The 103518-nt window shown below is 38.5% G+C and overlaps 8 protein-coding genes across 11 annotated transcripts; 2 read left to right on the forward strand and 6 right to left on the reverse strand.

Annotated features, from left to right (window-relative positions):
* Positions 1-3755: 3755 nt before the first annotated feature.
* LOC131970555 (retinal cone rhodopsin-sensitive cGMP 3',5'-cyclic phosphodiesterase subunit gamma-like) lies at positions 3756-4956 on the reverse strand. 2 transcript variants are annotated; one of them, XM_059331988.1, is made up of 3 exons: positions 4887-4956; positions 4317-4438; positions 3756-4195 (listed from the first exon to the last, which is right to left on the reverse strand). In XM_059331988.1, exons 2-3 carry the CDS (start codon positions 4424-4426, stop codon positions 4078-4080), a joined length of 228 nt encoding a protein of 75 aa, XP_059187971.1. In that variant the 5' UTR covers positions 4427-4438; positions 4887-4956; the 3' UTR covers positions 3756-4077. The 2 variants fall into 2 exon arrangements, with proteins under 2 accessions (XP_059187971.1, XP_059187962.1); XM_059331979.1 differs by lacking the exon at positions 4887-4956 and having other exon boundaries at positions 4317-4449.
* A 4119-nt stretch (positions 4957-9075) lies between these two features.
* Positions 9076-10524, forward strand: LOC131971349 (retinal cone rhodopsin-sensitive cGMP 3',5'-cyclic phosphodiesterase subunit gamma-like). The gene is made up of 2 exons (XM_059332765.1): positions 9076-9811; positions 10407-10524. The coding sequence occupies exons 1-2, from the start codon at positions 9702-9704 to the stop codon at positions 10522-10524; spliced, it is 228 nt and encodes a 75-aa protein (XP_059188748.1). The 5' UTR covers positions 9076-9701.
* A 2993-nt stretch (positions 10525-13517) lies between these two features.
* On the reverse strand, positions 13518-57867 carry rbfox2 (RNA binding fox-1 homolog 2). Of its 3 annotated transcripts, none has more exons than XM_059338790.1 (13): positions 56769-57867; positions 48150-48200; positions 31609-31815; positions 30105-30266; positions 29513-29566; positions 29298-29390; positions 25378-25465; positions 23489-23545; positions 22765-22912; positions 22158-22203; positions 19097-19185; positions 18173-18245; positions 13518-16200 (listed from the first exon to the last, which is right to left on the reverse strand). In XM_059338790.1, the coding sequence occupies exons 1-13, from the start codon at positions 57018-57020 to the stop codon at positions 16156-16158; spliced, it is 1365 nt and encodes a 454-aa protein (XP_059194773.1). In that variant the 5' UTR covers positions 57021-57867; the 3' UTR covers positions 13518-16155. The 3 variants fall into 3 exon arrangements, with proteins under 3 accessions (XP_059194773.1, XP_059194766.1, XP_059194782.1); XM_059338783.1 differs by having other exon boundaries at positions 30105-30269; XM_059338799.1 differs by lacking the exons at positions 48150-48200; positions 56769-57867 and adding an exon at positions 43251-43467 and having other exon boundaries at positions 30105-30269.
* A 4284-nt stretch (positions 57868-62151) lies between these two features.
* LOC131968237 (uncharacterized) lies at positions 62152-71494 on the reverse strand. The gene is made up of 13 exons (XM_059329034.1): positions 70500-71494; positions 68995-69119; positions 67516-67765; positions 67135-67262; positions 66938-67034; positions 66695-66817; positions 66246-66418; positions 65322-65419; positions 65105-65232; positions 64691-64871; positions 64326-64470; positions 62703-62779; positions 62152-62199 (listed from the first exon to the last, which is right to left on the reverse strand). Exons 1-12 carry the CDS (start codon positions 71458-71460, stop codon positions 62705-62707), a joined length of 2484 nt encoding a protein of 827 aa, XP_059185017.1. The 5' UTR covers positions 71461-71494; the 3' UTR covers positions 62152-62199; positions 62703-62704.
* A 53-nt stretch (positions 71495-71547) lies between these two features.
* Positions 71548-75692, reverse strand: LOC131971102 (uncharacterized; the record flags this gene model as incomplete). The annotated part of the gene is made up of 6 exons (XM_059332439.1): positions 75241-75692; positions 74148-74306; positions 73407-73525; positions 73119-73314; positions 72064-72176; positions 71548-71964 (listed from the first exon to the last, which is right to left on the reverse strand). Coding segments are annotated over exons 1-6 (1407 nt in total), but the record flags the coding sequence as incomplete, so codon positions are not given.
* A 5786-nt stretch (positions 75693-81478) lies between these two features.
* emp1 (epithelial membrane protein 1) lies at positions 81479-87250 on the forward strand. Its single transcript, XM_059338856.1, has 5 exons — positions 81479-81582; positions 82385-82475; positions 83951-84050; positions 84222-84362; positions 85577-87250. The coding sequence occupies exons 2-5, from the start codon at positions 82401-82403 to the stop codon at positions 85729-85731; spliced, it is 471 nt and encodes a 156-aa protein (XP_059194839.1). The 5' UTR covers positions 81479-81582; positions 82385-82400; the 3' UTR covers positions 85732-87250.
* Positions 87251-87333: 83 nt separating this feature from the next.
* f8a (coagulation factor VIII associated) lies at positions 87334-95058 on the reverse strand. The gene is made up of 12 exons (XM_059338844.1): positions 94908-95058; positions 94431-94477; positions 93457-93529; positions 91733-91892; positions 91401-91469; positions 91152-91272; positions 90957-91049; positions 90303-90367; positions 89000-89081; positions 88824-88870; positions 88372-88427; positions 87334-88259 (listed from the first exon to the last, which is right to left on the reverse strand). Exons 1-12 carry the CDS (start codon positions 94964-94966, stop codon positions 88178-88180), a joined length of 954 nt encoding a protein of 317 aa, XP_059194827.1. The 5' UTR covers positions 94967-95058; the 3' UTR covers positions 87334-88177.
* Positions 95059-95626: 568 nt separating this feature from the next.
* On the reverse strand, positions 95627-99522 carry si:ch211-243a20.4 (uncharacterized). Its single transcript, XM_059332287.1, has 6 exons — positions 99180-99522; positions 98008-98274; positions 96941-97062; positions 96468-96596; positions 96216-96326; positions 95627-96120 (listed from the first exon to the last, which is right to left on the reverse strand). Exons 1-6 carry the CDS (start codon positions 99277-99279, stop codon positions 96058-96060), a joined length of 792 nt encoding a protein of 263 aa, XP_059188270.1. The 5' UTR covers positions 99280-99522; the 3' UTR covers positions 95627-96057.
* Between the last annotated feature and the right edge of the window lie 3996 nt (positions 99523-103518).

Consider the following 103518-nt stretch of genomic DNA (forward strand, 5'->3'; position numbering starts at 1 on the left):
TTTCCCTGACTGCTTACCTCAAGATATCTGCATGAAAATGCGTTCTGCTGAACCAAAAGTGTCCTCTTTACAGACATGTTCACTGTTGCTAACATATTCTAGTTTGGGGTAACAACTATGCAGTCAAACTGGGCTCCCAAAGCAGTCTGTGAAATGCATAAATTGGGTGTCACTGGAAAGCTGAGACTCTTGTGTGTAATAAATTTGTATGTCTGATTTTATGGAGTGTTTAATTTTTTTTTTTTACAAATGCAGTTTATTTGCTAACATCTAAAACTGCAAATTGCCCAAATTACATCTCTTATATTGTTATTGTATATTGTTGTTTATATGTAAAAACAACAAACATGTGTCCTGACTTAGTTTCTCGAGGATCTGGACCATGTGATGTAACAGCCTGTGTTCAGGTGATCAGTCACTTAGTGACAAATAAAGAACTCTCCAGCCTTTGATCCCTTGTCTCATGGCCTGTGGACTCGTGTTAAATAGGAACTTTACCAAGAAAGTTATCCCCCAAATAAACTGAACAATAAGTATTGTGATGTGAGAAGATACATGTTATTTGATGAAATTTTGCTCCTAAATCTCCACAATCAATATTTTTAGTCTAGAACATTTCATATTATTTCATAAAAATGTATTTTCTATATTTATGTCAAAAAGGTTGGTGACTTACTATAAAAACGAGTTATTTATGAAATTTTGAACGCAATATTATACTAAGACTTTTTTGTGATTTTGAACGTCATACTATACTATGATTTTTTATATGTGAATTTAAATTTCATACTATAATATGACTTTTTTAAATAAAATTTTGTATGTGTTACTACACTATGACTTTTTTTACATTATTTTGAATGTTATACTTTACTATGTTTTTTGTGATTATGAACGTCATACTATACATCAATTTTTTAATGAAATTTTGAATGTGCTATTATACTTTGATTTTTTATGATTTTAAACATCATACTAAAGTATTACTTTTTTTTATGATATTTTGAACGTTAAACAATACTATGACTTTTTAATCAAATTTTGTACGTGATACTATACTATGACTTTTTTGTGATTTTGAATGGCATACTATACTATAACATTTTCATGAAACTTTTAATGTCATACTATATCATGACTTATTTATTACATTTTGACCATCACACTATACTCTGACTTTTTTATGTTTTTAATTGTCAAACTATACTCTGACTTTTTTAATGTAATTTTAAATGTTACACTATACTATGACGTTTTTAATGAAATTTCGAACATTATACTATATTATGACATTTTATGTCATTTTGAACGTCATACTCTGCTACGACTTTTTTTTATGATTTGAACGTTGACTTTTTTGTGTTTTTAATTTTCAAACTATACTCTGACTTTTTAATGTAATTTTAAATGTTACTTTGTTATCTTTGATCCCTTGTCTCATGGCCTGTGGACTCGTGTTAAAGAGGAACAGTACTGAGAAAGTTATCCTCCAAATAAACTGAACAATAAGTAATGTGACGTGAAAAGCCAAATGTTACAATATAAAACGTGCTCCTAAATCTCCACAATCAATTTTTTTTTTAGAATCAAGTTTAGAACATTTCAAAAATATTTCATTGTAATTATATTGTTTATTTTTATGTCAAAATAGTTGGTGACATACTATAATATTACTTATTTTTAAATGAAATTTTGAACGTCATACTGTACTATGACTTTTTTTGTGATTTTGAATGTCATACTATATTATTACTTTTTTATGTGGTTTTGAACATCATACTATACAATGAGTTTTTTTTTGTGAATTTGAACGTCATACTCTTCTGACTTTTTTATATGAATTTGATTAACTGGATATACCATGCATTTTTAAAGACATTTTGAAAGTCATACTATACTATGTCTTTTTTATTCTATAAAATTTTGAACGTCATACTATATTATGACTTTTTTATGAGAACATGAATGAAATACTTTACTATGACTTTTTTTGAAATTTTGAATGTCATATTAAACTGACTTTTTTATATTTGAATATTATGCTATACTATATCTTTATTGTGATTTGGAACATCTTTCTATTTATTTATTTTTTTATTTTTTATGTATTATTATTTTTTATTTTATTTTATTATTATTTTTATTTTTTATTTTTTTTATTTTATTTTTTTTCATATATTTTTTTATTTTTATTTATTTATTTTTTTAATTATTTTTTTTATTTATTTTGCGCTTCTGCGCATGCGCGGCTTTTCTGCTTCTGCGCATGAGCGGTTTTTGGCGCATGCGCATTGTCCAGAAAGGTTGCACATGCGCAGAAACGAAAAAAAGCCACGTATGCGCAGAAGCGGAAAAAGCAGCGCATGCGCAGAAGCGAAAATGCCGCGCATGCGCAGAAGCGCAATAAATATATAATAAATAATTTTAATAAATTGAATTAAATTAAATTAAATTAAATAAAAAATTAAAACAATTTAAAATAAATGAAAATAAATAGAAAATAATAAAAAAATTACTTCAGTAAAAATACTAATACCACACTGTGAAATGACTCCACTCCACTCATTTTAACTACCTAATAAACTTTTAAGTGGTTTAATTTATAAAAATGGGTAATCATTTTAAATGTATCATGTTTTTCATTTTAAATCTTGACCTGAAAAGTAACTAAAGCTGTCAGCTAAATGTAGAGGAATAAAAAGTACAATATATGTCCCAAAATGTAGTGGAGTAGAAGTATAAAGTTACATAAAATGTACATAAAAGTACCTCAAAATTTTACTTTAAGTCCAGTACTTGAGTAAATGTACATAGTTACTTTCCACCATTGCTACCTGCCTCTTCTAACTTATACATATCAGTTAAGAGTCCTCCTTCAGACACTGTATGAGGATTAAAGGGATAGTTTGTGCACTATTATACAAAACTTGGTACAATTATTGTCAATGCCCTCCTGAGGATAACCCTTTAAGGTTTTATTGATCTGCCCCTAGGTGGCACTGTGGTGGCAGTCTAATTTCATATTTGGTACCGTGGCCACACTATAACACTTAAGGCAATGAAATTCATAGGGGTGGTATAGACTGGCCCCTGTAAAGCACACACCCCGACGGCAACATGCCCCGACACGCGTGTACTGCGAGGGCCCGTTCAGTACTGCTTGCATTCCTAGTTAAATTTGACCTTTTAATATGAATTTGAATGTAATTCTGTACTATGACTTTTTTTATGTGATTTTTAAAGTCATACCATACTATGACTTTTTTTAATGAAATTTTATTTATTCATTTTTAACATCATAATATACTGGAAAAAATATGATTTTGGACACTATACTATACAGTGACTTTGATATGAAATTTTGAACGTAATTCTTTACTACAACTTTTTAAATGTGATTTTTAATATTATACTTATTCTGACTTTTATGGTAATTTTTCATGTTAATTCTGAGGTATTGTGCAAATTATATCATATTTTTTTTACTCTGATGCCATTATTTTTATCTACTGTGTTGACTTCAATGTGAAATGCTGAAATAATTTTGCAGCATTTGGTGTAAATCACAGGACACAAAGACAGATGTTCTATGGAAATAATTAACATTTATTGTGTTCATTGAATTATTGTTGATGATCCTTTTTCCCTGAAGAGTTCAGTGAATTATACACTTTGGCATAAAAATACATCTTTCTGATAAACAAAATAGACATCTGTGCATGTTGAATCAGCAGCTTTGAGGAGAAGGGGGAACAAAAATATAGGCTATTTAAATAAGAAAATAAATACTCCATCTGTTTTCTTTTTTTCCTTTGTGGAAAGTAAAATCTGAGGTCCAGAGCTGCTATCAGCACTCGTTATGAGGACGATGGAGAATTGTTGGAAAGGCAGGGCCAGATAAAGTGCAAGAGACAAGAGAGAGTGCTGGATTTATTTCTTTTTTTTTCCAGGTCATATATTAAATAATCAAAAGCTGCCTCCTCTCTTGACCACAAAGCCAGATTTTCTCAGTAAAACAGTTGGAATACATGAGGGACAACTGTTTTAACAGGAGGTAAGAGTTCATAAAGAAGAGGGCTAAACAATTCCATATTTCGCCAGGTCGCTGAGCTCCATGTCCCCAAAGGCTTCCCATGGGCAGATCACTGTGATGTCTGTGCCAAGGCCCTCCATGCCGGGGATGTCGTCTCCGAATCTGATTGCATAAGACAAAAAAGATTAAACTGAGTGCAAACTGAATGTGTTTTTCCAATGTAAGCTTAAATGGCAAATAAAGAAATACATGTAAAATGTTTGTGATCTTAAATCCTTCTCACCCCTTCTGGCCAGGTTTAGGCGCCTTGCTCTTGAAGGTGCGAGTGGTCCTCTGCTTGAATTTGGGAGGTGCCCTCTTCTCGGCGGGAACTGCAACGGCGACGTCTGCCATTTCGATCAGTTACTGAAGAAGAAGAAATAGTACAAAATATATGAGATAAATAAAACCTTCAGTTCTTTTTTGTTTGCTATGCACAGCATGTAGATGGCACTGCTGTTGAAAGGTGCTTTACAAATTAGTACGCTTCTGCAGATTCGTCTACTACAATTGAAAAATAAAAATCTTGTCAACAACCAGACGTAACACAAAGACAAAAATGCATTAAGAAGTGATTCAAAAAATATGAGCAACCAGTGTTAAAACTCCTCTGGTAAAAGAACATTATGAGAAAATAGAGACGAGGCCTCGAGCAGAACTCCTTCTTCTCAGTAAGAATCTCAGATCTCATTTCAGCTCTTTTTCAGCCATCAAGAAAAAAAGCTACAAAGTCATCACTCTTCTCAGAAGCATTGCATGTTATCACAGCAGTAAAAGCCTCCCCATACAGGAGAAAATCACAGCTTCATCTTACCTTTGGCTGAAGTCTCAAAGTGATGAAAGTTTTTCTGCTGCTGTATCCGATGAGTCTCACTTGTGTCTCTCTTCCTCTCTCCGTCTGACTTTCCCCTTATAAAGTCCTCAGAGCTGCTAATCCTCTCTGATGTTCTGTGATTGTTTAATGTGCCAACTCTGTCCTGTCCTGGCTCAGCCACTAATAGATGAGATAAGCAGAATGAGCTCTATTTACAAGGTGTATTTTAAATTGCTGTAGATATATGTGTCAACGCATAAATCATTTCAGATGTGCGATTTATTAATGAGTGAGTGACAGTTATTAGCATGACTAAGGAAAGATGAAGCCAAATAATCTGCTGAAAGATATCTATTGTCTGTCTGTCACTGCCCACAACATACATCAATGTTTTACCCACACATACACTTACCCTCTGCATCAAAGTCTGCAAGTGGCTGTTTATTTAAGGTATAATCAGTATTGGGAGGGTACTTTTAAAACAAATTCCACTACAGATTACTAAATGCATGACCTAATATCTAATTTGTTACATTTGCATTGAGTTCTATGACAACCCAAAGTCTCCCCTTTTTCAGAAATGTCCACTTTTTGCTAATCTCTTCCAGTTTGGGGCAACAACCATGCAGTCTTTTGCATAAATGTGTTACATTTGTCTATTGTATTGAATATTTCTGCATACTGGACTCCCTAAACAGTCTGTGAATTGCGTAATTTGGGTATGACTGGAAAGCTGAGACTCATGTGGATTCAATGAGTCTTATTCATGTTTGAGGATGTGAGTCCCCATAGTACCAAAGTAATTATAGTGAGAGCATTTTTTGAAACAGGACCTCACTGAATAAAATGACCTGCTGTGACCTGTAGGATAATTAGGCCTCATGAAACTTTACAACCACAAACTACAGACCTAGAGCATTCAGAGGATGGATGGTTTTCCTATTTTACATTGACAATAAGGAGGTTTCTCAGCAGTTTACAAGCCAACCACTGAAAAATACAATTCTTGAAGAAGTCTCCAAAATGTTAAAAAAAAAAAAAAAAAAAAAAGCCAAATCACAGCATGGATTTTTCTCTGGTATTCCTCAAGGTATTGTGATATTGTGGAGGTTTTTTTTTTTGATAATTTCTATCCATTCTTAAGTAAAAAAAAAAATTGCAAAATGCAGCACAAAATCTGGGTAATAAAAAGTATCAACCCAAAGATTGCTGCTTATGAGACATAATTGTGCATCAAAATGGACTTCATTTACTCATATCATAAAGTTCTAAACCTGTATACACTTGAAAATTTTTAATTTATTCATCTATTGAATAAATCATACATTTTTATTTGAGATCAATAACTAGAACATCTTGACAAACAGTACTGAGCTGCATCTCAAATTCACACATCAAAGGGCTGAAATACATGAATTAAGTACTTCACCACCAAAGCATTTAATAATAATAAATCTGTATGTCTGATTTTATAGAGTTTATAGTTTTTACAAAGACAGTTTATTTGCTAACATATAAATACTTCCCAAATTTCCCAAATTACATGCATTTCATGTTATATCTGTTATATTGGTATAGTATATTGATGTTTATAATGATGTACAAACAACAAACATGTGTCCTGACTTAGTTTCTCGAGGATCTGGACCATGTGATGTAACAGCCTGTGTTCAGGTGATCAGTCACTTAGTGACAAATAAAGAACTCTCCAGCCTTTGATCCCTTGTCTCATGGCCTGTGGTCTCGTGTTAAAGAGGAACAGTAACGAGAAAGTTATCCTCCAAATAAACAAAACAATTAGTAATGTGATGTCAAAAGATACATATTACAACATTGAATTTTGCTCCTAAATTACAATGTTTTTTATACCCAGGTCAAGGACATTTCTGAATATTTAATTATAATTGTATTGTCTATATGTATAGAAAAAGGTTGATGACCTAATATACAATAATTTCTTAAAGTTATTTTAGACATCATATTATACCATGACTTTTTTTATGATTTCAGACAACGTAATATACTATGAAATTTTTTTTTACCAGAATTTGAACGACATACTTTAGTATGACTTTTTTTATGATGTTGAAAGTTTTACGATACTTGGACTTTTTTTACTATGACTTTTTTTTTACCTGAGTTTGAATTACATACTTTAGTATGACTTTTTTTTTTTATAATGTTGAAGGTTTTACTATACTTTGACTTTTTTTTACATGAATTAAAACAGCATACAACACTATGACTGTTCGCTGTGATTTCTAACGACTAATTCTAATTCTAATTACTTTTTAATGACATTTTATGTGACACACTATACTATGATGTACTTTATGAGGTTTTGGTGACATTAAAAGAAATACATTTGGGATGTTGGTCCTTTTTTATATAGAGATCTATTTCAGAATGCCTGCATTTATAATTTGTCATGCTGTTGACTTTATAAATGTATATTTAAATATTTGTTTTTTATTAACATATTTCTACATCATTACCATTATCATGATTGATCGTTTCATTATTTATTATCTTGCTCAGTCTCAGGTCTCACTTGTTATTGAGATCTTAATCTTATTGTGAATTTCCAATAAAATAAAGCATATAAATATTTGACAAAGAAAATCTCCGTCTTAAAGTCTACTTTGTTTTTTAAAATAAAATAAATAATTTAAAATAAATTTGTCTTTGAAATTATGATTGAGCCCTAATAATCTACTATTTATGTTTTTAAAACCCAACTGTTAACTTTTTTGTTACTACAAAATCTATATTTATTTAAATGCACTTATTCCTGAAGAGAATATTCAGTATGGGGTCTCAAAACAACTACAGTAAATCCTAATATGTTGTTCTCAGAGATGCTTAATTATGTAAGGTTGCAGACGTCTTCACATGGCCTGACGCACATTTTTGAGCCCCCTACTTAATCTTTAAGAGCAGAGAGGTCAGAAAATTATACATTGGCACGTCAGGGAGATTACAGGGGGTGTATTTAAGAAGCCTGCAGACCACAGACCCAACAGACACAACCTGACCACAGAGACTTCAGCCAGCAGCCAACTGCAAAAGACAGGTAAGATCAAACTCAGCGCAGCTTTCAACTCTGCTATAAGGATTAGATGAGAGAGTAGGAACGTGCTGAGAGAGCACGACTTCAGATCTGAGGTACACACATCATCTTGGATGTGATCTGTAAATTGTAGAAACCTAAATTATTTTTGCAGACAAATGTATCTGGATCTGCTGTTGTTGCTGAACAGTCTTGGAAAAAGCCTCCAAAGTCATGTCAGAAGCCAAATCAGTCTACTGTTTTTAAGGGCAGCTGTAACTGTTTTCTTTGGCTTTTTTTCTGCTGATTTAGTGATTTTTGCACTTTGCATTCTTTGTTTAACGCATTTGCTTTTCTTACTTTTCTTCCTTCTCAAAGGCACTTTATAATTCCATTATTATTTAAGAAAAATGTACCTAAATTAACTGTTCCATTGTAATGTATGGAGGTCCTGGGATATCTAGACATCAGCTCTTCCAAAGTTATTCCTTTCAATCTACTTAAGACATGTTTTTCTATTTACTGAATTTAAAAAAATAAAAGTAAAATGGATATATCAGTACTTAACAAGCTTGATGTTGTGAAATATAGTTTGACTTAATTTAATTGAAAGTCTGGAGTGGAGAATGACCGTTGATGAGGATATTTGAGGTCGAAACTTCAGTTCATCAGTTCTTTGTTGTTCTGTGTGAGAAATTTGCTTGTAGCATAGCAAAACGATACATCAAACATTAATAACATGCAAAAGCAGTAATCACAAGCAAGTGATAGCTGTAACTTATTAAATTATTTTAACATTATTAAAACCAACAAAACGAATACATTAACAAGTATTTTTAAAAAGAGAACTGGGAGATAGGGACTGTCTTTGTGTCAAGCTGGGACATGCACTGATGTGTGCATTGCATGAAATAATAATCAGTAATGCAATCTTTTTATGTTTTTTTTTAATCTCTCTCTTCTAGTTCATGTTAAATAATTGGGCTTCAAAAAATAATTTGAGATGCTACAGTATTAGTTGTATTGACCAGCTGTGTTACTATGAAATTAATGTTGCATGAATACTGATATCAGCATCGTGTCAATGTACTGTAGTTCTGCTTCTCAATACCCAGCCCTGTTATAAACACTGTGTATCTCCATACAGAAGCTGTAGATGATCAGCTGTGTCTAACTGAAAGCAGGAGCACGGTGAAACTAAATCAGAAAATGGGGTGTGATGTTGAAGAACTAAATGGAGACTATTGTTGACACCATTTGTTTGAGTGTTCAGAGAAGCCAGCAGAGAGATCAAAGTACATTTCTGGTAAAGTCCACAGTGGGGCTGAGCTTTCCTGTAAGATAAGACTTATAGCTGAGGTCAGAGAGAAGATTTAAGCAGATTGAAAATTAGCTGCAAGAGGCAAAATCCTCCTAGTCTCAGGGTTCATCGCTCATGGTGTACAGTATGCGTGTTGACTTCGGACTAAGTATGGAATTAGGTGAACTTAGTGATATTTTGGTCTGAAGATATACAGTATGTAACGTGGCCCAGAGTAATCTTTAGAGCTTTGAAGGTGTAAAAATAGACAAAGCTGTTTGTGTAACAGTTTCTCAAGGAGCTTTATGATGGCTTTAGTCCATAGTTTGACCTGACCTGGGGATGTTATATCATCTCAGCATAGAGCAGCTGGCTCAGAGGAGGAGGAGGAGGAGGAGGATGATAGATCTTATATATGAAGATTAACTAACTGACTGCTAATTGTTTTTCTCTCAGAGCATTAAAGATGGCAGACGCAGGTGTTGCAGCTCCCGCCGACAAGAAGGCTCCCCCCAAGTTCAAGCAGAGGGCTGCTCGTACCTTCAAGAGCAAGGCCCCCAAGCCCGGCCAGAAGGGGTGAGACAGACTTTAAAGTCACCAGTGGTGGAAAGTAACTTAGTAAATTTACTCAAGTATTAGTAATTATTTCCATTTTTTGGTACTTTGTACTTCTACTCTACTAAAAGTCATAGCAAAACAGTGCAAACCTTTCATCTAAGTTATTAAGTTAAGTTACTTTTCAAAATAAAATTGAGCCAGTGGTTGTAGTCACTCCTCGAAGAAGGACTCAGATCTTTTACTTAAGAACAGTGATAGCACTGTGTAGAATTATTCAATTACAGGATAAAGTCCTGCATTCAAAAACATACTTAGTAATTAAGTATATTATTGGATTACACTTATTGACGCATTAACGTGTCATCATCAATGTGTGGCAGTTAAATAACTACTTTATATACAGCCAGGTAGCTTAATCCAAAATAAAATAACACTGTATTTGTTGATTTATAGTTTGTATTAGAAGTAGCAGAAAATGAAAATACTTTATACTCATTAAATGTATTTAGTTACTTTCCACTACCTGTTGTTATGAAGTATTTTTTTTTACAGTATTTTTAATGTTACAACTATGGAAACAGGAAATTAAGACACGTTTTTGTTCCTTTTCCAGATTCGGAGACGACATCCCCGGCATGGAGGGCCTTGGCACAGACATCACAGTGGTCTGCCCATGGGAAGCCTTCGGGGACATGGAGCTCAGCGACCTGGCGAAATATGGAATTGTCTAGAAACCCTGCCTCTTTCTCACCACAACTATCTGACCTCCCTGCACTGATGTTCCTTTCGCCCGCCCCCCCTCTCGCCCTGTTCTCCTGACCCGACGTCTGTTGTTGTGTTAGGCCCACATGGGTTTTTCAGCAAACGATGCACAAATATTGATAGCCCAAAGCTAATCCAAAATGTGAAAATTCGGCAACTATAATTAAAAAAAAGCTATTATTTATTTCTATATGCTTCACTGAGGTATCCCCCTCCCATACTTGTACTTCTGAGAAACAGTGTACTAATTATGTTATAAACAGGTTTCATCATTGTTGTGCAGTATATTACCTCTAAACCACTTACCTGCCTTTGACCCACCTCTCCTCTTTGGAGCTAACCCTTTTTAATGTACAGCTGATGATGATATATATATATATATATATATATACAAATGTATTTCTATTTTTATGAACAATGAATGTACATTTGTGCACAGTAGTTTAGTGAACAGAACTGTGAATAAATATTTTCCCCAGAGAAATGTTGTCTTCTATCATACAGTAGAAATTGATGGCATTTTCCAATTGATTTCGAAGAAAATAATGGAAGAAAAAACTTCCAACTAATAATGTAATAATATCGGCATCATTAAATCAATATTTATATTGATCGGTCAGTCAATCACTTTGGTCCAGACTGAAAAAGTTCATCAACTGCAGGATCGATTGCTATGAAATCCTGTACAGTAGCTTCAGACATTTAGTGAAGTCTCCTAATAACATTTGCCTCCCCTTGAGTTTCCTCCAGTGCCACCACGAGGTTGCCATTTGTGGTTTTGACTGAAATGTTTACCAAACTATTTGATGGATTGCTATAAAATTTGGAAGACATTTTTGTCTTACCATAAACTATTTATCCAATGATTCATGACAAAGTACCTGCATTAGTAAATGTTAGCATTATAAAACACTGAAATATGCAAGTGTTGTGTGTTTCCAAAGAAATCTGAGGTGGTTTAATGTTACCGACTTGGTGATCAAAAGGTTTAAAAGGTCCAGTGTGTAGGTTAGGGGAGTCTATGGGCAGAATTGGAATATGTTCAAAATTATGTTTTTATTGGTGTATAATAACCTGAAATGATGAATCAAGTGTTTTCATTAGCTTAGAATGAGCAGGTCTTCTTGGCCATGTTTCTACAACAACCAAACCAAACACTCTACAGAGCGTCTTTCTCCATTTTTATGTTATCTGAAGGCCACTGTATACTCTCTACACCAAACTATTGGAGTATATGGAATATTTTGGTCTGCAGGTTTACCTTCCAACTACGCACAAGTAATTTAATCAACCGATCTCAGGGTTCAAACCGCTGATCAGTCAGGTGTGTTCTTGATTGGTTGGACAAAAATCTGCAGCAGAATGGCCCTTTATGGAAAAGTTTGGACATGCCTGCTCTACACCTTTGATGAGAAGGGGTTGGCAGTTGGCTTCAATCTGCCGCCTCACCACTAGATGCCACTTAATCCTGCACACTGCTCCTTTAAAATTAATAAAGAGCATCAGTGTTGTCAGATTGGGCGGTTTTCTGCACAATTGGGCTGGTTTGAGTTGTATCATGCGAGCAAATGGGCTAGGGCTGGTGGACATAATTGGGGCTGCTTTCCAAGAGTTTGGCGGGTCTTTAATTACATTAAAAAGGTAAAATATATATTGGTCGACAGCTTTTCCCTTTTGTTTAAATCACTCATAAGGGAAAGAGAGCTCACTGGACTTCATGCATTGCTTTCTTTTTTTTTCTTTTTAGACATTTTTTTTTTTTTTTTTTAAATCATTATATAATAGGGTGTTATATTGTCTCGCATTGTTCTACTTGTGAACACTTAAATTGTTGTTTTATTATTATGGTGAGACAATACGGTTTGTATTGGGTTTTTTAAACTAATTTGCATTGCTTTTTCTGGGTTCATACAGAAAAACTTAAGTTTAATTTAATACCTTCACAATACTTTTTAATACCACCACGACATTGATTTGCAACTGCTGTGGCAACCTTTCTAACTTCAGTGTTGGGGCAACTAATTATAAAGTAACTGTTTACTGTAATTTTGTTTATTTTCTGAGTATAGTATTGCTTACAATTCACATCAAGTACCTATATCACAGTTACTGGATACTTAGTTACGTTTTGCCTCAATACCTATACACAGTTATTTGCTATTAAACCCTAACCCAAGACAAAATGTTATTTCATTATGTGCAGGGCAAGCACACACCACTTCTCCACCGCTATCCTCTATCATTCTTTTGCAATGAAGGGGCACAAAATGACAAATGAAAACCATCAAATCAAATCATGAAAGGACTTTCATCACGATGTAACAAGGTAACTTGTAACTAATTTAACACCTTGTCAGATGACGCTTATTACATTTTAATGACATTATTTTTGGCCAATTTAATTTACTGTTTTAATACCTTTTGAAACCCCACGGACACCCAGGTCTTTCTGCGGATTTTGAGCACTTATTGGGCTGGAAAACATCAAACCAATCAGGTAAAACTGATCAGCACTCATACTTACAATGTCTTAGTGTTGCCTACGATAATGTGGCAAACTATAAAACTACACTCATTCACATCACAAAATAAATAGACTACCAAAAGAAAACAACCTGAAAGCTTGATCACAACAAAACATTTTTATATAAAACATTTTATATGGACATTCAATAACAAAACAAAAAAAAACCCATAATGGCAGTCAAGGGGGATATAGACATGACAGAGGGAGAGGACTGTTCATTGAGAAAACCATAGAAACTATGAAGAATGGCCACATAGTTTACTATAATACAGCGGCAAGAAAGCCATGACAGGAAAATGAAGCTGCCGCGTGACATTTTGTGCAGCAGCCATTTTGTTTGTCAGCAAGCCTTTTTGCCCAACAGCTCTGTGCTCTTTGTTGTGTCAGCTAGCTTCAGACTGCTAGCTGCCTGTCATTCTCCAGAGAGTTTAGTGGTAAAGAAGATCGGCTTCTCAGGAGTCAAATATGAAAGACACAAGATTCATGCAAAACTTTTTTTTTTTTTTTTAAACTTGACAAGTATCGCTCATGCTGGTTTGTCCATGCCTTCAGTGGCTTCATAAGTCCATCTTTGTGTATTTTGTGTTGCACTTCTCAAGTTGAGAACCAGAAGGTGCTGGGGACTGTCAGTCAGCATCTTTGGCTAGATTTCTTTTTTTATTTCTATTTTTTTTATGTCCAGAGCACATTCTGTAGTAATTTGGAGATATTACAAATAAAATGTTGAATATCATGAGAAAATCCAACAGCAGCACATTTAATAGAAAAAAAAAACATCTTATTGACCTGTTTTTTCCAAATGTGAGAAATGGAAAACACAACGGTAGCTTTGAAATTATTTGATAGGTAAAAAAAAACAAAAACATAAAGTCCCTATTTAACACACAACTTAGATCATATCCCACAATGACAGTTTGTCTTTCACCATGTTGGAATATTAACCTGCTAATATATGGGAGAGATAACACTTTCAGACATATTACTGGATAGCTTAAAAATTATCTGGAGCGACCATCTGGCCGAGCTGACAGATTTTAACCACTGAAATGTAAGGAGTCCGCTTCAAATAACAACGGAAGAAAACAAAACTACTAAAATAAATGAAAAACTCAAAAAGAAAGGAACACAATTGGTTTTAACCAAAGTGCAACAAGGTTATGTTCATTCATTCAAAATGCCTTCCTCACCTGCAAAAACATGGACACAAAAAGAAAAAAAATCCAGCCGCACCTTTATACTTTGAAATATAATCCAATGTCATGCTAACGGATCCTATAATCAACCCAAAACAAACAAAAACAAAAAAGTAGCCTGGACTGACTGAATATTTAACCAAGAGGACAAAAGTTTGGTAGTGTTACATGCAAACCTTTAGTTTGTCGCTTCTCAGGTACGCTCTGCTCAAGATCTTTACTCTGAAACAAAAATTAAAATAAAACTTGCACCTTACTGGAGAAGGGACAACAATTACAGATATATATATATATAAAAATAAAATTAAAAAAAAGACAAACGGAAAAATGAAAAGAAGTAAATAAAGACAGCCATAGGATTATCAAGGATTATGATAATAACAATAACAAAGAATATATTTATACATACGGCAGAAAAATGTGCTTTCTACAAATCTTTGGAACAAAAACAAAAGCCAAAAAAAGCCACGTTTTGGAAATATAGAATACAACGGTATAGAAATATGCACAATAGTAAGGTGTTTTGCATTTAAATATTTTCTATTAACTCACTGACAGCATCTCTCTCTTGCTCAGTAATCGCTGCTGGCAGCATCTCGAACACATTTACCGACTAAAGTATGTTTCAGGAAGACTCGTTCAATGTTGGACTTTGCTCTATAAAAGATGGAGCATGAGGGGAAAATCCAAATAATAAATCTCTACATCAATGTATCAACTTGAACCTCAGGGTTTCGGGAGGATGATTTTGTTCAGACCTAAAGCTAAAATAAGTTAAAGAAGACAAAGTTGTAGTGTTGAACTCTTTTTTTGTAGTGTTTTAGTGGTGGCTGCACAAATAGTTTAGTGAGATCTTGTGCATGAGAAGTAAGATGTGAGACTATAGATGTGTCTTATAGTTAAAAAGGTGGTATATTTGTAATATAGATGCTCATTTTCTGATTTTAACCCCAAGGTTCACTGTTGGGTCTACATGTCCCACAACGGCAACAGCTGCTGCCGAGTTGAACAAAATAATGGTTTTTATAAGAATAATAATGAGAATAATTACAATAATAATAATAATAATTTGGTAACTTTTTTCTCTAAACTAATTTCTTTGCATATCATAACAATTTTAAGTTTAAAGGTTCACCATTTCCACATACTAAGAAAACTTGAGGTAAGGAACAGCTCTAATAACCCTCCCTCCCTTCAGCTTTCATCATGCCTCCAAGCCGCCATGTTCAGTCTCCCTCCACCAGAACACAGCAACGATGAAAATCCTCTCTCATTCCTATCGGCCCACATTAAGGAGGAATTATAAAAATTCACCAGTGGGTGTTTTTTTTGTTGTTATAATCATTTTAGTGACTCGTCATTCTGGTTCAAAATGTTTTTAGGTGCTCTTTCGATGCACCTTCCTGCTTCCTACCGCTCCGACGCTTTCTGGACACTCCCTCCCTCTTTCCTTAAATGTTGAGCGTGTGCAGGCCACACAGCGCTCAGCTCTTTCTGGTTGACAGCTGTTTATCCACACACAGCCTTTGGAAGAACATCTGGGCTCCATCACGAGTCTTGTGCTGCTGAGTGCTGAGGGATTAAGAAGGGGGAACTATAATACAGCCGTGCAATAGGGAAGATGGCCATTTAAAGTCTTTTTTTTTTCTTCTTTTTTTTTTTTAAATGTAAAGGCCATCCGTCAGTCTTTAATACAGCATTCCTCTATTTCTGAAGTAGCGTATATAAGAAAACTTGGGACTGCTCTGGGGTGGGATCTGAAATATCTTGTGGTCGACTCCACACGTTAAAACTGGATGCAGTCCACCTCCACGACAACAGAGGGAGCTCTTTCAGAGTAATTCAATGGAAGAGAGGAGCTCCTGGGAAATGTAGTGTCTTTAGTACGGTGCAAATCTACTGTAGCCTCCCCTGTACAGTGTGGCCTGTGGGACAACAGAAGACAAACATTTAGTCAAGTGAAGTGAAGTTAAGTTTATTCATATAGCACTTTTCATACGACAGGCGTAGACTCAAGGTGCTTCAATAAATGAAAAACAAAACAAACAAAAGAAAATAGGCAAATTTATATGACAAAAGAAACAAAATTACAAATAAAAAAGCATAGTGACTGAGATCTTTTTCATTAAATGATCAGTCTGGTGATATTCTGCATTTTCCTTATGACTTTTACCAAGTTGTGTTTTTTTGCTTGTTTGTCCACAGGACTACAGCAAAACTACTGGCCTGATTTTCATCAAACTTTATGGAGGGGCTCAGCAAGGCCCGAGGAAGAACCTACTGAAGCCATTTTTGTTAAAATTGTGTGTTAGGGCTCAGCCTAAGCGGAGGTCTTTAAAGTTGTCAATGAATTCCATTAAAAAATAAAACCAACAATGGATTGATTTTACCAACAAGTGTAGTCTGTGTAGCCACATCCTGATATATCTCATCTCTCTGCGTCATAGACCTCTAAACTATTAAAACTTTGCAATTAGCCACACTGTCACTAGGCGACATGTCCCTTCCTTACCACAATTATGGTAGTTTTATTCCAAAATCAAACCCACATAAATGTTCCTGGTCAGAGCCACATCAACCTGCTAGGCGGCCTTAGACAAAAATCACCCCACTATTTGTCTAATGTCTTGCTTTATCTGCAGAATAATCACAAGGATAATGGTGAGGGTATAAGTATCAGTTAGGGATGGGCATTTGGAAGAAACCTGCCAACTTGATAAATTAATCGCTATGTTTTATACATACTCCAGTATATATATAAAAACATATTTACATGGGCAAAATAAAAGATTTATTTACAGTACTATGCAAAAGCCTGTTTTGATAAAGGATGTTTTATTTTGAAGGGATGAAAAGATACTTCCTGTCGATCGTGAAACTTAATCAAGTGAGATTATACGGTAAAGATAACGTCAAGGAGTTCAGTGTTTTATATTTCAGCCCCCGAAGAGGCATGAGGTTAGTTTTCACAGTAATCTTGCATATTTAAGTATTTTTTGTGTTTAGAGAAGTTTGAGATAAATTCAAACCTAGTAATTCATGCTAGCAAGGTGATAAAGTAAGCTAGTTTTGCTCAAATTAATAATCTTGTATTTCTGTGTGTTTTATAATTGTTATTGCAACTTTCAGTTTGCAAACTGTAGCTTTAAACAACTTAATTCTCAGCTCATTAGCTTATTCATGTATGCAGCAGAACTGAACGCTCAGCTGTGTTTCAGTTCAGAGTACTGCTACACAGTCATAGATAAAATTAAAATTAAGAAACAGATCGATTTTAAAGTCTTAATGACCATTAATCGATCATTGATTAATTATTCCCATCCCTAGTGTCAGTATCAGGTTTATTTGTGTGTGCTTGGTATACAAACCTTATATTATGTACAAACATCAAACACTGTATAGACATGTGACTTCCTGGTCACTGTCTTGGTGACTTAATGATTTGTTGAAATTAATAAATATGCAATATTTTTCATCTGCAATAAATTGAAGTATTCAGTGATATAGCTGATTAATAAGTGGGCTATATTAAAAATAACTATCCTAGTTGTTTAACAAAAATAACACATAACTATTATATTAGTATGATTAATACATTCTAACATTAAATCATATTATATCTCACAGGTGCAGTATGTGTCTAGATACTGTATATTTCAAAACTATATAGTTGTGTTTATATGTTGCTTGTTACTTTATTCAAACTTAAACTTTTATCTCATCTGTGACCAGTTTTTAAATATTTATGTCTTCAGGAAAGCAAAGTTATAAAGTATTGAGAGACGGATTAACACATTGTTGGTTTTGCTCTTTCACAGAATTGTTGACAATAAGAATAATAAAGAATATCCGCGAACTCATCCTGTGCAGGACAATAAATAGTCTCCAGGGACTCACCATGGCTCCAACACCGTAGGCAGCTGGGGCGAGCGCAGCGTGGTAGGGGTCTGCCGTGTAAACTCTTCCATAGCTACCAGAAAACAAGCACATCAAACATGAGGCACAGCATAATATACTGAAGAAAGCAAAAAGGAAATTTAGCTGATAGCACAAGATGACTAATACACTGCATGAGAAAATAAGTTTGGTTTTTAAAAATTAAATTAACATATATTACTGAGCAGTCTGAACTCAGTTATTTACATCTCCTACTTTTGTAAAAACATCTTTGATATTTTAGTAAAAGCATTATTTCTTTCTGAAACCTTACTGAAAAGGAGATTTCAGTTTTTTCACACCTAGACCCCATTGGACCAGGTCTATATCAAAAACCACAATACTTAAGACTGGTCAAACCTGGACTACATTATCCCAGAGAAGCCAGAGACTCATCAGAACATAATTTGTGAAAATGCAAGAAAGGGATCTGGACCCTGTCTATGATTTGTAGAGGAATAAAACCCCACATTTCTTCTGGTTAACCAAGCCTTGACAACTGTAACTACTTTTAAACATGATCCATGGCTGCCTTTTAATGAAATTGCATTATGCGTTATATGTGATTTGCAGTCAAACTACCCTTCAATTTTGCCTTTTTTTTTTAAATCAATGTCCTATACCATTTTGAACTTTGTATTTTGTTTATTGCAGTCTTTTATTCTTCCTAACTATTTATTTATACATTTTTTTAATGTTAAAAAAAACCTTGAGTTGCCACTCTACATGTGCTATAAGTAAACTTTTTTTTAAAATAAAGTGACTTGACTACTTAGTGACAGAGCACAGAGTAGCTGCAAGCAAGCAAGCAACCTCCCAAGACGAGTCGCCTCGTCCTGCAGGTGTCGGCCTGACACAAGAAGCTTCAAGGTGTGCTGGACTCACCTGTCACTGTAAGCTGCTGCTGCAGCCGCCGCTGCTGCAGGAGTCGCTACCGCAGCCGGCTGGGCGTAACGATATGCTGCATAGCCACCCTGTGATGAGTCGATGAAGGGGTGAGAGAAGGAAGGGGGCAGTGTGTGTGTGTGTGTGTGTGTGTGTGTGTGTGTGTGTGTGTGTGTGAGATAGAGGAGAAAGATACAATGAAGGGCGAGGTGGGACAAAACAGAAACAAGAGTAAATTATTGTTAAAAGTTTGCTGTATTTCCTCTATACACAAACAGACTAGTAGTTAATCTAAAGTGTTACATTGTGAGAAAAACTGCTTAGAAGGGAGCGAAAGATTAACAAGCAGACAGTCAGCAAAACTGGCTAATCTGGTGCAGTACAGCATTCACAAGGATGTAGCTCAGGCTCTGTGTAGGTCTCTCCCTCCATGCCTGACACATCTTTAACTGTGCATTATGTGTTTTACTGTTTGTAGCGTCCCCCTGTGCAACATTAAGGTGTATTATCAGTGCATTGGACATGGAGGGAGAGAGTTCATAACCATAACTGTGCCCCGCCCTGGTTCCCCTACCAAAAACACACAGTTAAAGAAAGGGGAAGGGGTGGCAAGATGATTGTGTCATTATTTATGTTTGAATGAACAGCTGATGAACAGACACAAAAAAACTACAGGTGTAAGAAGACAGTCAGCCAGTCAGATTAAAAAGGGACACACACACACACACACCTGCTCGCACACACACATATTCACGCTCACATGGCCAGCGACCAATCACTGACAGACATAGCATGCTTTCCCAAACTTAGAACGAACAGCGTATTAGGCCAAACATCCCTATAAAAAACAAACAAACACCGCTGCATTCTACCCTAAAGGATCAGTCACGACCAAGTCCCCGCATTCAGGACCACACAGCTGCTGCTATGGGAGGAAGGCTGGACTTAGGAGGAGGAGGAGGAGGACATGTACAGAGGGATGAAAAGATGTAGAAAATAAGTAAGGAAGAGGCAGAGAGCAAGATGAAGTGCTAATTAGGGCTGGGAGATTAATCCAATCCTGTTTTCAATTATAATTTTTGGTCTCCAACAGTTATGAAAACAAGTTAATTGAGATGAAACGATTATTGTGCCTCATCCTGTTTTACAACGATGCTCTCATCATGAATCTAAGCACCAATTCCTTTTACAGCAGTGCACTTAACCAGTTACTAACTGGAATATGTTGAATAATGTTTAACAAATACTGAATATATGTTTAGTAGTTTTAAAAGGTTGTGGAGAACTAACATTACAACATAGTTGAGTTTATTAATGTTTAGTTTATATATATATATATATATATATATATATATATATATATATATATATATATATATAGTAGTATCAACCAAAATAATCAGGAAAATATTTTTTGTCATAACTGAGCAGCCCTGCTAATGCCAGATGACACTGGAGATACAAAAGGTTTAAATGATTGATTGAGGAAAGAAAGAAAAGAGAATGAATATAGCGAGAAGGGATGAGATAAAGAATGACATAAAAAGAGGGGTTGATAGGAGAGGAAAGGGGGGAGGAAGTAGGGGGACTGGTGGAGGAGTCAGCCTTGTAAATATGTCTGCATGCCGACATTGATTCAGTTAGCATGCCACAGGTGAAACAGATAGGGAGATTCCTGGAAGGGGTCTGAATTAACTGCAATAGAAACTGTCCTACAGCCCTCGGACTGCTCCATAACTCTCAGGTTTTAATGTCATTTTCTCATGTCTTATGTTTGTCGTGTCCTGATTGTACTTCAAGCATGCAACTTGCTGTAACATAATTATTATTTAAAGTAAAAAAAAGTGTAAAATAAATAGTGAATCAATGAAAAAAGATCGCATGTTGCTGAAAAGAGCGTCATCTGCTTTTTTGTAAACAAGTAGTTTTTGTTAACATGTTTTCTTATTTTGGGAATAAAAGTGTGTAATGCAAATGTAAAATAATATACAGTCATGGAAAAAATTATTAGACCACCCTTTTTCTTCAATTTCTTGTTCATTTTAATGCCTGGTACAACTAAAGGTACATTTGTTTGGACAAATATAATGATAACAACACATAAAACAGCTCATAAGAGTTTAATTTAAGAGCTGATATCCATGGTTTTTCTTGATTTTGGTTATTATGAAGAAAACCATGGAAAATTAAACAAGGGTGGTCTAATATTTTTTTCCATGACTGTATGATGTGTTTTAATGCATCTTGTCACAAGCAGTACATAATGAAAAGTATGAAATTGGTGCAGATTCAAAGAAAGTGACCCCCTGTTGAAATATTAACCTTCAAGACTGCATCTAATTTACACTAAAATGTACATCTATCTCTCATGCAGATAATTTGTGAATAAAAGCTTTAAGCAGTGTATTCTTCACAAATTCAGATTTTTAACTTAAGTCTTTTCTCCCCCTTCCGCAACTCCACCCATGTCAGAATCCAGTGAGTTAGTAGAAGAAGACAGAGAAGGCATTTCAATCTCAGATGGTCAATAATGTCTAGCAGCACGCAGTCATTGGAGACGAGGAGGATGCACACTGGCTCTCACACAGAGTGTGTAAACCCTACCTGGGGCAATCTGCCACTAATGTCCTGAAACACTAGTCTACAGAGAAAACAGAAACAGCTATTGTCAACCTGGTCACACACGCACACACACACACACACACACAGACACATAATCACATTGGTACAAACTAAACTCACAAATGCACAGAGACAAACCCTAGAGGAGTCTACCCCTGAATGAACACTTTGATGAAAGTGCGCGTGCTGCTCATATTTTTATATTTGTATGCATCATTGAAGGAACATTGTGACGAGTTCAATTTATTTGTAATTTCAAAACATAAGATAATTTAAGATAAGTCAGAAAAATGGCTCTAGGTGATGAATCAAAGCACCCAAAAGTACACGTCTCTACGGGTTTGGTCCGTGCCGTTTCACACTTGAAAACCCACAACAGGCAAGAGGGGGAAAACGTAGGTGAGGAGTGAGGCAGTAGAGGAGCGAGAGGTATACTTACATAGAGATCAGCTGCACCGTAAAAGCCATCCTGATAGGCCATCACACTGAGAGAGAGACGAGAAAAGAAAGGAAGGAAAGGAGGGAGGAGGAGCGGTGGTGGAAAGTCCAAACAAACAAAAAGAATGGTGTGATGCGCCACCATGTGGGCATTGCAGAAAACAACAAACAAGAGTGTCGATTGGGGGAGAGAGAGAGGTGAGAGAATGGTGCCAAACAGATTGTGAAAGAGAGAAAAGAAAGAAGGGTGAGATTATTACACACCGTGCAACATGCAAAGACAAAATACCACCTCTTTGTATAAAACTTTATCGAGTGATACTACTGTTACTGCAGCCGCTGAGAAAAATGTCTAATGAAAAAGGAATACTACTCAACTATGATATCATTATCACCTCTGAGGTACAAGGAAATGGTATTTCAGCTCAGCAAACTATCAAAGTCAATATCTCAACAGCAATTTATTCAAAGACACAGCATGCACAATGTATTATTTTAACTAGGTGACTACATGCATTTAAGATGACATTCATGTGCATAATCTAGCTTTCATTATCAATATGGGTTTAGTTATCAGTTTTCATTCATGTTTATGTGTGTGTGTTTACCCCGGGTAGGTAGGGATGGCAGGTTGTGGCACAGCTGCCCTGACGGCGCTGTAGACGGGCCGGGCGCGACCCCGGAGGTGAGCACCTCGGAAGGTCGCAGCGGTGGAGGCAGCTGCTGCTGCTGCTGCTGGGTACGGAAACCCCGGTACTGAAAAAACAGAGAAAACCACTTTCTTAATGCGCTCAAGATTACAATATTATTTGTGCATCAAGTCCCCCTCGCTTAAAAAAATGTTTTTGTTTCTTGTTCCTCCTGTTGGCTGTTTGAGCCTCACAGTGCAGAATGATGCAGATTTTGACGCAAGAACGCTGTTTTCACATGTATCTGCTGAAAATGGAAAGTTTTTCTGCGCCCTACGATTTAAAGGGGTGGACCTATGGGACATCAAAACTAGTTTGGAAGTCGATCTTAGTCTATTTTGCAAGTTAAACAAGTGTAAAGTAGAAACTTGAAGCAGTCAGTCAGCACCGAGAATGTGCTTGCAGTGAAGTACTAGAGATCTTGTGTTGATCTTGTGTTAAGCAGGAAAACTTCAGAAATGAACAAAATTTGCATATTCATAGATTCTTGCATTTTTAATGAGGCAGACGGAATAGATGTCTTTTAACATATTTTAATGTGGAAATGACACATTTCTGCGTGTGTGTGTGTGTGTGTGTGTGTGTGTGTGTGTGTGTGTTTTAGAGCAAATCTTTCTTTTAAAACTTATCCTTGTTGTCATACCTGTGTAGAGTTCGGGGCTGTACATGGCTCCAACCATGGGACTCAACTTCCATCCAGCTGTAGTCAACAAAAAAAATGACATTGTACATTTAAAACCAATATTTGACCAAAGCAAACAGACACTTAATGAGTTTCCTGACAGTCTGTCTTCACAGTGAACATCTGTGGCAGCTTTCACTCAGAGCCACAACCAGAACAGGATTATTCTGTATTATTATATAGAGATTTTTGGTTTCGAACCACATCATCATGATTATAAATGTACAATATAAAGTTATAATTATTTTTTGAAGTTTGTTTTTGCTTACTTTAAAAGGAGTAATTAGAGTAAAAGGCTTTTGTTTTGTGGGATATAATGCATTTCTCTGGAGAAAATGTATCTAGATATTGTGATATTTGCTTTATTTATATTCCCATGTACATGTATTCTTGTTATGAAAAAGACCAGATTGATTTTCATCTGGAAGAGCTCATTAAATTCTGTTTTTGTTGCTTATTGTGAGTTGATATAAATGTAACTGACTGTGTTAAATATTAAGCCTTTGAATGAAAGGCCACTTGTTATTCTTCAAATGTATTTTGAGTTTTACATTTTGTATCGAGCTGTGTTGCCATTCAAACAATTCTAAAACAATCAAACTCAAACTATTGCACTGTTCAGTAATAATATCCAGCAATACAAACTTTTAACCTCAATACTGTGTTGAGTTTTCAGAAAGCAACTTTTGCAGCACATTCAATTTGCTCTACACGTTTTAAAAAAAAAAAATCATCTCATATTGATCGAAGGACCCTTAATTGAATTGAACATGAATTGTATCATGGCAGAATTGGCATCAGTAAATATTGTGTCATGTTCAAACTACTGACATAATATTTTATTGGGATGAAGCTTTGAACGGTCACCCCTGCCATGCACTTATTATTTGCATGAAAAAAAAAGTGAATACCTTATGCAAATATATGAAAACCATATCAGTTACATGCTGCGTTTGTATCTGGGAGACTGCTCCAACTTTGGTTGATGCACGACAGTATTTACTGTGACTTTTCTAAAGCGTAGTGATCAAAAATGGTTTTAATGATCATTTAAAATTGAACAGTAATACAAACATCATGAGAAAGGGCAGGTATGCTTTGGACTGGAGTAGTCCCAGTAGGCCCGAGGTGGGTTATTGGAATTTCCTTTTCCTTCTTCTTTCGTAATTAAAGACGGGAGGACAAATATAGTGGTAGATAAAAACAGGTGGTCAGGAGGAGGAGAGGAGTACCTGGAGATCTAGTTGAAAGATAAAGTGACATTCATGGGCCTTCTGATTAATTCATTTATTATTACTCGTAGGAGCCATTTCATTAGTTTGATTATTATTATATTATTATTGCTTATTTTGTATTTATTTTTGTGTACACTAGCGACACCAGACCAAACAGGTATTGGGCATTGATAAAGGTAGCAGGTGGCAATGACAGGTAATGCACCAGAAGGGACACAGTTTTTTAACAGAGCAAAGAAGGCTGCATGAAATGTTTGTTTGCTTTGAATTGGAAATTAAATTAACCAAAACGTAAATCCTGCCTGGTAAATGGACTTCTTTTTGCCTGAGTACATCCTAATGGAATTGGTCTATCCATCAGTGGCCTTTTGTGCAAGTTTTAAAACTGAAAGAACTATCTTACAAATAGTCATTACATTATTAATATTATATCGCTTTATTGTATTGTTATTTTTATTTCTGTAATTGCTGAGCATATAAGGGCACTTGGTTGAATATGTTGTTTGTAATGCTAAAAAAATCTATATTAAAAAAATGCAGCAATCTTCATCTTTAGTCTCCATCTATTGAAACTAAAAGATGGGTTTGGCTGTCGTTAAGTTCAAAGAGCATTACCGTATGGCAGAGTGGCGAGGCCCTCTCCGTTAGAGTACGGGGTGGTCATCTTCTTGTTCGTCATCACTCTGGCTGTGGCATTATTCACCTGGACACCAGAAAAAGTGGTCAGGGACTCAGTCGACCCAGTTTATCAGATAATGAGGAATTATCAAAATGATGCAGAATCCAATCACAGTATAGTTTGTGTTTTAAATTTACTCAAACTAAATGTATTCTGTTACCCATGAGGGAGATTCTCTACGGTTTTCTATTTGAATTGTAAGTGTGAGGTGTCATTATATTTGAAACAGTTTTTTACTTATGACAGAGGTTAATTCTGTTGATGAGCAGCGATGGTATTTGATGCATGCGCTTCTTTTGAAGGAGAAAGACATTGAAAACAAGGATCCTGGTGAGTAAGTCAGGCAGTTTTGCACACATACAATGCAACCATTGGCACACAGAACAAAGAAAACAACAAAATATTTCAGAACAAAAGCATTCAAAAAGAAATCCAAGACCATTATATTGCTACCTTTAAAAAAAAGGAGGGAAAAAGAAGGTGAATTAAGCGGCAGATTCATCATTGGAACACAATGCAAAAAACATCAATTTGAAGAGTTCATACACAAATTACACGCAGCCAATCAAGAGCGCATCACATCACCAGAGGTGAGCAAAACTAGCCAATCAGCAAGCATCAGATGCAGCAAGAGACCAATCAAAAAAGGTTGGCAGCCCTCCCAATCCAATACACATCATACAGAAAGAGGAGGGAGGGGAGGGAGAGAGAACGACAGAGAAAAGACAGAAATATAGAGGGATGCAGGAGGAGGAGGAGGAGCCAGTCCACATGAAAAGACACAGAAAAAACACATACATGATGTGGAGAAGAGAGAGAGAGTGAACAATCCATCCAAATGTGCAATTATTCTAATGAACAAACAGAAACAACAAGATGCGACACACACATACAATATACATCTGACCGTTTGCCTACATTGGATCTAACCGTACAGGAGCAACAATGGAGAAATGATGAATGGAGCAAGAACGAGTACACAGAGAGAGAAGTCTAGATAAAGACAGAGAGGATGGGGGATGCAAATATCATTCCTCAAAAAAATCAAATCAAACCATGGTGGTGAAACACTGCCAGGCATTCCAGATCAGTGTCGCACACCAGAGAGACCTCAAAGCACACAACCACCAACACACACCATCCAGAACCAAACTGATCAAAAAGTAAAACAAGTACACCTCTTGATAGGAATCAGAACGAAGAAAAGCTGCCGTTACTTAATCAATGGCACAAATTTTTAAGCTTGCTTTGCAGGGGGTGTGGAAATGAATTAATGGCAGCTTTTTTTTCTTTCTTAAAAAGGCTCAGAAGTGTATATATTACATATAAGGAGTAGATTTGCTTTGAAGTAGAATAAGCCTCTTTTGGGGCGCACATTATTCATCCACATCTTTAATTTGAATGTTAAGTCTAAACAGCCATACCTCTACAACTGTCTGAAGACTACAAAGTGGTACAGAAAGTGATCATCAAGTACTGCAGTACACCATGATATACAGACGACTATTATCCTCTCTCCGGTAAAGCTAACATAGCACTCATGCTTCAGCATGCTGTCCCACTAAGGTGCAAAAATGCAGCTATTGGCTGACACATGACACAGAGAGATGACATAGTACTATATGGCGTCATACAGATGACGAGAAAGATAGTAAACCATGCAGGATACAGCTCTGGAATTAAATGCTGAATGCAGTTAGAGAGGTGATTGGAATGAATGCATAAGAAGTGGTAGTCATAGTTGTTGCACTTGCAGATAGATGCAGTACATTCAGTTATACAAGTGGCCTTTGTAATAATGCCATGCGATCAATGGCTAATCTCGTAATCGTTTCATTCACCACCTCCCCAATCAATCACAGGATTAGCCAATCAGGTTCTGTCAATCAATCAATCAATCAAGCTCCCTTCAGTAAAGGAGTCCTTCATTTTGGTGTTGGGTGCATTTTATTTAAAAAATTTTGACGATGGGGTGGGGGGAGGGGTCATTCAAAGATGATGCCATGTGTACACAACTTACCGTTGCCAGGGAAACGGCGTGAGGACACGCGAGCAGTTACCGTGGAGACTGACAACAACAACAACATACAAAAATCATCAGGGAAATAGAGAAAATATATGTAAGAAAGAAATGATGAACCAAAAAAAAGAAAAAAAAAGAAAAGAAAAAACATAAACAAAACGAGGTAATGAAAAGCAACCCCCACCATGTGGTAGAGAGGAAGTGATGTCACAGGTCACGTGTCACCTACAAGTATCAGCCATTTGACAACAATCTAGCCTCTACTGGTTAAAAACCCACTACAAACACAGATCATAAGGGTTGATAAAGGAACAAATGGAAACAGAAAATGTCAGAAATTAAAAGCTACCTTAGGAGGGGAACTACCCGTTGTTATTATTGCCCAGATTATGTTCAAATAACTGACAAATGAATCACCCAAAATCAAACTTAATCTCCTTCTCCAGTGGGTATGCTACCTGGCTACATTACAGGACAGGGAAATGGACAGATATATGGGGGGAGGGATGGACAGCAGAAATGCAGGTGCACATGGGGACACACAAATTGGGAGAGACAGACAGACAGACTGGCCTGGTGAAAGAGTGGAGAGAGATGGAGGAGAACCAATAAAAGGAAATAAAAATATATATTTAAAAAAGAAAGGAGAGGGAACGACAGCTATCTATTGCATTCTCTTCACATGTTCATTCTCTCTCCGCCCTCAATATTTTTAATCCTGCACACCCACACACAGAGACAGAGAAGAGTGCAAGACATTCGAGACCATGCAGAGGAGCTTTAGTAGCAAGGAAAAAAATAAAAGCGTGATTTTTAAATCAAGAGCCAGAGCAAATGGCAAAAGCATGGTGTATCTGATCTCCAAGGCCATTTGCAACTGAAATCCGAGCTCATGCCGACAAAAAAAATAAAAAATGTCACAACAAAATGCACTTCCATGAGATTTGGTGTTCTTTTTCAGGAGTGGTGGATGCAGGTGTGTGTGTAAACAAAACATTTTTTTTTACCATCCATCTCGCACATCTGAAATTAAACAGTCAGCTTTTTTTTTTTGAAGCACCAGAAATGACACCACACTTCTCACGGCAGTCTCATTCCCAAAAAACTGCCCCCTGAAAATGCTTCCCATCATGCATCAGTTTGTTAACATGTCAAACATTTAAAAAAAAAACTGCTCCCCAGAGTCACCCGTGTAATATTAACTGAAAGAGTGAAAAAACTCCATCTGACCTTATGATCCATCCATGCAACATACAGTAGCCTCTCACAGACACCAGCAGGCACTTAGTTTTTTCAGAGGAAAAATAACTGAGAGGCTATTAACTGCCCTTCCAGTCATTTACACAACCATAAACCAAAAATGGCCACTCATCATGATCATGGAAGAAGTGGTGATGGTGATGGAAAAGGTGCAGGAAAACAAAAAAATAAAAGAGAAAAGATCCTACATGCTGTGACAGAAGCGGATTTCGTCAGCGACCGTGTCGTCTCACCGGCCATGCCTGTTGTGTAGCCACTCCACCCAGCATGCTTTGCAAACCACACAGCTTTTTAAGATCAAGGTGCAATGGACAGCCCACAACATCGACAATAACAACAACATCGACAGGAAGTGCCGTCAAAAGAGACGTCTGTGTGCGTGGCACCACTGCACCATGCTATAGTGAAGCCAGAGGGGTTAGAGTCGAACACATACAGTACAGCCACCCGGAAACCTTCTCTGGGGCAGAAACGACCAGAACAAACTCATTCTCATTGTCGGACATGGAGGGGAAACAGAGGAGAAAATGGTCGCCGTTTTAAAAAATAAAAAGGGCGAGGGTGGTGAGTTACCTCGATTTTACGTCCTTCCACCAGTGTACCGTGAAGCTTCTCTCTGGCTCTCTCTGCATCTGCACTTGTCTCGAATGTTACAAAACCAAATCCCTGCAAGCAGAGGAGAATGGAAAAAGGAAAGGAGGGGAGAGCGAGAGAAGGTTGAAAATAGATGTTTAGCTCATTTTTGTGAACACATTTTTTTAAAATTACACGTTGTACGAACTTCCTACCTTGGATCCCCTCTCGTTGAAAATGATCTCGACATCAAGGATTTTGCCGTATTGCTGAAAAACAAAAAAGAAGGAGAAGATGAAGAGGCTGAACAAGCATGAAAGTCTTGTGCTGCATCTTGCCACGGGGTGTCAGCACTGTTCAAGCTTGAGGAGCTGGCACCCAGCCAGCTTTGGCAGTCTTTTCTTCCACCATATCTTCCTTGCCTCTGCTCTTTTCTCTGCACCACATTTTACAGACATTCCTCTTACATAAATGCTGAGCATAAGGTCAGTTTCTTTTTCACAACTGGCTTTAAATAATCTTTCTACAAGATGACACTCAAGTTTTTGTGAAATGGTACAAAAACAGATATTTTAGCTGAAACAGATATGACTTTTTTTCTTTTTAAATCCCACTTTAGGAAAGGAAATAAACAGTAAAAAAAAATCTTATGATAAAAATCTTATGACAGTGCTGACGTCACTGGATTGGTCTTTTGAGTCATTATTTTTACTGACTGTGTGCTTTTAATCCCAAGATAATTTTCTGGGTCACTCTTATGTGATGATGCATAGTGGAAAAAAGGGAGGGATTTTGTGGTCGACATACCCCAAACATCTGCCGTAGGTCGGGGTCTCGAAAACGGAACGGGATGTTGGACACGTGGAGGCGCTTGGGTGTCCCCTTGGCGTCTGTATCATCCCCAATGCTCCCTCCCCCTCCTCCTGAGCCAACAACTGACTGACCGTCAATCTGGGAGGACCCATCTGACTGCTGGGACAGATGGACAGAGAAGAGGCAGAGTTGTATTGTTTACATGGTAGCTGAAGGCCTGCAACAAACAATAAATTCCTATCTATTAATCTGCCAGTTATTTTCTAGATTCATGAAATCTTCGTCTCAGAATTTCAGAAATAGGGAAAAAAGCTCAGATAATTTCCCTGGACCCAAAGTAAGATCTTCAAATTGCTCATTTTTAGAGCCTGACAGATATATCAGTTGACAGAAATTATCTGCAGTATATAGTGTCCGATATGTGCCAATATCAAAACTGTTTTTACACAATATATAATGCAGAGAATATAGGTTATAGGTTGTCGTGATATAGTATATATACACATATATATATATACATATATATGTATACATATAAATATATATATATATATATATATACACACACATATATATATATATACATGTATACATATACATATATATATATATATATATATATATATATATATATATATATATATATATATATATATATTTATTTTTATATATATTTTTATATTTTTTGTTTGAGAAAGCTCTCTAGGCACCTTTGTAGAGTGGTGAAACCAAAAATAAATAAATAATAAAGGTCTATTTTCATTCAAGCTCAAAAAATTACTATATCAGCCACCATATCGGTTATGGATGGAAGGTTGTAAAAATATAAAAACTTCAACATGTAAAGCATGTGGACTCCCCATGCTTTACATGTTGAAGTATTTACATTTTTACCCCCCCCCCCCCCCCCCCCAATACTGGTTCAACTTGTGGGCACTTGAAAAATGTTGAATATATAGATTCCATTTTATTTCACTTTTTGTAAAATACATGACCAAAGAAATTCAACTTGCATTTTTTCTTTCGTTATGATTTATGTCATTTTGACTGTGTTATACTGCACAAAATACATTTCTGTGAATGATGCAGGACTTCTATATTGCAATGAAGAATGAGGTCACAGTTAGTAAAATGTGACAGGAGCAAAAATGCCCTGGAAGTGCTTGTGGTTCAGAGGGTTAAGAACGTAGTTACTGCCTCTCATTACCTTACAATGTAAATTACGAAAGAGCTAAATCAATCCTGCATAGAGGGGTGAACATATTTTTTATTTGGGAAGAAGGGACCCTGATAACTGATTTGTAATTGATCTAGTTCAGAACGCTGATTCTGGGTATCACATTTTGTGTTACGAGAAGAGAAGTTGTTTGGTGCATCCTAGCGACTTACTATTATTTCTAAATCTATAACACACATTCCTCCACACTCTCGCTCCCGGCGCCCTCTGAAGGCAAAGACCTGATGTGGGCTGCACAAAGAGGAAGAGGCTGGCACTCACTTGGACACTGAGGCTGTTGGCAGCGTTGGCGGCGCTGTTCGCTGCTCCGCCGGCTTCCACGGGGCCCTGAACGGCCCCCGCTGCGTACAGGCTGCCCCCGTAATCCAGGGCCAGGCCGTTCTGGGGGGGCGGCGGTGGAGGTGGAGGGAATGCAGAGAAAGGTGGAGGTACGAGTCCCTCCTGACCGCCAGCACTATCCTGAGAGCCCTGTTGGACGAAAGAGAGAGAGGAGTGAGGAAGGAGTGAAAGCTAAAGTAGCCGGCTGGCTAACATCCACAGTATCTTTTACAGAGAGCATCACCCGACCACACGGAGACCACTTTCCCAAGAGCTTCGGTCTAAAAGTCATACAGGCGTGGATATTATATTTCCATTTCCCCACGTAAGTGTGTGTGTGTAAACGCATGCATGGATCCACACCCCCCACCCATTAAATATTCACTGCAGCCACATCTATTATTGAGGGTCAGATGCCTCCATACTTAGTGTTGTACAATGGTGAGTGTCTAACGCCTGCACACACACTCACAAACGCCTCTTCGCACAAACCACCTTTGACACGCAAACACCCACACACCTAAATGCTCACACAAAGACCAACTGTTATTAAAGAAGCTTGCCCAAGTATTATACGAACATCATTACCCCCAGAAAAAAAACTGTACCGACGTTCGAGTGCGTAGGAGAACAATACAGGCACCCACAAACACATGGTGGAACACAAACACTGCACAGGCAATAACACAACATACACACACACACACACACACACACACATTCCTTGCTGTTGGCAGTGGGGCATGGATACCCTAAATGGTAATAGTTAGAGAGCGCAGGGAGACAGCAGGGACGGGAGAGAAAAGGGGGGATGGGACGATAAAAGGTGATGAGTGATAGAAGAAGCACGGCCCTGCCTCTGATCCATGGCTGCAAAAGATAAACAAACTGTCACTGTCTTTCAGATCTTTTTATAACTCGCTGATAAACGCACCGGATGACTGATCAATTCAAGACTGGAGCATTCTGAGAAAATCTTTTGGGTTGGTTTATTGACAGCATTTGCATAGATAACGGGAACTGGAGACGTTATCTGTATCTCGTTAAAGCCACCAGACTACTATGACAAAAACAGTAATTTTACCATGTGGAACACAGGAGTTGCTTGTCTACCGCTGACTCCATCGGTTACTTTTTTACTGTGTTTGTGTTACATGTTTTTGTGTGCGTGACTTTGGTGTTTAAAGGGTTAGTTTGGATTCAATAAAGCCACACAATAACACAAAAAAAATAACGAATCGAAGCAGTGGCAGACCAGCAACTCCTGTGTTCCACACGGTAAATTTACTTTCTGTAATATGCTGAATATTAACAAGATTCAAAATAAGTAACCACAACAGAAATGGGCTTTTTACAGATAGAGAAGTCAGAAAGCCGACATATTTAACATCTCGTAGTCGATTAGTACATAGTGCAGCGTTAACTTCAAATGAATGATTTATTGCTTTGAATATATTTATTGCCTAATATGTAGGGGTGGGCGATATGGACAAAAAAACAACTCAATTATTTGTTTAAATTTTCCAATAATGATAATCTAACTTTATCTTTTAAAGTGTGATTTCTTTACCCAAAAAAAGCTGTTAAAATTATTCTTGCTTACCAGGATATCGGTGGATGGACACAATGTTTCAGAACAGCAGCTCTTGCTTATTTTCTTTAAACTTAAGCATTCAAGAGACTCCAGGTTAAATTTAAATGTAAATACAAATAAGTGGCACATTATCATTTCTTAATATTATTAACAAAGTGACTTTCATGCACCTCTCATCTACCATCTATGCACCTTCTTTTTGATATTATATATGTGTGTGTGTGTGTGTGTGTGTGTGTGTTAATTATATTATATTATTATAAATACTAGAGAATGTAAAATTGCACATCGTAGTCGTTATATGTATTGCCCACTTCTACTCATATGGGGTTAAGGTATAAGGTATAAAAGGTAACAAAAGACACCCAAAGAACAAAGAGACGCAATAAAAGACAACAGTGTGAAACAAGATTAAGATGTAAACAGAGAGAGATTACATCAGCAGGTAGAGATAAAAACAAAACGCATATGACTAAACAATGGCTGCCGTTTCTGGCAGTCTCTTCTTCTTTTTCTGCCTTCTTAATCTCTCTGGTTCTTGTTCGTCTCCTGTTCACCTCCTACTTCTCATCATCATTATCATTATTATTTTCATTAGTATTATTAGCAGGAGCAGGAAGACTAGAAACAGGCAGTAATAATAATTAATTAGTAAAAGCAATATTCTGTGTCTTTGCCTTTCTGCACCAAAATGGATATCACCACTAAAGAGACTCCATGCTTACCAGACATCTGCTTGGCTACATTGGCTTTGTGTGTGTGTGTGTGTGTGTGTGTGTGTGTGTGTGTGTGTGTGAGACAGGCTGCAGCGATGCCCATCTGAGTTGCACAATAGATCTCTGTCCCTTTGGGAGTGTTAAAACTGTGTGGGAGGATGTGTGTGTGTGTGTGTGTGTGTGTGTGTGTGTGTGTGTGTGTGTGTGTGTGTGTGTGTGTGTGTGTGTGCCATCTGTCTCCCAGCTTTTGACCTTTCTCAGCGTCACACCTGTGACACGGTAGCCGGGCCCCTCGACTCAGTGACAAACCGGGGGATGCACACGGTCGACACGGATCACATCGATATTTTGACATGAGAGCAGCTACAGCATAGCAGCACCAAGTCAACAGTGAGTGGGGGAAACTTTGTCTTATAAAAAACAAAAGGTACACTCAAGTAAATACAACTGGACTTTCTGTAATATGCTGAATATTTACAAGATTCAAAATAAGTAACTGCAACAGAAATGGGCTTTTTACAGATAGAGAGGTCAGAGTTCAGACATACAGTCATGTAAAAATGATTAGCCCACCCTTGTTTTCTTCAATATCTTGTTCTTTTTAATGCCTGGTACAATTAAAGGTACATTTGTTTAGACAAATATGAGCCGTTTTTGTTGTTATCATTATAAGAGTCTAATTTAAGCGCTGATATCTAGCCGTTTTCCATGGTTTTCTTGATAATGATTTTGGTTATTATCAAGAAAAACATGGAAAATGGCTAGATATCAGCTCTTAAATTAAACTAATTAATTAAACTAAAAACCAGGAATTAAAATGAACAAGAAATTGAAGAAAACACAAGAAAACATCTCGTACTGGGATTAGTACATAGTGCGGCATTAACATCAAATTAATTATTTCATTGCTTTGAAAATGCCTCTATTTATTCTGAATCTTCAGGTGAAAATCATTTGCTAATTGAGTTGAAAACAGGAGCTACTCTTACAAATACTGTGTATAATTTTAAGAGAATGCCTCCCTGTGGTGTGCCAGTCAAGACTCGGTGATTCTGCATAATCAACAGGCCTGAAGGCAGCAACATACTGAAGGAAATAATGGTGTCATGTGTATTTAATCATTTCATTAAAGGAGACATATTTTACTAATTTTCAGGTTCAGACTTTTATTTTGGGTTTACATGGCTGAATGTTAAAAAAATGCATTATTTTTCTCCTACAGTTCATCTGAATATACCTTGACTCACCACCTGTCTCATAAAGCCCCCCTCTGATACACAGTCCAGTCTGCTCTGACTGTTTTTTTAAGAAAAATATGGTGTACCTTTGCCAAGGCTATCAACTGAAGCTGAGACACGCTCTCTGACCTCATGGGAGCTATGACACGCGTGCTGTAACTGAAGCTGTGATGATGGAGGGTTACAGCAGACAGAAATAAAGGGATGGTGTGTGTTCGGTGCTCTTTGGGTGCATCCTACAAAACACTGTTGATACAAAGACGAGTTGTGCAGCAGCTATTAAGTATCTTTCTATCCTTGTATCTTCTTTTTAATACAATTCAACTAGGGGCTGACCGTGGACACCTCAGTGAAACAAATCAATCATACCCATGTTCTATGATCGTGCACCAGCTATTGATTCTTCCAACGAGTGCAGGCCAGATTTTACTGCTCGTGTTTTACCTCAATGATATGACATTATATGGTGCAGTGACCTCTCCATGTGAGCCTCCTTGACCTCTGCACAGGTCATTCTCAAGTCAAGGGGTGGAGATACCCAAATAGGGGGGCGTTATATACTAATAAAACTGCATGGTACACAGGAAGGGGAGCCAAAACTGAATGACCTTTAGAACCCCATGTGTTCTGATGCAGGTAGCTCACAAAAACTGACTGGGTTGTCTTATTTCACAGTTAGTTGGTTCGTAGGCACTCCAGATACCCAAATGTATGTCCACGCGCACTAAAAATTGTGAATTTTGCATAATATGTCCCCTTTCAGAATCAGAATCATTTTTATTGCCAAGAATCATTTTTATTGCCAAGTAGGTTTTAGCATACAAGGAATTTGCTGTGGTGTGTTGGTGCATAAGAATAAATCTACACTAACACTAAAATATACATACATTAAGGCAAGTAAAACCTTGCCTTTATGCATCATCTTTCATTACAGAGCCCTGGTATTATTACTATTAAATGTCTGTTTTGACTAATAAAGTAAATATAAGGTCTTACTTTTAAAAGACATCAATAATATTTATGAGTAAAATTGGCACATGAAACCAGCCCTCATGAAACTAATTTTGCTTCATTTTAAAAATAATTGCAGTAAATACAGCCTGTAGGGTTTAACTATTGGCCCTCAGCAGCTCAGCCGCATTGCAACACTGCAAATCTGTGGCACAAACACCACAATAATCACCATCATCTTTTGGCTCCATTGTCAGATTGTATGATAATTCAAAGAAACTACTTTTTATCCATCTATTAGATCTACCTCTTATCTTGCCGATATAAGAGCAAAAGGAAACGGTATCATGCTTTGAACTCAACCTGTTATGACGGTCTGATTATAGCACGATAATCACAACCAGCAGTCCTGTTATCTCACTCCCTACTCTCCCTGATAACATACAGTAAATATGTGTTCATCAATAATCTGCGCTTCCATCCTCCTCACTGCACACGTCCTCTTTTCAAATCCAAACTGCCTCTGCTGCTCTCCTGTCAGGTGAAGAGTCTCCACCTCAGCCGGAATAGAAACCATGTTCTCCATCTCCAGTGCCTCACACTCGAGCCATAGAGCCGCCAGATTACTGACCACAGAGTCCAAGTTTAACCGCATTCACATTTTGAAACAGCAGCTGTGTCCGCTCCTCTAAACCCTGCAGCTGAATGAACCTCTTCCAATCTTGCCCACAAGCATCCAAATTAAGAGTTTGATAAGTGATAACATCCCAAACATCCTTGCCTTCCTGTCCTGCCTCGGTTTTATGCGGCAGCTCGGCCATCTTATACCTTGGTTTTCAGAAAATGTTTGCTCAATATTTGCACAGATTGTTACAGTCATTATCGCCTGTGAATGTTTTGATTATATAATATCAATATGTAAGTAAATATACATCTAGGCCTGTCAACTCTCAGTCTCTTCCACAGTTTCTGCATAAAGAACTCTCATTAAAGAGCACTGTGTTGTACAGATACTGATATCATGGTATTTTCTATACATCCTTTCATGTGTTTTTTTTGCCCGAATTAATGAACAAAAGCTTAAAAATAGACGCCGCAAATTGTTAATAAGTGAAGAATTTTTCTCTCTGTAACACTGTTACATCACTGATGGTAATAATGTGAACATGAGCTGAAATCCTCTGATGAGACATCCTGAATTCATTATGTTTGAGACAGACAGAAAAGGAGAGCAGAGATGAGAAACAGTCAGTTTAGATCAGGCTTTTAACTGCAGGAGACAAAATACATTATGTGCTAAATGATACACTGGTTGGCTTCTCCTTGCATCAGCCCCTCGTAGATTAACTGCATCTGCGAAGGTAAAAATGATAGCAGGGTGGAGCGAGTCATTCTGGGTCACCAGGTACCAGCTAAGCTCAATGACAAAAAGAAATAGGGAAACTAGACCTGCTCCTGTGTCATGCTAGAAAGGGAAAGTTGATCACCCAGATGGGGTCAAGTGGTGAAATGGGAAAAGTAGAAAAGGGAAAACACACTGAGACTACCTACATGAAGAAAGTTTTACCTCAGTCATGGCTGCAAAACACCGCAAATAGCTTATTATAAAAATAAAAACCTGTCAGCCACATTAGCAGCTCTACAGATGACCACTTGGTCTGTCTTGTACTTTGGGCAGATTGAAATATCTCAACAAGAATTAGAGGAATTACAGTGCAATTTGGTACATGCATTATTTTGCCCTGCAGGATGAATTCCAGCAACTTTGGTGCACCGGAAAACTCATCCACCCATAAAGGGATCATTTGGAGCATTATTCATCCTGATTCACACACACCTATGGAAGCCTGAGATGGCAGAGATGGAAATAACATTTTTTTTTTTTACAATGAACACTTAATGAAGGCACTTGCAAATCATAAGGTAGTACAAAATGTAAACTGTACTTTGGTATTTCATTTTTTATCTCCTATTCTTGAGATTTCATTAAACATATTTTTTACAAAATGAACAGGAACACTGATGAGGAATGCATTGGGTAGATAATAATGAGAATAAATATGAAACAAAATTTAAATCCAAACTAAAAAGCAATCAGGTTTGAATTGAGATTGAAATCTAAGCTTGTTTACAAGATATTTAGTCAATGCTTATCTATAAACAAAGCCATAATGTGCATCTTTGGATGGATGAAAGGGTTTTAAATAGTGAAAATGCATTTGTATGAGAAATATTGAGCATATGCATTATGCAACTTGGATTACATTGCATGAATTGTACGAGTGTTTGTGAAAGATATTCATAGTTTGGTCGTTCACATGAAAAGTAGTCTTGCAAAGCCAGAGATCTATTTAGCTACACTCATTATTCTGGGATAGGGGAAAAAACGCTCCAGCTAGTTTATATTTCTTTGAACCAATCACAATCATCTTGGGCGGCGCCAAGAATTATGGTGCCCATGCAAAATACATTTTGAAAATTTGTTTTTGAGAGAGAAGTTCAAACCGAGCTCAGTTTCTCAACTCCAGGTGGGAGTATCGAATTGCCACTTTCATAAAGTTCAGAAATGGTCGGACACAGACTGATCCAGTGTCGGAGATGGTTTGGTGGAGGGGTTTTCCGAAGCCATTTGCCTGTCCAATTAAGAGTTATAGTAAGTATGTCTAGTCTGTGTAAAATCTGAATCTATCATGTGTAGTATGTGTGCTACAGAATGAATCATGGAACAAAGAGGCTGTACCTTGAACAATCAGCTATAATGTAGGAACGAAAACATCTGGGGAAACTTTACTCAGGGATCCCCCTGCCATAATAAGTGGTGCAGAGAATATTGTTGAATACAAAACAGAGGAAAACTCGTTTTACCTTTTGTGAAATTTGTTGGTGAAACTACCCTCCTACTCCGCATTGAAATGTTCATCGCGGCTCCAGTGTTGTCGTACTCGAGTCCCAACATTGATGACTCATGACACAACTCACTCATCCACTGATGAGTCAGACTTGGACTTGACAAGTTGTGATGCAACGTTGACAGAATGATAGTGACTTGAATTTTTAAATAATGCACACTTAAGACTGAGGTTTTGATATCCTGGCTGCAACACCATATATTATTTCCACAGTCTATACCGCTGATCAGATCATATCCTCATCAATCATATCATCCTGCTCATTGTTGTTGTTGCTCATGCACAGAAACAGACTACAGCCTAGCAGGGGAATGGACAACCCCGGCTGTTGCTGCTCCTTCTGCCAGACCAAAATAGAAGCGGGAATACGAGCCAAAAACAACCTTGTATTTGTGTTCGACGATTGGCCTTTTCAGAGGAGATCCATTTTAGCTGCATCTCTACAGCCCTCTCTCTACCTGATACACTATGTCAACAGCCCAGTATCTACAAAAATAGTGTGTGCCTGCAATCCGCTTCTGCTTTTTTTTTAATGTTCGCCCAAACCGTCAAGTTATGTGCCTTTTGCTGACTGTGAGTGGCCTTTGTTCTTTGCATCAGGATAAAAGCATCTTCTGAATAAATGCACATAGATAGGAGGATAAGAGGAGGAACACAAAGGGAGGGCATTCCTGGTCATTTTGAAGAAAAGTGCTGCCCTGCAGACAGACAAACTGTAAGCTGCGCATTTGTGCCAGCACTCAGGTTTGTGTACGTTTTGCTCGTGTACATGTCGTGTGCATATCAGTGTGTGTGTGTGTGTGTTTGTGCTTCAGCACCCCTGGCGTTGCGGCGTTAAGGCATTAAGGGTTGTGTAAGTGTATGCGTTGGCCAGGCAAAGCCAGTGACTCAGAGCGGTAGCTGTAGCTGGCTTACTTTCGGGTCAGTTAGCAGCAGCAAGTGTGTCTGAGGAGACATGTTATAAAATCGTCTGCAGCAGTCTCACTACGCTACAGGAGGAGAGGAGAGGAGAGGAGAGGAGAGGAGAGGAGAGGAGAGGAGAGGAGAGGAGAGGAACATGGCTAAGAGCTAACTAGGGCAACACTGGGTCATTTCACATGAATAATGACATTTCAGCATCTTACTTTCTCAGGCCTCCAGCCATTAGTCTATAGCCTAATTCAACAAACTTGACGCTGGAAAATGTGATTCATGCTGTTAGCAGCAGCTCACATTTTGGCTCAATAATCGTATTAACTGGGGAAGTTATGTTCAGCTCAGATCTTGGCTTCTGACTCCGCGCTGATGCTACCCGAGCTGCAAACAGCTGGAGAAGCGTTTACGGCGTGTCTGTGGCATACCGATGAGCCAGGAGACACCCTCTTGTTAAATTATTCCTTCCCACGTCAACCCCTCCTCCTCCTCCATCACTCTCCCTCCTCCCCCTCTTGCTCTTCTTCTTCTGCGCTCCTCTTGCTGCTGTTCTCCCTTTCCTCCCACTCTCTCTGCTTCACTTCTTTACGCTTCATAAAATCCAGACGGGACCCTTGCATACGTCCCGCCCCCACGCATGTCAATCAAGCCCATTTGCTTCATAGCAACAAGATATCTGCGATGCCTGGGCTCCTCCTCCCACACTCTCCTCAATCTCCTTATAGGGTAACATGTCTGCTTGTCAAACAAACCCCTCCCAGCACACCCCCATCCTTTCCCTTGTAGGGTCTCACGTACAAATCCCCTTCCTCACACACCGGCTCTGGGAGACCCCCCACCCCCTTCAACATGCATGTGCGCAGCGATACACGCATGACTGGCCCTGTCATCCCTCCACAAGCTGTGTCAATGGTTCGCTCAGCAGCATTTTATGAAAGGTAAACACTCCAAAACAAAAAGATGATGACATTATTTGTCCACATTTATTCCTCATTAAAAGCCACACGCCACCCCAAACAAACGCATGTGCAGGTGAACACACAAACGTGTGTTTACCAAACATGAACACGCCTCTTTCAATACATTAGGAATGACCATGAAACAAGTTAGTCTTGTTTGGAGCTCAAGTAAAGCCCTGCAATGATAATAAAGCACTCTTCTGGTTATCGAGTGCGGTTTTTAAAAATGTACACAAGCCAGTCGTAGGACTGTGTTGTTACTGTCAACAGCACCATCCAGAGAGTCAGCGAGGGCAACCCCTATCCATTTCAAAAGGCAGGTTCTTTTGAAATCCACGCAGATGCCTCACAGCGAGTGCTTTTAGAGCCATTAGAGATGCAAATAGCTGCTAAAGAGGGCCGTTACAGCAACTCCAGGTTTGGGCAATTTCATGAACATCTCTCCCTTTTTTTGCCCTTCCTTTTAGAAGCAAAGTGTAAAAAGGTGTTTACCTCACATGGCTCTCCCGTCGACATTTTCCTCACTCCTCGAACCATTTAACAACCCGTACAACAAAATGAATGACTCATGCAAGTTGCCACGGCAACACGGCTCATTGGGATCATTTACCGACCATCATTGTTAACCCTGCGAAGAATCAATAAGAAGATTTGTGGAGGGTGGGAGGTGGAGAAGGTTGGGTGAGAGGAGAGAGGGGGGTTTAATAGCTCATGACCCGTTTACAGTTTGTGAAAGTGTGGCAGTGTGTGTGTGTGTGTGTGTGTGTGTGTGTGTGTGGGTGTGTGTCTGTGTGTAGTTTTGCAGCAGGTAGGCGTCTCTCCTTCGCCTTAGGGCACACGCTTAGGTGGGGCTTGAGAAACTATTTCAGTGTTTTGCACCCGATCTGCTTCTCCAACTCTCCTACAGCCAGGGCCAAAAATATTAGCAAAAGAGTTAATAAATTACCGCCGTCAGAAGGCAACTCTGAGCACTTATACACACACACACACGTAACTGCAAAGTCAGCGCTACAGTCTGAAATTGCGTCACAGAGCAAACTAGCTCTCTCCAGTTGACCTAATATTGTTGCACTCCATCTCTTTCAACTCCTCTCATTTGTCCGTCTCTGCATAATTTCAGCTTCCTCATCCACGGGCTTCCCTGGCAACTGCCCGAGGGTGTCCCATCACCTTAAAAATCAATTTTCTATTCTCCTGCTCCCATTCTCTCACTCTTTTTCCCCAACCCATCCCCCTCTTCCAGGGGCTCTTAGAGAAAAACATTGAGATAACAGCTGCCAGGGCCCCAGGGAGAGCAAGAGGAGGGAGAAAAGAGGTCAAACAGTAAAGAGAGCAGGAATCCAAGGTACAGCTGAAACAGAAGCACATGCGCGGCGAGCAAAGACAGGAAGAAACACACACGGAGTCTGACTCACACCAAATGAAATGTAATGATATGAACGAGACACTTCACGCACCAACTTTGCAGCCCACTGTGTGCTTCAGCTTCTGTGTGTTTGTGAAATGTGTGACACAGAAATTACAGTGAGGAGGTGTTGTTAGCTGAATAGAAGAGATGCAGAAGGGAGAAGGGAGGAGGAGAAAGAAAGGAGAAGGAAAATAAAAGACAGAGACAACTGTTCTGGGGACACCTGTCCCTTTCGCTCACAGGGCTTGAGCGATGTACAGAGACAGCTGCAGAGGCAATAAAGAAGAAAGACTTTTTTTACGTACCTCTCCTCCCCCTATTCCTTCACCGTTTCCACTCAGAAATGTCTAAAGAGTTTACTGCAGAAACAGCTCGCTGCTACATCCAGCTGTACAGCCTAACACGCTGTACTGTATGTTATCTTCAGAGCATACATAATACATAACAGAGCACAGTTTCTGGCAGTGGCAGCTCTTGATGTGTTCAGATTGCGTGCGCTTCTAGCTCTGGGCAGGAGAACAGATGCCACAACAACGGCGTACAATAATACATCGCCGCTCGTGCATTTCACCGTGGCAAATCATAATTGCAGCGATGCAATCTCCAAGCCTGTATCTCCCTGTCATCTACGCCTACTACGCTAGTTTCACTGTTTATATCCCTCGCAGCGACTGGGCGCTGAGACCTAACGAGACTCTGAAATGCCCTGACTGGACCACTCTAGTAAAGGGGGTCAAGAAGAGTCCTCATCTGTTAGTAGTTAATTAACATTTCATGCTCAATGACAGTGCTGGCCGCTCTGATGCCGCTCCGTGTACAGTGGAGCCTCGGCGGAGAGATGCAGCAGACGCGTACACAGGAGGAGGATATGAAAAAAGATACGGAGATAAACACTCACCGACAACACGGAAGGATAGTACAGTCCCATCATCGTATTCTGTGCAACAACTCCAACTGTCGTCGCTCCTCTCTCCTCTCTCTCTCTCACTCTCTCTCTCCTCTCTCTCTCTCCTTTCCTCTTCTCACGCTGCCTCGCTTTCCTCTCCCTCTCCGAGCCTGTGTCACCTCACCAGCTCAGTCTTTCTTGTCTGTCTCACAGATTCAAAATCTCCCTCTCTCTGCCCCCGCTCGCTCTGTCTGCCATGCCAATCCCCCCCCTCCCTTCCCCTCCTCCCCACCTCCTCCTCCTCCACTGCTGGCCTCTGTCCCTGTCACTCTCCCTCGCTTGCTTACTTGCTTTCTTTCTCTTCCTTCCCCTCTCTCTCTCTCTCTCTCTCTCTCTGTCTCCCACTCACTCTTTTCTTTCCCTCTCCCACTCACTCTTTCCTTTCCCTCTACCCCCAGCCTTCTGTTTTGCTGCTGTGCCCTTGCCTGCTCATCTCTTCTGTCTCTTCTCCAGTCCTCCTCCTCCTCTTCCTCTCCTCCTCTCTCACCCAGATATCCTGACGCCTCCCCCTCCTACTTCTCTGCCTCTGTCACACCTGCAAACTTTCCCCTCCCCTCTGCTTCCCTCTCATGTCGCAGCCCCTCCCTCCTCTCTCTCTCTCTCTCTCGCTCTCTCTCTCTCTCTCTCTTCTTCTGTTCTCTTTCTTCATGTAGGTGAGTTAACTGGGGCTGCTGGCACCACTGGGAGAGGAGCTGAAGACTCTCCTCTCTCTCTCTCCCTCTATCCCCTTTCAGAGACGCACCTTGTTACATAAATGTGCCAGCAATTTGCATGTTTGTCTCATGTCTGAATAAGCTCCCAAGTCACTTTTCTGCAGAAGTCACGACTGTTCTCTGACTAGGTCGAAACTACAAACGTTTTCATAACACTTCTAACACAACACTGAATGCAGTCACAGTAAATCCTTAAAGCTGCACCAATCAATATTCTGTACTAACAATGGCTCAGTCCTACTCAGATTTACGTGGCGTTTTAGCATCTATCAGCTCATTGTTTTGGTTTTACTGTTTTCTGGATCCAATTTTCCCATTTCACGTTATGTTGTGCTACTGAACTGGTTTGCAGCAAATATTGTTACCAAAAAATATTGGCCTCCCAATGTTATTTTCACATTTTTTCAGGGAACTTGGATTTAGACAAGCTCTTGATTGAGCTTTATATTTAAATATTTTACCCAACAAAATAAGTATTTTTATTATAAGGGTACAATTTTGACCCAGAACCACAAAAATATATTTTAATTGTAAATTTAAACTAAAAATGAAGTGGCCATTGGACATCCAATACTTTTTTGATACCACATTTTAAAAAACGATACTATATTCACATTTATTAGCGTTTAAAGCATCAATGATATTAAAAACAACAAACCAGGCTGTACAGATGAAACAACAAGGAAGAAAATCAATGGCACTGTGTGGAGGTTGCAAATAAAGAAACAAATGTTATTTTGTGTACAAAGAAGTATCGGAAAAGTATCAAGTCTTGTTTCTTTATATTCATATTTTTATCATAGTTTAAAATAAAAGTAAAGTCTTTCATCGGCACAGCCTTGTTTTCATTTCTTTTTTTAAATAGCCCAGACCCTTAATAACCCTAACCCTAACACTAATTGCTACAAACAGTAAAGTAGCACGACTCAAATATAAAATGGGGAAAAATTGCTGCAGAAATATATATATATATATCATGTGTATTTTTCTGTTTCTAAATGTATCAGGGCTGTAATTCTAATTATTTGAATTACTGAAGCAATCCCATATTTTCTGTGAGAATATATCATCATATCAACATATTGTTGTGTTTGTTAAATATGGAAATATTGATACTGATAACCTTTTGGTTCACTCTCACTACCACTCCAATCAACCTCGTTTCCAGCAGCAAAAGGACACTTTTTTTCAGTAAAGACAAGAAAAGCTCACTGCACACTACCTGCCCAGCATCAAACCTCAGACAGACACGGTTAGCGACTAGCTGGTGAACATAGTGTAATGGAGCAGATCAAACACATTTAACGACAGGTGTATCGACCACTGTGGACAGGAAAACATGCCTAGAGCAGCTACTCTATCAGAAGAACGACGTGTGCAGCAAAGCCAAACAAACTGTTGGATGAGAGGATTCATCATCTCACATTATTATTTTAAAAAAAAGACAGTCAACACTGTCCTCCAACACGGTGATATTAAACTAACACACATTTGTCTTCAGCACGGCATCCAACAGATGCATGCATTGTTTTCTGTGAATCCCTTGTGCGTGGGTGGGTAATTTAAATCTCTCACGGAAAAGGCGGACTCGGCTAAGAACAATAGAAACTACTATAAGTACTAGAAAGCAAATTACAGAATGTAAATAATTACATTTTAATACTAAATGCTGGCCATAGTGGGGTTTGATATGAGGTTTAAATATGCAGAGAGAGAGAGAGTAAACATGAATCTTATTTTTTAATATTGTCTTTTAACTGTCAATCAACGTCCTTCATGCTTGTGATAGTCTTTAACTGGTAAAACAATTGTTAACATCTATTACTGATGCAGAGCACACTCCTTGTTCTTAAAGTAATTTATTTTTTGTAACTTGACTTCTACCTGTCATTCTCCAGTCGGGCTGGGCGATTGATTGAATTTTATTTTCAATTACGATTTTTGGCTTCCAATGATTATGAAAACCATCCCATAGTGATGAATGATAATCTCCTTTTGTCTTGTGTTATAAATCCAGCATACGTCGCATCTTTACAGCAATGCACTTTCACACATTATCGTTGTTAATTAGAGTTAATTAAGTGTTGGATATAGTGTACTGAAAATATGTTAAAGCATTGTCAGTAGGTTGTCACAGTGCACTGCAACATATTTGTTCTCATTTATTTTTGTCAGATTTATTTTTATGTACTCAATTTATTTTTAGTAGTTTTCAATAAGTTATGTAACCACTTTACTGTTATAACCTAGTTGATCTTATTTATTTATTTATAATATAATGGTGTTTGTTATTTCTATATTTGTCTAATGTAAATTGTAATCTATAATTTATTTTATTTGTGATTTAATTTTAATCTAATTTATTTCAAGTTATTCTTTTCATACACTCAATATATGTTTAGTAATTTCCAATAAGGTTATGTAACTACTCTACTCTTATAATTTTTTTATCTTATTTATTTTTCTTACTTTATGGTATTTGTTATTTTTATAATTTCGTCAAATATTTATTTTATTTATTTATTTTGATTTAATTTTAATCACATTTCACACTTTTCTTTATTTATTATTTTTATATTATTTATTTAAATATGATGAATGTATGTATTTATCTATTCTTTTTTTAAACATTTTTTAAAATTAGTTTTTCAGATGAATTACATTTACAAGACACTCTATTTGAATAAATTATGTTCAAAAGACAATTAGTAACCGTGCCAAATAAACATGATTTTGATATTGACCAAAATAATCATGATTATATATATATTATTATTTATTTATTTATTTGTAAATCAGGCAGTCCCGCTATCCCAGTGACAAATGCCACATGAGCCTCATTTAATTTTCTTGTCCTGTCATTTTAAAATAAAGCAATTACTGAATAATCATGGATATATACACATACATATATATACATATATACATATATATATATATATATATACATACATACATATATATATACATACACATATATATATACATACATACATATATACATATACATATATATACACACATATATACATATACATATATATATATATATATATATATATATATATATATAGCCCCCAAAAGCCCTATTTTGATGGACGGAAAGAGGCAGGAAAGTTTCATATCTCACGTATGAAAAGGTCTCGTCTCTCTCTTCACACGTCAGGCCTCTGCTGCTCTCCAGGCTCTTCCTTTCAGGAGTCTTTGATCACATCATTCTCACACTGCTGTTGACAGTTTAGCACCTCAGTGTTGTGGGAGCCTCTGCTGCCCGGCATTGTTTTCTTCCTTCTCTGTCTTTTTTTCTTCTTGGTCCGAGAACGGTTCACACTTCCGAGTCCCTCAAGTATCCCTTGACTGACAACTTCACGTCCCAACCAGAGATAGCACGCACGCACACAGGCGCTTTCGCCTTTAGGAATATTCTTTGAACGTTATTACACTCAAAGTGAAAGAAAAAGTCACTAATTGGCTTCCCCGATATTCACTAAACAGCACAACAGACTGCCAAGAAAAAATCAGCAATACTGAATCAAATACAAGTGAAGGCTTAAGACAGATAGATACAGATAAGCGGACAGAGGTTGTTGGGCATCGCGGAGAGCGAGGGATGAGGGGATTATGGGCAGAGCATGAGAGGATGAGTGGATGAACAGAGGATGATCTAAGGATTAACCACATAAACTGAACAGTCTAATAACACAATCAGCAGGCTAATACAAACACCAGTAAACAGATTGTAGCCATGCACACACACACACACACACACACACACACAACAATTTAAGCAATGCAGTTTTTTCTACGTTTGTTTGAGGAGAAAAACTAGAATTTCTTCATGTTTAATGGCGCTAACAGACAAAATAAGTTGGATTTAAAAGCTCAGAGATGATTAATAATGTGGCTGATTGTTGAAAGACAAGTAGTGGGAGGGCAAGACTGGAAGAGTGAAGGGTGTGGAGGCATGTCTTCTTCTACACGACTGATAAATTATAATCTACACCCCCACCTTGTGGTTTACAGAGCTGCACTGATCCATAATAATGCTTTCTGAATAGGAATCAGAAGATATGATGGTGGTGGCGTATATCATAAAACAGGAGGTTTGAGCATGTTTGAGATGAAACTGGGTCCTTACCTGGCTGTGAGACGGGTAGCCATGATAACCAAGGGTCAAAGGGTCGTTGTTCTGTAAGAGAAGAGAGCAGGTTTTTGGTCAGAAGTTTGCCAAAAGGCAAAAAAGCGTTTGATGTATTTTTTAATCACTCAAGAATGCCATTTCATCCACACACTTCTTTAGTCTTTCACACTTTTCATTTGACTTTTCAGCTCTGTGGTGCTGCTGACTCCTAATCAAATTAACTTGCACGGTGACACACTCCTGCTATCTCCTCCAGAGTTTTCCACCCAGCGGATCTTTTGTCTGCTTGTAAAGACGTGATAACGGGGGCGAGTGAGATCATGCGAGCAGGAGATGAAAGACGGGCAGAAAGAACGAGCTCTCACCACGGCTCTTAAATCATAAATAGGTCAGGAGTGTCAGCGAGCATGAAGCCCCGTCGGTGTGAAATGGCATCATGAGCACTGATGCAATCTCCGACACATTCCTCTCAATGTTCTGGCTGTGTAAAGCAGAGACGCATACATCAAACATCTGGTGAGTAATTACAGTTTAACAAGACGCATTAAGAAAAATACTCATTTTGTTTGGAGCCAAATATTAAACAGAATTCATGTCCCGAAAATAGTTTGTAACTCGTTTCATTCGCACTCATAACACTGTGTTCCAGCTTTTATGCTAATGTATTCCATTAAAATGGGAGCTTTACACAGCAATTACAACACGCTTTGAAGGAAGAAAACAGATTTGCCTGTCTCTGGCTTCATATCACCAGATTAGAAAACAACTCGGCTCCTCCCTCCTCTCTCTGTCCTTCCCCCCCATGATCTTCCTTTCATCTGGAACCAATGTCCCTCATCTGCTCCGTCCCCAGGGGGAACACTTTGCTCTGCGCGCTTTACAGCTTCAGTTCGCCTGATTAATACTGTAGCCATCTAACTTTGGACCCCATGGGGCGTTTTCGCTAAAACTAAGCACAACGTTTCCAAATGCAGGAGGCTTGGTTTGGGTGGAGGGAGAGAGAAATGAGAGAAAGGAAGCATCTTCGCGACTGAAAAATGCAGTTTGTGCGAGTCTATCTCTGAGCCAAAAATGTACTTAGTGAACTGGCTTTGCGAGGCAGAAGCTCTAAATAATGAATCACCTCTTAGAGGCTTGAATAACATGAATAAAGTATAAACCTTATTTTACAGTGAGGCCAATCTCTAAACACACTGGAGGTATGGAGGAGAGGAGGATCAAAACAAAACCAAAAATAAGAGGAGACAAAAAAGGGGGTGGTGCACTACGTCAACGTGAAGAGGGAACACTTCGGGCAACATCTGGAATTCATATTACAGGAGGCTGAGCAAGGCTGGAAATACAACAGGAAATGGACAGCAAATGGAAAAAAAATCCCAGAAAACAGAGATGGAGGGAGCAAAGACAATGACTCATACATGAGCGGAGTCATGTGCTTAATTTCCTTAAGGAACTGGGAGGAATGAGAGGGAGGGAGGGCTGCATGGAGGCAAGTCGAGTGTATCAGTCGCACTCTCAGCTCCACAGTCTCCAGCACTTCTAGCATTGAGAGGCAATAAGATTTTGCACAGCTTTTATCATGCCTTATTTTGTTTGTTTCTGTGTTGGTGATGACAAATAAAGCACATCTGATTGTCCTCTGGGGGTGGTGGTGGTGGGGGTGCTCTTTAAGGGGGTGGGGAGCTAAAACAAGAAGAAGAAGAGACTGCAGGGGAAGACCGGGTGAGCAATCAGGAGAAAGTAACAAAATGACTTGAAGTCAACAGATGGCGAGGAGGGGAGGAGGGGGAGGAAAGGCGAGCTGAGGGGGGGGGGGACAGGGCCGATCCTGTAATAATAAACTCTGAGGGATGAGAAGCTCCGTTACCTCCAACTAACTTTCTCCTTCACACCATCTTTATGTAATCCCTTTTATACACGAACCCCGCTGCAGGCCTTGTGCAGCTTTGTAAGAGGAAAATTCAAGCACTCTCAAGATCCTATCTGAATTGTTATGCAATTGCGAAAAATAACATTTACATAATTATTTTATATCCACATGATATTGTCATTTTGTTTATTTTACCAGCTGTTCATATTAGCTTTGATTGTATTTTTTGATTATGATTATTTAATTCCTGCTAATTCCCAGAGTAAGGGATCAACCGAGGATTTATCTTGCTTATATAATAAACTGAAGAATTCGTTTAAAATACAGTTTGTATTTAACAAAAAGTTCAGACTATCCCAGTAGAGAATATTTGGCTTAAAAACATCTATGTTTACATTTGAAAAGGTTTAGTTCTCATGGCAAGTCATTCATCTTTTTTTCATTTGTTATTTAAGGTTTGAGTACGCTCCAATTCTGTTGTGAGACGCTAACTGTTGTGTTTCATTTCAAATATTAAAAGATTTTTGGTTTATTGGGTGGATGAAACACAGGATTATGTAGAAAATGATGCATTTTTACAGAGTATTAATGGCCATAATCATAACTTTGAAAGTGTAATCCCAAATTTCTTCTTGTTTTAATTGTTAATACTTTTATATTTCTTGTATTTATTGCTTGTTTATCTGCATTGTTATTTTATTGATGCTTCTTTCTTTTTTTTCTTTTTTTTTTGCTGCTGTAACATTGTAAAGCTTCCCATTGTGGGAGTAATAAAGGAATATCTTATCATATCAGAATGGTTGAAATAAAGCTTTTCCAAACTTTTAAGACTTTATAAAAGCCCTGAATAAAATCTCAAAACAAATAAAGGCTGAGAAGCTTGGATACCTCCAACGTTCTCTTTCACGCCATCTTTTCACTAGGCGACAATTATTCCTTTTTTACATGAACCCTGCTACTCGTCTCCAAAAACTACAGGTGGTGGTAGGTGTCTATGTGTGTGTGCACGATTGTTTTTTTGTGTGTGATGTCTAATTTAGTCACAAGACTCGTGTCTATTCCTATCGTGCCTTGGGACTGCTGCTCTTCTGAAGAGGAGTGAAAGAGGAACTACATTTCACTGCTCTGAGAGTCATCCTACCTCACTGCAAAGCAGGGCACTCCATACACTCAGGAGGATGTGAATCCATTTCATCCACAGAGCACTTATGTGCTAAGCCTCCAAACAGTCGGCCAGATGATCTCAAGTTTATTTTCCCTCAATGTACTTCACCTCCCTCCGACTTTCCACAGTAAACCTACACACGCTCCTTCAGAGGGATGTTGGCTGCAGGCTCAGCCGGCTCTGGCATTATAATCATCATAAAGCCGTATCTGTTAACGAGTCACACACACAACATAATCAAACTGCTGTCCACCGCGCTGATCTGCATCTCAAGATAAAACTGTTATTTTTATCCCCCCAATTTATTTCCGATCTGATTGGAGAAGATTAGTTTTTGCATGTAATTATTTACTGCACAACATAATTGCCCATGATGATTACACTCTATGATTATTTCATTGAAACATCATTTCCCTGAAACTAGAGCCTCATACTGGACTTTTGGGAGCATGTTGATGCCCATTTCTGGGAAAAAAACTTTTGGCTGCTCTTCTTTTTAATATTTTAGCAGAGATCTATTAAATATGATGAGCACAGGGAACTGAAAACACGTCTTTAAACTGTCTCAGCACTTTGGGTTTGGAGACTCCAGAATCACATACTGCACCTTTAACAATCAACATATTTCTACCTCATCTGAAACAATTTTATGTGATATATGTCCACTGCTACTGCGCATAATTTATATCAACCTGCAGAGTACTTTCTTGATTAATCAACGCATAATTAACCAATGAAAAGTCAGAAAATGATGCAACATGTCCATTACAATTTTCCAGAGCCCAAAGTGATGAAATCATTCTACTTTTTGTTTAATTAACAGCCCAAAACCCAAATATAATAAATGTGTGTGTCACTTTTGACAATATCAGGGTGCCTCAGAGCTGTGGTAAATTAAATATTTGTATACAGTATATACAGAATACTTATTATATAATTTCTTCATCACATTCAATCAGATGTCACGGTGTTATAAACAACCAAAATGATGTGTTGTGACAGCACTCTAGGGTCTACAGTCTATGGTGAGAGGTGACAAATTGAAAGTTTTATGTTTAAAAATGTGGAAATAGGCTTGGCTTGCTATATGACTTAAAACTCAAGCACTTCTTGAACTACAATAATAAGAAACGTTTCAAGAATTTTCAGCAGCATGAACCCTAAGAAAATGCAGCAAATCTTCACATAAGAAACTGGAATTGTCATTTTTGCTTGAAAATCTATTTAAACAATTCGTCAATTTCCAAAACAGTTGAACATTAACTGTCTGAGTTTCATCAGCTCATTATTTTTATTTTAGTACACAGTACAGATTTTGCCAAAACACAAATCAATTCAAATCCTGTAGAACAAGTTTTAATATAAACATGACAAATATGTTTTTAACAGCATTTAAATCAACACCAAAAATTCTGTGGCAGAAACAAATCATTAACTGCAATTGATATGTGAGGATAACTACACTTTAAGGACATCAAGTCTGCCCCAGAGCAGAGCGCTGAAACACGCAGCCTTCTCTCTCAAACATAATGCAGTCAACAGACTTCTGCTGGCAATTTATCACAGAAAAGCAGGAGCCCAAAAACTAAATAAATATTCTCAACTCGCAGCAGGAGTTCATTTTTCTTGCTGACGTTTTCTTTCTATTTCAGTGCCGGGGCTGAGATGAAAGTACAGAGGGGTGATCCACCTACATTAATGTCCGAATCAAGTCATTTGTCCTCGGCGCTGTCACCCCGGGCAAGACCTTATTAGGTTAGAGAGAGCCCCAGTTCCTACGCAGAGTGACAACAAAACATGAGCTGCTCAGCAGCATGCCAGATTGATATTGAAGTGGACAACCTCCTCTCAACATTTCCCAAAGTCTAACTCGGGCTGGAGATGCAGGGTATTGTTATGAATCCCCTGTCATCCAGAAAAATGCAGGACTTCCCCGGTGAAGCACTGCTGGAATGCATAATGGACTGAAAATGTTCTGGGGGTTTTTAGCAGGAGCAAGCAAGCTGGTGTTCTGTGCTGCGAATATGTTAATATTCATTTAAAATCCATACTATTGGATGCACACAGTGTAGGCGGCAGGAGGTCAGCAGCTAATTTCTATGAGCAGCCGTGACCATTTGAACTCATACTGTTGAATGCACCCAGTGAGCTTTATTCGCCCGCGTTAGCTGAGCATTCAATCATGCACTGCAGGCTGCACTGATTGCTGCTCTGCTAAAACTTTGCGGATTCGACTCGACAGAGCTTTTCCACCCCCGCATTGTGATGACATCATGCCCTAATGAGAAAAACAGCAGTGTCGATGGCCAAATGGGAAAGATCCCATTATTGGGCTGCAGTGGTACAAATGGATTGCTCCCTTTACCACAGCCACGCCCCTCTGTGCCGGCTTCAGTTACAGGTCAGAGTTCAACTCCTGCCGTGATCCCGGCAATAAATGGTTTTTAAAAATAAATAAAGGGTGGAGACACGGTGCTTTACGAGAGCCAGGATGCTGCCTGCTATAATATTTTCCATCCTTTACCCTCCTCTGAAGATTAGCTTTACAGAAGTGCCTGTGTTCATTTTTATAGATGTTTCTTTAGGAGCCAAGTCCTCCAATTTAAAAAGTAGGAAAATTGAACATTACTCTACCCTGTTTGCTTCAAGAATATCGATGGTGTCGCCAGGTTAGAGGGATAAAAATATGTCACAGTGGTTCACTTTACACATGGGGAGATTTTAAAACCTAAGGCTGAGCTCACAAACTGACATTCAGTATAGTTTTGGTAAGGGTGTGAGAAAATATCAATATAAGTATCTCATTTTATTTTGTGAGACTGTATCGATTCCCAAAAACACTGCATACATTTTTAATTAATAGTTTACATGCAAAGCAAACAGACAGCATAAAAATTAGTGCTGTGATATTGGACGAAAAAGTGACAGAGACCCCTTATTATTATTGCAGAAAAAATACACTTTTTAACTCTGATTTTATGCATATTTGGTGTGACGGTTTACAGTAAAATTAGGTTTCAATAACTGCAATATAATCGGCCTGCTTACAGTATCGCAATATATTGAATCATAACCCCTGCATCATATCATCACACTGCCAGATTCTTGCAAATACAGTTTTCGGAGGACTGAAATCGAAATTCAGGTTTGCAACTGACAAGTAGTTACACGCTAATATAATCTCAATAAATCATTTGTCGAAACATGTTTCCCATCAAATCTTCTTAAAGCCCAATCTAATGCTATTAAAGGCCTTACAGACAGTCAAGAACCCACACATATTCCTACACCATCTCCAAAGTCAAATTACTGCACTTTTTTTTGCATTTTCAAACTTTTCCAGCACCTTACGTGGCATATTATATATTTATACACAATGCATAGAGTATAAACAGTACACTAATCATTTCACTTATTGTGCTATATAAATCAGACAGAAGGGTGACAAGTTAAAACAAAGTTTTACATTTCAAAATGTATCGCTTGGTTATAAGCAGACTTGGCATCTTAAATTTCAAGCACTTAATTAAATTAATCTTTCATCATACACACACACAGCACACTGGTGTCCTGTTGTCAAATCCATCATAAAATTCAAGCACTTTCAAAGCCTTGAAACACCACATTAAAATTCAAGTGTTTTCACGAATATCCAGCACCTGTATGAACCCTGAATTCCATTTTCAATTAAATAAAAACAGAGAAAAGAGAAAATCCTTCACTTTAAGGGGCTGGAAACAGGATATTTTGAACAGTTTTGCTTGAAAAATATGTTCAATTTGTAAATTATGACATCAAACCTAATCTGACTAATACCAAAGCAAGTATGTGCGTCTGGGCATGTGTGTTGTATAAACCCTCTGCTTTAGATAAGGATCTCAGGATCAGTGTGGTTATAATGCCCCCTCCAGTATGAGATGTGATCCCATTAGCTGGAAACAAAGCCTCTTTACTGCCAGTGATAGGGCAAATCTGTTCCTGCACCAACTGAGAGAGGGAGGGGGCATCTCTCCCACTCTCATTTCCGGACTGTCCAGCCAGCTCACGTTCAATACATTTTAGGGGCTGAAGCTATTGATCTGCACGTCTCTCTCCCCCACACAAACACGCACACGCACACACACACACACACACACACACACTTGCATCTGTTTTTAAGTGCATTACCTTCCTAAGCCTGTCTGTCAGCACTCATGGACAGCATGACGATGTAAAGCCAGCCATTTAGTTTTCCAAACATGAGCAAACAGGCCACTTCACCTCCATTACTGGCGCTTTCAATGGCAGAGAAATAGCTTTCCGTTTTCCATTGGAGTGCTTCTCCCTACATAATATACCATAATGATGTCCAACCCATCCTCTGCCCTCCTGAGACGCTCTATTAAGAAATATTTCACCAGTTTTGGGTCACCAAGGGGGGAAAACTGCAAATTGATTTTGCTGACATTGAAAGAAAATAGGTTAAGAGAGTCTATCACGTTTGCTGATTCAAAAACAGGGTGAGAGGCCAAACACTGCAGCAGTGATGTTGATAAAAGTAGGGGTCTGAGAATCAAGGTAATTAGACTGATTAGGTTTGGCCTGATTGCCCCCTAATAAAACTGGAAGCCTTTGTTTACCTCAAATAACCCCTCCTGTGTGCCCCCCCTTCCTCAAAGATCACACAAGCAAACACTGACATCAATTTCCATTCGAAACCAAATGTTGTCCACACCATTATACCACATGGCAGAGGGGTTGTTTTGCATAATAAAAGGTCAAGTTTGTTTACATTCCCCACCCACAGCTGAGACTCTGATATTCATAAAGCAGGAGATGCTCTTTGGGGAGTTTTGAGGAAGCAGGATGTCTGAGCAGCAAAGTAGCAACCGAGTGGATACATTAATACAAATTGGACATTGCAATTTAGGACTGCAACCCATTATTTTCATTCGATCAATGCGCTGTTTACTTTCTGAATCAATCATTTGCACTATAAAATGACAGAAAATAGTCAAAACATGTTCATCCCAGTTTCTCGAAGTCCAAGATGATGTTTTAAAATGTCTTGTTTTGTCAGTCCAAAGCCCAAATATATTCAGTTAAAATAATATAACTAACAGAAAAGCAGGGAATCTCCATATTTGACATGGTGAAAACAGCAGTTTACAAGAATTAGTTTGACAGAAATGTATCAATGAACTGTTGCAGAAGCAGCTACATTGTAGCTAAACCCAGTGAACAGCATGGATTACGTGCTTACTGTTTCAGCCACCTTGTAAAACTGAATGAACATCATGTAGAGTCATTTACAGCTGTGAAATGTGGTGGTATGTCCTGCAGTGCTGGTAATGGGCTGAGCAGACTCGATGGTGGCCCATTGGGGGCCCTGCTGCTGCAGCTATGAAGACAAATATCTCTGCAACTATGATTTCGACATGTGATCATATTACAACCGCAACCATGACTTAATAATTGTATTTATAAGTCAATATGGATGCACTTAAATAATGCAATCATGCACCAAAGCACCAGGAGATCCCTGCACAACGCTTAGTCGTTCCTGCATTACTGTATTTGGACAAAGGAGTGCTCTCCTCACCTGACCAACCTCGCCGATCCCTCCTGAGCCGTCGATCCGGGGACGCTTGCACTCAGCCCCGGTGGAGTCCACCAGAGCGGCCGCTGTCTGGCCGTCGGGCTCCGGGTCTCCGCGCTTCATGCCCCGGACAACCGCAGGAGCGCCGCCCGCGTTGGGGTGCACCCCGGCCATGGTGTCCAGCTCTCTATCCCGGTCCATGAGACCCCGGGACACAGGCAGCATGATGGATGCAACGTCGGTCGACATTAACATTTAAAAATCTTCTTTTGTCCCTCGCCTTGAGCTAAACTGGGAGAGAAATGCACTACCTATGCTCGTGAGCACCTTTGTGCTTTGCAGCCAGGCTGTGGACGATTTTCCACCGCAATTAAAACAGTCTTTTTAATTCCTACCGGGCCTTTGTATGACCCCCCTGAAGAGTTGATGTATCTGGAAATGTTTGGCTCTCTGGTCTAAGAAATATAATCTAACCACCGCGTTTGTTAAAAAAAAACCTCAAATAGCTCATAAACGCTGCTTAGCTTACTAGAAAACACTATTCAAAAACGTCCCCTAAAATACAAGCAGGTTAATTCCCAGCTATGTAGCCCCTGTTTGCTGACCGTGTATTTATTTACTGCAGGGCTGCCTAAGAGGCCTACGTTATTTCAGATCATAACAAACCAATTAAATAAACACCGATCAAAACAATGGCTCCTGAGCATAACCGACCGCCCAATTTCCATTTGCCCTCGTTTTTTTCTATACGAGGAGCCGTCAGGTTTTTTTAAGAGCACAACATCAACATCCTACCGCAACCTCAAGACGAAAAACCCCTCAACATGTCTTCCCTGTCGCCTTTTTTTCTCCTCTCTTGTCTATTAGCCACAGACTTGAGCCACAGAGCAAAGTCAATCCGCGTCAGGAGCTCTCTCTTCCCCCCATGTTAGTCCGCAAGTCTGCGTGAAAAGAAAAGCCGATTTCTCCCCCAAAAAACAACATGCAAACGGACGGACGGGCTGCGGTGTTTCCTTTCCTTCCTCTCTCTCTCTCTCCTATAATTTTCTTTCCTCTCTCCGTTTTCCCGGTGTGATCTTGTAGCGTGTGTGTTACAGAAAGGAAATTGTCCTCCCTCCCTCCTCCTCCTACTCTCTTGGTGTAGTCATTCCCCTCCTCCTATCTTCCGCTCTCCCTTTGAACGCTGAGCCAGGCAGCCAGGCAGCCATGCAGCCTGCAAAATACACGCAGTGTGCCGCAGTGCTTCCATATATTTCACCGTGGGGAGGTGTGTGTATGTGTGTGTGTGTGAGGGGGGCCCTTATGACTCCAGAGAGACCACCACGCTCTTACAGTGCAAACCCAAGCCTTTAAACCAACTGCGCGTATCGCTTTTTTCACATGTACTGGCGCACAATTTCAAAAATATTATTGGACTAAAGCTGCGCTTAACAGTAATAGCGGTTACATTGCATGGCGGACTAGCAGAGGGTGGGCTTATCAAGTCCAGTTCTGGAAGACTTCATTCCTAACTCATTACACAACACAAGCCAAGGTCTTCACACCAGCCCAGCTGTGAGTCATGCTGCATGGAGTACCTTATGTTCCGCTGGCATTTTTATTGCTTGGATGACACCCAGTGGTCAAAGGCTACCATGAGAGGCAAATACTTCAAAGGCAATTTGCTGTAGCAAATTTTATTATGAGGAAAAGCTGATTTCAAAAGTCCCCCCTCTGATTTAAAATGGGTTATACAACTTCAGCAACTACACCATCAATTGTATACTGTACATGCCACACAACACCAGCTATTTAATCAGGGAGGGAACAGGAGGGTGACCGGCCCCCTTTGGTGCCCCAGTGTTTGAAACAAATGCAGCATCTTAAATGTTCCTATGGTAGATAAAACATGACAAATTGCCCTCTATAGTGCCCTTCCAATAAAAAATATGTGATAAACTGCCCTGTTGGTTGCCCTTTAATGGAGAAAACATGATGAAGTGGCCTCTTGGGTTCCCCTTCAAGTGAAGAAATGTGATTGAGTGTCTTTAAAGATGCCTTTAGAGCGAAGAAAACAAGATGCAGTGCACTAATGGGTGCCCTTAAATGGAGAAAACGTGATGAAGTGCCCTCTTGGGTGCCCTTTCAAATGAAGGAAGCATAGTAAAGTGCCTTTCTAGGGTGCACTAAAAAACTGAGGAGACTATGCATGCTGGTCCCCTTTTTTCCCCTTCAGCCTACAGCCTGAGTCCTTTACTGCTTTTTTAATGGGACTGTTCATTAAGTTTCTTGCTGAGAGTTAAACGAGAAGATCATTACCACTCTTTCGTATATCTGTGAAATATGAAGTTACACCCAGGAGATGGTTAGCTTAGCTTAGCTTAAAAACAGGAAAATATTGGAAATATCTAACCTTGTCATTTGTTCAAAAATTACAAACATGTTATTTATTCAATTTGTACACAAATCTGAGTGTAAAACCGCTGGGGCTGAAGAATTAAGTGCAAAACTGCAGTTCTTCAAACGGCCACTTGAGGCTGGCACCAAAAGGGAGTCAATCCTCATAGACCCCCATGTTAAAATGCACCACAGCACAAACAGCACAAATCAACATGTGTACAGCTTGGTACAAAAACAGCCTCAGTCTCTATGGCCAATTCCTCCATTCATGACGTACAGTACAGGGGTGAATTTCAATATAACTCAGCCGATTAAATTATGTTAAGGCATAAAGTTATGCATAATTAGGGGCATAGCAGCTCTTCAGAAATATTCACTGCTTGCAACCCTGTAAATCACATTAACCGCAGCTTGTCATTTTTTACACATCTGTTTTTGTACTTAAACAAACAAGATGAATGTGTTAATGAGCTTCGGAGGTGCTGGTAGGCAGATGTTTTAATGAGCCAGTGTTTGAACTTTTCTTCTTTTCATTCGTGAGACAACTATTTCTGTCATTTTTAATGCAAACAACTGAGTGCAGCCCAAATGACTTCCAAGAGTCTGTCTGAAAATGTGCTGCTATATCCACAGCTTTTATAAGCACTTTTTAAAATGTCAAACTATTTCTTAATTACATTATTGTTGTATTAATATTTTTAACTATGTTTATGATTCTGCTTGTGTGTGTGGGAATGAATGGGAGGATTTTTTTATAGCTGTGTGTGATGTTTATATTATTTTAAACCTGAAAAATATGCAAAGACTCACTGGGTGATGTGCACTATAAATAAACTACACATGGCTGGATTACCAGGCAGGCAAAGTCAATTACCCTAGATTTACTGTACTGTGTGTCAAGTAGTTTGAGGAAATTTGTTATTTTACTTGGGGAGCTGGGGGATGGGTATGTAATGAACCGTACAGTACAATCTTGTATTTTCACCTGATTTTGAGGCCTCATCTTAAAGAGATACGATGTTGTTTCATTGGATATCATGGTGACACTCCCAAATTAATGTTTAATCAAATTACCATACAGTATATCTATAGGGGTGTATAATATTACAGCACAGTAATACTGTAAGCACCACACAGTGGGACACGAGAGTTCATTTTTCTCATGGCTCTCTACCAAGTAATCTAGCCGTGTATGTGCAATCAAACTTGATTCAAAATAAGATGAGTTCCCTTTCAGATGCCATCGACATACTGAAGTTGTACCTCTTTCATGGAACACTGGTTACATGCAGAAGCTCCATTTACCTTGCTAAAAATATTTATTGCTGTAAACCCGCTGTATATTTCACAGATTAGAGCAGTATCACATCCCCTATTTAGCGCATACAAGCTGTTACTATCAGACACACGGTAAAGAGTGGCGTCCCTCTGATCCAACCAGACTCACATCTCATTTGTGTCTACCACTATTGCACTGCTGAACAAACAGGGAAACAAAAATAACTGAACCTCTGTGTGTGAGGTTGCTGCACCTTATTATATGTGGAGCTCTGAGTAGGTCTGTAATAATGTTGAGGTTGTTTGCCGTTGGTGATGAATTTCTGACCAGACTAAAAATAATCGTTACTTGACGCAGAAAATCTAAGTTACAGAGTGCAGTAAATAAACAGACAACATGAAATCATCAGGTTATAAAAGAAAAGCAGATTGGTGTAGAAAACGGCTGTGGCTCAGTTGGTAGAGTGGGTCGTCTTCTGATCGGAGCCTCTGCCACCAGTATGAATGTGTGTGAACGGGTGAATGAGCGCAGTCTGTAGTGTAAAACGCTTTGAGTGTTCGGAAAAAGCAACTAGAAAATCGCTATATAAGTGCAGGTCCATTTACCAATAAAAAAACAATTTAAAGGAAATAAAAGACAAGAGGAGGTTAAAAACTATGTAAAACCATAATGCTTTCCAATAAAAGCATGTTTTATGAAGGGACTGGAAGGAAATCACTGACTTTGCCGACCTGATTTCCTCGGGCAGATCAATCAGGGGTGTTTGGGGCTCCGACTGCAAACGCTCTGTTCATATTAGAGTCTGGAACAGACAAAAGACCTCCAACCGAGGATCTTAAAGTAGTTGCTGATATGTACAATACTGAGGGGTTAGAGGTATAGCAGGAAGAGTCTTCAGAGTGATCATTAAAAACTTAAAACATGCTAAAAACATACAGCGAGTCAGTGTAAAGAGGCTAAAACGGGAGTTATGTGATCACATCTGTTGGTTCTGGCGTCAGTTCTGTACGGTCTGGAGTCGATCAATAGATTTCTGGTTTCTGCAAGTTAAAAGGATGCAGCAGTAATCCAAGCGTGAGGAGATGAAGGCATGTTAAACAGTCTTTGTGTCTCTAAAAGTTAAAGTAGATAATATTTAAGATGAAAAAAGCAGGATTGCAAAGGCTTTGTTGAATGCCGCTCCAAAATATTTTAATTTCCCTCGAACCTTTGCAACATACTTAATGTTCTCCAATAGGGGACCAGCTGAAGGCAGAATTTGTTTTGGCATGTGCAGGGACCTAATGACAAGGATGTCTCTTTTGCTTAAATCCAGCTGAAATGCATTCATGAAGAGATAACAATTCAGGCAGGTAAATATGTGTATCATCAGCATAAAAAAATGATTAATGTGCCCAAAGGGAAGCAGATATAAAGAGAGAATTGGTCCCTGAGGCACACCATACTTTACAGGAAAACAAAGAGAAAGTTATTCATTGTGACACAGAACCTCCTACATGACAGGTAGGATGAAAACCACTCCAACAGGATGATGATAATAAAATATCCATCTATATCCCCACACATCTACATAAAGGGCAGCACAGCAAGTAAGTCTCAACCACGCTCAGTCCACAAGGCCCAAGTGTTCATGTAAACAATGCTGCCTCCCACTTTTGTGTGAGTGCCACTTCCTGCTGTAAAACTCAGTGGCTGCCAGCTTAGAAACACACACACATACACACACTGTGTCCTTTAAGAGCTTTTATTGGTGGTTGAACAAGTGATGTCTGAGGCCTGAAAAGGAGAAAAGAGGAGATATGTTCAGCACAGAAAAGTTATTTTCTTTTTCCCTCCAAGTCCTTAATCATTGTGGGTTGAAAAGTACATACATCTCAGGGACAGATCCTTCCTTTGTTTTGCTTATTTTATTGTTAATTTCTTTTAAAAAGAAAACCTAATAAATAGTAAGTGAATAGTAACATTTGCTGCATTTTAACTATGATAAACACATCAGTGCTGCTTACAGGATCATCATCATCTCAACCAACTTCAATCGTCTTCCATGTCGTAACTGAAAAACAGGAAATGGATCAGTCCTGATAAATAATTCAAATCTCTCCTCATTACTAAATCATTGCCCTGCTGTCATATGTGACTGCAGCCACTACTGGCTCTCAGGCTGCTTCCACTGTTGCAATGGGGCTCATTCATGTGTGTTTTCATGCAATCACAATTAACCTTATCGTTCATAAGGCCGTGGTGGGCGATTTGAGGACAGAGTGCTAATTTTTCCTCACCGTCACTGGCCGAAGCATCCCTCGACACACGGCCCATCGCGCGGCAAGCAGATTTCAGTTGAACACATGAAGTAGATCTGAGAGCGAGGGCAGAGAGCAGAGCAGGATTTGATGTCATGTCCAGTCTCGAGAGTGTGCGGCGTAGTATGACTAGCAGCTGCTGCCAATTGAGATTTGGCCAGAATTTGCAGTTTACAAAATGGCTCCTCCACATGTCCTCCCAATGAATGCTGACTTAAGAGATTTAGAGATACAGCTGTCAATGGTTTCATTTTCCACAGACTGTGTGCCCATGCTAAATAAATTAAAAACCTGTGTGAATTTGCACTGAAAAGAGCAGCCGTATAGTTTTACATTACATTTCCTTTTTGCAAAATGAAAGCAGGGAGTCTAGAAAAATGCCAACAACCACTCCAAGATAAGACTTCATTGATTCCCAGGGGGGGAATTCACAAGCACTCTGCACAGACAGCTGCACATTTCATTTTTTTTTCCCCTCGCTGAAACTCGTAAAACTATAGGGGAAAGTACGCTTAAAGCAATTGTGAGGCATTATGGGAAATATCCTTACCAAATGTTAGTTGAGAAGACTCATGGGACTCTCAGATCTGTCCATTAAGTAGGACCAACAGCTGATTGATTATGCTGTTTAGCATAAGAACAGGAGAAACCTGGCCATGTGCACGGGTACACTTAAAAGCCCACTATAAGCAGTGGTGTACATATACTCAAGTACTGTACTTATTAAAAATTTAAGTAAAATTTTGAGGTACTTTTAATTTACTTGAGTATTTTACCTTCATAACTGGACTTTTTACTCCACTACATTTATCTGACATTTGGTGACTTTTCAGGTCGAAACTAAACATAAAAACATGGTCAATTTAAAGTGATTACGCATGTTTATAAATGAAACCACATACAAGTATATTAAATAGTTAAAACGAGCCCTCTATTGACAGCAGTAAAACGCTGCTAACATAAATGCATCAAAAATAATAATTTAATAATATATTTAGATATTAAACAATCTGAGTGGGTCCAATCAAACAAGTACTTTTACTGTTGATACTTGAAGTACATGTTGATGCCGATACTTTTGTACTTTTACTTTACTAGTAAAGTACTAGTTTTGAATGCAGGACTTTTACTTGTATTAGAGTAATTTCACAGTGTGGTATAAGTACTTTTACTGAAGTAAAGGATCTCAATACTTCTTCCACCACTGACTAGAAGTGTGTGGCTGTGTCTGTATCTGCAGAGACCCTGACCTCTGACTGCATTTTCTAAATTATTTTAATTTTGTTGTGTTCAGGAACTTTCTCGGCTTAACCGTTGGGCACAAAGCTAAGAAAATAGTGGACACAGTATCAAAAATTGTACATATAGTGAGTAAAATGTGGGCACTGCTTATTCCACAGGAGTGAATCTAGGCGTTACCATTACCTTTGTTGAACTGAGGAGAAGGGGCAAAGTTTGAATGTAATGTTTACATAGAGTTAACTAAAATTCCTGCCTGAAGATGTATGAAAAACGATTATTAAAAAGGACAGAATTAATACAGTTAGATGTCTGTAATATCATAGTTATCCATACAACTCAAGGGTCTCTACTTCTCCTTACCTCCTCATCCGGGTCCTTAAACTCCCCATCAGGAAGGAACTGGAAGGTGCTAATGGTGAAGCGGCGGGTCTGAGCCTGAGGAGAGGGCGGCCGAGGATCAGATATCACAGACTGCTGCAGGGCTGGGTCCAAGGGGTTGGGACATCTAGGGAGTAACATTTAATTAGTAAACCAATTAGATAAGAGGACAATAGTTTTCAAAAATATACTTCCTTTTATTTCCCGTTATTTCCTCTCAGTGAAAAAGAACACTTCAAATTCACTTCTCAAATGTGATATTTATATGCAGCGAATGTTCATTTTGTTCCTTCCGCAGTAAACCCCCTCATCAGTATTTTTGTTGATGTTATAAAGAAGGTACTTACCCGTTGTAAAGCAGCAGCCACACAGACTTTCCAGAGCGCGGATAGGCCACACAGAAGTGCACCAACAACACCAAACTGGGATCTGGGGTGTTGACCAGCCGCACTTCCAAGTAAAGAGGTTTCCCTAGCAGCATTTGCAGCGGCTGGTGATACTGAGGGTGGTAGCTGCTGTACTGGGCGTCTGGGGTGTGTTGGAACAGAAGCAGCTTATGTCTTGAACTACATTTTACACGCTCAAAGCGATTTCTCCTACAGCTCATCAGGATGTGTTTCAAGCTTGAAACAATGGAATTAACTATTTCTTTCTTCAATAATCATCAATTTCCTTCCATCCTGACTTGGTTTAAGCCGCTGTCACAACAGTACAAAATTATAAGCTCTTAATCAAGCAAAGAAAAATAAAAAACCCTCTACCTTTGGCAATCCTGAGCTGGACTCCAAACATCCCCTGGGTCCGAACTTCAGGTCCCAGAGTGGGAGTCTTCACCAAGTAGCTCACGCTCACTACAGAGCCCGGCACAAACCTGCACTCCACCAACAGCCTGAGAATGGAAAATACACCATGCTTTTGTTTTGATTAATGTATTTATAAAGACAAAAATATTGTCTTTATTTAACGACATGTTCTTACCTGACAGGAGAATCTCTTGTGATGGTGCCGTAGTTGAGGCTGAGTGCCTGAATCTGATTGACGATCTCCACCATGTAGATCACTGTTTTCCCCGCTGTCTGTGAGGGCAGAATTGGACGTGCAATTTACTATGCGGACACTGATAAATGCTAAAGGGTCCAGGATCTGTTCATTGTTTATTTTAGTAGAATAAAAACATGGTATATAGTAGATCAATAGAGAAGTCATTTAAATCAATACTCCATTAACTGGATCCAACAGTTGAGACATGCAAGTATTAATCAGGGTGTTACTTCAGTTTCTCACCTTTTTAGGAAATGTTTTCATTCATTAATCTTAGGAGTACCCATCCCCCAGTGGATGTAAAATGCATGTTTTCTTTACGAAAAGAAAAACAAAAAGCCCAAGATAAAATTAGTCAATTTATCATAGCTAGAAACTGTAAAAACAGTACTTATCACTGGATTTAAAAGCTTAAAATAGTGATATTTCCTGAAAATAACTTTAATCTACACCTTGTTTAAAATTTTGCCCAAAAGAAACCATTTGTACTAACCAGGTTGGAAGTAGAGGCTGGAAAAATAGTTCAATATGTAGAACATGTGGAGTCTTCTAATTTTAACACTTGCGGGCACTTGGGAAAATGTTTGAATATATAGTTTCTTTTTTTTTTCTTCCAAATTTTGTATCAGAAATTATCAAAGAAATTCAACATGGATGTCTTTCTTTATGGATTTATTGCATTATAACTGTTATTCTGCACAAAAGACTTTGAGTTCTCCCTACTTCTAGCCATGATTGTGACGTTTACATAGAGGTGTAGGATTTATATATTGCAGTGAAAAACAAGGCCACTGTGACTAAAATGTGACAGGAGCAAGAAGTGCTGTGAAACTACTTGGGGTTCAGTGTGTTAAAGCTCACCACTCTGCGTGCCCCGCAGCCATCCATGGGGATCTTGAACAAGGCGTAGTCGGCAGTCAGTCTCTCAGGTCTGCAGGTGGAGTTGCCAGCAGCAACGAGCAGGGCGAGGGAAAGAGGGGGATCCGTGAGGGAGGCCGGCACGGAGAAGACAAAGTGGCGGTCAATAGTGCACTCTGGAGGAGGACACAAACACACCGACACAGTTATGTAAAGGTCAGATGAACAAAAGGTCAGAAATGTCAGGAGGCAATTGATAATGAGACCCAAGGTAACTTATACCCTTTTCCCATTCTGTGTCACTGCCAGCTTGAATCATGCTTTGCCGGCCCTGAATATGCCTCTTCACACATCCAGCAGCTGTAACGCTTACATGTCCGTACCCAAAACAGCTCGACTGTACTCAGCTAAGTGGCGTGAAAATGCCAGTGGGGATGCAAACTGCAGCTCACCATCCATGGGGTAGTAGCAGGCAGGGGGGTGCTTGCTGAAGCAGCAGCCCATGGAGAAGCACTGGGGCTGGGATACGGAGCTGGGTCCGCAGGGGAGACGCTGTTCACTGGGAAGGTTGCACTCTGAGGGACAGCACGACAAATGTCAGACGCATCAGTTAAAATAGCTCTGAATGGCCGCAAGAAAACACCCTTTGGCAAATTGAAAAGCCTTTCAGAGGTGTAAACATAAAATCCATTTACCTTGTCCAGACCCTGGGACAACAACTGGACAGGAAAACTGAGCCTCCCGTTCCCCATTTACTGTCATGTAGATGACAGTGATGATGTACATTTTACCCTTTTAGAGAAAAATGTTTATACAAGAGTTAATGGGTGCAGCAAATGGTCAATTATACAAAAGGTCATGTGCTCAGTGTGATATCTGAGTCAATACTTGCCTGCACACTCATGTGGCAGGCCGAGTGTAACTGGAGACTCAAACGGATTTTGCCATCTTTGACTTTTCTTGCAGAATACCCACAGTGCATAGGGGCATCCTCGAGGTTCAACTGGTTCCCTCTGATGTCTGAAGAAAAAGGCATGACACAGTACATACAATAAGTTATTTTTGTGCCGGCTTTAAATGGCACAGTAATAGCTCTCAGCATGGCAAGGCACAGAGTATAAGGGCCGCCCAGTCAAAACAAAACCAAGCCTACCTTTCATCCCCAACCCCCATTCAACTGTAACCCAGAGCAGCCCCCTCCGGAACCATGCTAAAATTCAACTCATGCAGAGCTGATGGCAACCATATGCACCTGGAACATGCACACACACACCTTTAAAAACTATTCCAGAGATGGGACCAGAGGGGAGCTCCACAGTCATCTGATGGGAGGAGCAGAAGACTTTCGGGGCAGCAGGCGGGCTGACCGTCCCCTTAGTGGTGCTAGGTGTGGTAGTGGGCACTGGGGTAACTGATGCAGGAGTGACAGGGGTAGTGTGATACGGGCATCGCAAGTCAATAGTCCTATACTGTGACTTGGAAAGGTCCCAAAACCTCACAGGTAAGGAAATAGTTGTGGGAGTCTAAAGAGAAAGAGAGATCAATAAAGCCAGTATGAACCACCACGCTTCGTTTTCAGCTACCGCATTTAAAAATAAAGTCTACAAGTTGAGCAAAACTACAAAAAAAAATTTGTTTTTTAGCAGATGAATTGCACAGAACATAAAAAAACTCCACCCAGTACTGATGCATGCAAAGCAAATGCTGTATACAGTCCATATGGGATTAATCGTAAATATGAGCTGCTGACTGGAAAAAACTGCCTGTCTGTTCTTTACACGAGCAGGACTGGTGTCATAAATCGCTGTAGTGACAACCAAAGCAGTACAAACCACCAGCATCAGCAATCCGAGATAATTTGTACTTTGTGGTGACATTGTATTGGGCTGCATTAAAGGCAGGCTATGCAGGAAATGTTGCTTACGGTTTGTAAACACAACCTTAGCCCCATCCTCCCCCACTCAACAGAAGTGAAAGCAAAACCCAGATTCACTCATTTTCAAGGAACCTTGTCTGCTTGGCATTCAGCCATGCTCTGCTTGCTTTTTTTTCCACAGCTGGGTTCGCTATTACTGTAGCTTTGTGCCCAAAGGTTGAATCCCAGAGATGTCCCAAACAAACCAAACAAATAGAAAAGAGACAAAACAGACAGAGGGCAGGTTCTCTGCAGATACAGACACAACCACACACACTTCTAGTGGATCATAAATTATGATTAAAAGGGATTATTCTTGTATGTGTCTATAATTACTCCTGTATAGAATACCTTTAAGGCATATTAAGAGTTTTATTTTAAATATATATATATTTTTTCTTATTTATTTAACCTTATTATAGCATCATTAGAAATGCTGCAAACCTAATATTGTACTTGTTCAATGAAAAATATATTATTTTCTATAAGAAATACTTTAGGAAAATAATGTGATTACATAAAAAATGCCACAAACTACAGATTAAACGCCTACCATAAAACACAGATAGTAGATGATAGTTCTTAAGTCAATTATGAGTCCACTGGTATTGACAATGTGTGTATTTTTATAGGCCCAACACTCGTCACCAAGACTTTATAGTCACACAATGCCACTTCATGGGGACCTTAAATTTGAATTACATTTTTAAATTATTTACAGAAACACACATTCACACAATATAATTTCCTTAAAAACATGGACATGATTAAAGTAGAGCAATTATATAAAGATGACACATTTGCAGGCAGTGACGAGGCACTATGGGAAGATCTCACCCATGACTGGCTGTAGCAGGAAGGCAGAGGAGAGTGAAGGATTACTCCAGAGCCCTGCGCCATCTGCAGCATGTACCCACACACTGGAGACACCGCCTCGACGAACAGCCACGTCTTCGTCTGGTCTGGTGTTAGAAACAAGTATTGTTAGATCTTTAAGATCTGTAACACAAGTAATATACTTTAATTTTAGAAGTAAAAGCTGATCCATGTACACTGATCTGCTGTCTCTGAGCAGTACTGAGCTAGTGCTTATCTGGGACCAGCGACAATATATTGTATATTACAGATACCTTTTTTTTTTTTTTTTAAGATTATTTTTTTGGCATTTTACTGCTTTATTGGATAGTGACAGATAGAAAGGGGGAGACAGAGGGGAAGACATGCAGCAAAGGGACCTCAGGCTGGATTCGAACCGGATCCGCTGCAGCAAGCACACGGCCTTCATGGTAAGCGCTCTACCAGTGTGAGCCACCGGGACGCCCCACAGATACCTTATTAATACATTTATATTCAAGTTGTATAAACTTCCAACAGCAAAGAGCCAGCACTATTTCGGAAAAAGGTTGCCATTTATATGTAGACAGGCACGTTTGTATGCTCCCTATTAAAAACCTATTAATTTTCTATACATTTCTATCTGATTAGCCTATAAAGTTACATAAGACAGCAGGGCAGCAGTTGGGTTGCTGCTGCTTACGTTAGCTTGTTGGCAGCAGAACACAAGTCACCACATGGGGATCAGCTGTTTCATGTAACCCCTTATTTTTTCTTCCAGGTGTGTGAAAGTTACATAAAGCAAGCTAATTAATACTCTGTACTATATTAACTGATTGCTGTTGTTTCATTTGTATGAAAATGAGGTAGTACTCGAGTCCTGGATTTCGACTTGAGTCGGATTCGAAACCTGATTCTCATGACTCGACTCAGACTCGCTTTCTGATGACTTAGACTCTTAAAATGCAACAAGCATGCTTAATAGGAATAAGCAAAAGTTCACTTTTTCATGGTCTGTTAGTTGGTGGGCGGGAGGGAAAACTGACTCGATTTGGGTTGTTCTTGGTGACACTGGGGACTCTGGCTAACACAGCAACAGAGGGTCTGCGCTTATACTTTAAGTATCTGATGTAACAATACAGCTGTTAAGATCTACAGTAGATTAGCTGTTGACAGTGTTTTGGTGTGAGCATCAGAGAAATATAACTATTGTTCATAAAGTTTTAAGCCAAGCTAATGGAGCGTGTGCCATTACTCTTTAGCTATAATAACAGTAAAATCAGTAGGCTAATTAAAATTAATAAAACGATGTGCAGGATGAATGAATGAAACAATAGGTCCCTGGGTCATCATTTGACACTCCAAAATGCTTCTGGCTGCTATAAACTATTAACATGTGGCCTTCAGGAGATTTTTTTTGTCAAGGACGGATATTCGGCTCTTAGAAAACATGAAAACCCAAACTTCTTGCGGAGACAAAGAGCTCTTCTGTTTACACAAACACTCACCTCTGACCTGGATGGAGTTTATGTGGGCAAAAGGCAAGTAGGCCACCATCCTCCCCGGCAGACACTGGAGTTGGGGGTCTTGTGGAGTGTGTCCAGCTGTGGTAGCAGTTGTAGGAGCTGTAGTGGTGGTAGGAGCTGTAGTGGTGGTCATTGGTTGTTGAAGCCCTGGATACTGTGGCACAGGGGGGTAAGGTGGCAGGTAGTGAGGATAGTAATAGGGGTGATAGGGGTAATAGGGGTAAGGGTAGTAGCTACAAATGGTGTGACTGTCAGGGGGACAGGTGGCAGGTGGGGCTGCAGGTTTCTCAGGTTCCTCAGGTTTCTCTTTGGCAGGCGGCGGAGGTGTGGGTGGCAGGAAGTAGATGGGTTCTTGGGGGTAAAACTGACCGAAGTGATAGCTGGGACTGTCAGGGTGTTTGGGAGGTGGACGAGGGGAAGGTGGAGGTATAGTAGGATGTGTCACCTCAGGATCAGTGTAAGAAAACTGTCCGTAATGATAGTAAGAGCCATAAGAAGCAGGGGAATAAAATGGAGCGACTGGGTACTGTGGAGCCACAGGCTGTTTTGCTGGAGAGGGAGGAGGTGACGGTGGAGGAGCAGGGGCTTGGGTCACTGGTGCTGCAGTGGCTGCAGGATAGTAAGGCATCTGAACATAAGAGTAATAAGCACTCTGTGGTGACTGGGGTGGATGGATAGCTGGAGGAAGGCTAGTAGGTTTTTTAGCTGCAGAGGTTGGAGCTGGTGTCGCTGCAGGGTAATAGTAAGGCACATAGTGGTGATACCCACCAGATGCATAATGTGAAGGGCCAGCCGGTAATTCGTAACTGTGATGGGAATAACTATTCTGCACTGGGCTAAGATTTGGAGAGGATGTAGCTTGTACCACTGCAGGAGGCTGGTAAGGAAAGGAAGGGTATATTTGGTGCTCTCCAGGGGAGTAGGGCAACTTGCCAGGCCCCATGGGGTAGAGGGTCTGCTGCTGCTGCTGCTGCTGCTGCTGCTGCAGTTGTTGTTGTTGCTGCTGCTGCTGATGCAGTTGTTGTTGCTGCTGCTGCTGCTGCTGTTGCTGATGATGCAGTTGTTGCTGATGCTGCAGTTGTTGTTGCTGTTGCTGCTGGTGATGCAGTTGTTGCTGATGCTGCAGTTGTTGCTGATGCTGCTGAGGCTGCAGCCCAGGAGGACTGCCAGGAGTGGGTCGAGGGGGGCTGACATGTTGTGGGCCAGGAGGGTAGACCTGGGGAAGCTGGGGATACTGGACTCCTGGATATAGGTATTTGGGGAAGTCAGGACGCTGAACAATCTGCTCCTGGGTTGGAGGTTGAGGAGGAGGGGTGGGGGCAGGATGAGGATCTGGGATATAGGGAAACTGAGGGTCAACAGGAGAGGGGAGGTCTGGAACCTGATTTACTGGACATGAGAGGATGTATGCCCGATCATCTAATACAAGATTGAGATGAAAACGATCCTGAAAAAAAAAGCATATAAAACATTTTATATAGAACTGTTTAAAAAACAGGTTGTTGATTAAAATGCAAATAAAATAAAATGCATATAATAAACTTACCCCAATAGTGACACAAGGAGCACTGTAGGAGATGAAGAAGGCCAGCTCCCCAGGGTGGGAGGGGACAAGGTACGCACATGATTCAGATGCAAATGGAGCCCAACCTTCACTCACTGTGAAGTGGATAACATGTTTGTGTAATCAGTGTCATTCAGTCCTTTAGAATTCAGACATTGGGCTAAAGTTTCCACTGAATAAAAATGTTGGTTATTTTTTTTTACTGGCTGTGTAACCAGCTTTGAAACAGCATGTAGAAATTCATGTTGGGTACGGCAATTCATTTTACTAGTTCATCATTTTCTAGGAGATGAAAGAACTGTTTAATAGCACTTATTACAGGCAAAGAGTTTAGAGTTAAGATGTTTTTTCTTCAGAGGAAGATCTCTGCTCCATCTAAATGAAAACAATGTAATTTAACCACCAACTGAAAAATAAGATATAAAAATGAAAATATTTGTAAGTTATATATCATTACTTGAACTCTCATGATGAACATGTATGTATTCTGAAATTCCTCTGGAAATTTACACAAATTACAAACTCTACATGATCAACTCAACTCTCTAAAAGAACGGCTTCAGAGCATTGGCTGTTTTACCTAAACACAGATTACATACTGCATTTCTTTTCAGGAAATGTCGTAAAAAAATAGTATTAGGAAATTGTGTACATGTAAAATAAAGTGTGACCATTTTATTTCCAATAATGCAGCCAGGAATACTAGTTCATTGTTTCATTTTGTGGACATAAAAGTAGTAACATTTAAATACAGTTATTCTAAAACTGTATCTAATGCAAACTGTAAAAGCCTGTTTAAATTGACAACTATAGAGCATAAACTCTACAAATTGTAGAGTTGACTCAGGTCAGATTTAAAGTAGACTAGACTTTCATTATTCTTCAGATAAATATGGATTGGTAGATATAAAATGTACTACAGACAAAAGCTATAGAGTGCTATTCACAAATTTAAGAATTGTCAGTTGTTGTAATCAAAAACAAATAATTTATATGTCAAACAACACAGCATTAATCCTCTAATAAAGCCAACGTACCCATGACTCCCATTATATGTAAATCCTGCTCCTGCCCCTGTAACTGCACTGCCATGCCGTACTGGGAGCAGAAGACTGAGGGGGGAGGATGGGAGGAAGGGTGGGAGGAAGTGTGGGCAGGAGTTGAGATGTGCACCGGGCAGGAGAGCTTCAGTGGGCTTCCCCACCACAACATGGGCAGCACATAACTTCCATTCTTACAGAAAGGAGGACAAAAACAAGAGGGTGATGAACACAGGAGACAGGAATACTGACTGATGGAGATGATGCAGGTACTGCTGCTGGTACCTCCTGTGTGATGTAACACGCATCGTAAGGCACCATCATCTCAAGGTCACTCCACGACGTCGTCACGGAGTAACCACAGTACGGAGGCAACTGGGACAGCGAGATGGGAGAGGATCCCTCTGTAAAGAAAATGTTGAACAACTAATGTTGGTGCTGAAATAATCAGATGTTTAATTGATTCATAGAATCAATTTGCCAAAACATTTGATACACGATTACTGGTTTAAGCATTTCACAAGCCTCAAAAAAAAATATCTGCTGGTTTCAGCCTCTAAAATGTGACACTCTTCTTTGTTTTAGATCCCATTTAAAACTGTTGGTTGCACAAAACTAGCAATTTGGGGACTCTTGGAAATTATGTTCTGACATTTTAAAATATAAATTTAAAAAAGCAGATTAACAGAAGAAAGTACACAGGGTCTCATCGATGAGGTCTATCATTTCATGTCCATTTTTAATTGTCTGTATACAAAAGCTTTTGTAGCTGCTGTAAAGAATTTCTCCAGGATAAAATAGGGGGCAAACAGGGTCAGGGATTTTATACCTTTGTAAATATGCATTCCTATGTGAAATGAAGGCTTCAAGTTTCTGCACATTTTTCTTGCAAGAATTACAGACATCCTCTGCAGCAAGTTGGCCTTCCTTCCACTTGCATATTCCACCTTCACCTGTTAAATACCATCCCAACAGCACAAGTTCAAATACCACTGTCACCTCTGTAATTGGTAGAATACATCTTACCTCTGTCCACTAACAGGTGGGTGAATCCGTCTCCAGATGCAGTGAAGATCATGACACTATGATCACACTGCACCAAAGGCTTCAAAGACAGCCACTCAGAAAAATGTGGACTGGAGTCAAATGAGGGGCCCATGACTTTCCCCTCGACTCCATGAAAACCTAAAGGATAAATAAACAGCACATAAGTACATTTACCTCAGAACTGTACTTAGTAACTAATCACATTTACTCAAATGCTCTTGCATCTCTTAAAAGATTACTCCACTGATGTCAGTAACATTGTCAGACTCACTCATTATGCCCCTTTATTATTGAAAAAATGATCATGATCAATTTGCCAAGACATCTCTGCAGCAAGTCAATACGTCATTAACAGTGGTTCTTTTGACATAGTTTGCCTTTACACAAAAAATGCATTTCACATGATTTGCATAGTGCACTAGTATTGTCCAATATTGTCATTTTGATAGTGTTTACCCCAACATGGGGTCCCCCCCTTAAAATATAATTTAAAAAAACCTAGAAAAATAAGTAGTTCCATGTGCCCAAAGAGAAGATATAGTAGCCTATAATAAGGAGAAACTCACTTTCTAGACAAACAAATTTTAAAAAATTGAAAATCTGCTTAGTTAAACCCATGAAAACTTTTAAATAAAAGAAAATTCAAAATTTCAGTTGTGGGCACAAATGGGTTGAAACAAACTTAGCCTATATACTAATTGATGAAGCAGGACCAGATATATATTTATATCTCATATACTCTTTCCCTATCAAAACCTGGCGCCTACATTACCCACAATGCAATTCGGCGACAGTTGGGAGATCGCTGTGCTTTGCCAGTGGCGTGCTAATATCGCCTTGAGCTGTTACTATTTAGCAGAGATGAGGGCCGGCTACAGCGGTATTATAAATAAATTATTTTCTAACTCCAAACATCAACATGTTTTTTTCTAGTCTTCAACTTAGCTTCAACTTCTGCCTCAAGTGACATCACTTGAGGTAATTTATCAGCTCCCTGTGGAGCCTCAAAAACGCTTCTATACATAATGCGGCTACTCTCAAACACCTGTAAACACACTTACTCAGCTCTAACCTGAAAAATCTGCCTGGTATCCATCTTCAGAGCCTGGAGCCGAGGACTTTTTTCTAGTGTCGACCATACCAACAGTCCAGGACAAGCGCTCATCAAGTGTCTTGAAATATGGGTGCGACTCTCCGGGAAAGAGCGCAGATTCAGGCCGAAGATCGGTGAGACTCGGCTTGTTGGATGTGCGCAGATCTGAGCCCCGGATCACCTGTTCAGCCAGGTGCAGAGGTCCCTGCTTGGTGTCGTTATCTTGTTTAATTCTCTCCCACCTGGCAGCGGTTGACTCTTGGACTTGGTAAGAAGTTAAACCCTCTAAACTTACCGAATGACTCGCTTGAAATGTGTAAAAATAAACGGTTACAGCTAATAAAAACGAAGTTATTTTGTCTCTTCTCTGTTTGCAAGACATCTCCGGATTGCTGATGCTCTTTGCTCACATGCGCATACGGGCGTCACCTGCACATGAGGCCGATCAATTAAGAGTCATCAACAATGGACCAATGGGAAACCTACACACGGTAGGATGAGTAAGAAGTATTCAGATCGTTTACTGAAGTAAAATTACTAATATCACACTTATAATACTCTGTTACAATTTAAAGCTGTCCATTGAAAAGTTAGGCTATCTTAAGTTACAGTATGCAATTGGGGTGGGGTGGGGGGCGGTAACCTACTCAATGCAGAAAAAAATGAAATCTATATTATCCTTAATTATTTATGCATCATTTGTGCATTCATGAAAAAGCTGGATTTTACTGTTATAATTTTCATCCTTTGTTATGGACAAACGTGCTGATTATTTCTTCTGATTTTGGTTTGTAAAAACAATTATATAAATAAATAACAACAATTTCAATTATTTTGCTAATCTTTACATCTTTGAATGAAAAATAACTTGTTGCTGATGGGGAAATGATTTATTTTCTGTCAGCCGATTAATCAACTAATTATTTCAGGCAAACTTATACATTTTTATATGTTTTGTAGGTTAAAATCTTAAATTGCCAAGTTGCTATCTAGAGTTGTCAAGTCACAGTACATTATTTACCTTTCAAATTTAGTGGAGTAGAATTTAAAGTGGCTCAAGACTAAAATAATAAAATAATATACCTCAAATTTATACTTAAGTATGGTACTTAAATGTACCATGTTACATTCAACCACTGACTTAGCGCAGATACTCGAGTCATATTTAAGTTATCTTAGTAACCTCAATTTTAAAAGTAATTATTTCACTTTAAGCATGCTAATTAATAATAATAATGTGACTTGTGTTAAAAAATAATATTATTGAGTTGGCCACACACAAAGAAAGCTTAGAGGCTTTCCTCCAGTGTCAAACATCTTCGGATTCATTTTGCAACCACTTGTGGGATCCCCCCAGATTGGTAAAGACTGTCTTACACTATACTTTAGATAAAAAAGAAATGACTCAAAAGAAGCAGTTAAATACCAATGAAGGACTGATGAAGGGAAAGTCCTGCAGGTATGAGTAGTGAGGCGGATTTTCTCAGTTATTGTGTTTCTGCAGATTTGTAAGAGGCTGTATCAGGATGGACCCGCTATAAGCCTGAGTGTCCAGAGGCAACAAGACTCTGGAATGAAACAGAAAATCTCTTTTGGATGTTTAACCCTGCAGTGAGCACTGTGGTAATTGATTGGACGTTATGGGATTGTGTGCAGACAGTTCAAACAGAATTGAGCAGAGTTGGGAGCTGGGGAGTGCAAGAGACAGATTTGTTGTGGAAAGTTGTGTGCTGTTTTACAGTTTCAGCACATTGTTGATGAATGTGGCCTCTGCAGGGACTCCCTAAAAACTCCGTATTTCAGCCTTACGTCCTGCGTCACACAGAACGATTTGTGCCTGATGTGTGTCCTCATGATCATCAGTATGAAGATACGCTACATTTTTGCACAACTAGACTTCCCTGCAGATTTTGAATGGCTTTTACCTGATTGCTGATAAATTCTCAAATTAACATTAATAACATTATACTGAGAAATAGGCTGTATTCTGACATACTATCAGTTTCCATGTACATAGGTGTGGGACCAAAGATACACATTATGGGAAAGCATGAATCGTTTATTCTGTAAGCCTTCATACTTGACCTGTATCAAATAAATTTATCTCAGACTTGTATTATTTAGCTAGTTTGCCCAATTTTCTAAGCTTTTGAAATAAAACTAGATGTACTTTGCCACTCATTTTCATTTTCATCAAACAAAAATAATTCAGGATTTTGCATGCACTAAGAGCCCGGGCAGAGATGGTCACAGAGCTTGGAGAAGCATATACTGCTACATCATGCAAAACCAAATCCATGGCAATGAAATACCAAGTTTGCACTAAATGAACATGCTAACTGTTGGTTTGGTGGTGGAATGTCCTCATTTTACAGCATGGTAAGATACTGAGGCAAATAAGGAAGATTTACCCTAAACTTTGTCGGCAAAACACAACAGTCAAACTTTGGACAAAAGGGATTACTGTCAGCATTTATTCCTGAAAAATGTCACTATTTTAAATCAGGTCTCTTCAGCAGCAGCTACTGCTTTATAATGTCTTTCCAATGGACGCCCACATTGGATGTGAGATTGTACTTTCTGTGGAGGCCCACATGTTGTGACGGGAATAGAAAACTCCAGTGACTCAGATACGGCGTATGAGGAAAGCAGCACTACTATGCTCCCACTCACCGTTCACTGTGAGGATATGACAAACCATCAGGGGTCAGATATAATGGGTTCAATTTTGACTTCTATTCACAGTTACTGCCAGGAGAAAATGCTTCCCCTCGTCCATTCCTCGACCCTCTGACAGTAATACAGCTCTCAAATGATTTCCATCTCAGCAATACTATAATAAAAACGGAAACGTACACTAATGAGTCTATCAGCGCTCAGTCAGCTTTGCACAAAGTTATGTAACACAGAACCTGTGAGAAATGTGTGAGATATTTGGTTTAAATAGCCACAGATTCTAGGCTTTAGCAAAACCATGCAGGCCCCAGTTTGGGCCTCTCGTGTATTTACAGCACCATTACATTCAAGTCACAAAGCTAAGCATCCAGTTTCTGAAAAATGATCACTAGGAAATCTTTGAAAAGACATTTAATGCTGTCATGAGGGTCTTTATTCTGTATTTCTCTATTCTCAAAAAGGCTTTTAACAATCGGGGTAAAAAATATTCTTTTTTTTTCTCGCAAAGGCGTGCCACAGATGCCCAACAGTGGAAAATTGTTGTGACTTTATTTTGATGAAACGGATGTTTATTTTGTCAGGGTTGTTAACAGTGGTGGAAGAAGTATTCAGATCCCTTACTTAAGTAAAAGTACTAATACCACACTGTGAAATTACTCAACTACAAGTAAAAGTCCTGCATTCAAAACTTACTTAAGTTAAAGTACAAAAGTCAGCTTAAAAATGTACTTTGTGCACTAAAAGTAAAAGTACTTGTTATGCAGAATGGACCCATGTAGATTGTTATTTATATTCTATACATATCATTGGATTACTATTTCTGATGTATTTATGTAAGCAGCATTTTATTGTTTCAAGGTATTGCTAATTTTAACTACTAAATATCATGTTACGTGGTTTAATTTAAAAAAAAATGTGCAATCACTTTAAATTTATCATGTTTTTAATGTTAAATCTTGACCTGAAAAGAGACTAAAGCTGGCAGCTAAATGTACTGGAGTAAAAGGTAAATTATAAAGTAATATTTGTGGAAATACTCAAGTAACTGCACAAGTACCTAAAAATTGTAATGTAATTAAGTACAGTACTTAAGTAAATGTACTTAGTTACATTCCACCACTGCTTGTTAATAAGTTAATAATCCATGTAATACAATTATTGTGGCTAATATTGAGTTAAAACATATTTGATTTGTAAAGTAATAGATACAGAAGATAATTTAATCGCTTATCTTGAAATGAAAGTATAGTAGACAATATAGTAGAAAGTCTTTGAGGATTTAGTAAATATTTTCAGGGCAGCAGTAAGTATTAAATGACCTCCTGGGTTTTTCAAAGGTTGCCTTCAATCCAATGATGATGCTAACAAACTGTGGGAGAGGGGAGCTCTCAGTGTACATTCATGCCAAACCACATGGAAAATACATTCCTCTTCCTGTTTTACTTGAATCACAGCATCTGTACATACTGTACTTTCTCTGCCTTCTGCACTGATCCATGTAAACTGGGTATTAGATTTCTGCCTCTGTATTATTTTACTGGCCACGGATGACCCGAGTGGGACAGTGTCAGTGTAAAACCTAATCCTGAAATGTTTCCAGGTCACTGAGTGAACCTGCACTGTCAACAAATGAGGGAGTGGTCGGTAGAAAAGCAAAGGAAGCAATCATGGTATCTCTCCTCATCCCGCCTCCAGGAGGATAAAGCAGCCACTGTAGTACTGGGATCAGGACTTCCTCAGTCCATGGGGGTCCTCACTGAGAGACCACAGCCTGAGGGGAGAAAATACACAGGCAGGTATGAGCTGAGGCCTTAAAAGACCTTATACATGAATGCTCTTTTACTGTGTTTATATACAGCTTCTTTGTAGAAATAAAAAAGACCCATAACTGCTCGAGCTTTCCCTCATCTGAGACTGGTGATAAAAGGCTTTACTAGATATGCACTGTCTGCAAAGCAATCCCCTAATAACATGGTATTATTTGACTGCAACCCATAATAATACGTATCTGACAGTATCTATTTAAAGTATGACAGTTTGTGGTTAAAATATTACCGTTTGCTTTTATCTGAAGAGTCTAGTATGTTAATTTACTCCATCCTGTTTCTGGTGGCCGCCACTGGTAATGTAAGTGAGCTTTTCACTCTAATTCTTCTGTGTTTCCACAGAAAAAAACTAAATGTCTTATAGTCAACTTCCAAGTCTATAAATGTCAGAAAAAGGTTCCTCCGTGTATTATATGAATTACATTTCCACTGGAAACTCAGGCCGCAAGATTTGAATGTCAATGCGTAAAGATATTTGGATATTTTTCCCCCCCAAAGAGTCACAGATTTGGATTATTAAGAGCTCATGTAAAGGCACAGATGTGTCTGTCTACACTGGTTTATGTGTACATGTGTGGAATGTCAACAAAGTGGGTAAAGAATTATTTTAATATTTTTATGTCACAGCAGATGTTTGATTTGGGTAAAAATGATAATTACCAATATTTTTGAGATCGCAATTATTACTTTGTGTGTGTGTGTGTGTGTGTGTGTGTGTGTATATATATATATATATATATATTAATAAGATGGACTATATTTTAATGTTTGTGCACATCCACAACCTGCAGAAAACCAATGAACATATATATTTAACATTTTGGTAAACTATTTAGTCAGTAAGTCGGGTTAAAACGAGCAGATGTGCACAGTGTAAAGGAAAGGGGTAAGCTGGATTTATACCAGAACAAAACTAGAGCATCATTGTGAAACACAGTAAGGCACAGTCTTACTGTGTTTCACAATGAGTCTTTGCTTCATCTCCTAAAAAACTGGGACTCTGATGATGTAATCCAGCCCAGTGAAGGTCAAGGCTTGGTGGCAGTTATGTAGGAAAAGTAACATTTAGTTTTGTTTGGGGATTTTTTGTAATGAAGGATGATTTACGTGTCTCAGTGACAAAATTGTCCGTGTCCTGGTGCAGAATTATTGGACAGTTAGACCCCATTGAAGCTCCCATCATGTTCCTGCACAACTTTTAGTCCACTTTACTGCAAGTATCACACTCAACATCTGCATCTACATTAGCCGCTTTTTAATTTCACTGTTTACTTGTTTCAAAACATGTTGTCATCAGAGTGTAACTGCTGTTTGAAAGTGTCCCCGGTGTCTGTATCACTTCTTAATGTCTCATCACTGGAGAAGTCATTTTATGAGCTTAATGAACCGACAGCAAGCATATTCATAAGGGGAAAACAGTAAAACTGTTGCTTTTGTGGCCAGTTTGCTGCAAAGATTGAACACCCAGGTGAGAAATTTCACTAAAAATAAAAGAGTTTGAAGCAGCCTGTGGGGGAGGTAATTGAGGAATAAAAAAATGTGTTAAAATCCATGTAACGATGAGAGGTTTTGAAGACTCTTCACCTCTTTACGCACCGTTTGGAGTCGAAGGGGACAACCTGGAGCTGTTTGGATCGTCTGGACATTTCATTGAGGGGAAGAAAAAAAAACTTTATGGGTGGGGCTTGGTGAGAGGAAAGAGAGGGAATGGAGAGGGAAAACAGAGTGATGTGTGTGCTGTGAATTCAAAGCTGGGTGGGTCTACACTGTTTCACATTCCCAAATAACTTCCCGGGGCCGTGCGTTAAAGCGCTTTCAGGTAACGTTTATCCACTTTGTTTATACTTTGTGAAGTTACGTTTTTATAAAGAATACGCTGTGAAACGCTCTTGTGCATGCTTTTTGGGTATATATTTGTGTATAAAGTACAAAAAAACTTAACTAAAGATTTTCAGCAGCGCTTTGAAGAAATGTGCGGATGTGACTGAGCGCAAAAAAAGTATTTTTAAAGAACACGGAGCTCCAAATATGTAGATGGAGATAAAGTTGAACCATCGACAGTGTTCATATTTTGGTATATAAGTTAGAGGTGTGTTTATTATTGTTTTCTGTCGTCGTATTCTCGCGCTCTTTTCAAAGTTGCTGCCTATAGTGCAGGCCTGTGTGTGTAACAGAGCGGCACCCATTTGGGAATGCCCTCACACCGTCTAAACAAATGCGCCTTTCTTGTCGACGGAAACAGACTAAAGCTGTTAAAAAACGAGTCGTTAAGCAAACGGAGAAGTGTTTCTGGGCGCTGCAAGTGGATGGTATTTATTTGAGCTGTTCATTTAGAGAAAATGCGCGTTTGAAAAAGCTATTTAAGTCGTTAAACCATTAGTTATGTGAGGTGCGTGTGACAGCAGTTATTCAAAAATGCGTCTGTCTGACTTCTGGGGCGAGTTTGGGCTTGCATGCACGGAATCTCCTCTGTCAGTTTTTCTCTTCTCTTTCAGCGACAGTTTTAATTTGGGACAGCTGTGTGAATCGATGCTTCCTCACGTATAAGCCTGCATTACGTAAGTTCGTGTGTGGAGAATAAGTAATGATGTGCATCCTTCCTCCCTTTCCCTTGTTATCAGTTTTCAGAAGGCCACGATGTTGATGCTGGCTGGAATCGTTGTTCTGCACATCACCACCATCATCCTGCTGCTGGTGGCCACCATTGATAATGTGAGTGGGTTATTTTTCTCTTTTGTTTTATCATTTAGCACACTCCCTAGAGCTCAGAGGAGTCAAATGACAAAAGATGTGTTTTTGGCCACCCACAGTCAGTGTTGGAATGTCTCTAAGTACATATACTCAAGTATATAAGTATAACTTTGAGGTACTTTACTTGAGTAGTTCAATTGTATGCTACTTTCTAGAGCCCGGCCAATATGAGATGTTTGAGACAATATTGATTTTAGAGGGTAAAAATAAACGGATAACATATATAGTGGCTGATATAGGGAGTGAAAATAGATAATTTATATGTGGATTGTGCATAGATATGACGATGCAAAGGTAACAAACAGCTTTCTTGAATAATTTTTAACAGTATTATACATTACATAAACCAATTTTAGAAGTAAAAACTGAGAAAATAAATAAAAATAAAATTGTTAAATAAACATCAGTACTGCTTGACGAGTATCAATCAATTCCTGACTATTTAAATAAAGAGACAAAAAATAGCTAGAACATTTCTATATAACTCAAGCATTGTTTTCTGCATTATATGTGTGCATTGGGTGAAGAAAAATAAAAATCATATTTGCATCTATCGGAAAACACATGCTGATACTGGTAGATTACCGATATGTCTGTGATAGTCGAATATCAGCCGATAGAATTTGCCAACAGATAAATCGGTCACGCTCTACTTTGTAACTCTTCTCCACTTCATGTCAGAAGGAAACATTGTACTTTTTACTCCTTTCCATTTATCTAAAAGCTTTAGTTACTTTTCTACTTAAAGTCTTTAAAGTATTTGTGATAAACCGAAGACAGATCAACTATTTAAAAACCATCTTAGATCAGCTGGAAATTACATCGTCCTAAAGCTGAAAACAGCGTTTTTTCTTACACCATGAAAAGCTGACTATTTAGAGAGACATGTTTCTCACAGGACATCAACAATACAAATAAATGATCTTATAGAATATGATGTGAACATATCCGTGGATTAAACTACTACTAACAGTATATAAAGGAGTGAAAGTTAGCAGAACCTAAAACATCTACAGCGATAAAATGTATCATACTAAAACATAATCTTCTATAATAGTAAAACACTTTAAGTAAAGAAGCATTTGAGTGCATTAACCACATTTTGCTGGTAATACTGATATACTTTTACTTACCCAAGTTGTCGAATGCTCGTAGTGATGTGTTCTTACTGTGGTATTAGTCCTCACTGCAGTAAAGGATCTCAACTCTTCTTCCGCCAGCGTTGCAAATCTACAAACAGACTTTGTTTTACAAAATATTAAAAACAACTGAATAAAAGCTCATATAAGAGGTCACCGAATAGGGAAAGATGAGTTTCAACATTTGTTGGCACAACAAATCTGCAAAATTGCACTTAATGTTTATTTTTTGATATGAAGCAGTGACTGTATGTACCTTGATATTGTGTTTATTGTCATGTTTGTGTGTATCTTCAGGCCTGGTGGATCACTGATTCAGTGTCAACTGACGTATGGGGCAGATGGGAGCTGACGACCTCAGGCTGGCATTACACCAACCTGAAAAACTACCCAGAGGGTAAAGTTTATATGTTGACTTGATCTCACTGTTATCATTAATTTTATGATTGTTTAATCTTCTTTACACATGCTCTATTTATATTATTAACATTCAAACAGTGCTTCTGTGCCTCTGTGCAGTTGAGGATTCTTCACTAACTGTCTGTGTTTCATCGTCCTGCTGCTGCAGAGTTCCTCCAGGCAGTGCAGGCCACCTCAGTGCTGGCCTGTATTTTTGCCATTCTGGCCTTGTTTGTGTTCGTGGCTCAGCTGTTCACCCTGCCCAAAGGCCAGAGATTCACCTTCACCGGCGTTTTACAGCTAATCGCCTGTAAGTAATCCAGAGTCAAAAGGCTGACCCACTGCTCTAAGAATTATTGATTTACTTGCTTCCTGGAGCTGAAATGTGTCCATTTATATGGAGGATGTGAGCTAAATGCTTGAATTTAAAAGCATTTTTAGACTTTGTTAGCACTAAACATCTAATATAAAACATCTTGTACAATATATTAATATGTATTAGCTTTCTCTCGGGAGTTAAAGACCAGAGCAGCGGAAAAAAATGGTTGAGCTGTTTTACTATGAATTGTGTAAAATTCCTGCATTCAAAATGTTACTAAAGTAAAAGTACATTAACAGTAAGGGTGTCTCACATTCAATTCGAAATCGAAAATCGATTGAAATTAGATTTCATTTTCAACTATTGAAGTCAAAAGCAGGATTGGGGATGAGACATAGCATGGTTAAACTAAACATGTAATCGAATCTTGACCTTAAAATAAAAGTCTCAGCAGTGCATGGATGCAGTGTGCCAACCAGGTTCAAGAAAGCCACTGCAGTAGTTTAACTCTGACACTCAGCATGTTTGAATTAATCTGCTCAAACCTCAGACTCTTGATCTTAAATGTCACACTGAAATGACATTTTCAGAACATTCAAATGTGGCTGAAACCAAAAGAATATATTTTGAGGCGAGAGGCTGTTTTTACGGCAGCGGTGGAGAAAGATATGGTCTGGAGGCTTTTTAAAAATGTAATAACAATGACTGCAACTCTAGCTCTATTGCTAATTATTGGTCGGGAATAAGGACAGAATATTGTGATAATTATAAAAGCCTTAATTCTTAATTAAGGAACCGTATTCACCTAAGTATTCAAAGTCGAATGGTAAAGTTTAGTCACATTCTTACCACTGAATGGGGTATAGTACATAATCTCATCCGGTGAACTGCAATAATCTGTATGTCACAATACAATTAAGAGTGTAAATTACGGATTGTCTTTGCAGTGCTCCTAGTACATACAAAATACTCACAGAAAGTACAAGTAATGGGATTTTAACATGTATTGTCATGACTTTATATCATTGGCAAATTAGCAAGATGAAGCTGTCATGTTTCTCATTTCATTGTGATTGCAGTGGATCGGTCTGCAACACTGTGCTTGTTCATGAGCCTTATCTCATAATAGGAAAAATAATTACTTCTTAATTGCCTTGTGTGCCTGGTGTGTGTGACAATATTCCCCTCGTCTCCCTCTCCTGCAGGCCTCTGTATAATGATAGCAGCCTCGATCTACACGGCCGAGCTTCGCAAAGACACGGGAGGGTTTGGACACTCCTACGTCCTGGCCTGGATCTCTTTTGTCCTCACCTTCATCTTAGCCATCACCTACCTCATCCTGCGGAAGAAGAGCGAGTGAGAGGATAAAAGGAATGAGGGCAGGCCTGGGTTCATGTTCCCAGTTTGAATTTGGGAAATTAAAGAATAGGATTGGTTTTGTTTTTTTAAATTGGAGAGAAAAAAAATTGCTGAACTGGGAAAAAGAATAATGTTCGATTGCTTACAAGAGCCATTTGTTTATATTTTCATTATTTTTAATTGAAATGAAAATCATGCTTGCATTACATGAAGGGCTGAACTTGACAATTTAACTTCATAGATTTCTATTTGATAAAAGAGAAGAGGGGCAGGGCATTCATAGGGCAGTGTGGGCTATGGCGGGAGGGTTGTGATTAGGAGGGCGCAACCTTTGAAGTACTTATATAACCATAAAATAAATAATAAATCAATTGTCTTTTAAAAGATAGTTAGTTTGGAGAACTTTCCATATCCATCAGTATTGTAAAGGAATAGTTTGACATTTTGAGAAATATAAACGCTTTCTTGCAGAGGGTAGATGCCAGTCTTATATCTATGCATGGTCTGGGTGAAGACTCAGTTCTTATTGGCTCTACCGTTCTAAATGTATGTGCTAGTATAACTATAGCAACAGGGATGCAGTCAAATCTTCTGTTTACAATTTATTGAAATGATTTCCAACACTGAGTGTCATCCTTCAGTGCCTCTTCCTCTTAACACCACAGGATGTAGACCGTAACAGAAGCTGCGAGAGCTACACTGACCCTCTGAACTTACTGGTACTTTGTATCAAATAAGCAACTGTCTCACATTACATTTGCCATGCAACTCGCTACTTCAGGCTGCAGCCAGCAGTACACATGGTGTATCATTTGTTCCCGAAAATCTTGATTTGGGGACAATGACATGGCTGATAATGCCTGACGAGGTGTCCATTATCAGGAGTTAATGGACTCTGTGGAGGCAACTGGACTTCTGCCTGTTGTCCATTTATTCCTGAGCCAAAACCAGCTAACTAAAGCTTAAAAATGACACATTGTGGTTTTAGGGAGGGAGGGCTTTGAGCTGGACTGTTTGTTGGCTGAGCGTGCTTTTTAACAGACGATAAATAAGTATGATTTAAAAGTGCCTTTTTGACAGAACAGAGCTAACAGTTGCCCTGTTTCTCTTTCTTTGTGTTAAGTTAATTGACTGCTGTAGCTTCATGTTTACCACACACACACAAGTGGTATTAATCTAATATGTTTGTCTGCAAGAAAGAATTATTTCACAAAATGCCAAACTATCCCTTTAAGAGTAAAAAAAAGAAGAAGAGTTGACCATGTTGGAGGAGAAAAGCGTAAAGAAAAAAGCCCTTTTGAGATTTAGTAGTTGAAAATACTAGCGTATATTCATGTTGTGAGGCTGACAGTTACTACTGCAGAGTCGCGGAGAGAATTAATACTGTATCTGTGAAGGTACGGCATGTTGGCAACACTACAACAATCCTGTTGCAGTACTTGAACAATCAGGAAAGACAAGCCTTAATATACAGCAAAAGTAGTTTTAATCATGTATCCTCATTTTACAACTGAAGTATAGTGTATCCTTTTTTTAATCTGTGTACATTGTAACCATTATATTTTTGTAACATTTTGTATTGAGTGTTTGTTTTTTAGCCATGTTTGATTTTGTGTCTGTAGTTGGCTGCTATCAAAAGAAAAGTACATGCGATTTGTACAAGTGAACATATAGTGAACCAGGGATGGAGGACAATGGTGTTTCATTTCACCATAATTCAAAGCTATGCAATAGAAGGTTTTTGTTTGTAATTACATTGGAATTTAAGCCATATCATTTATTAATAAAACCAATTATTACACAAAGCTGTCATGCTTCATCCATCAAACTGCTGTGAATGCAACAAAAGTCACTGTTGCATAATAAATGTGTATTAATTGGTCCTATAGCTTTAACTCAAGAACACACATGATTCTATTAAATAATGGCTAAAACTAATTAGTATTTTAATATGTAAATGTTTTAATAATGGATTCATCTTCCAATTGTTTTCCTCAATTAGTCACCTGGTCTTTTATCAGTCCAAAACCCAAAGGTTTTCAGGTTAATATGACATAAAACAGAAAAGCAGCAAATCGCCATTTGCATGAAAAATTACTTCATGGTTAATCTATAGTAAAAAATAGTTAGCGATTCTTTTTCTGTTGATTGACTAACACCTTGGTCGCCTAATCATTGCAGTTCTAACAGAAATTAATGTAAAGTTAATCTTAAATTAGCATCCTAACAAAAAAGGACAACACAGAAAATGCTATAGGGTTTTCACAAATGTGTGTGTGTGTGTGTGTGCTTAAATAAGGGCAAAGTTTTGTACTGCAAACATTTCTCTGAGTGCAAGTTAAAACATCGAAACAACACGTCTTCAGGCCTTACAACAGACCCAGTCAGAAACAGGAATGTTCCATTATATAAAGTATCGTTCCCAGAGGAAGTGAGTAAAAACTGAACTAAATGCCTTGTCCAGACGGCACGATGCGCTCCTGAACCACCAGGTGGAGAAGATGATTCTGCTCTGCAGTCAGAAACGGCCTGAGGGGAGAAAAACAACACATGATCAATATGGAAAATTAAGATTGAGAAGCAATAAAAATGCATCACCGAGCCCATCACATGATGGAAATTCACATTTTTGAATGCTCACCATAGCTCAGTCTGAAGAGACTTGAGGGACTCTGTGTCTTTCTCCTGACACGCCATCTGCAAAACAGATTTGCCGTTAGATACACAGCACAAATAAAAGCATAACTGCAGGTTCAGATGACCTTGAAATTCTCAGAGTTTTGTTAATGTTTATTTATAACTCTTTTAATACTACAGATAGTCAGTTTTACCTAGAACAAGCTGCTTTATTCTTTTACTTAAATCATGAATCAATCCAGAACAATGATTGGCTCATATAAAAAGACAGGTGAAAGGTTTCCAAAAACTGGCACGACTGAAAATGCTGCAAATAGAAAAAGAATCGTTCCACTGTCAAAGTAAGACAAACTCCAGTGCGTCATGTGAAGGCCGTGAAGACATTTTTTCCAGTACGAGGCAGGAAGGATCAGGAAATCCTGTGAACCGTACAAGTATGTGGATGATGAAACTCACCACGACGGACTGCAGGAGCAGGAAAACATTCTCAGGCAGGAAGGTCACTGAAGGAGAGGACAATCACCATGTTTACACCAAATAAATGTCAACCATAGGATTCTTGATTTGTATTCCCAGTGAAGAGACAACATATATGATTCATAGAGAACGGATAAATATCAAAGTGCAGTTACCTTGGCTGTGAGGGTCAAAAGACTCCCATGCGTATCTCTCCAGTGTCTGTGCATGTTCTGGTAACAGCTTCTGAGGAGGAGGCTGCACAGAAAAACAGCAACGTTCAACCATTAAAGTACTACTGGAGCAGTAAGTAATGTACAGTTGTGGGATAAATAATCAATATTTTGATATAAATCAATACTCTTGGCATCAATAATGCATTATTTTTGTTGCACTGTTTATGTGGGAGGTGTTTCTTTCTTTTAATGCTTAAAATGTAACTGGTGTGCTTTCTAGCAGTTCACCCTGAAGTGTTGGCAGGTGTTCATGTTGCTGTGTATCTGCAGGTTTCTTTCCTTGCACCTGTACCACACTTGATTCCAGTAGTTACAGTTACTCTAGAGCAGGGGTCTAACAAAAGAGCCATTGTTGGCCAAATAAAGAGAAAAAATGTTGGAATGGAGCCGCAAACTTTATGTTGAGCCTTACAATAGATAAAACAGCATACCAAGTCTAAAAACAAACCAATATTACTAATATGTCATAATGAGCATTTATTATTACGATTTTGTCAGAATGCAGCAAGGACACCAGGCAAATGAGAGGCTGGACACTGATTATTAATCAAAAGCTAGCCTAGCTAGGGAAACTAAAAGTGTAGAGGTTAAGGAGCCGGACCATAGACTTTTTCGTAAACTATGATGCACAGTTGACTAAAAATTTTTTTTAAAAACAATATTTTTTAAATTGTGTATATAAGGTACACATTTTACAAATGAAGAAAACAGATTTCTTTGGGCCTACACCAATGATAAATGAAAATTAACATTTCATTTCGGATAATGTTTTTGTCACAACCACAGGGAACCACTGCAGATGTCCTCAAGAGCCACAGGTTGCCTACCCCTGCTCTAGAGCAATAATTATATTTATACTGGTGCAATTATGATATCAATTCTATTGCAAAATAACATTGCATTTATTTATTTCTGCTTTTAGAACCTGCTGTAGATGTTTGTTGAGCCTGATTCATTTTCATGGTGTTTTCTAAAGGTTTTTCTGTTCAATTGATTAAAAAAATACCTGTGCACTAAGTACATAGTGTGTTATCACAACTACCTATGTAGTTGCCTACCCTGTTAAAATGTAAAGATGTAGCTTTATCTAAGTGAAGTGAAAAAATCAGAACTGGTTTGATTCATACATTCTAAAAAAATGACTTTCAATTACTGAGGTATTGTTCACTTCAGTTACACAGATATGAGATATATGTGGTTTCATGCAATTTCTTGGCTTTGTATATAAAGTTGTCATGCTTACCTCTAACAACATCAGCAGTAGTACTCTGGAGATCTCACATTTTGCCACGATGTCCAGAAACGCACCTTTTTTTCAGGAAAATTAAGATACAGAAGATGTTAAACATTTAAAAAACTGAAGACAAACTAAAGAAATAGTTTTCCATCCCTGGTCTGTTGGTGACCACAGCCCAGTTATAGTCAACAGGTAAACAGTTAGAATGTAAGAATATACAAGTACTTCGGTATTAACTTGGAGTAGGTTTGTTCATGTATTAGTTGGGGGACGGGGTGCACTGGTGTAGGGCAATATGCATGTTTATAGATCTGTGTGCGTTACTGAATATTAACTGTAGTTTGATTGTACATGTATAGGAATATATTGCGCTTGTATGGGGAGGTTGTGTGCTGCTTCGTCACTTGTTCTCTCAAATGTCCAAGACAAATCTCTTCTAGGGGAGACAATGAAGGCTAATCTTATCTCATCTTATGGCAGAATTGAAACATTGATCCTTGTTTCTTTTGTTTGATCTCAGTATTCAAAATGTTCTCAACCCCACATTTTTGGTTTTGGCATATTGCATTCAAACTCTTAGAAAATTGTCTCGCTGGGGATCCATTCATATGCACAAGTATTTTTAGCAGCTACAGCCTGTAGATGAATGCAAGTCCTCACCAACGGGGGTGCTGATGCCCGGTAGCTGCAGGCCTCTCTCCTGGCATATCAGCTGCATCTCTGTGAACACTGACAAAGCACCGTCGTAATCACCTGCAAGAGACATGCAAGCTTAAATCTGCAATAAAATCAAGTCAAATACACATGAAACGCATATCAGCTACACATCAGGTGTAACAAATGTATCGAACTCACGGGTGAGAATTTTACACGTAGCCATTTCTCCCATTGACAGCAGAGCTTCTATTGGCGTCTGTGTCTGCAACTCTGCAGCCCTCTGGTAATGAACGATAGCCTCTCCTGGTCTGTTCATCTCCTGTTGAAACCAGAGAAGGAGTTGAGATTACCATGTCTTTTGAATAAAACTCTATCAAGTTCAAATCAAACAAATCAAGATAAGTTATTGTTTTTACGACAGCTTAAAGCTCCCATCCAAAGTTTTACCTTGAGCGCGTTGCCAAGTTCTAGACACAGGCTGGCTGCCATTACTGGCTGGTTCATCTCAATGTGCACCTGTAAACCATTTACATCAGCATTATCTTACAGTTTCAAAAGAAATGTGGAAACAATACTGGAATGTTCACTTCATTATCAATTCTGCAAACCCTTACTCAGTATAAATATTCAACAAAAATGACATACAACAAATACTACATTGATATATCTGTTGTTTTTTTTCTTCAAATATAGTATGTACCACTTTCATTTCCCAGGTATTTTCAGAGCACAACCTTTATTTCACGGACTAAAAACAAACAGTAGGAATCATAATGTACCTTGATGGCAAAACTGTAGCAGTTGAGTGCAGCCTGAAGGTGCTCATCAAAGCCCGGGGCCTGCAGCGCCCTGTTCTCCTTCTCAGAGGAGAGAAAGAGGCGGGCCGCATCCGTTAACGCCAGAGCCTCTCCAGGAGCATTAAAGAGAGTCTGCTCACACCTGCAGCCAAGACATCCAGGATATGTATCAACAACAGATGCACCATTGGACACATTAACAGTAAACATGTCATCACTATGAATAATGCAGACTTCCTCAGGGCCAATTACCAACATCTCTTTCTCCCTGTGGTGGTTTATTGTATAGGAGGTGAATAACATCTATGCTCTATTCAAATCCACCAGACTCCAATTGACCAAAACAGTAATTTTACCATGTAGAATACTGACATTGCTGGTCTACCGCTGCTTGTATCATTTTGTGACTTTGGTGAACTAACCTAACACACCAAAGTCACATAATAACAAACAACCAAACCAAGGTCTGGTGGCTTTGACAAGAGCATAAATAACTGCTTCAGTTTCCCCTGTGTAAGGGCTATCTGATGGCGCAGTCAAGCAGTGAAAATATTCTCAATATAGCATACACTTGAACTGATATTGATATTTTTAGGTGGCTAAAACCCATTTTACTGCTGCCCCCATCAGCAGCAGCATGTAAAAACCAGTCCTCCTGCCCTCTTCTCCACACAGGGAGTGTGCCAGCTACAATCTACTGCAGGTAATACACTGACTATGGATAAGTAGCTCATACAGCTCCACTTCAATAAATCAGAATAATCTTTAATAAGTTGCTTTAACAGCCTCCACTCTTCTGGGAAAGCTTTACACAAAATTAGGAGCTGGGCTTGAGGGACTGAGGGTCACAAGAACATTAATGAGGTTGGGTGATAAGGACCGGCTCTCAGTTGGCACTGAGACAAACTTTATTAATCCCCATTCTGTTATAACACATTACACACACACAGGCCCAAAATACAGACACATGAAGAGCGAAATGGAGAGATGTTAAAGCAGGGGGGCAGCTGCACCAAGCAGTTGGAGGCTAATAAATAATTACAAAATAGATAAAATAGACAATTATTTGCAATCTTTCATGAGAAAAAATATCCCAGCTTTAATAGTTGAGCATATTTACAATAGAGGCCACGTTAGTAAACTATGAGGGCAAAAAAATTCAAGGTTCATTCAACAAAAATAATTCATTAATCGTAATCACGGTAAAATGTATAATTAATCGTAATTATTGATTTGCCCACCCCCTAAGCAGGCTATTGCCTGAAATATCACTGTTATTCCCTGTAGCGTGTAAAGCCACTGAGGTGGTTCAGGTCAACCTGCTGCAAAAGACATTAGTGTTTAAATTAGGGATGCAACTAACGATTATTTTCATTATCGATTAATCTGTTGATTATTTAAACGATTAATTGATTTGTTGTTTGGTCAATAAAATGTTGAAAAATATCAGTGTTTCCCAAACCACAAGATGACGACCTCAAATCTCTTGTTTTGTCCTTAAACCAAAGAGATATTCAGTTTACTGTGATAAAGGAACAAAGAAACCAGAAATATTCACATTGAAGAAGCTGAAATCAGAGAATTTGGAGTTATTGTATTTAAAAAAATATTTATTAATTATTTAATTAATTTAATAATCGATTATTGTTCGATTAATCGAAGAATTGTTGTGTATATATGTTTAGTATGTGAGTGTATGAACACACCGAGCCATGGCCAGGTTACAGAAGGCAGCATACTGCAGGCAGTCCTGCTGCTTCAGCTCCTTGGCTAACTGACCTGAAACACAGGTGACACCAGGAAAAAACATGTGATACCACATAGAGGATAACAAGAAGAAAAGCTGGAATGGGTTTCATGTCTTGTATACTGAATAAATACTGCAATCTTCCAACGGTTTAGCGTTATGTGTGTATGTGTGCATTGCACTGTTTCTTGTATACTGTGTATGTTATATGTGGCCTATATCATCACCCTGTTAAAATAATCACCTAACTAATATTTTCAAGTTTTGCAGGAAACACAAAAACTTCACCAAAAGTGTAACATATGACATTTACTGATCATTTCACTCAAAAGGGATGTAACAAAGGATGGGTATTGGCATAGTAATAACACTGTGTAAATTATGTAACTTAAGAGAAATAAATGACTTTTGAAATTTTTGAACATGGCTTTGTGACTTAAGCAAGATATGGTAACACTTTATTTTGAAGGTGTCTACATAAGAGTCACACAAGCCTGTCAGAAACATGACATGACAAGTATCATGAGCATTAATGTTACTTCAAAGTGTCATTAATGTTCATGACACATCCCATGTCATGTTTATGACACACTCATGTCACTCTTATGTAGACACCTTAGAGTAAAGTGTAAGATGTAATGATCTTAAAGGGGTAAAATCACATGATCTGATCAACTGAGGATGTAGGCGATTTTACCATAGGTGGCCGGCGTGATGAGGAGATGATTTAGGCAAAAAAACAAACAATTTTGACAAAAAATGACATAGGCGATTATTTTAATAGTGTGACGATATGTATGTATTGTCTGTACCTGTACTGTTATTACTGTAAAGCAGCATTTGAGTCCAAGACAAATTTCCTTCCAAGGACAATAAAGTGTATCTTATATTATCTTATGTTACAACGGTTATCAGAGACCGGCAGGTACTCACCAAACTGCTCACTTGCCTCGGCTACATTGGGCTTCCGTAGAAAACGTCTGCGACAAGGAAACATATGCCTTTCAATTTCCTATAATATCACAATTAATCAATAATCAAGCTACAGTAAATACACTTCAGTTAACTGTTCAGGTGCTAAACAGAGAATGGATGAGCTAACGTTAACTGAAGCGAACTAAACCGTTAGACGTCGAATACCGACACAACACATAAACTACTGCTTTTTTATGAAAATTAATATAACCTATAAAATATACCAAAACTACGTTTGCATTCTAAACTGCATTACATGCACAAAAAGGTAAATACTGTCATGTGACACTGACGGGCTAGCTGTTAGCTTAATCTCACAGTAGCTTCTTAGCACTAGCTGCATTACGTATCTGTAGCATTATTGCCAAGTAACGTTACGCTAATCTTGATATGCAGTCATGTTGCTATTAGGACTAACGTAACTCGACGCCTTACTTTTTCAGTTTATTTGACACGGCACGGTATCTCGCCAGAAAATCTCCCTCAGCAGCCATGATCAATGCAGAAACACACAACAAACCGCACCAGGAAGTCCAACTGACAGAAGTGCTGTCATTGGTCAGGTGGATCAAAGAGGAAATGCCCAAATAAGGACATAATATATTCTAGAACAGGGATGGGCAACTTAAATGCTGGAGGGGGCCACAATTTTTCATCGACACTACCAGAGGGCCACATATAGGACCGTGCACTTAAACAGATTTGATGAAACTGCAATTTTAAAAATGTTTGCAGTGCAGTAACTTAACATATTCCATGCTCAAAAGCATGTTTAACAGTATAAATAGGAATGCAAAAGGTTTGAAGCAAATAAAAAAATAACCACTTACTGTGATTTCTTTTTTTTTCAGTGCAAGAACAGCAAACCAACATTCATTGCAAGAAGTAATTTTGTGCATTTTTACACAGCACTTTTAAGATTTCATGCTCAAATACATGTAGTTGTACTGAGGGCTACTTTAAGTGATGGTGCAAGCCGTATGGCTCCCAGGCCTCCAGTTGCCCATCCCTGCTCTAGAAATATAGAAATCATACTGACACAGATAGCAGATTTATTTATAATTTCAGAGGGAAACACTTTGGCTGATAATACTTTTGTATTTGAGAGAGAATTTGTACACTGTGGTTTTGTTACTTTAAAAATGTTTATTGATTTTGACTTAGTGATGACAATGACGATTTCACATGGCAGTTTTAAAGCATACTGTTATAAACATAGTGGATGCAACTCACAACTGCACTATTCATCTTCATTTCCCATCAAACCTTACCCACATTCACCTGTCCAATATTGTCTAGAAATAACGGCCTGCACAAGTAAGTTATGTAACAGGTTAGATTAGAAAAGGAGCAGTAACAAACAAAACTAAAACAAGCAATATACAAATGAATAAAAATCATGTCTTTACTGGAACAAAGTCACATTCAAGATTCTATCCTAATTGATTTAGCACCATATTAGTGGTTTTGTTTATTTTACCTTTAAAGACTCGAAATACTTTCTGGTAACAGGTGACAACGACACAGCAGAGCAAAACAAGATCTTTGCAGCCACTAATATAAATATCACAATCTGATGAATAAGTCAGAAGTTCTCGTAGACAGACTCAAACACTCCTTCTTGCTGGTCTTGTGTGGTTTGTGTCCTCTGTGAGGAAGTAGAAGACAGGTCACCTTCTGCATGTTTTATTGTTTTCCACCCATAACAGAAAACGTGACAAAGCACCTGGAGTTCACACTCACCGATTGTTCTGGTTCCTTTTTCTTGGGTTTGGCTTTGCTTTGGACTGGCTCTCTGTTGGTAGCTGAGTAGTCCAGCTCATCATAAATGGACCTGGGCCGAGGCTCCAGACTCTGAGAGAATTTATCATGTCAGTTTCCAACACATATAAAAATGAACAGATGAATGCAGGGAAGATGGATGTCAAAATATAATATGGTACAGGTTAATCAAGTGAAATGTGTCTGTATAATGATCAGTAGAAAGATGCTTACAGCATAGAAAGAAGTAGACGGAGCTGTTATTTCATCCACGTTGTCTCCCTCCCTCTGTCTCTCCTCGCTTACTGTTCTGTTCTGCTTTCGTTTTCCACCGGTGCTGCAACATTCAGCGTTGGAGTCCCTCTAAAAAAATGATAATTTAATTAATGCATAAAGAGAAACACTAATAACAAAAAACACATTAGGCACATGGGGATTTTCTTGTGATGTAACAGCTCTTTATCTAGTTTTGTGTCTTGTGATTGGACTCAATAGTTGATTGAATGCTTGCTATTATTTATTTGCACCTTATAATCTGGTTTCATTTCAATAAATCTGAACAATCCCTTTAACTTTGTGTCAATTAACTAAAAATAATTTGAAACTACTGGAGCTTCAGAAACTCCACTAAAATACTTCCTGTAGTAACAACATTCTAACATTGCAACACCCTTTATTTTTTCAATGTTTGCCAGGTCATTTCTTACCCCACATCCTCTGAAGACACACACTGAGCCAACAACACTGAAAATCAGCAGCACACCAGTGAAGACGGACACAATGATGAATTCACTGTAATCAAGCATCGTGCGGTCCTTGTAGCCTTCACCTGGAAAAGACATCCAATATTCAATATCAGGAACGCATCATAACTGGCTGATAGATTCTGCGACTGTTGAGTAAGAAATCCCCAAGCTGAAAATATTTAGGATGGACTTTTTTGCATGTATTGACATAAACTGAATCCACTGTCATCGTTAGGTCTACCACTAATGACTTCTGACATGGGATTTTCCCTCTTTTTCTGTAAAATACATACTATTTTAAACTTTTTGGGGCTCTAAATATCCTTCAGATGAAACTATCAGTTGGTTGAACTGAACTCAAGTCCACTCAAACATTGAAGACTCAATGGAAATGAACAAATCGGACAACATTGCCTTTGTGGGCATTATAGCTAGTAGTTAGCATGTAGGCAAACTTGACCTAAAGAGACTCACCTTCTCGAAAAGAAAAAAGAAACCTTCATGGGTTGTACAAGCAGCTTATTACGACCCACATTGATGTTTATTGTTAGGTGGCGACCTCTAGTGGCCATACTTTACGGAAGCAAAGGAGGAAGTCAGGCAAGTAGTATAAAGAGAGACAAAGTCCACATAGAGAGGAGATTAGGGATCACTGGTGAGACCGCTGTTGTCCATTGTGAAATTAAAAGTCAGTGTTGACTTATTTTAACTTTACATAATTAATGTAACTTAACTATGTGACGTAAGATGAGGAATGGAAGTGAAGTAACGTTACAAATAATCTTATGTTAACCAAAACCATGATATTCTCTTAAACCTAACAGTGTTGTTTTGGGGCCCAAATCAAACTGCGACCGTTTCCCAACATGTTGAAAACTGCACGTTACATTTAGGTATGAGGACATAGTTATCTCCTGCCACCAGTAGGGGCGCTATTTACATATTAAATCAGTTTACCAGTTCTTGACTTTCTTAAAATTCAATTTCAGTTTAACTTTTTATTTACCTTCCCTTTCTTTCATACTCACTTCTCACTCGAAGAAACCAGAACACTTTGGCTTTTTTATATTGGCAACTGTATTCTCCTGAACTGGTCAGGTTTTTCAGCTCCAATATCAGATTATCAACTTTTGGCTGGTTCGTCTCTGCTATTTCACAGCTGTATATCTCTCTGTTGAGAGGATCAGAACACGTCAACATGTCTTTGCTTTGGTTTGCTGGCATCTTCAACTCACAGTCAATGGTGAGCGTTTCTCCTGTGAACGCCACAAAGACTGTGCTCTGCAGGCTCAGCGCTGTGAAGAGACATAATATAATGTTAGCGATATAATGATTAGTGGATTGATTAATTATGAAGCAAAAACATTCTCAGGTTGCATGATTAAGGCACAAAATGACAAAATTAACAATTGTGAATATTTGCCTCGCATTGCATTTACATAAACTTGGCTGAACTTTTAACCTGTTCATGCTTCTCAAATGTGTGGATTTACTGTTTTCTTTCTTTTATACACTCACAGGCCACTTTATTAGGTACACCTGTTCAATTGCTCGTTAATGCAATCTTATCAGCCAATCACATGGCAGCAACTTGATCCATTTAGGCATGTAGACATGGTGAAGACGACCTGCTGAAGTTCAAAACGAGCATCAGAATGGGGAAGGAAGATGATTTAAGTGACTCTGAACGTGGCATGGTTGTTGGCACCAGACGGGCTGGTCTAAGTATTTCAGAAACTGCTGATCTATTGGGATTTTCACACACAACCATCTCTAGGGTTTACAGATAATGGTCCGAAAAAAAGAAAGTATCCAGTAAGCCTTGATGCCTTGTTGATGCCAGGTCAGAGGAGAATGGTCAGACTGGTTAAACAGAAACTCAAATAACCACTTGTTACAACCAAGGTATGCAGAAGACCAACTCTGATGGGCAACAGCAGCAGACCACACCAGGTGCCACTTTATTAGGTACACTTTGCTAACTAATAGTGTCCAGTGAGGGTACAAGCTAAGCTAAGCTATATTAAGTATACTAAGTACTAAGTGAATTAGCTATATACACAAGATAAAACAAGACAAAATACAAATTAAATTTTGTGAGGGATGTTTTCCAAAATCTTTTTGGGTTTTGGTCAGACAAAAGAAGCTATTTGAACACCTTCACTCAAAGTACAGTGTAAAATATAGTTTGGATACTTACTTGGTTTGTTCATTCCTGAGCATACAGATAGGAAGAAAAAGACAAATATCCATGACATGGTCGACATGAAAGAAAGATGCCGAACTTGTTGAGCTTCCATGACGTGATCTTTTGGCTATTTCTAGTCTTCTTCGCTGAGGTTATTCCACGTATCTGTTCAGTATTTCAGTTTTTCTTGGTACATAAACTGCAGTGTTTGGTTTCCTGTTTCTGGCAAAACCACTTCCTCAAAATGTTCTGGACACTGACTCATTGGGGACACTAAAGGGACAAGAGCTCTAATGAAAAGAGCATTTAAAACTCTGTTTAAAACACTTGAAAGTGAAAACATGACATGAAAAGTTCTAAAACACTAATGATACATTTGCATAGAAATAAAACTGTACAAATGCAGCCCCTGACTTGCTCTGTATTGTGTAACTAAAAGGGAATATTTTTGGTTGCATTATTGTGTTACGTCAGCCTCTGCATGTGTAATGTTGGCTTTCCTCCACAGTGAGACAGTGTTGGAGAAACAAAAGTGTGAGCGGCAAGCACACACTCCTCGTCATGTGGTTTATAGAAAGACAGAAGAAACGAAACACTCAAACAGGGAGGGAGAAAGTATGGTGTGTGAGGCTGGAATTCAGCTGAAGGTGACAAACTGCCTGTTGTTAATGTGAACCAGCTGTGGCTGATGGTAGTGACTTCTTCACAGCAGTAACTCTGTCGAATCGCTCTCTGAGCTGCCAGGAGAGACGTGCAGATGTTAAAGTGCAGTGTTTATTATTATAATTTAACTCCATTTGTTTATCTGTTTTTCTTCCCCTTCTTTATACTTCCTCTCACTCTGTCTCCTTCTCTCTTTCTCTCTCTACACTTGCCTTTTTCACCATTTTCTTAAGTCTCTTGGCTGCATTAGCGGCCAACGCTGACCTCACCTCAGCCGCAGCATGAAAACAGACATTGAGAGCTGGAATAACATCTGGATGCCAGTCAATAAAAAAATAACTCATTCCATTTCAAATCCTGTCTCCTGCACTTCTTATCTCTCTTTTCCTGCTGAGTAAAATATACATACGCTTTACTTTATTAAAACATTATTAGATTAGCACTGAGGTGTAAACAAACACAAGACAGAAGAACAACAATTCTCCAAAATTAACATGCAGATTTTCATATATTGGATGACTGAATTTAAATTGGGCATCATTTATATTTTAAACAGATTAACTAGACAGTGTTGCATATAAAAAAACATGTGATTTGCTTGAAAATATTGTGGATTAAATGTCTAATATCCCCATTTCATAAGTCTCCAGTGGTGGGAAATAATTAGGAACTCTACTGATGTACTGTACTACAATTTTGACAAAGCTCACTTTACTTCAGTATTTCCGCTACTTTATGCTTCCACTCCACCACATTTCATTTTTATTTTACAGCAAGCTTAAGATAGTTCCTTTTTACATTTCAGGGAAAAATATACATGCATAGTTACAGATTAAACTACTACAGTAGTATTAAAAAATCATTAAAAATTAAATTATCTCAACCTGCCAAAACATTAAAGTAGGACATGAACTAATTCAACTGCTCATTATGTTCTTTAATGATCAGTTGGTCTTTAAAACAATCTTACCAAAGTATCAGGAAGGGTCTGATTCTCAAGAGAGACCTGTGGAGTACACACGTTATACGACATAAAGTTACACACAAAACAGGACAGAATTGGACATTTATACAAAAAACACAAAAATGCAACTCTAACATTTAAAAGTATGATATAAGAACAATAGCAGACCCCACAAAAATGATCTCAATATATGTTATAAGCAGAGTAAAATCCCCTTGTGTAATCTAGCTGGAAGGCTTCAGTTCCTGCTGCAGCTTGTTCCAGGGTGAGGGGGCAGAATAAGAAAAGGCCTTTTTATCTCATTCTGTACGGACTGATGGGATAGACAGAGAAAGAGACAGCACTGTTTACATGACTTATAAGTGGATAAATAAGTCAGCAGCAGTCCAAAGTTATACCAGTGTGAAACTCTGTGCTTGTTAATGATGGCCAGTTGACTAAAGAATACAGAGAACAATAATGTGTGAGGGGTTTACAACAACTTATGAATCTCCGAGCTTCATTGTGGTATAGATACTTTTATTCAGTGGTGGAATGTAACCAAGTACTGATAAATATTGTACATATACTCCACTACATTTAGCTGCCAGCTTTAGTTACGTTTAAGATCAAGATTTAACATGAAAAACATGATCAATTCAAAATGATTACACATGTTTGAATATATATATATATATATATATATATATATATTCAAACATGTGTAATCATGACTTCTTACACCACTGCTTTTATTTACGCAAAATGTTATGGCTGAAGCTAGTATAACTGGATCTGACTACTTCATATACTCCAGGGTAGTTAAATCTATTTTAAAAAAATCCGTTTGTATGTGCACAACTGACTGACAATAACTACTGTCAAATAAATGTAAAAGAAGAGCATGTTATATAGCAGAAAATGTAAAGTCTAAGAAAAGTTGAGTAATATATATATATATATATATATATATATATATATATATATATTCTCAGCTGCTCCAAATCACTGGCTCTTTAATCGTCACATTTCTACTTTATTTAAGAAACAATATGTCTGAGTGGTGTTGAAGCTGCGATCTGCTTTTGTGAGGCTAAAGGGCAGATGGTGAGAAGCAGAGACAGATGAAAAAGGACCATAACTCAAGTTCTGAGGAGAAACTGGATCCTGCAGCAGAGTGAGATTACAGCCTCGGACACATATACCTGTCTGCTCCACAGAGGGCTGAAGAAGAGGAGACTTATTACGAGACTTAACTGAAAGAAGAGGACGTGCCACACATCTGGCAGCAGCTGTGGGTCACAGTTGTTGGCTTGTAAAGATACGACACAAATAAGGAATTTTTAAACTTTGCACTGGACCTGCCACACTCTCCTCCTGATTATTTTACAGCAATGAGGCGAGGGTGGAGAGAGCATCAGAAGAAATAAGAGAGAGGGAGAAAGGGGGGGAAGAAATAAGGAGAAAAGAGCGGGGCCGTGGCAGAGTGGAGAAGAGAGAGCAGCAACTGGCGTTCAAACTGGATCTGAGAAGGACTTCCTGCTGAGAGAAGAAGCATCATCATCATTTCAAAGTCGTGAGTATCGGCTCATTTGCTCTCTTTTTCAAGCTTGTGATGCTTCTACCAGTTAACTGTTAGTCTGCAAAGTTATTAATGCAGTTATTTCAACACAAACCAAAGTCATCATAGTGAGGGGACTCGTGATTCGACTGCTGCAGTGTCGATGTGTTCGTCCAGATGTAAAACAGGCTGTATCAGATTAAAGCTCGACTAATTTCCTCTTTGATCCGCCTCCAAATTCATATTCCCTGAAAACATTTGTGATGCCTCAACAATGAGTCATCGGCTTATTATCGTGTGATTCACAGATTTTGTCATATGGATATAATCTTGCTTTTTCATTTTTTCCCTCTCCTCCTCTTTTCTGGGTCGCCTGCTCTCACCTCGTCTCTTGTTTTTCCTCTCACACCTGGAGTCATGGGATTAGAAAGGGAAAGAAAGATTTAAAAACTTTATTTTGACAGATTGTACTGTGGTTATTCCTTCAGTTAAAGTAAGTGCATTTGATTTATTTTTCATATATAATAATTGTAATGACAATGTTTTTTTTATTTTTTTTTTAATTTCTATTCATGGATGGTTTTGAAGTTTAAAGAGTTAAAGGTGCAGGTGAAAAGAAGTGCAAAGAAGAGATATACCAAAGTGAAACATATGTGTAATATTGTACATATATTTCTATACTTTCTTTAATTCTTTATTGAAGTTTTTATCACAGATGAATACTTAGAAGTACTTATAAGAGTACTTTGACGATGTGGAGCCAATTTTACATACTTTGTACAAGAACTACAGGTTACATTAGTAGTATTTTTTTGTTTTGTTTATTTGACTGAGGTGATTTTAAAAAGACAATAACATGGTTGCAACACCAACAAAAATTCACAATTAAAAGATCATCAAGGATAACACAAGAAAGTTACAGGACTTATTTCTATTGTGGTCCTTGTAGTAGTTAAATGTAGAGGTTTGTGACCTGTGTTGTATCTGCTTCAAAAAACAAGTTTTTTTTTAGTTTTTCTAACTTGTGTATCTGGTCTCAAGGCTCAAGGGGTTCTATTTTTGACTTATTACCTTAATTGTTTACATTATAATTGCTGTGTAGTAGCTGTGTAATTGTACATGCCTCTCTCCATGAACAGGATTTTATTTTTTATTTTATTTTAATATTATTATTGTTTTTGTTA

The sequence above is a fragment of the Centropristis striata genome, chromosome 1 (genome assembly GCF_030273125.1).
Source record: "Centropristis striata isolate RG_2023a ecotype Rhode Island chromosome 1, C.striata_1.0, whole genome shotgun sequence".
Lineage (NCBI taxonomy): Eukaryota > Metazoa > Chordata > Actinopteri > Perciformes > Serranidae > Centropristis > Centropristis striata.

Excerpts from the sequence above, each read along its gene's own strand:
- LOC131970555 (XM_059331988.1), bottom strand. The coding sequence starts at position 4,426 with ATGGCAGACGTCGCCGTTGCAGTTCCCGCCGAGAAGAGGGCACCTCCC. Across the intron at positions 4,196-4,316 it reads CCTAAACCTGGCCAGAAGGG|ATTCGGAGACGACATCCCCG; the intron begins GTGAGAAGGATT and ends TTATGCAATCAG.
- LOC131971349 (XM_059332765.1), top strand. The coding sequence starts at position 9,702 with ATGGCAGACGCAGGTGTTGCAGCTCCCGCCGACAAGAAGGCTCCCCCC. Across the intron at positions 9,812-10,406 it reads CCCAAGCCCGGCCAGAAGGG|ATTCGGAGACGACATCCCCG; the intron begins GTGAGACAGACT and ends TTCCTTTTCCAG.
- rbfox2 (XM_059338783.1), bottom strand. The coding sequence starts at position 57,020 with ATGTTAATGTCGACCGACGTTGCATCCATCATGCTGCCTGTGTCCCGG. Across the intron at positions 48,201-56,768 it reads GGATCGGCGAGGTTGGTCAG|AACAACGACCCTTTGACCCT; the intron begins GTGAGGAGAGCA and ends CTTCTCTTACAG. Across the intron at positions 19,186-22,157 it reads ACGGTGCAGCTGATCTCTAT|GGTGGCTATGCAGCATATCG; the intron begins GTAAGTATACCT and ends GACTCATCACAG.
- LOC131968237 (XM_059329034.1), bottom strand. The coding sequence starts at position 71,460 with ATGGGGCCTGGCAAGTTGCCCTACTCCCCTGGAGAGCACCAAATATAC. Across the intron at positions 66,818-66,937 it reads TGTCCCAGGGTCTGGACAAG|AGTGCAACCTTCCCAGTGAA; the intron begins GTAAATGGATTT and ends GCTGTCCCTCAG. Across the intron at positions 65,233-65,321 it reads ACAAGAGATTCTCCTGTCAG|GCTGTTGGTGGAGTGCAGGT; the intron begins GTAAGAACATGT and ends TTCCATTCTCAG.
- emp1 (XM_059338856.1), top strand. The coding sequence starts at position 82,401 with ATGTTGATGCTGGCTGGAATCGTTGTTCTGCACATCACCACCATCATC. Across the intron at positions 82,476-83,950 it reads TGGTGGCCACCATTGATAAT|GCCTGGTGGATCACTGATTC; the intron begins GTGAGTGGGTTA and ends GTGTATCTTCAG. Across the intron at positions 84,051-84,221 it reads CCTGAAAAACTACCCAGAGG|AGTTCCTCCAGGCAGTGCAG; the intron begins GTAAAGTTTATA and ends CTGCTGCTGCAG.
- f8a (XM_059338844.1), bottom strand. The coding sequence starts at position 94,966 with ATGGCTGCTGAGGGAGATTTTCTGGCGAGATACCGTGCCGTGTCAAAT. Across the intron at positions 91,050-91,151 it reads TACGTGTAAAATTCTCACCC|GTGATTACGACGGTGCTTTG; the intron begins GTGAGTTCGATA and ends TGTCTCTTGCAG. Across the intron at positions 88,260-88,371 it reads TCTCTTCAGACTGAGCTATG|GCCGTTTCTGACTGCAGAGC; the intron begins GTGAGCATTCAA and ends TTCTCCCCTCAG.
- si:ch211-243a20.4 (XM_059332287.1), bottom strand. The coding sequence starts at position 99,279 with ATGGAAGCTCAACAAGTTCGGCATCTTTCTTTCATGTCGACCATGTCA. Across the intron at positions 96,597-96,940 it reads GTGTCTTCAGAGGATGTGGG|AGGGACTCCAACGCTGAATG; the intron begins GTAAGAAATGAC and ends TCATTTTTTTAG. Across the intron at positions 96,121-96,215 it reads AAAAGGAACCAGAACAATCG|AGGACACAAACCACACAAGA; the intron begins GTGAGTGTGAAC and ends ACTTCCTCACAG.